This window comes from Chaetodon auriga, chromosome 2 (assembly GCF_051107435.1).
Source record: "Chaetodon auriga isolate fChaAug3 chromosome 2, fChaAug3.hap1, whole genome shotgun sequence".
NCBI classification, from domain to species: Eukaryota; Metazoa; Chordata; class Actinopteri; order Chaetodontiformes; family Chaetodontidae; genus Chaetodon; species Chaetodon auriga.
In genome coordinates this window covers 12,269,508-12,410,884 of record NC_135075.1, presented here as the reverse complement: position 1 = coordinate 12,410,884, position 141,377 = coordinate 12,269,508, and the positions used below count along the sequence as shown (strand labels likewise).

The 141,377-nt window shown below is 43.3% G+C and overlaps 9 protein-coding genes across 21 annotated transcripts in view; 6 read left to right on the top strand and 3 right to left on the bottom strand.

The window, feature by feature from the left end:
• LOC143335337 (arf-GAP with coiled-coil, ANK repeat and PH domain-containing protein 3-like) overlaps nt 1–22,690 on the top strand; it is a 54,269-nt gene extending 31,579 nt beyond the window's left edge. Inside the window, exons 5-26 of one of the 4 annotated variants that reach the window (XM_076754701.1) lie at nt 3,579–3,637; nt 3,963–4,146; nt 4,359–4,403; nt 4,540–4,635; nt 4,923–4,997; nt 6,388–6,399; nt 12,745–12,857; nt 13,211–13,262; nt 13,471–13,571; nt 13,750–13,861; nt 13,955–14,187; nt 14,677–14,746; nt 14,922–15,016; nt 15,134–15,354; nt 15,500–15,593; nt 15,807–15,907; nt 16,572–16,795; nt 17,169–17,278; nt 17,752–17,862; nt 18,303–18,364; nt 21,669–21,718; nt 22,501–22,690. In XM_076754701.1, coding sequence (XP_076610816.1) covers nt 3,579–3,637; nt 3,963–4,146; nt 4,359–4,403; nt 4,540–4,635; nt 4,923–4,997; nt 6,388–6,399; nt 12,745–12,857; nt 13,211–13,262; nt 13,471–13,571; nt 13,750–13,861; nt 13,955–14,187; nt 14,677–14,746; nt 14,922–15,016; nt 15,134–15,354; nt 15,500–15,593; nt 15,807–15,907; nt 16,572–16,795; nt 17,169–17,278; nt 17,752–17,862; nt 18,303–18,364; nt 21,669–21,718; nt 22,501–22,569 — 2,289 coding nt within the window. In that variant the 3' untranslated portion in view covers nt 22,570–22,690. Of the gene's footprint in view, nt 1–3,578; nt 3,638–3,962; nt 4,147–4,358; nt 4,404–4,539; nt 4,636–4,922; nt 4,998–6,387; nt 6,400–12,744; nt 12,858–13,210; nt 13,263–13,470; nt 13,572–13,749; nt 13,862–13,954; nt 14,188–14,676; nt 14,747–14,921; nt 15,017–15,133; nt 15,355–15,499; nt 15,594–15,806; nt 15,908–16,571; nt 16,796–17,168; nt 17,279–17,751; nt 17,863–18,302; nt 21,078–21,668; nt 22,109–22,500 lie in introns of those variants that run through there. The other 3 variants (XM_076754692.1, XM_076754720.1, XM_076754710.1) reach the window with 3 other exon arrangements.
• A 1,096-nt stretch (nt 22,691–23,786) lies between these two features.
• On the top strand, nt 23,787–32,894 carry ube2j2 (ubiquitin-conjugating enzyme E2, J2 (UBC6 homolog, yeast)). 2 transcript variants are annotated; one of them, XM_076754665.1, is made up of 8 exons: nt 23,787–23,923; nt 25,033–25,163; nt 29,228–29,268; nt 29,433–29,535; nt 30,289–30,427; nt 30,523–30,603; nt 30,702–31,030; nt 32,519–32,894. In XM_076754665.1, exons 2-7 carry the CDS (start codon nt 25,033–25,035, stop codon nt 30,990–30,992), a joined length of 786 nt encoding a protein of 261 aa, XP_076610780.1. In that variant the 5' UTR covers nt 23,787–23,923; the 3' UTR covers nt 30,993–31,030; nt 32,519–32,894. The 2 variants fall into 2 exon arrangements, with proteins under 2 accessions (XP_076610780.1, XP_076610769.1); XM_076754654.1 differs by having other exon boundaries at nt 30,702–32,894.
• Nucleotides 32,895–33,131: 237 nt separating this feature from the next.
• Nucleotides 33,132–34,101, top strand: LOC143335331 (uncharacterized). The gene is made up of 3 exons (XM_076754680.1): nt 33,132–33,243; nt 33,397–33,789; nt 33,924–34,101. The coding sequence occupies exons 2-3, from the start codon at nt 33,449–33,451 to the stop codon at nt 34,012–34,014; spliced, it is 432 nt and encodes a 143-aa protein (XP_076610795.1). The 5' UTR covers nt 33,132–33,243; nt 33,397–33,448; the 3' UTR covers nt 34,015–34,101.
• Nucleotides 34,102–36,631: 2,530 nt separating this feature from the next.
• Nucleotides 36,632–52,194, bottom strand: hipk1b (homeodomain interacting protein kinase 1b). 4 transcript variants are annotated; one of them, XM_076754624.1, is made up of 18 exons: nt 51,841–52,194; nt 49,181–49,911; nt 46,772–46,963; nt 46,489–46,670; nt 46,234–46,357; nt 45,794–45,913; nt 45,516–45,602; nt 45,171–45,355; nt 44,926–45,076; nt 44,652–44,838; nt 44,142–44,260; nt 42,449–42,583; nt 41,274–41,425; nt 40,979–41,050; nt 40,414–40,584; nt 40,062–40,276; nt 39,183–39,295; nt 36,632–38,413 (listed from the first exon to the last, which is right to left on the bottom strand). In XM_076754624.1, exons 2-18 carry the CDS (start codon nt 49,907–49,909, stop codon nt 37,949–37,951), a joined length of 3,399 nt encoding a protein of 1,132 aa, XP_076610739.1. In that variant the 5' UTR covers nt 49,910–49,911; nt 51,841–52,194; the 3' UTR covers nt 36,632–37,948. The 4 variants fall into 4 exon arrangements, with proteins under 4 accessions (XP_076610739.1, XP_076610728.1, XP_076610749.1 ...); XM_076754613.1 differs by having other exon boundaries at nt 36,634–38,413; nt 41,274–41,428; nt 51,841–52,192; XM_076754634.1 differs by lacking the exon at nt 42,449–42,583 and having other exon boundaries at nt 36,634–38,413; nt 41,274–41,428; nt 51,841–52,192.
• Nucleotides 52,195–56,783: 4,589 nt separating this feature from the next.
• Nucleotides 56,784–107,189, bottom strand: LOC143335271 (calmodulin-binding transcription activator 1-like). 6 transcript variants are annotated; one of them, XM_076754597.1, is made up of 22 exons: nt 107,078–107,189; nt 104,878–104,973; nt 99,705–99,808; nt 82,474–82,541; nt 79,617–79,752; nt 76,714–76,785; nt 74,566–74,719; nt 71,165–73,059; nt 69,888–70,014; nt 69,248–69,382; nt 64,824–64,972; nt 63,975–64,159; nt 63,817–63,895; nt 63,457–63,724; nt 62,748–63,280; nt 61,492–61,640; nt 61,137–61,383; nt 60,845–60,913; nt 60,317–60,462; nt 60,143–60,214; nt 59,962–59,992; nt 56,784–59,501 (listed from the first exon to the last, which is right to left on the bottom strand). In XM_076754597.1, the coding sequence occupies exons 1-22, from the start codon at nt 107,100–107,102 to the stop codon at nt 59,469–59,471; spliced, it is 4,773 nt and encodes a 1,590-aa protein (XP_076610712.1). In that variant the 5' UTR covers nt 107,103–107,189; the 3' UTR covers nt 56,784–59,468. The 6 variants fall into 6 exon arrangements, with proteins under 6 accessions (XP_076610712.1, XP_076610716.1, XP_076610679.1 ...); XM_076754601.1 differs by having other exon boundaries at nt 57,295–59,501; nt 60,143–60,211; XM_076754564.1 differs by having other exon boundaries at nt 57,295–59,501; nt 60,143–60,462.
• Nucleotides 107,190–110,238: 3,049 nt separating this feature from the next.
• LOC143335262 (dnaJ homolog subfamily C member 11-like) lies at nt 110,239–118,232 on the top strand. Its single transcript, XM_076754554.1, has 16 exons — nt 110,239–110,364; nt 111,121–111,250; nt 111,442–111,515; nt 111,601–111,702; nt 111,927–112,055; nt 112,171–112,293; nt 112,493–112,566; nt 112,682–112,871; nt 113,040–113,125; nt 113,939–114,055; nt 114,158–114,313; nt 114,602–114,671; nt 114,881–114,938; nt 115,594–115,736; nt 116,216–116,345; nt 116,477–118,232. Exons 1-16 carry the CDS (start codon nt 110,239–110,241, stop codon nt 116,500–116,502), a joined length of 1,734 nt encoding a protein of 577 aa, XP_076610669.1. The 3' UTR covers nt 116,503–118,232.
• Nucleotides 118,233–118,831: 599 nt separating this feature from the next.
• phf13 (PHD finger protein 13) lies at nt 118,832–125,432 on the bottom strand. The gene is made up of 5 exons (XM_076754542.1): nt 124,976–125,432; nt 123,985–124,086; nt 121,789–121,968; nt 121,280–121,700; nt 118,832–121,186 (listed from the first exon to the last, which is right to left on the bottom strand). Exons 1-5 carry the CDS (start codon nt 125,018–125,020, stop codon nt 120,954–120,956), a joined length of 981 nt encoding a protein of 326 aa, XP_076610657.1. The 5' UTR covers nt 125,021–125,432; the 3' UTR covers nt 118,832–120,953.
• A 1,091-nt stretch (nt 125,433–126,523) lies between these two features.
• On the top strand, nt 126,524–131,154 carry LOC143330550 (uncharacterized). The gene is made up of 4 exons (XM_076747218.1): nt 126,524–126,783; nt 127,741–128,180; nt 128,552–128,598; nt 128,690–131,154. Exons 1-4 carry the CDS (start codon nt 126,606–126,608, stop codon nt 129,642–129,644), a joined length of 1,620 nt encoding a protein of 539 aa, XP_076603333.1. The 5' UTR covers nt 126,524–126,605; the 3' UTR covers nt 129,645–131,154.
• Nucleotides 131,155–131,648: 494 nt separating this feature from the next.
• LOC143328375 (heme transporter hrg1-A-like) lies at nt 131,649–136,649 on the top strand. Its single transcript, XM_076743478.1, has 3 exons — nt 131,649–132,165; nt 133,870–134,037; nt 135,420–136,649. Exons 1-3 carry the CDS (start codon nt 131,874–131,876, stop codon nt 135,554–135,556), a joined length of 597 nt encoding a protein of 198 aa, XP_076599593.1. The 5' UTR covers nt 131,649–131,873; the 3' UTR covers nt 135,557–136,649.
• Nucleotides 136,650–141,377: the final 4,728 nt, after the last annotated feature.

The following is a 141,377-nucleotide window of genomic DNA, read 5'->3' as shown; positions in this document are numbered from 1 at the left end:
GACTCGGCAGCATGTTAGCGTGTGTGATGTTTGGAGGTGCTTGCCAGTCCTTGTCTGTGCATGACTGTATGCGTGTGAACAAAATGAGCGAAAAGGTGAAGGAAAGTGAGCTGGAGGAAAGAGAGGGCTGAGGGAGGAAAGGAAGGAAGTGCACAAGAGGCAGCTGCAGGACGCTACAAGTCCAGGTTTTCCCTTGTAGATGGATTATTCTTGATTTCAAATGTTTGTAATTGCATGGCATCATTTTGCTCCCACGACATATTTCTTTTGTTCAGAGTTCTGCTTAAGTTTTGAAGTAAGAGCTTGTTTAGCATGAGGATTTAGCAGAACTACTGTACAAGTCTGTCAAGATTATCAAGATCATGTATTTCATTTAAATTATACAGGACTTAAGTACTCAGACTTCTCATATTAAAGCTGGTACTACTGTACTGATTTGCTGCTTGGGATCCTTTTTCTTCTAACTAATGATTTAAAAGCTGCATGGCTGTGTCCCATCTGTCTGCTGAACTGCTCTCTGTGTGTGTATGAGAGCTGCTTGTCAGGAACTCTCATCTTCCCATTTTCCCTTCTATATTATTCTTTGACCTTATCGGAGACTCTTATCTTGCCCTTTTTGTTTTTGAAAACAAAGACGATCCTCCCATATTCCTCAGTAATCTGTCTTGTTCTGTTCTCCCATATTTCCCTTACGTCACTGACTGTGTTTCAGTCCACCGAGGTCACTCCTGTTTCACTTTAAATCCCTTTACACTTCAAATCAAAGTGCTGCGGGCTGTGTGGGATCCATCAGCTGCGTCAATCCAGTGGAATCTTCTCCTCTCTTTTCCTGACAGCTTGCTATCTTTCCCCTTCTTTACATGCACTGACATGTTTGTAAGGTTTCAGTTGTGTTAGCTCACAGTCTTATCAAATAGCCCACCATTGTTAGAAATTCCAAACAATACGGCTTTTGGCCATGCTGATGGGCTGCTTTCAGTGTTTTTTTTATTTGTCACCACCTGTTTCTTTTCCTCTGCACCTCCACCACCTCTCCATCCGTCCTCTTTGTCCCCTCTTGTCCTGCCTCCACCCTGACTTACCCTTCTCCACAGCCAGCCCACTCCTCCACTCTAACACCCAGGAATTACACTATTAGCTTGTCTGGCGGACAGTATGAATGAAGGGATTGAGGGAGGGGAGGGAAAGGCATAATGAAAGCAAATCTGTCTTTGTTCGACCACCCAGTGATGCCTGTTTCTGCACCTTCTCGGCTCTCGGCAGACAAAAAGGCCATTCAAACAGGAAGACTAATCTCCCAGTAAATCACCTAAGTGTGTGCACTTCTTAATCTTAACAGATTACTCATGATATCATCGTGGATTTCAACAGATTCCTGTGCGATTATAGTGAGCTCAATTAACTTTGGTGCAACTTTCTTCGCTGTGGTGGAATTATTCCAAGAAAATCAACATGCTGCTTTGCTTCTCTGCGGTTCTTGTGTAGAACAGATACAGCAGAGGAGACTGATGGGACCTCTGCAGTAGCAGACATTGTGAGCTGAGATCTTTTGTGCTGGTGAATTGAGTTTAGACGTGCTGTAGTTTGGTTTGGGTCACACCCGGGGCACCATAATCCCAACCAGGTTTGGGTGGAACATTTGAATTAGTTTACATGTGGGTCCGAAGTCTATCTGATGGAACTGATTTAGACTTTTTTTTTCTAGGATTTAATTCTTTCCTGTAGGACTGGATGATTTATACCACCCTGGAAAGTACCAAACTTTCATTTTGCACACCACGCATTGTCGACAGTCCTTTCACACACATGGCATAGTCATATTCAGTATAACCCAGTAGCTGTTTCTTAAAGAGTTAGTATCCATCACTGTTGGTGATCACAGGAGAAACTCTCTGGGTGGTGAGATATACTTACAAATAAATAAAAAGCTAACACTTTATTGAAAGTAATGCAATTCAATGTGTAAAATATGGCCAGCAGAAATAATACATCAACAGAAAAACAGTAACTGAGCAAACACTAGTTACACACAAAGATAGCGAGCAGCCAATTGTTACACATTTATGATTGTTGATTGATTGATTATTCTTCATATGTTGGATTGTTGGCTACATAGACAAATAGGCATTTTGGAAGTTCAGCTAATTTGCTGCCTAGAGAGACTTATTTACTCTGTATTAGCATCATTTTAATAAATTAGTTGGAAATGCAGCTGTTGTATTTTAATTCACGTGCATGCCAGGATTTATTTCTGGAAACATTCAACTTTACAAACTTGTAAAGTGTTGCCAATAAAATGCGATATTTTTGTCAGGGGTCTGACATGAGTAGTCAAAGATGAAACAAGTGCGTCTTTAATGATTTAACGACATGGTTGTTTGAGTTGTGAAGGGTTTAATGCTGCACTGTGCTGTACTATATCATAACTTCAGCCTCCTTAGATTAAGAATATATCGCACAGCAAAGAATAGAGAGAATTTGTAGAAAGGGACCGCAGGTGCACAGACATGTATCAAGGAGTGAAGTGTCTGATGTCTGACTGACCGTTTGAAGCTTCGTCTCCTTTTGTAGCCATTTATAAACTGTGCAGTCAAAGAGGAGTGGCAGACGATTTGTATTCCCACGATGAGTGCAGACTGCATTTGTGAAGATTTGTGAACTGACATCTAAAGTAAGAAACCAAAGAACCAGCCTGTGATGTCACCACATCATCACATGGATGGGAGCATGCGCACACACACACACACACACACACACACACACACACACACACACACACACACACACACACACACACACACACAGACACTAAGCCTGTAATCTTGTGTATGTGTATGTTTATTGACTAGGGACTGCTATAGAAAGTTTAATCCACAGGCTGTCAACAGTGATGGTTATATGCATTATTTGTGCATATATGTAGCTATGAAACAATCACATCTAATCCAATCTAATCCAAGTGCATTCGTGTGTATGTGTCTGTGTTCTGAAGCATTCGCTGAGGTATTCTCGTTGTCCATGCACAGAGATAAATCAGCGAGACCACATTTTGCTTTATAAGGATGGATGGTCTGTTCAGCAGCGTCATTCTGTGTTCATTATGTTTGGAGTGTGTTCAGAAATACAGAAAAGGAATAGAAATCCTTGTCTGCATGGAGAAAAAGATTTGCTCTGCGTGCACAAGGAAAAGAGGGGAAAAAAACATAGAGAAGGAAAGGGAGGAGAGCCGAAGGAGAGGAGCGTGAGATGAGAGAGAGGAGGAGTGCGAATCCCACAGTTAACAGGAAGAGAAATCTGGGTTCCTGTAAGGCTAAAAATCTGTTGAGGCAGCAGCTGAGCGAGTGCACATGTGTGCATATCCTCCTCTCTCTTTTCCTTTCTCCTCCTCTGCCTGTGGCACACGCTGGTACAGTCATGATATGGAAGGGATCATACTGCCATCTTGTGGCGAGATGTAGCAACTACATGTTCGCAGATTTGATCCAGTCATCACAGCTCGAACCAATTCTTTAACATATTGTGCTCGGATGATGTTAAATGCTGCTGTTTTGTACCTCTGTTACCTTCTCTGTGCACAGATTTTGTTTGACCAGGCTCAGAGGTCGATCAAGCAGCAGCTGCACACCTTCATTAAAGAGTGAGTATCTCCTCAGAATGAATTAAGTAAAAGATGTAATGCACATTCAGGCTCATAAATAATGAATAAACACTGGTGCAGTGATTAAAATGGACATTTTAGGGCTGTAAGTGACGGGTTTGATACCCACTACAGACAGGCGATGATTGGACTTAACCAATTTATTAGATGGCTGTAAGATATAAATTGTCTAAAAAGTAAACGTCTCTTTACTCATATGTAATCTCCACAGCAATAACATGAATCATGCATTTCAAACTAAGAGACCTACACGTGATTTGGCAGTGATGGACATGATCAAAACTGCTTCCTACTCCTCCTTCAGGGATGTGCGAAAGTTCAAGGACACCAAGAAGCAGTTTGACCGGGTGCGCGAGGACATGGAGCTGGCCCAGGTGAAGAATGCCCAGGCGCCCAGGAACAAGGTGCATGAGGCTGAAGAGGCCACGCAGGCCCTCATCCTCAGCCGCAAGGCCTTCAGGCACCTGGCTCTAGACTACGTATTACAGGTGAAACACACACACACACACTAAATTACACTCTAAATTATAATATATGTCCAGTAGGGGGCACTGACACTTAACAGCTGCTGAGCCTGGATAGACACTAACCACTCAATGCTGCCAAATACAGAAAAGGAAACACATGAGAGTGTAGATTTTAAAAAGTCATACAGTATATAATCCTCCTGTTAATCCTAAAATCTTGCTTTTCCTCCCAGATTAATGTGCTTCAGGCCAAGAAGAAGTTTGAAATACTGGATGCAGTGAGTAACCCACATCCTCTCTTTCCTGATTGACGTGTCCACAGTGTTGTACGTGTTATGTATGTGTGTCGGATATGTATATGAGGCGTTCCTGTGGTGTAACGCAACCATGACTGTGTCCCTGTGTCTCCTGCAGATGCTGTCCTTCATGCGTGCCCAGTACACTCTGTTCCAACAAGGTTATAACATCCTGGACGAGATCGATCCCTACATGAAAAAACTGGCTGCGCAGGTGAGACGACACTAACACACCGAAGTCACATGCTGAGTGTCACCCAGCCGCTGGACTCTTGTCTGTGGTCGTAAGGTGTTTTTCCATGAAATGCAATAAAATGTCTAACAGCAGAAACTGTGACTTTATTTTGCACATGTTGTCTAGAATTTGGCAGTTTGTAGAAAACTACACTGTCATCTGTGTGTGCATGGTTTTCTGTCTCTCTGCGTCTTTGTGTTTCTTTTACTTCGCTGAGTTTTCGTTCGGCTGTCTCACCGACTCTCCTGTCGCTTTGCTCCCTGCAGCTGGATCAGCTGGTCATCGACTCGGCCATGGAGAAGAGGGAGATGGAGCACAAACACGCCCTCATCCAGCAGAGAGTGAGACAGCAACACACCATCTCTCTCCTCCTCCTCCTCCGCTGTCACCTACACACAGCACGTATAGAAATAAAATCGAATCACTTCCTGGGGCTTTTCATATGCTGCAAAGTTAGATCAGAATACTTCTTCTACTGTTGATGTGGAAGTTAAGAAACTTGATGAAAAAACTGTGAAAAGTGTCTCTTCGGCTCTTAAAAATGCAGCGATGTGGGGGTTAAATATTCAGAATTAATTAAATTATTTTAGCTTACACTGACATCTGTTTCTTTTTAAAAAAACTTGACCTAAGCACCACATTTTTTTGCTATTTTGATGAATACATTAGAAACCAGTCCAAGCAGTCATTCATCTGTGAAACCTTTACACGAGTTTTTGAGCTACGACAGTTTTTCTTTCAACACTGAGGCCGTGGTTAATGGTGACACATATAAAATTGCTTTGAATCACAGGTTATTTTTTATATGGCTTTATGTGCTTATCGGGTGGAAATTAGACAGGTTTCCAAAGAGATTGCTGAACTAGATTTTTCTCCCGACACAAAAAATGTGTTTATCTCCGTCTGTCTATCTGGAATCTAAAATGGATTCCTGTCGTAACGAGAACTTATGCTTTCATCAAATGCCTCGTTTGAAAAAAGGCTTTCTGCAGAAGCGCTGAATTATTTTTACATCGTCTGTTTCGTGACTCGAGCAGACGTCTGCTCCTTTGTGTTTTAAATTCACTGCGGCACAGCAAAGTTTCTAAAATAATTAGAGCAGGTTTATTGAGTGTTGAATGTAGTTTTTTCTCCTTCAGGCTCAAAGTGAGAGTTTAAAGTCGGAAAGCACGCAGACAGTTTGATATATTGACTTTATGGGTCACTCATCTGAATAAAAACAATTCTTTCAAACCCTGCTCAACAGTCACAGATGCACAAAAATCATCCATCTGTTACCTGAAGAGATGCCAACAACATGGCTGCTTTTCAGCCCTTCTGTCTGATTGATTTAGTTGCCGAGTGCAGGCACCCTGCCAGACGCAGCGCACAGCTTTGTGCCCGGCCTAATGGCCTTTCGGCAACCCTTCCTCTTTAATCTGAAAGCCTAACACTGAGTGATGCTACTTGACTGTATCTTTGATTTGTCTGAATCCAAACAACGAGCCGAGCACACCTCATATCTAACGTGCTCCAGCTAAAACGTCAGAGGGACTCTCTAATGGGACAAAGCTCTTATTCAGCTTTGTGAAAAGACCTTCTGGACTCTCTGACATTGACTTGGACATGTTGTCTCACATTAACATATTTGGCCTCATGTGGGGAAATTCAATAAGCGGTGATCTTGAGTTAACGCTTGTATCTCTCCCTCTCTCCTCATCTGGCCCTCACCTGAACATGTTCCTCCTCCAGACTCTGATGCAGGTGAGTTGATATTTTTCTCTTCAGTATGAGCCCTTAAACTGATCCGTGACCTGCGTATGACATGTCCTGCTGTGCAAAACACTCCATTTTGTTCAGGTTTCAGAGGCTTGAAATGGTGAACCGAGTGTTGTTTGTGTAATGTTCCAGGAGCAACACACCAGCATTTTAGGACTTCTGGTCCCATGTTGTTTACCTGACCTGCATTGGCAGCGATGCTGGATTTCTTTTAAGAGAATTACATTTTCAGACGCCGACCTTGAAATCGTCTGAGCTTTTTTGTCTACCTGTATCTCAGTATCTGTAAACATAGAGCCTTTTTTTCCATGCAGCCTGTAGAAACGTTGAAATTTCCAGCCCATGTGAATTGGCACATTTCCTGATACGTCTCCTGGAACGTAAACACATGGAAGCAGAGGAGCTGTTTACATCCAACTCCAGCTTCAGCTTGCACATAAAAGTACCTCATAAAATGTGGACCAGCAGATGCGTGTGTTTGTGTGTGTTTGTCTTTGTGTGTGTGTGTGTGTGGGGGGGGGGGGGGGGGGGGGGGTAAGTTGTTTAGCAGTGTAGAACAGATTAAGTGATTGATGTATGGAGAGCAGTTTTATGGTTGTCTCATACTGACTTCCGTTGCAGGAATCAATAGGCTGTGTGTGCGTGTGCGTGTGTGTGCGTGTATGTGTGTACAGAGAGTGATACCTTCGTCATTTAAAGCATCATTGTGAGAAGAATGTGCGTATCAGTGTTTGTCAGGAAGTATCACAGGACGCCGCAGACAAAACATCGTCTATTAATGCAGCTCAGTGGCGTTGTTTGTCTACGTGTCTGTGTGTGTGTGTGTGTGTGTGTGTGTGTGTGTGTTCAAGCCCTTAGACGCTTTTGACATGTGATACTCATCTAAGGAACTTTCATTGTACAAACTGTGTGATCTTATTTTTGTCTCGTTTGATGCTTTCTTTGTTCTCTTGTTCTCGATCTCTCCGCTCTTCCTTTATGTTTCTGCTTTCCTCCGTGTCTCTCTCTGTGTCAACCACCCGCTCCTTTCTTTCTCACACACACACACACACACGCACACACACACACACACACACACACACACACACACACACACACCTCTTCTCACCTCCTCTTTGAAGAATGCAACTCTCTCAAATATCCTCCCGCTCTTTTGTGCCGTTCTGATTTGTTTCATCTGGAAATGTAACCCAGAGGATTTGTCAACATGTCAGGAAGCCCGTTTAGAAGATATAGCTGTCAAAGCGAGAGCTTAAAAATAGTCTCCTGGCTGTGAAGTCTTCTTTTGTGTTCAGGCAATATTTTCCATTATTTTGTTGTTTTGCTCCGTCTGAAGCTGAATCAATTATAGGTTTTCTAAATTGGATTTTAAACTGCAGTCGTTCTTGTGATTGGTGATATTTTCCTTTCCTCTTCTTTCTGTCTGACTTTTGAAATCCCCCTCTGTGTGTCCGTGGAGTTTCATTCCACAATGAATCAATCTCATTTAATGCTGATCAGCCAATCAATATATTGCACTCTGGCCTGCCGCTGTGCAGCGTACAGCACAAAGCTCGCCTCGTTCCTCCAGACAAAGTGCTGTGTCTGACAAAGCTAGTAGAGGGCAGTATACAGTAAGAAATAATCGAAACAAATAGCAGGTATTGGGATTATTTCAGAGCTGGAAAATAAATACCTCCATCTTGGACACATAATATGTTGAAATATTTGAAAAAATAAGCATAATGCTCTGGATATCTTTTAGATTTTATTTCTAATCCTGACAATCCTTCTTTCAGTCTCTATAAGAGTAGAAATCTTCTCTCAGTCCAGTGAAGCGAGCGCACAGAGGCGGCAGCAGTGAGATGATGTGAGCACAGCTGGATCTGCTCTCTGATGTGGTCCTCAGCTGTAGTCCAGCTCTGGTGACCGCCGTGCCAGAGAGGTCAGTTATGTCTCTGGAGAGAGATCTGACTGTGCTTGATGCCAGCCTCAGTCCCCTTTCCTCCGCCGTCCACCGCCAGCTCCAGCCAAAGTCAACAGATGGCGTTACGGCAGATAAAGAGAGAAGAAGACAGATGAAAAAAGGAAGGGATCTGTTTAGGAGGATAAACTATAGAAGAGAGAGGGGAACTGTGTTTTCCCTGCTCAGTTTAATATTTGAGATTTTCTAAAGTGACCTGAGCAGAATGGAGATTTTGATTCATTGCAAGTTTGTTGTTGCAAAGTTTAAAATATAGGCCAAACATTTTCGATATTACAAACTACACTGACTAAATAATGGACCTGTGAGATAAAGTTTCTTCTGTTGAGCGTGTTGTGTCAAGCTGGGCAATTTCCAAAGCCACATAGAAACCTGATATTCTCCTACTATCTTACTGTGTAATTGCATCTGTGGAAAAAAATCACCAAAAAAAAAAGCCTGTAGAAAGGAAAGATAGGGGAGAAAGGCAGGCAGCGTTTAAAAGATTCAGGAGAAGACATTGCCATGATCCATTTCAGATTTTCTCCCCTTCTTTTTTTAAAAACCACCCCTGCCGTATGCAAATGTGATGGTGCAGGAAGCAAAGCCACGAGACAGCAGCGTTTGTGAATTATAGATGGCATACATCCTTTATTAATAGGCCATTAAGTAACTGCAGTAGTCATGCTCAGAAGAGAATAATAAGATACCTTCATTATGAATGTAGTTTAGGCCAAATTGGATGTTAGTTCAAGTTATTTTACAGTGGGAGGACGATGGACAGCAGAGAAATGAAGAGGGACGTGATCCGTAAACACGGTGGTGTTAGAGAGGAGATCATTTGCTGTAAAAACAAAAAAAGATCAATACCGATAAAGATGTGTGGGTGTCAGAAAGTCTTGACATCCGAGACAAAGAGACACACATGAAGCCAGATGAATGAGCTTGTCAGCTGTGAGTAATTCCTTTAATCACCCTCTCTCTTTACTTTCACAATCTTTCCCTTCTCTTCCTCCTCTCTCTCTGTCGCTCCTTACCTCGTCTGTGCTTTGGTAAATCTGCCATTACCTCGCCTGCCCCCTCCCGCGCGCCACAGGTCACATGCTCCCTCTTTCTCCTCTCTCTTGTCTTTCACGGCAGCCTTTTATGTGTGCAGGACTTCATTGTGGCTCCCTGGGGGATTGTTGCTTTAGCTCTCTCCTCCTCCATTGTTGCAGCGTTTGGCTGTGCAGTGTTTTAAGTCAGAGAGAGGTAAACAGAGACAGGCAAAGCCATAGAGAGAAAACTGTAGCAAGCGGGAGAGCATGCATTTTATAATGTGTTTATACATTTCAAAACAGACTACTCATGCCACTTTGGGTCTGTTCAAATGATTTAACTAAACTATGACCTTAATATATTTACTCACAGTAACTGGGTTATAGTGTGCGTGTTCACATACGGTACACCTGTGTCTGTAGGCCTTTGACCCATATCTCCAGACTATGGAACGAAGCCAAAAATGACAGATAAGCTCTAAATAAAGAGTAAAAAGTGTTCCCAAACTGAAAGAAGCAGTAATTTAAAGTGTATGTAATTGATTCAACACTTTATATAATGAGGCTGCATTGTGCCAGTGATGGATTTTGTTGTTGACAAGGTGTGTCTGGTATGTTGTTCACCCACAAGAGTGGCCAAATAACACAGTGTCATGGCAGTTCAACGAACGGCTCAAAAATGACCTTATGATTGAATCAACATCTCCGACATGGTCTCACACACAGCGCTGGAATGCGGGAGATGGATTAATAGAGAAAACAATCAGCAGAGTAACACATCATAAAAGCAATCAGCAGCTGCATTCTTATACAAAGAATGAATGGATCGAATGCTTTTTTTAATTTACTTCTTATATACTTTTACATTAGTAACATTTTCAATGCAGGACTTTTACTCTTTAACTTTGAGTTTAGGATCCGAGCACTTCCTCCACCACTGCTCAAAGGTATTTTAACATCCATACGAATGATAAATTCTGCAGTAGGCCTGTAAATATACTTTGTGGGTCCCTGGTTTGGCCTCCTGTGCCGTTGGACACTCGTGCGCTGCAATCCTGCATGGTCCTGGCTGATTTAAGGTGGGAAGAGGGGGCTCCGGGCTGGTGTTTGGGGAGCAATAATGTCAGCTTGATTAAGCAGGAATAGTGTTCAGAGCCGCAGACAGATGGAAAGCTGACTCTTTCAAAAGTGTGGATGAAACCCTGGCCTTCAGAGTAGCTAGAGGGGAGCCTTAAATCGTGGCATGGGGCGGGGAGGAGGCACGGGAGGGGTGCACACGAGGGTCCCCGCTGTAAAATGAAACGTTTGATCTCTGGCAGCCGCAACGGGGTCAGCGGGGCAGGAGGACACTGTGACAGCTGTATGATAATGAGCGCTCCACCAGATCCACGCGGCCGAGCCAGTCGGCAGGTGGCTTTGAGTGCAGGAACGCCACGAGCACGCTGCGATTGGCTGACAGTCTCTCATGTGCACTCGTGTGGGACGCGCGTGTGTTTCTCCTGCTTCGTCTGTTGCTCCGAGTTAATAACCTGTGGGATATTTTAGAGATGCTCTTTCCTCTCTGACGAACATCGTCACATCTTTTATTTATTTATTTATTTATTTATTTAAAAGTCTTTTAATCTGTTATTATTGAGTTTGAGATGCTGTTGGACATCAGTAGCATGAAGATATTTGGCTGGCTGGACTACACACTGGTGAGGAGCGTCATTTCTTTTCATTTTGTCTTAGTTTTCTTTAGCCTGGAGTCAGTTTTCATTAGAGTTGTGCATAATTATCATTTTACATCATACATAAGTTTTTACATCGATAATTAGGCCACATTCGGTACAAATACTCAAATCCAAAAACCATATTTATATGGCCACAAACTCTGTGTGTGTGTGTGTGTGTGTGTGTGTGTGTGTGTGTGTGTGTGTGTGTCTGTGTTGATTCTCTGGAGGAAACACCTCTGAGCTGTGAATACCTCAGCAGGCAGACAGACTGCTGTCACATCCCACCATGTTTTTGTTCACATGGTCTCAATGTTTTCACACAAACCCACAAAAAATGTACAAGATGCTGCTTAAAAATTAAATATAGCATCTATATTTTGCTATAAGTCACATGTTGCTTCTCTCTGGACGACTCGGAGCTGTTCACATTGACCTGCACGAAGCAGCTAAGATGATCAGCGTGAGTTAAAACAATCGCAGTGTTGTCGTGGCGTCTGGGATGATCGGTGAAAAGAGTTGGATACTTTTAACAAAGTCAAAAGAGCACCAAAAGTACATGACGACATCAGTGTGAAATTATACAGTCCAGGCTTTCTGAAAAGAACACACAGAATTATTAAATGATCTTTTCAAAGGAAGAGAAAGTGAGACAGAGCATGGTGTTGAGTGTGTGTGTCTGTGTGTCTGTGTGTGTGTGTGTGTGTCTGTGTGTCTGTGTGTGTGTGTGTGTGTGTGTGTGTGTGTAGTCCTCTGCCTGTGTTAACAGCTTGCCATATGCCCAGCATTACCTTGCTCCAAAGCAAAGGCCTCTGTAACAATAGTGAAACTTAATCTCAGGCTTGGATCATTTAAATCTGCATCTTAATGTTTTCGCCTCGCTGAGCAGGTGGCATCTGAAGGCTCTTTCTTGGGAAATTCAACTCCGTGTGGGCAAAATAGATCTGATGATAGAGTCGTTCTGAGCTGGCAGGTAGAGTCAGGTGCAGACTTCACTTCTTCTTTAGAGGTGACAAATGGACAGGTGACCAGCATGGAGGGGACAGAGACTGGTTTTTGTGGAGGAACAAACAGACACATTTCAGAAAGAAAATGTTTGCATAACAGAGGACCTGTTCATCAGGAGCATTGTGTCAGCACAGCTACTGTATGAGGTGCTGATAAGCCCTTATATCTGTTTCCCTGTGATATGTTAACATGGACTTTTACACTTATTGCTCCACAATGTCCCCTGGTGCAATCTTCATGCTGTGCGTTCAGCACTATTGACTTCATCTGAGCTTTACAGTGCATCTTTACACAGAACGAGGATTTTGCCAAGTGTCACTTACACTGGAAAATAAACCCTTTGAAACCAGTATGGACAGGAGGAATGATGACATATGAGCATGATGGTAGTGTTTCAAGACACACTTGAGAACAAAAAGTGAGCCTTCGTGAAACTGACCTTGGTTCATAGATTTGAAAGAATGATGCCTGTTTTTGATGGTGACACACACGCAAATGCTATATCAACAAGAACAAACTAACAAATGTTGCTTTTAGACAGTTCATTGGGCACTCATTGGGTTAAAAATGCAGTCATGCAGAGGAGAGGGAGCCCAGCCCAGACATTGATCTGTATGTGTTTTCCCTACAGGACTTTTCTTACGATGACCCCAAGTTGGAATTCAATGTGGATGCACCCAATGGTGTGGTCATGGAGGGCTATCTCTTCAAGAGGGCCAGCAACGCATTCAAGACCTGGAACAGGTAAAAGGAGGAGTAAGGAGGGAGAGCGTGACAGAGAGGGAGTCAGTGTAAAATTCAAAGGACAGTCTATTCAAAGCTAATGAGCTAACAGTGTTACAACACTACAAAGACATGTCACTGGAAGGAAAAGGTTGGTCTGTTAATTAAAAGAAGTTCTAAGCGCTCACATGATGGACCGTGACAATTTCACTGTGGACTTCAACCATAAAAATCTAACATCTATACATTTATTTATCACCATTGTCATGAACAGCGTTTCTCCCTCACAGGGCCAATTTCACCCTGCAGACAGTTGATTGACCGCGTCTCTCTCACAGAAACTGTCTAACTTGCTTCCTTCTTCCCTGCTCAAGGCGGTGGTTTTCCATACAAAACAGCCAGCTGGTCTACCAAAAGAAACTCAAGGTATAGTTCAATTGTTTTTCTAGAATGAAACTATTACATAACAGTGCTTGACAGTTTAGACTGATTGCTCTGTTATTCATAGTGGAAGAAGAATGGGGTCATGTACTGACTTGCCCTTCCTTGCTAGCTGTGAGGAGGCGAACCTGCTTTGTGTAGCTTGTAGCAAACAGCGCAAAGCTGTTGTGACACTCTTTTCTGCCAATGACAGGATTCTCTGACTGTGGTGGTGGAGGACCTGAGGTTGTGCTCTGTCAAACCATGTGAAGATAATGAGAGGAGGTTCTGCTTTGAGGTGGTTTCACCCACTAAGTAAGTGTGTGTGTGTGTGTCCTTGCAAGATAATAATCCAAACTAAACCTCTCTTGAAGCCTTTGCTGCTATGTTGTCTTTTCAGATTAACTGTGCTAATTAGTTGTTACATTATTGACTATATCTGTATTTGGAATTTACTAATCAACTAACATAACTGGCCTCTACAAACCTGAAGGAGCTGCATGCTGCAGGCTGAGTCTGAGAAGCTGCGGCAGGCTTGGATCCAGGCGGTCCAGGCAAGCATCGCCTCTGCTTACAAAGACATCGCCGACAACTATTACATTGAGGTACAGTCACATATGCAAATACACATACCGCAATAGTCACATGATAGTCCTCCGTCACTTCAGAGTCTCTGACTTATCCGCCTGTCTTTGCAGCGTTTGGACCGGACAGCCTCGCCCTCCACCAGCAGCATCGACTCTGCCAGCGAGCCCAGAGAGAGGGGGGAGAGGGCTGATAGGGGAGTTCGGGGAGGTGGAGAAAGTCTCCTCCAGAGGGTGCAGAGCCTGCCAGGCAACGAGCTGTGCTGTGACTGCGGTCAGGCGGCTCCCTGCTGGGCCTCCATCAACCTCGGAGTGCTGCTCTGCATCGAATGCTCAGGGATCCACAGGTAGCGCAACAGTACAGGAGAGTTTATTGAACAACAGCCGCTGAGCTGATTTTTTGTCAGTGTGAAATGAGCTAAGATATTCAAACAACAGCGGTCTGCCTTCATGACATTTGTCCTCTTCCTGCTTGTTTTGTTTACACAATATTTTCTTCCACCATCTTTGTATACAACTCACATAAGCAAACATCTGTATTACAGCATCACATTTTATTGAGAGGTCCTGTGACAGTGTCACCTCAGATGTGCTGCAACTCCACTGTCCGCTACCTCAACTCATCAGTCAAAGCTCCACTGTGCACAGAAAAGACGCAGTTATCAAGATAACTAGTTAGCAAGTAATAAGACATGGCTGCTCTCAGCTCAGCTGAGACTTTGAGAATCTTAAGTGGAGAGAAACAGAAAAGTTTTCCACCTCAGGCAGTTGTGGATAGAGGTGAGGCAGATATAAACTTTCTTTATATAATCTTTTTTTCTGTTTGTTTCTTTCAGGAGTTTAGGCGTCCATTGCTCTAAAGTGCGTTCGCTGACGTTAGACTCATGGGAGCCAGAATTGTTCAAGGTGTGTCTCACCAGCACATTTGCCTACAGCTTCTCCTGTCTGTGCTGTGCTTTCTTTCCCCACTAGAGATGCATTTATAAATCGTTTAGTGAACCGAACTACTCTTCTTCTTTTTTTAATTGTTTCCCATTGTGACTCCCATCCTTGTCCTCCTTCCTTCTTCTCTCATGCTTAGCTGATGTGTGAATTGGGGAACACTGTGATCAATCAAATTTATGAGGGAGCCTGCGAGGAGCTGGGAGCAAAAAAACCTGGACCGTCCAGTTCAAGGTCAGTGTTTTACTCCAGGAGGAGAATTTGGCAAAGACAGAGAGCATCATAGCAGCTTTTTAACATATTTTTAATATGTACATGTAACATGGTCAGTTTGTGATCACCTACCTCCAGACAGGAGAAAGAGGCCTGGATCAAGTCGAAATACGTGGAGAAACGCTTCCTGAAGAAGATGAGTGGGAGCGAGGCATTGGTGGAGGGTGATAGGAAGTCCCGTCCCTGGACAGTGAAGAAGTGCCAGCGACACAACAGCTCCATTCGAGCCCCCAACAAGGCCCGCAGGAAATACCATCGTTACGAGCCGGGCAGCGCTTCGCCTGCAAACCTCTCTGCAGGTCAGTGCGGAAAAGGAGCTTCTCTGTGGTCATAAACATTAGCACGCAGCTCATAAAACCAAGAGCTGTGAGATATATGTATACTGTAACAATACACTCTGAAGCCCCGACTGAAGTCTCGTTTTGATATTTTGTCCTTTGGCAGCAGCTGCAGCAAAGTTTCGCCGGGACTCCCTGTTCTGTCCAGATGAGCTGGATTCACTATTTTCCTACTTTGACACCGGCTCTGGTCCTCGCAGTAAGTCCACTGCACAGTCACTACATACAAGCACAATGCACTTACAAGATTATTGCACAGTTTCAGTAAGATGCAGAGAAGAGCTGACAAACTGATGTTCATACTGCAGTTTCTGACATTTTCTGTTACTTGTACCAGTGATGGTGGCATGTGTATTAGTAGAACAGTATGTGCTGTGTAATCATTAACGTGTCCGTGGCTTGGCGATGCTTGGCCCCGCAGGTCTTAGCAGTGACAGTGGTCTGGGAGGAAGTACAGATGGCAGCACAGACATCCTGGTATTTGGCTCAGTGGTGGACAGTGTGACAGAAGAAGGTATGTGTGCTCGTGTGTTGACGTCAGAAGATCATCATATTTTTGAGAATGTGGAGGAGGAGTTTTTATGGTGAAGGAGAATACTGACGTCAATCAGAGTTACAGTATAACTGTTTTACAGCTGGAGGATATGCAAAGTTCACATTTCCTGCCATCTGTGTGCAATAAAGCAGTGATGTGATTACGCTGTTTTGGATTTCATCTGCTTTGTTTTGAAAACAGATATATTTTAATGTCAAAACTTGAGACTAGCAGCTAAAAAAGTTGTCTTAAAGAAGAAGACGTGGATGTGATGTCTGATCCATTCAAGCAGCCTGAAAGGTTCTCCAGTCCACGGAGACATCAGCACACTCAAATTGTGAACAATGACATTCAGATAAATCAAAGAAATTGTGATGAACCTGACATAAGGCTTAATGTTTGTTTTTATAGATTCTCAAGATGTAGCAAGTTGTGTATGACATTTTGTAAAACTGGCAGTGTGTTGCCAGGAATGCTGTAAAGGACGAGAGCAGCCTGAACTATTAACATAAATGACAGTGGTGTCATTCTCTCAGTTAAACCAAGCTGCACTCGCACACAGAGTTTTAAAAGTCTGAAATATTTTGCTTAAATCATTCCTCTTTCTTTCCACCATTGCCGTCTTCCTGTCATCTATCCTCAGAGGAGGAGTCAGAGGAGTCCTCCAGTGGCGAGGTGGAGATTGAACAGGAAGTGTCCTCAGACCCGGAAGACCCGAGGGAGCTCCACCCCGGGGCTCTCCTCCACCGATCCTCACGTCTACACAACCTACCACTCATGGTGGAAGCGCTGGCACATGGTGCTGACATACACGCTGCGAGTGAGGAGGAGGAGGGGAAAACGCCGCTCATTCAGGCCGTGATCGGGGTGAGAGACTTCAGCCTTTGACTGGGAGTCAACCAGCAATGGTTTAGACTGACTGAACCTTTCGTTTGGTTTCAGTGTCATTGCTTTTGTGAAAAATACTACATCATAATGGAGATGGTCTGGGTTAAACATTAGAAACAGATAATCTGCTGAAGGTGCTAGACACAGATTTAATGAAACCATAAACACAGCCATAAACATCGGCAGCCATAAATGATTCAAAACAAGGGAAAAATCTCTTCCCTGAAAATACGATCTCCTGCCATGAATGTCACAACTAAAACACTGGCTTCAGTAGTGTTAAAATGCCAATAATTAGACTTTCAGAGCAAATAAACAACTCTTTCTGTCTGTCTGTCTTTGTCTGTATCAGGGCTCTCTGATAGCTTGTGAGTTCCTGCTACAGAACGGCGCTGATGTGAACCAGAGGGACATGAGAGGCAGAGGGCCGCTGCACCACGCCACCTATCTGGGTCACACCGGGTAAGAAACGGCTGCAGAGTGGGAGGAGGCTGTTACGAGTGGTCTGTTTCCACTTTGATAGTGACGCCTGGTTCATGTCCCTGCCTGAATGTGATGACATTAAGATGCAGAAACATTAGCCGTTTCTTTGGGACTGTGTGACGTAATCTTTTTCCTCTGCAGCACTAACTGAAACTACTCGTTGCCAAGTATTTCCATCGTCCTTTATCTTCCTTGGCTCATAAATGGAGCGTGTAATGTGACTTTAGTAATGAGGAACCACATGACGTGTTGCTGTTAAAAAAAGAAAAAATAAACACACGAAAAAAGATGTGTGTGGCACTCTCATCGAATCACAGACATTCTTGAGAGTCTTGTGGCGCTTGCTTGAACATGTTTGGAACTGCTTAAGTAGACCATGAAATCATGTCTGTAACTGCAGTCTTGTCCTATATTCACCTCTTTTCTCCGTGGCTGCATCTTGTTTTGTACAGCCAGGTGTGTCTGTTCCTGAAGAGGGGAGCATCACAGACAGAGGTGGATGAGCAGGGTCACGACCCCCTAAGTATCGCTGTCCAGGCTGCCAACGCAGATATTGTCACCCTGTGAGTGATCCTCATTCTGCTTAGACCAAAAGATGGTTCCTCATAAACATTTATTGTTTACATTTATGTTTTTCCAGCTATTGAAGTTATTGCTAATATGCTAATAATGCTAACAACTTTTTCCAAGCTCAGAAATGAACATTTACGGTGTCTGAACTGTATCACTAATTGTTGTCTTTATTCTCTCCTTCCCTCCTCCCTCCTCCCTCCTCTCATCCTCATCTCTCCACTGTGGATTACCTCCCTCGCCGCTCCTTATCACATCACCACATTTCCGTCCTCATGGTTTCCTCCCACCTGAATGTCTCAATTATTTCACTCCTTATTTATCCCTGTCTTTTCTCACCTGTCTTTCTCCATCATCCCATTTCTTATCCCGTGTGTGTGTCCCTCTCCTCTATCACCCTTCTTTCTTTGTGTTCTCCTCTCCTCTCTTCCAGTTTGCGTCTAGCGCGGATGAACGAGGAGATGCGAGAAGCGGAGGCTCCCTTGGGTCAACCAGGTCAATACCACAGCAGCAGCCCCACTGAGCAGCAGTATAGGAAGTGCATCCAAGAATTCATCTGCCTCACAATAGAGGAATGCTAGTGGTCACTTCTTTATCCAGGAGCATAGTTAGCGCTCTCTCTCTCTCACACTTCCCCGATATTCCTTCTTACTGGAAACCTTAACTAATGTAGAGGAAGTTGCCCCTAGACACTGATCTCAAGTGTGTTACTTACATACTGCAGATCTTGGCTTACGGGCAACTTCGGGTTGTCTGAGGAGAGAGGAGCGTACCACTTGCTCTTTATTGGGGGGGTTGTGTCATAGGGAGACCCCTGATGGACCTTTTTAACTGTACTGACACTACACTCCATTTTTTTTTGCATCACCACTATGTTTCTCCTTGCCATTACTCGGTACCACCCATGCTATGCTAGCTACATGACACACACAGTAAAATGACATCTGCTTTTTGGTGTTTTGCTAACAGGGTTATCCTCTGACTTATCATAACGTGGTGTAACCTCTTGCACGAGGGTGTGGGTTTACTGTTGCCTAACAGCTCTTACCTCTAAAGAATCTCGCTGCATTAACCCCCTACACTTTATATCTATCCAGACCATCTGTGTGACATCCAACTGACCCATCTCTTCTTAATCGGAGATGTAAATATACGTATTTAAAAGTTATATGGGTAATCTTTAAACTATGTGCTGTGGCATGAGGTGAAAAAAATGGTATTTGTTCCATTACTAAAAGAAAATGAGTAACTGACAAGCTGCAGTGGAGGTGGACAGGGGTGTTTACTGGGTATGAAGAGGGGACAGGAAGGGAAATTTAATGTAAAACTGTGACAAAAATACTGAAGGGCTTGTGGAGGAGAGACCCTTGCCTGCTTTGTAAGATACTTTGTGATATGATGAGTGAGTGAGTAAGTGAGTGCATGTGTCAAAGAATACTGAGAGACAGAGTTAAATCATATGATATTATGATGCATTATGTAAAGGAAAAAAAAGAAACTGTGCACTTTTCCCATCTACAGTATTATAATTTTGTTGATTTTCATTCAGTTTAGTTTTGACATTGTTCTTGTCTTACTGTCTATCTATCTATTGTCTATTTTATTTATGTTTATCTCTGCAGAGGACCAGTGCAATGCATTCTTAGATGCAGTTTACTTCTGCATTTCCATTAATGATTGTCATTTGAATCTGAAAGCATTACTTGGACAGGAAGTCTTTGGATTATGTCTTGATATATAACACGCATAAAGGACATTTTGCTTTAATTGTCCCTTTGGAAAGGCCTTACATTTCTACAGTATGAGTACAATTATTGGCATTCAAACACACCACTGAAAGAGATTGTTCCACCTTATTTATGGCAATTCTAGTAACAATGTACCATTTTTTGCAGTCATACATTGTTTACTAGTGAGGATGAGAACTCGCTAAGTTGCGAAGGTGAAGTGCAGACAAACCAGAACAGCAAGTCTTGCAGTGTAGTGAGGGAGTGGATTAAACTGGATTCACACCATGCAAATCTTCTGTTCACTACAGATCGAAGGCATTGCCTCCCTCTCGTTGTAAATACTCATCCATGTTACAGTACCTGTGGTGAGATAAAGGAGCACATTTCTTGAGAGCAGTTTACACACTCGTGGGGTCAAAGGACATTTATAGTATCTGGCCTCCCTCACTGGTCAGTACTTACAGTGTTCTCTGCATGCTTTGCCAGAAGTATTTCTGGGAGGTTCAACATCGTTTGCATTCTGAGCATGATAAAATATCTTTCTATGGTTTGATCACATCGTGCAGTGCAGTCCTGTGTAATACGCATGCACCAACATGACCCCTCTGGTGTTTCTTACTTTTTGCACCTCTGTGCCATTCTTCCATCCACGGGCCAAATCTGTGGTGACTTCCTCATTCCTGTCTTTTTATCTGTTTTGTTTCCACAAAAGCTAACAAGCAGCCATTTCAGTTCTTTTTTTGAATGTTGTAGTTTATTTTCCTCAGCCAAAGACTTTTTAAAGGGAAAGTGTCTGACATTGTATGATATCACCGTTTTTTTGTTTTGTATTTCTAACTGAAGCTGTTGAGAGTAGATCCAGCATAGTCTTACCATGCTTTGTGAAGTGACAGAGTGGTAGAAACACTGTTGGTGTACTCACGTGTTCATAAGAGGTTACAGAAATGTGACAGACCTGAGAGATTTTGATATGGCAGGTGATATTCTGCAATAGTTCAATGTACTGCAAGTAGAACCAGTCTAGGGGGTGATGTGATGCTACTGTGACCAAACTGTTAAGGGCCCTCGCCCTAGCGGAAGTATTAAATGTTGTGTCCATTGTGTGTATTGACATAGGAGTGGTTAAAGGTGCTGTTCAAAGCAAACATGCTGTAAATAGTACACTTGTGTATTTTAACTTGACGCCAACTGCCTGCCTCTCAGCATTCAATCACGGATCCTGACTGTCTGATCTGTTTTATGTTTGTCTTTTTATTCTCTTCCAAAAAAAAAAACAAAAACTAATAACAACAAACAAAAAAAAAACAACCTGTCAGGCAGAACTGTAACACAGCTCTGTCTCTACTTGGAGGCGTTCTTCTGTTCACTGACATTTGGATATCTTTGGAATACTTTCTTCCTTGTCTTTAGAAGCACTGAGGGGAAAAAAAAGAAAACAAAATGCATACAATAAAACTGAGAAACTATTGATGAACTAACCCTGCTTCCTGCTTGTTGCTCTCATTTCTGTTTCCTGTCTCATCTCTTGTGCACATTCTCTCAACATCACAGCAATATATTTGAAAAGGTTTACAGAAAGTAGTTGCTCTGTATGATCAATTGATAAAATGATATTTTGAGGAAATGTAACCATGTAGAAACATTGTCAGATGTTGGGAGAATGCTTTTTTTTTACAATCTGGCCTGGTGTGTCCTTTGGTCTATAACAAATTTTTGGGTAGCACTTGGCTTATTCAAAGCAATAAAATGGCTAAAGGAGGTGCACACTTGGACATCTCCAGACTGAAAGACAATGTCAACACACTATTTAAAGATCACTTTAGTGTTTAGGGTCCTGTGTGTTCCAAATAGTGCCTTGAGTTGTAGCCTGCAGCAGCAACACAGTGCCTTGAATAATTCAGTGTCTCCAGTGTGTAAAACATTGACGTGAGCTCACAAGCATTGTTACACCATTACTGAAAAATGATGCCAGAAATGTCTAATTCCTCGCTTTACACTGAAGGCAAACAGCGCACCTCGCTTTGAAGAAATAAACACTGACTGACATGTCATTGCTTCTGTTACCACAGGGGTTGCCACTGGCAGCAGGAGAGTTAAACCCAAGGATGTTCGGGATAGAGTGAGTGAAGCATCCTGGGCCGTCTTACTAGGGCATCAGTGTGATACTGTGATTCTCTCTGGTGGTTGTGATCTTTCAGGTGTCTTGGTCTGTGGCCCTCTTTGTTGTGCACATACTCACACATGCACACACTGGGGAAATATTTGGTGGTGTCTTAATGTTGGGAGTCTTTTCTATCTCATGGGGAGAAATCAGGCATTCAGAAGTACAAAGAGTATTGTGTGTACAGAAAAAGATGTCTGGAGACACAGCTATAATGCAGCGTTCATATAGTTGGTATAGGGCACATAGAATGGGTAAGTATGTACAACATACTTCATATTACAAAATGTCAATTAGATGATGTAGGAGTGAAAAGGACGGGATGCTCGCCACTCTTTCCCTTCACGTTCCTGATTTTCTGTTTCTGCAAACTAACTGTTCACCGGCATAATCTTTAGAAAAAAAAAATGCATAAAATAAGAATGAATCAGGTATTGTATCCTGAACAAATAGGTATCTATATGCACCAAGCAACACTCAGTAGCTTCACTCCATCTTGGGGCTTTGCTCTTTCATGCAGAGGTTTATCTGCTCTGTCTTTCTTCCTGAATGGTGAATTGTGGGTTATTGGAGATTGCAGTATTTGCTGGCTTCTTGCCTTGATGTCATGTCATTAAAAAGGCTTGGTGTCTCACTCACTGATGTCAAAGGCAAGCAAAAACCAGCAGATTGATCATTGCAGTCTCCATGGGGCCCTGCAGTGGAAACCCCCTCCCCTGACTTAGTATCCCGTGTTGCAGGTGACATCTCCTGTGTTGATGTCTTTCGCGAGTTTTCTCTACTCGCGTCGCTCCAGCCCGAGAAGTTGAGGAGAAGGAGCCTACAGTTCAGCTGCTGCAATAACCCACAGTGACCACCACTTCTTCTGACCACTCCTCATCCACTTTGGAATCAAGAGGGAGGCAGCCATGCCACCTTGAAAAAGACACTTTGGTCCTGGGGAGTGAGTGCTGCAAGCGCAAGCAAATAGTCAAACCCTGCAGGCACAAACTAATCTCTGTTATAAAAGCCTTGTAATTGCTCTCAATTGCTCTTGCAAATGTGTTTGGGCAGGGTCAAGATAATGGACCTCGGTCATGTCAAAATGTCATATAATTTAAAGAGTTGTTTTGCACAGGTGTTATTTCAATTGACCCAGTTGGCACCAGTTTCAATTTCTGGCACTGAATCAGAGGCATTGTATAATGTAGTTTTTAAATACCAGTTATTTAATATTGCGTATCCATAAAGCTGGAGTGCTCACAAGAGATGAATTTAACAAGGAACTTCAAAAGCAGCAAAGCCTGAGACCTTTACTCTCAAGTATGGGTCAAACCTCAGACACACTGGATCCTACATTTGCCATAGTTTAAGCACATTTGTTAAATCCTCCCTGCCCATTCAATGTCCATGTTTTTAACACTTAACCCTGATGGTATTGTCAGGGTTATTTTTTAGACATAGGAAAGGTTCCTCCAGAGCTACAGAAAACATTAAGTAAATGTTTCCACAGGCTTAATCGTACTCTCTATGATGAGTTAACTAAACTAAACGTTCAGTAAGGAGTCCCTTATATGCTTTGTGTGATTTTGTCGACTGCAAATCTCATGAAATGATTTTCAATGTTTTATGTAAGTGGTGGCAGAAATAAAACAAATAGCCGAAAGTTACAGAATGTTTTTGTCTTTCTATGTATGTTTTCTTTCAAACTTTTGCTCATAAATGCAGCAAATAGAAACTTTATGCAGCAGCAAAAAGCACCAGCAAGAGGATCTCTAAGATGGCGGTTGAGAAGTTGCAGGGAAAGTCGTCAGAATAGTTAAAGACAACGTTTTCTGACCTGTCTTGGTGATTAATATGCTACGAATGTAAGCATATTATGATTATAAAGGAATTTATTCGAGCCAAAAATATTTATTAGATATTATTAGACGTTTTGAAAGAGTCTGATTAAGCATAATAGTCCAGGTTAGCTGGTGGCAGTATGGCGTACTCTGTGTCCTTTTTCAATCGCTATTACACAAACGAAGAAGAAAACGGAAGTGTCGTTTTTCCTGCTGCTGACGCGATAGCTGAAGCTACGTTGGTAACATCGTCTTATCGGTTTGGGGTTTGACAACAGAAATAACAGCCGTATTTCGTGTCCAGCCACGAATACCTATTTTCACTGGGGTTTCTGGAGAGGTATGTCTGAACTACAAGCTCTCTAGTTACTAAATACGACAAATGTGGGTGTCAGCTCTCGTGAGAAGCAGAACTGCTCGTGCTAACGCTCGGGAGCTAGCGGTTAAACATTGCTGTGGCCTACGTTAGCTAACGTTAGCCTTCGGTAGCTAACACAGTACAAACACACAGGACTTCTCTCAATCTGTACCTGCTAGCATTATCTAAATCGTCGTGTCAAGTTAACCTGACTGGGCTAGCAGTATTGATACGCTGTGATTAATATAAATCGTCAGCCATACGGGATGTCAGTCTGCAGTTTGAAGTTGGTGTGCACTGTTTGTTTACAGGCGGTAAGTAAGTTTAGTAACTGTCCGAAATCAAGCTAACTTAACGATCATTTCAGTTAGCCAGAGATTTAACATTAACGTAGCGTGCAAAGAAGCGGATTAGCGTCAGCTAACATAACTTGCGTTTACGCCGTGTAGCATGTTATTTAGGAGGAAGTGACACCGACAACATTTCAACACTAATGTTTTTACAGTACAAGTTCAGCTCATTAGCGATATATTGTCAGCTGTTAGCCACATGACAGGATGTCAGTACGCAGATGTAGAGGTGATCTTGTGTTCAGTGGGCTGAGGTGTAAAGACATGACAATAAACCCAAGTCGTAGAGCCCACGTATGTAGCAGAGCACAGTCTCAAACAATATAAAAAAAAAAAGAAAACAAATAACGAAAAGGTAATATTGAATTGACAAAGTAGCGCAAAAGTCACAGTGCAGTTCCACTTCGATGAGCAAAATGCAGAAACATCTATGTGACAGATATGCAGAGATGAATATGTATTCGTAAAGTCTGAGCCTTTTTAAGATATGTGCAGTAACACAAACACTATTATTTCAGTCAAATGCAAACAGTATCAACTGACATGTGACTGAATTGGCAGAAAGCAGAACAGCTCCAGAACTGAAACGTCTTTGGTATGAAGGAAGGCCACACTTTAACGTCATACTGCAAGGGAAATATTTCCTAATAGTGGTGCCACTGTCTATCATTAACACATTTTAAGAGCCTAAATCAAGATTAATTTCTGTATGTCCCTGTTGCATGTCCTCTAAATCCTCAGATGAACAACAACGGGAATAAGAGAGCTCCAACCACAGCCACTCAGCGACTTAAGCAGGATTACCTCAGGATAAAGAAAGACCCTGTGCCTTACATCTGTGCAGAACCTCTCCCCTCCAACATCCTAGAATGGTAAGGTCTCCACCCTGGCGAGGAAATCATCACAGAGCCAACAAGTTGAATTTCAGTGCTCTAAATTCGACTTTTTTTTGCAGTATCTGTGTAAACTTTCATTAGTTTTCACCAAGTCATTAGGACTCTTTTATCCCAAGAAAAAATATATCAAAATATTTAAATGCTAAAAACAGGTTAAATTCTTTAGAAAAAAATAGCTAAATGTCTTAAAATTCTGTACATTTCTAACTTTGGTAAAATATTGGACAATTAATCGCTTCCTTTTTTTTTCTTAATACAAGCTACAACAGATTTAGCTTTTATCTACCCAGGTTTCAAAATGTGCACGTCTCTGTGTCTCTGGGAGGTGTGCCCACAGCATTGAACTGGCACGTATTTCCAGATAGTGTGTTCTGTGGAACTTGAAGTTTGTTTCTGGAAAGATTAAGTCAGGTAATCAATGCCTATATTGAAGACTTAGTGAAGTGAAATATTTATCCCCTGTTAACCTGTAGAAACTGTAAAGTGTCACAACCATAATTCATCGTTTGGCTCTTTTCCAGGTTTACTGTTGTAAACTCTGTCAGACAACATTTCATTTCCGTATTTGCATATATGCCAGCTACACCTTAATTATACATATACATTCATAACGGCATTCATTGACTTCATTAATTAAAAATGGAAGTGTTTGCTTCCACATACTGTGTAGGTGCAGTATATTTTCAACAGATGACATTACTCGTGAGTCATAGCGTTTGTTTTGTACATAGTATCTGTTTTGACATGTCAATAAATATAAAACCTGAGGCATCTTATTCTTAATCAAATAGTTGTTCTATGCTTAAAAAGGCAAATTCTTCTCATTTTGTGTTTATAAATTTGTCTAAATCCATATTAATGAGCTCTTTTCCTTTGCCAAAATAATCCACCCCCCCCCCCCACAGGTGCTGATTGAACAGCATGATTATTGTGTGTCCCACAGAATTAGATTTCTATTTGTGGTGGGACCTGGTGGGGGTGGCAGGAGGCTCACCCACGCTTTCTTCAGTTAATAATTAAGTTAATAACAAGGGTGTTCTCCTGCAAATAATTGCCAAGTACTCTATGACAAATCAAATTAATGACTGAACAATAAAGGGCTGGGTGATAGGGCAAAAAACTAGCATCACAGTCATTTTTTATATAAAGGTCAATATCGATATTTATGATTTATTTTGAAGAATATCCTGGTAATGACTGAAGCCTGAGGACATCAGAGGGTTCATTAATTAAACTTTACAATGTAGTGGGTGTGGGCAGTATGACATTATAACATTAATATCACAGCATTTTTGTTGTTTTTTTGAAGGTGACGGTATTATATCACGGTATCACAAAAATAGAAAGGATACTCCTTTAAAACACGAGTTTCCTACCTCTTTTTACTCTATTGACAATGTAAGGGAGCCCATCTTAGGAAAGAAAAAGGAATTTAAAAAATGGATGGTTAATAAGTTTGATTCAGTGTCTCAACAGCGTTTATTTGGCAGAAAACCAAAGTATATTGTATAAGTACAACAGTCAGTATACCACAGGGCATGTCTAGCAAGGTATTTACATACAGCAGCAACAGACACCAGTATTTGAGTGAGCAAAGCTACCAGTTATTCTACATTTAATGAAGCTTCACTCCAAACCAACTTCATTCCAAGTCAGTACTATGTAAACTGTAAGTCAAACAGAAATTTAAATTTAATTGCTAATTAAACAATAAGCTTTGCGCTCTGCTGTCACTCCTCCAAAACCAATATGGCAACAAAAACAAACTAAAACATGTGTTGCACATAATAACAGAAAGCAGGTGTGTGTGTGTGCATGCATGTGTATGCATGCGTGCGTGTACATTTACTGTGCTTGCATGGGTGACGGTGGTGTCGCTGCACCTCAGCAGTCTTACTTCTGCTGCATTTGAGCTTCAGAAATGCTTAAGAAGGTGCTGCTTGATGGACACTACTTGATCAATAAAAAAGCTGAGTGACTGAAAAGCTTTTTGATTCAGAAAACAGCAAGTACCACCATGCTACTGAGATATGTCGTTAAACTAGTAACACTGCTACTTTTGTGCCACTGTTGCCCAGCACAGACTCACATACCAACATGATATATTTTGGCACAAACCCCAAAGTATATTATGTAAGTGCGGTAGTCAGCGCACCACGGGGCATGTCTATCAAGTATATTTGCATATGGCAGCAACAGGCACACATACCAGCACAGCACGCAGCACGCATTCTTGTAACAACAAAGCCAGCTTGCCTTGCAGTATGAAGTATGGGGATAATGTTAGGTCTGGCTGTGTGAGACAAAAAGCAACATAAAAAAAGCAGTTTCCCACATCCAGTATTCTACTCTGGTTATTTAATTGGCTTCAAATGAGGCGTAACATTCACACAGTTTCTCTTGACAGTCCCTCAATATTAAATGTGCCAACATTGCTACTGTTTGTGGGTCTACAATAGATGCTACTAACCACATTAGCCATGGAACGCCAAATTCAAGAGCCTAACCAGTTTGTTGCAGGTTTTCAGGAAGCATGCAGTTGGCTTACTGGATTGTCTCCAGTGTCGTTTCCAGAGATTTGGCAGTATTGTACATCCAATTGGCCTTGCAACAGCAAACAATGTGTAACCAGTCCAAGATCTCTGCATTCTTCACCTGTGAGATTGTCAGAGACCAGCCACCTAGCCAGCTGACGCAGCAGCTGAATACCAAAGAATTTCTGCACAGACTGTCAGAAACCGTCCCTGGGAAGCTTATCCACATGCTCATCCTCACCATGGACTTGACCTGAACGCAGTTAGTTGTTGTAATGATGACTTGAGTGGGCAAATGCCAAACTTGTATGGCATCCGGCACTTTGGAGAAGAGTTCTCTCAAGGATTAATGACGTAATATGGGCGAGCCATTTGCTAATGTCAACGTTGTGAGCGTGTTGCACTTTGAATGCACCGTGATGAGATTCTGAGGCTCATTTTCATGCCATTCATCTACCGCCATCAGCTCATGGTGCCGCATGCTAATGCACGGCTCCACGTTGCAAGGATCTGTACACGGACATGTTACCCATGGAGCATATTTAGGGTGCGCTGGATTGGCATATATGACGTTCGCACAGTCGTTGAGGAGGAGTGGACGAAGGTTCCATAGACTACACTCAACAACCTGGTCGACTCTGTTCAAAGGAGATGTTCCATGGTGTTCACTGCAGATACTGTCTCCCACACCTGTCATGTGGTTGGATTATCTTGGCAAAGGAGAAGTGCTCACTGAGAAGGATTTCAACAAATTTTCATGCAAAATTTGTGAGAAATGGGCCTTTTGTCAGCGTAGAAGAAAGTCTTAGATGTTCTACTTCAACAACCGGGAGCAAAAATATAAGTGTAGCTTTTATATTTCAGTTCAGTGTAGTTTTATTTCACAGCAAACCTCTTTCACAAGGTAAACCTGGTCAGGACAGTAAAACACTGAAAGACAAAAAAAAAAAAAAAAAAAGTTAACGTTAGTTAAACAGCCAATACCAAAAACAGATAATACTTAAATTGCTGAAATGAGCAAACACAGATAGACACGCACACACAGAGTAAACATGTGGTTTGGAGTCTGTGTGCAGGTTTCTCTTTCATTGTGCTGTTCCAGGAGCTTTGCATGTGTCGAACGTGATGTGCATATAACCACACTTCTTTTTCTATTTCAGGAGGCTAGAGCAGAATCTTTCACCTCTATCTATGCATTACCGATAGACTCCAGATATTCTTCCTGTGATCTGAAAACATGTCATGGTTCAGGGAAAGTTTCAGTTGTATTATATGCATCTTATACATGACACCACCAAGACCCTCTGTTCCTGGTCCTCTTCCATTGTCTTACACTGTCAGGCACAGTTTGATTTGAGGCCATTGCTGGCACATTAATGCTGGAGTCGAGGGTGGAAACTTAACAGAAGATGATTTGTAATGTCATTTTTTATCTTTTATTCATTATTATTTTATTATTTTAAAAACAGATCAGTCATTAACAAAAGTCTTTCCTGTCTCCTCCAGGCACTACGTTGTTAGAGGTCCTGAGAAAACTCCATACGAAGGTAAAAACAACTGTTAAGCAATACACATTCGTCAAATAGCTTCTGTTAATTGGCATATTTTGACAACTTGATTGCTGCCGATCTCTGCAGTGTGCTGTCTTATTTTCTGCTTTTCACTGTACTTTTTACCCATGCCATGTGATTTCACAATCTCTTTTTCTTAGGAGGATATTATCATGGAAAACTCATATTTCCTCGAGAATTTCCTTTTAAACCACCAAGTATCTATATGATAACACCAAATGGGAGATTTAAGTGTAATACAAGGTAAGACTGGAGTTTCTTATTGGTGACCTGAATAAGAATTTAGGATTTAAATGTGTAATAAGTAAGAATGAGAATGAGAGATGAAATAACAGTTTTGGCATGATGTCAGAGATATCTACTGCATGCTAACCAGCAAGCCCCTGCTTGTCCTGTCTCATTATACCACTCTGTACCTCAAGAAGCGACAGTTCAGTAGTAATAGCTCAGGCGTCTGGAGGTGGATGGCTGGGCGCTGACTGATGCCTGACCTCCCTCTCGCTCCTGTCCGGCTTCATGCCTCTCTGGTCCCAGCCTGGTGTGCCTTTACTGTATTGCATATTGCGTCTTTTAAAGGTCCAGTGTGTAAGACTTAATGGCATTTGGCTGTGAGTTTGCATATTACAACCACATGACCACCTCTCACGCTCCCCTATGGTAGCCACTAAAAACATGGAATCTGCTCTCTAGAGACAGTGTTTGGTTTGTCCTTTCTGGGCTACTGTAGAAACATGGCGGTGCGGTATGGCAGGCTCCATGGAAGAAGAAAGAGATATAAATAGCTTGTTCTAAGGCAACAAAAACACGGTTCTTATTTTCAGGTGATTGTACACTGATGAAAACATAATTCTGAATATTATACAGTAGATTAAACAATAGATCCCCTACGCAAACACACACTACACACTGGAGTTGTTGAAAATGACGTTGGTCTTTGTTTTAGAACTTTTTGACCACTTCGCTCCTTTATTGTCACTTTGCCTGTTTTCTCCATAGGTTATGTTTGTCTATCACAGACTTCCATCCAGACACGTGGAACCCTGCATGGTCCGTCTCCACCATCCTCACAGGTCTGCTCAGCTTCATGGTGGAGAAAGGCCCCACCCTCGGCAGCATTGAGACCTCCGACTACACAGTGAGTACAAACAAATCACCACAAATGCAGAACATGATGATGGGTAACCTGCGATGTTTTAAATATTTGATGTGCGTTTTATTTCTTTTGTTCAGAAAAGACAGCTGTCAGCCCAAAGCCTGGCCTTCAACCTCAAGGATAAAGTGTTCTGTGAGCTGTTTCCTGATGTAGTCGATGTACGTATGAGCAGATCTCGATCTCGCACCTCTCGCCGTCTTCTCTCTCTCCTTTTGTTGTCTTAATATTGTCCCATTTGTCTCCTTCCCTCCACCAGGAGATGAAGCAGAAACAGAAGGCCCAGGAGGAGTTAAGCGCCCGCACTCAGCCCCTCCCTTTACCTGATGTGGTGCCTGACGGTGACCCTCAACATGCCCACTACGGCCTCCCTGCCCTCAACGGTGGCCCCGTCCCGCTCGGGGGCGCCAACCCCGCCCCCGGCCTACAGCAGGCCAATCGCAACCATGGACTTCTAGGTGGGGCTCTAGCCAACCTGTTTGTGATTGTAGGCTTTGCGGCGTTTGCCTACACAGTCAAGTACGTGCTGAGGAGCATAGCCCAGGAGTGAGAGGAGCCGGTGTTGTAGGGCGACGCTCGCCCCTGCAGGTGAGACAGCCAGCGGACTCCACATTCTACAAACACACTAAGAGGGGGAGGGATGTTCAGTCCTGGGTTAAACCCCTCCACGACCACCACCACCACAACCACCACCACCATGGACTATGGAAGACGGAATCTCAAAGCCAACCCACCCAGGAAGGATTGAGAGGAGGAGGAGGAGGAGGTGGGGGAGTGGGTGGGAGTGGCAGTAGGGCCAGGGAATTGGAGGGGCTTATTAAAACGGTTGTGATCCACTCTGTGCTTCAGTGGTTTATGTCAGCAGTAGGGATGAACTTGGCTCATGGGTTGTGGAAGAGCGTCGCACGTCGGACATGCAAACAGGTCACGGTCGGGCACACCATGCAGGAGGCTGCTCAAAACAGCAGAAACGTGCTTTACTGAGGTGAAATTAAACACACCGTTGTTTTTCTGCTCTATCATGAACCTCTACAAAACGATTTCCCTCTGCAGCGTTTTCCTGGTCCTTCCTCAGATCAAAGACACTCCTCAGGGTGTGACCTTGTGCTGTTGCAGCGCTAAACGTTTCCAAAGTCAAGACAAAGTGCCACAAAGACCAACCGTGCGGTTGCCCTCATTAATCTTGCCTGGTTGAAGTGCCCTCAACTTAATTTGAATATTGGCAGTGGAGTCAGTGTTATTTTATATCAAGGCATCAGGTTTCATTAACCTGCAGCTGCAGTTCAAGAACCGGTTTGTCTACCTTCAATTTCCCTACATCACAGGATCAAAGTGTTTTCCCCGGAATGTGTTGATCTCCTCGTAAAATAAAACTCTCAATCTTACCGAACGCTGACTGATGATCACTGCATACCTGTGTCAGATGCGCAGAGGTTTCAAATGTGCCAAGAATAAGTCTGTATTTTCTGCACAAATGGAACTTCATAGAAAGTGCCTCTGAGTCCTCGTTGGCTTACAGAAAAGGGGAACAGGGAGATGTGTTGCTGAGTTCAAGTCAGAACGGTTCGTAAGCTCATTGGCATTCAGTGACAAATGTCACACGAGAAGGCGTGTACAAATGTCAAACCACATGTAGGTAATGATGAAAGCTAAAATACTATATGTTAAAAAAAGAAAGTAGAAGCTCGTAAACGTCAGTGCTTCAGTATCTCATCTTTAGGGTTTATTTTCTGCTGCAAAGCTCACACCAGAAGCTGCATCTCAGCCTGAAGAAAGTAGTGTTTCTACAACTGAGTAAAACAAACTGGGCATGTCAGTCTGAGAGCTCCTGATACACGGCGAGAGTCTTTGGAGTCCAGACGTCCTGTCCTGTCAACCCATGAGCCAAGCAGTGACCCCAGAGTCTGCACAGCGGTAAATAGAGACCTGTACCTTTTTTCAAATTGGCTTAGCTGACCAGTATAGCACCAACATAGGTCCAAGTGCGGAGACACATGAAGAGAACCGACATTTTGTTTGTGTATATTACTTTATTTTTGATATTTTTTCTTTGTGTTTCGTTCTCTTTATTTATAGAAACGGCCTGGGCTTGTCTCGTCATGGTTCTGAGGACACGTCTGTGTTTGCTGAGCAGGGCAGGCAAACACAGACGGGCCGTGGGCCAGGCTCACCGACCTGCTGATCATTTACTGTTGTGCATTGCATTTAGTAAAGATGGTTCTACTGTGTATCTAATGTTTCAGCAGAAAACGGTCTGAAAGCAGCAGATTCGCCTTTCTATTGCTCTTTTCTTGGCACCACCTTTAAAAAAGACAAACCGCTCATGATGGGAGCGAGTTTGTGCGATTATACAGCAAATGGCCAGATTTCCATGCTTCAGTTAATCTTGTGTGACATTGTATGTTTTCATAGTAAATGCAAATAAATTCCCCTGCTTGGCAGGACATTTTAGAAAACGCTCCTCTTATCTGTTTCTTCTTCTTTAATACGGCCATAAATATTTGGTCAGTTGTCATTTTAACAAGGCTAAAGTTTAATTTCCTTCCAAGTAACACTGTACGCAATTGCAGAAGTTTTATCTGAGTAGAGAGTAAAAGCCCTCACGGAACTCTCATCAGCTGCACAAGTGAAATTCCACAGAACGCTGTTTACCTGAAGGCAGAGCTTCCTTGGAAATGTGCAATCAGCACGTGACCATACCTGTCAGGTCTGAGCAGAGCTTAAAGAGAGCGGGCGAGGAGCAGAGCAGCAGAGCAGGAAGGCCAGACGACCCAGCAGGTCAACAGCTGAGCGCTCAGACGGTAAGCATCGCTCCAGAGGCAGCCGGATGCTTTCATATCGTAGAAATAATGAAGCTGTTTGGCTTTAATTCACTTCCTGTCTACTTCACAGCTCTTACACTGAACTTTTGGTGTGCTTCTTAACTGACTTTCCCCCCTCATGTGTGCTTTCAGGTTGTGTGACACAGGAGTACACTCGCTCTCCCGTCCTCATCACTCGCTCACCATGTTCATAAACGACGAGCTCGAGTGTGTCGTGTGCTGCCACGAGTACTCCCGCAGCGACCGGATCCCGCGGCTCCTGCACTGCAACCACACCTTCTGCGCTCCGTGCCTGGAGAAACTCTGTAAAATGAACGGTGTCGTCCGCACCGTGTCCTGCCCGCTGTGCCGCTGGATCACCTGCACCCGGGCCAGCCTCACCCTGCCCGGCGCCCTGTGGGTCAACACGGAGATCTGGGACCAGATCGCCGAGCAGCAGCAGCACCACCACCAGCAGCAGGGGGGCAAGGATGGATCAGTGGAGGATTTGAAAAACACAAAGACTCAACTCATCAAGTCCACACTGTGAGTACATCCTCCAAAGAGGCCTCGGCTTTTATTCTAACCCCACTTGTGAGAGTGTAGCTCACTGCCGTGTCATTTCAGCACGATCATGTATGCAAGCCTGAAACTAAACACATCTCTGTGTCCCTCTGCAGACCTGCTTCCAGGCAGTCCGGCTTCATGTCCACGCTGCAGAAGCTGTTCAGCTGTGTGCTGCTGCAGGGACACGACATGAACGGCTGGTGACGGCGGAGCAGCAGAGGAAATGACCGGGCGGCGCGCTTCGTGTGGAGCGGCGGACCCTGATGAACGCGGCGGCGCGCCTTCGCTGCAGACTGCAGGCGGTTTGCATGTTAAGACACACACCTGCGTCTCCGAGCGAAGGCCCCGACAGCTTCCACTGAAGTTTTCGAAGCGTTTCAAACTCTTTTTGTGTCGGACTAGAAAGCCATTTTAAAAGGACTACCAACCAAGTTTGATCTGTGAATGAGATACTGCTGGATAGATTTTTACCGCAAGAGGAGAAGCAAACATCATCAAATCAAGTATGAAGAGCTCTTTCTGTTTTAAAGCTTGATTCTGTGGTATTAGGGATGCAGTGTTTTTTTGTTTGTTTGTTTGTTTGTTTTTGTATATTTTATAATATATTGTAAATTGTTGTCACATTATTTATATATGTACATACATCTACTTGGCCACCTGTGTTTTGCCACATCTGTGAAAGAAAACAAAAACAAACTGTGCATCAACTTCTCCATGAAGTTCATGCAAACTCAATTAATTCTGATTTATTTATGAAACAAAGCCGCTGTAATTTATTCACTCAGATATTCGTGGATATTTCAGAGTTGCAGTGTATCAAGAAACATGATCTGTGAAGTGTGTGACACATGAAGAATAATGTAATAACCAAGGATGGGCAGCGTTTTAATAAAATGTTTCCAACTGTATCTCTTGATAAGTGTCCAGTGTTTGTTTCTCTCGGCTGTGCCAGGTGGAAAATCCTAAATATGAGTAGGAATTAATTCATAAATCGGGAATAAAAACCACTCAAGCCAAATGCAGACAAGCTCCGCTGCTGGAAGTTGCATTAAGTTTCACGGCGGCGCAAAAACTTCTGGATCAGTTCAGTTTGTCGGTGAGGCGTTCAGGAGCCCGGAGGGCAAGAAAGGATATTTTTTTAAAGTTTAAAAATTTGCGCCACAAATGCTTCAGAGAGAAAGAAAAGAAAATATCCTGAATACGCATTTTGTTTAATGATACCTTGCTTTTTAAAAAGCACAGCAGCAACATGTGAGCTTCAGAGCTTTGCCTGTATATTTTATAGAAATGTTAATTTTTAACAGCTAACAATTCAAAAAGTGTATTTTGCACCATAAAAGTGACATAAAATATAAAGCAGATTAAAGTGTGACTTTCAGATAACCTTCCAAGATATATTTGTTTTCCTTTAATGACATGTTCTGAATAATCCTGAAAATATCAAAGTAAGACACTTAAAAAGGAAAATAAATAAATAGATAGATATATTGCAGAAGTGCGCTCTCAACAAATGTATTATTTCATTATCTAAACTTCACACTGCTTTTTTTTTTCACACACTTAAATTTTAATTAAATTTTCACAGGGAAATAGAACAACAAGCACAAAAAAACCAACAACAAATGCACAAACAAAATTCACCAACAGATAAAAATAACATAAACATTAAATAGTTGTCCAGAAGTATTTCAGTATTCATTTATATCTATTTTTTCTTTTTCTCATTTAGCACATATGAATTATTTCTCACATCTCACATTTACCAAACGTTTAAGGTTCACAGTGAATAATGTTCCCAGCACTGAAGCTTTCTCACAAATACATCCCCCCCCCCCCCCCCCCCCCCCAATACCTGAAAGATTCTTCCACATTAAAAGAGAGAAAATTACAGGGAAGTTTTACTCTCAGATGAAACCATTTCTCCCGCCCACAGGTTGTATTGTATCTGTACTACATAAACAGGGTTATTCCACTGAAGTCATTAACATCTACGCTCTGTACTGAGTACAATCACTGCTTTAAACAAATGCTACGTGATGGATGCCGGTCAGGATGTCAGAGTTCAGTCTGTTGACTTTACTTTTTAATGCTGCAATTACACACTCCCTGCATGCCTCCTTTCATGTGCTGCGTTCAGCTGCACCCTGTGGTCCAAGGAGGAATTTATAGTTAATATTTATCATTTATTACTATTTATTATTATTATTGAACACAGTATTATAGTATTACACTGTATGCTGCGACTGTATTAAAAAAAATCTAAGAAAGCAGAAACACTCTAAATCATTGGAGACAGTGTCAGTTGTAGATTGTTCTTAACTTTAATGAATTTAAATGTGGTTTGAAGCTTCTACTTTTCTATGTACGTTTGAATTTATCTCCAGCAGGTAGATTAGTTATAGTGTATCCAATAACAGCTAATCACCTGCTTTCCCTTAATAAGATACACAGGAAGCAGTTTTCTGTAGTAACCAGCATTGATGGATATATAGTTCAGTAGCACTGACACTGCGCTGTTATGAAACACTTATGAGATATGAATCATCATTACCGAGTATTGCTTGTGCACGCAACGCCAAAGCTTGCTCGGTTTATGTATCCTGGAAAAAGCCTGAACAGCCTCTTGTCCCAAGTTTATCAGCAGTGATGCCGGTCACTGTACAAACAGAGACACGCGAGTTGGACGTTAGATAAAGCAAAGGTTGTAAAGCACTGCTATCAATCTTTTATTGACAGTTTCAGTTCAGACTAAAGAGGGAAATGAAAACATGAATTCATGGTGAAAGCTTGGAGACGGTGCGGAGGAAAAATGAGAAGCGTTCTGAATTTGTGGTTATTTTATTGAAAACAGTGACAGTGGATTATTTGAGCTGAAACCTTGTTCCCTGAATTAGTTCTACCAAATAGCCTCTTAACTATACTATGTTAAGATGAAATACAGTTAAATATTCAGACATTACAACACAAAACTGATGCAAACACAACAGGGAAGGATTTACTGAAAAGCTTTCATGACCCACAGAAACCGTCCCGAGATTCACCTCCTTTAACTCGGTGGCAGGAAACAGCTGGAAGTCTCCAATTCACCCTCCCCCCCCCCCCAAATATAAACAGTAAAAACTGGCCATAAATCTGCTTTCACAATGAGCAAGTCCTACAAAGTCAGGATTCACTGCTATAGAATATTTTTTGGGTCCATGTGGAACATTTCTTTTTTAATATTTAAAAGGAGAGAAAGTCGGGAGGAAGGTTAATTTCTATTTTTTTTTTTTTTTAATTCCAAACAAAAGCTCATTCCTCAGGATGGTGATCCCACTCCTCTGTATTCCATAAATACATTCAGCACTCAAGTTGATGCAGTTAAAAAAAAAAAAAAAAAAGTCTATTGCATAAGGACATGATTAACCTTGCCTAAACACTGTCACTACATTAACAGACTATCACATGTGCACTTAAATTAAACATATATCCATCACAGTTTTCACCACGCCGCCGTCTCGTTCGACATCTTCAAGGACCTTCGTCTTCCTGCCTCACGCCGACAAAACATAATTTAAACAGAGTAAAAGACATATTCGTGAATAAACAGATATGGTTAAGGTACAGTCATGGTTATGTTAGCTAAAAACACAGGGCCTCACCGGATTAGTGTGAAAACTTTGTGACAAGGCTCACGAAAAGCTAATGACTCGTAACTCTCTCGGTCAGCTAGCCCTTCACTCGCCTTGTGGGTCAGGCGTCTACAAGCTCGCCTAAAGTGTCGTCGCAGTTTGTGACAGGAGGATAATCTCTCTCCACACAAAACCTCAAGATAAACAGGAGTAAAACACATTTACCACAATGCCTTAATTGTACATCTGAATACGACGGGGATAAAATATGGGCTATAGACAAGATTCTTAAAAGGGAAAATAAAGTGATACGGTTTTCAAATGATACCAAAGGACATTTTGGAAACACTTAAAACAGGCCAAAAGAGCATGTGAATGAGTTGGAGGTGACATGCCGTCTTGGAGGTCTAAAGCAGCAAACAAGTAAGAGACCAACAGTTATTCTAACAGAAATACAGTTTAAGTGTCCCTTTGTGTGTGGAGATGTAGATTCTTTCTTTTTCTTTGTTCCAAGTGTGTGTGGCTCCCTATAGGTAGGGGTACTGTGTGAGGCGCCTGGGGCTTAGCTGGTAGGCACTGTAAGCCTCGGCCCGGGGCGTCACACTGACGTAAGGAGAACCAGTGGCAAACTGATGCTGGTAGGCTGCGGGGAGGCCGTGCAGCAGACTACTGACAGAATCCTTCCGACTGGCCGAGTCCCTCCTGGAGGAGGAGGAGGATGAGGTGTACGTTGCTGCATAGGCGGAGGGGGAGTGCCCGTGGCTGCCGTGGCCGCGGCCCAGCAGCTGCTCCATGGCCTGAGAAGCTGAGGAGAGGGCAGTGGAGGCCGGGTAGGTGTACAGGCTGGGGCCGGGGGCCGAGGCCGAGGCCAGGGCGGACACCTCGGGGAAGCTGTAGTGAGAGGCTGAGACGGCCGGAGGGAACGTCTGCTGGCGGCGCAAGGATGAGTCACTGTGGGAACGCTCCTGAGATGAAGAAACCACAGGCTGAACCTGCGGAGAAACACCATCAGAATACATGCAACAACAAGAAGGCAGAAAAGAAAATAACTTGTTCAGCATGTTGCTCAATTTCTCTTCTGATAAAAAGGTCAGTTCTGTCTTCTGGGAACCTACAGCTGTGACAGATAAAGAAGCACTTCAGCTTTAATTCCTTGACATTTACAGCACTTCTTCATGTCAGACAGTATGGTGCGCATTCTGCATCAGTTTGCTCTCATCAGCTCTTCAGTGACGCTGTATGATGTTTACGTTGAGCCAAATACTCAGTTTGCTATGGTGGCATCATTCCTTCACATGGAAATACTAGACCCGCAGTAAAAATCTTTGATACTTAGTAAGTCTTTAATAGCAGAATTTAAGAGGGTAGATAAGAAGTCCTGCTTTCAGTGTCCTTCAGGTGCAAACATCATATGACTGACAGTTTGTCTATTGACAGGAACTCCAGTCTTTAATTCTCTGTGATTACTCTTGGCAGCAGTGTTTGTCACTGTGATTAAGGTACTGAAGCGTTTACACCCTTTCCCATGAAGCACTTATTTTTCCCTCCCGTCTCTTGTTTGTGGCATCTTTGTCAAAATGTCAAAACTGTTTAATGGAACCTCATATTAACCCTCTGGACCCCGAGCAGTTTCTGCGTTTGTTTTTTTTTCCCCCTCCACTCACATTTTTACTCATTTGTATCAATAACTATCCTTAATATCTGCAAATAACCAAACCTGCTCCGACCAGATCCCAACAACAGCAACAAAAGCAGCCTCACCTGGCTGAGGTTTAAGGGGTGTGACTGGCTCGGCACCAGTCCTTGACGCTCCATGCTCTCCCCTGAACTGCAGGGCTGTCGGTTGGATGACCTCTTAGGCTTCATGTAGTTCACTGTGAATTAAAGGTGGTTAAATTATTAAATGATACTGCTTTGAAGGGATTTCACAGAATAGTTGACCATCAAAACCATTATTCAACACTGAGCATCGTCGCAGACTCATGGGCAGACTCAAGCAGTGGCAATGCGTCTACAGCAGACATGCAGTTGTGGGTAGCTGCTGATAAGTCTTAGTTGTCATGTGCAATTTTAACACGGTGCAGTCAGTGTGGGGCGCTAACACAGCAAGAGAAAGAAACATGGCTGTCCGTCCCATTGCTCAACAAAAATCATCAGCGTGAAAGTGCCTGAGCAGAGCGGACGTTGATCTGTTTGAACAGAATTATTTTCTTTGCTGCGTCATTTTAAATAAAGTGAACTTCAGGTTTATCCAAGAAAGCAGTCATGTTGTTACTGCAGTCAAACAGTAACTCCAGCTCAGACGGGCTCGCTGGGGGTTTAGTCCAATCAGATTGGAGCTCATTTGTCAACAGCCTCTCAGAACCAATAGCAGACTCTGCTGTTTCAGCTACCCATAGTCTGGTCCCACCTACTTCAGTTAACCCTTTACTGGTTGTATGTGACACCTCTCTGATGAGATTTGATCAGTTAAGGTATGAAAAAATATCATATGCACATTTCCCATGACTGATAGACCAGTCGACTACTGGGAGGGCCTAATGACTACCGAAATGCACCACTGGTGAATGCCCGACAACACGCCCAAGATAGAATTCATTACTGATAAGACACAGACAACTGCAGATGAGTGACTCTTACCAGTCTCTAAGCGTGCACGGGAGGCCGCTGCTCTCTCACAGCCCTGGGTTTTGACTGAAGGTGCCACCACTGCCAGAGACTTGGCCTGGCGTGACGACACGGTGCTAGCTGGGTTCAGTGTGCGGGGCAGAGGAGTCAGGGGGCTGGCTGTGGAGGAGTCCGAGTCGTGCACCGTCACACAGCTGATAACGTTAGTGCGCTGGCTCACACCAACACTGTGTAAACAGAGAACCTGCGTTATTGCGCAATAAAATGACAGAGATAAATGTAATGCTCCGGTCATGTCAAACATCCCAAGCAGACAAAACAAAACATCGGACTAGCACTGCTGCGTCTTATGTCATGTCCTCACCTGGCGGGATGGAACTTGCGTTCATCCTCTGTGTCGGTGTCACTGTGAATAGTGATGATGCTGACTGCTGGGCTGGGTGTGTCGGAGATGATGATTGGCTGGGACAATGTGGCGTTGGAGCTGGGTGGGGTCACACCGCCGCTGCTGAGTAATGATGCAGTGGATATACCCCTAGACAGAGAAACAAAAGCAAATGTCGAGTGCTGCCCTCCAAAGCAAATGTGATTTCAGCTGTGACAACAGACCAAAACCAAACTTTAGAGAGGAATGTTCTGAAGTCCTGTGATGCTTGGAAAGTTCCATTTAAATCTACTGGACAGGAAGAGCTAAAAAAAAAAAATGCAATAAAAATAGAAATTTGGAACCAGAATAATTATCCTCTAGAAAAAACTACTCTACAATCTACCGGATGAAAAATGTAAGTGATAAACAGTTGCTGGTTGTGCTTTTGGTGTGATATCAGTTCTTTTTAGCCATCTGTCATTTGGCGCCACAGCTAAAACCCTGATGGAGGCTCAAAAATCAGATCATAATCAGAGCTAAAAACTGCAGGGGCTCCACCAACCTGTTTCTGTTTTCTCCACGTCTGGCTTTCACCTTCTTCCTCTCCTGCTGCGTCCTGGCTTGGGTTGTGCTCCTATCAAGGTCAAAGGTCATATAAGTTAGCCGTGGATGTTAATATTAAGTATGTTTTATTTTACTTGTCACTGCTGCATCTTTCTATCAGCACTACATTCCTTACATTCCTCATTTCGCTCCTAATACGTCAACATAACGGCAAATTGACTGAGATGCTCATTTTTACTGCATTACTTTAACACCATTTTTTGTTTGGACTGAACTGTCGTTTGCTGACCCACCTCCAGCTGTGTCCCTGCTGCGTGGAAGCATCAAGTGTTTCCAGTGGTGATTCAGCAACATTCGACTGGTGGGCAGAGCTGTGGATGGCCACACCTGGGACCTGCTGCCATGATGATGGTATGAGGATCTGTTGGGTGCCCGTGGGCCAGGCCTGCTGAGAAAAAACAAAAAAGAAAAAGAAAGAAAAGAAAGAGACACTCACACTTCAGTATATGTAATATCAAGTTCAGACATCAGTGAATCAATACAAATTATTGAGTGCTGGAATGGGCCAGACAAACTGAGCCATGCTGAGAAATAAGGAAAACCAACTGGCCAATCTCTTCTACAGGCAAAAGCACAAAGCCAGATAAGCGAGCAACCTTTCCCAAGCCATTCCCTTTTTATAGCATTGCCCTGCAACAAATGCACAAGATGATATCATGCAAAGCACGAACAGAGAAGCACTGTAAACACTCAGATCAGATATAAAGACGTATACACAGAACCATGGTGCCTGTTAAAGAAGAAACACTGAGGAAAGAAAATGAGTTTAGTTCACTGATGCCAAACAGTCTGTTGATAAGCTGTCTTGGGAAAAGACATGCCACATGTTCTGGGGCTGAAACGAAAAGATGTGTGTCAGAGAATCGGGCTGTTGAGGAGGGATTTTAGTGGGCTTTGTAGCTGCAATCTCCTTTGCTGAAACCAACGAAGGACAGGACAAGAGAAGCTGCAAGCAAAGCGCAGACCAACGCAGCAACACATGCGCTCCATGCCTTCAGCACACCTATGGGGAAAAACTGTGGCGGAGGGAATGAAAGAGTGTGAATGGCGTGGGGAGGGGGGTGTCCTTTTGAGTGGAAAGACACTGCAAATTTTGTTGATTTGAATTTAAAAAAAAAAAAAAAAAAAAAAAAATCAATAAAAATGCTTTGATTTCCCTACAAAAATAAGCATCAACCAACCATGATTCTGACGACCATGACTGGTCTGCATGTGAAAAGGCAAAATGAGGGAGTATGATCCACAAAATAAAGACTAGCCCCATTGAAGGTGTGGCACAGAGGGAGAGGGAAAGTTGCAAACAAATGAAAAGGAGAGGAAGAGTGGGGCAGGAGAGAGGTGGCATTGTTAGTGGTAGAGGGAGAGTGCATGTGCATGTCTTTCTTCAGGGATGTCATCGTTGCTTTACCAGCACTGTGGCTGTGTGCTCCAGGAGGGTGGGCCGACCCACCCCGGCGCCCAGCCCAAGGGGCAGAGAATACTGGGGGGCTATGCCTGCTGAGGGTGGGTGCAGGGTGGCCACCATCAGGGGTGTGCAGGAACCCTGGATGAGGGAGGGAGGATAGGGGAGGGCAGGGTTAGGGTACAAGTAACGTCCTTCAAGGCTGAATCTGATTCAGACAAAAGGGACAGAGCGGATAAAACCAGCTGCACGAGAGACACACACTGGTACCACTGGCCATCTGGACACCTGACTCCTGCAGTGTGCAGCAATTATTCCTAATTTTGGCAAACAGCAATTAACTAGTTCGTTGAGCCAGATGAGTTTCCAATATTAAACATCTGGCCTCCATCCCAGAGAGCAGACTGGGAATAGAAGAGGCCTGGCCCTGAGCGGCAGTCCAAATCAGTCCTGGGAGCAAATCCAATGAGAGACGCAAAGAGCACCACAAAAACAACAGAAACAGCATGGACTTTGTTATTTCAAAAATGTCAGTGAATTTAAATAAAACAGCATCTTCACCAAAAGCAAAATCTCTTTCTTATTAAAGAAAATGTCTCAACCTGGTCCCCACTAAACTCTGGCTTGCTCTGCTGGCAGCAAACACAGAGGGGGACTGAAAGGGGGACCCCAGTAGGGAGACTTTTTGGATGCACTCCGTGTATCCAGGAATGAGCAAATCTGGGCACCACTGCTCTCAGCTGGCTGCTAACGACATGACATCACTCATGGATGCTGCTGGATTTTTTTGGTCTGGAACCTTGAGTTTAGGTTTCTTAAAGACAAATGACAAAAACATTTGCTTGTGTGCAGTCATGGAAATCTGTGTGGAACTGCTGAAAATGAAATTGCATCAGTATTCACAAAAAGTAAATACTTGTCTCTGAGCCAATATAGCTGTATAAGTATACGCAGGTGTGTAATGGTATAAATTGGCTGACTACGGTGTGCATGTTGAACCCACTGAATACCCAATCAGATGAGACTGCTGTCAGTCTGCTTCTGACTGTCAGCAGGGGCTCCAGTCTGAGGGGTAGCTCCATACACTACAATGAACCACACCAGTACACAGACTAACTGTTAAAGGGTATTTTCCATATCAATAAATCTGGTCCCTACTGTTATATATTTAGGGGTATAATTGACTAATAGGTTTTCACCTCTGCAATAGCTGCAACTTAATCCTTGAGGGCAAAAGAAACCATCAAAGTACGTCCACTAAAAGTGCTTCTTGTTACTGAAAAACAAGCACTTTCATACTTTTATGGTCACATTTGACTCCAAGGGTTACACTGCAGCCCATTTTGCAGATGTTGGCTGAGGCAATCTACTGGACCAATTCCAAAACCTTTTTTATCTATAAGTCATTTAGACACCAAAATATTTAAAATTAGGGCCAAGAGTTAAAAAATATCAGAATTATGTAGTAAGTACGAGTTACACTCCATCTGTCTCCATCTATGGACACACCCTCTCTCTTGGTCATACGTGCACGCTGTCAATTCTTGTCAAAGAAAGCATGCCAGAGATGGGGTCATCAAAAAAAAAAAAAAAAAAAAACACGAGGAAAATTTCATATTATAAGACAATTCTGAAAAAGATTTCTCCTTGATAGATATCTGAAATTTGACAATAAATAAACAGACCGAACAAATCTTACCTGTGTGAGCATACTTGGCTGAATCTGCAGCGACTGAGCAGACTGGTTCTGAGGTACTATGGGTACAGAGCTCTCCATCCTCACAGGGAAACTGGAACTCTTACTGGATGGCTGTAGCCCTGGAAAACAATCCCACACAACATATCATTGAGTAACACTGAGATCCTGCTGAACAACATCTCAAAGAGCATTGCTACAAGCGCAGCAGTTAAACCCTCATGATCAGATATTCATTTTAAAAATGCCCGGCTCCAGAAACAGCAGATGATCTTATGCATCTTATTCACATGTGATCTCTATCTGTGCATGCATGCCTTCTTCTGAAGTGATTGCCAATAATCAACACATAGGTGGACACAGCTAGACATCAAAGTGGGGGACACACTGAGGACACCCTCACTGATGATCACAGCGAGGTTTCTTGGTGTTTGATAAGCCTTCCACACCGCCGTAATCCCCTTGTATTGTTTTGCCTTTTTTTTCCAGCCTGGATGCAACTTCGTCCTTTACCTTGAATAGTGGAGGGTGGGCACACGATGAGAGTCTGCTGGAAGGGTTCTGCCTGGCTACACAACCCAGCAGGACGCGTTGGAATCGGGACGCTCTGTTGAGCCAGCCCGGGAATGTTGATGGTGGCCTGCTGGTACAGAGCTGGCTGGTAGTTCAGCAAAGGCACCGCCCCCCCCGCAGAAGGCACCTTTCAGAGAACACCACTGATGAACACTGGAGGACTTATGTGTCCCTAAACATGTGTAAGAACTTGTGGTGAAGCTACGCGTCATACCTGGTTATGCTGGTTGAGTTGGCTACTGAAGGTAACGGTGAGGTTGCCCGCTGCAGCGCTGGGGACTGCATTGGTGGAGTACAGGGATTTGCCACTATCATAGGAGCTCCGGCGTTTGCAGATCTCCATGTTCTGGAAGCAGGACTTCACACTGGAGAGGGGTGGAGGGAGCGTTTCAGAGATTACATGTGAATCAACGCTCACCTAAACCAACACACATGCGCATCATCACATCACACACTTACTGGGAGCTGTGGGGATAGTCCATGAGGTGGCTCATTGTGACAAACGGGTGACCCAGGGTTTTCGTAGGTGTGATCCTTTTGTCGGCATCCAGACGGAGCATCCGTTTCAAGAGGTCTATAAACTCTCTTCTATCAGCTTTCTCAGCCAACATGTCCGTCCCCTCCAAGTGAGAAGACAAGTTGACCTGGAATACACACAAAACCCAAATAAATAAAAGAAAAAAAGACGTATACTGCAGGAAAAGAGATGTCTTTCTTGTATGTTGAGCATTTGAGTAAAAACACTGTGTGAAGCACAAAAACTTCAGCATGAAATTAGACGTTATGAGAGAAATTGCCATCTACCTGCATCATGTCATCCAGACAGTTGAAGATATACTTCCTGGCCTCCTTGGACTTGATGCCCATTTCCATTTCATGCTCTGCTGGGGTCTGGAAAATGGAAACCATTTTTGTTCATCATTATGTGCTAAAAACATTTCTTACAGGCATTAAGTGATACAATTCACATCACAAAGAAAGAGCATAAAGACTTCTTTAGAATTAGACCACATTTAGAATAATCTTTTATGGCCTGCTTAATAAGCAGATACTCAGTAGGATTAGTCTCGGGTTATATTAACCTTAAGCCTCCAGAGGGGGTAGCTAGAGTCTGGGCCTCGATTGAAGAAGCGAATGGTCTTAGTGCCGGCGCTCAGTAAGTACTCTGCAGGCAGACCTTGAGTCTGAGAAATGTAACGGATCTGGAAACAAGAAAATATATACAGAAAGTTTAAAAAATAAATAAATCACAGTTGGATAAATTGGTAAATGTCATGGATATGACTAAATTTAACTGGTTACGTACAATATTCTTACAGCTTATAGTTATGCTTCTGCAGCACTTTGCTATCTCTCAGCAGCACTCACTTTGAATTCCTACAGAGCATCTACAATACATACTTCCATGACCTGCTAACAACTTGCAGACCCTGTTCTACCTCACTGCTTAGTCTTTCCCAAGCATTTGAACATTTTTTCCATTCCCAGAGATAAGGCACAACACGCTAAGGTTTATACTGACCTGGTCGTACTCCGAGGCTCCAGGGTACAGGGGCCAACCCAGAAACAGCTCAGCGATCACGCAGCCTAAAGACCACATGTCAATGGCCTCACAGAACGGCAGACCCAAAATGATCTCTGGAGCCCTGGACAGCACAGAGACGTACAGAGGGAACAGAACTGAGCTACAAAGTACACTGAACATTTGTCCTCAGAAGATTACAGGGAAGGCTGTATTTAGACTGAACAAAACATAGCTGGATTTCTTGCCACATACCTGTAGTAGCGAGACTGTAGGTAGGTTGAGCAGACAGCTTTGGACACATGACTGGCTGAGCCAAAGTCGATGACCTTCACCCTGTAGGGCTGCCTTAGTGGATCAACCAGCATGATGTTCTCAGGCTTCAGGTCTGCATGAATCAGACCCAGGCTTTTCAGTTTCATCAGCGCTGTAGCCACCTAAAGATAGAAACACGCAAATTATTAGCCATAACAAATTCAAAGCAACACTATCATTTTGGTTCAAGGTTTGATGAATGCCTGCTAAAGCATCCGCCAACCTGCTGTAGGATGGGTCTGATGTGCCGCAGGGGGAGTGGGCTGAACTTGCTGTGCTTGAGGAAGTCGTACAGGTTCTGCTCCAGCATCTCAAACACCAGGCAGGTGTGACCCTTGTGTTGGAAGCATTCATATGAACGCACAAAGTTGTACTCATCTGCGTTCTCTGCACTCAGCCGGTTCAGGATGCCCACCTGTGAAAGAGCAACAAATAAACTCCATGTAAAATGCACATTAATGCTACACTACGTAAATCAGTTCCAGTGGTTGCAGGTCTTATTTTGACAGTTTGCTCCAAAATGACAGATAATGCCGCATGTCAGTGGTACCACAGCTGCTGACAGGGAGTCACTTCACATCAGCGGTGACCAAACAGCCCTCACCACCAACAACCTGGTAGCACGTGAGGCATCTGCTGGTAAGACAGAACCCAAGTAGAGACCATACTATGATCCCAGTTTAACGGACAAACTGACCATTTCTAATTCCAAAGGAGCCCATGACACAGGCGACACAGTCAGCAGTCAAGATGGCAGCAGAGAAATCAAAACTGGGATTTCTTCACCTTCTGTTGTGTCTGATGACACTGGATCATAATATGTTGGGTATGGAATCAATCTGCAGACGGTCTGGTTGAAGATGAAACCAAGCTTTTCAATGGATGGCAGTTTTTGAGCCACGAAAAAGGCCAGAATGTGGCCTGCAACAGACTAGGTAAGACTTGTTTTTATTGTAGCTGATTGCTGTAAATGCCTTTTACTATGTTGTCCCGAAGGGAAACAAGATTCCAGGCTGAAGCGCTTGTTGATCACTTGTGGCCCCTACCAGCCAGTTAAGAGGGGTGAGGAGTCAGCAGCCAATGGCATAAAACAGAGCAGACAAAGTGGGGTTTTTTTTCCAAAGCTGTGAATCACTGCAACCACGAGTGCACTAAAAGTATTAGGCTGATGGGTCCACTGGTACGCATGATTAACTGCATACAGATACACACGAGCAAACAAACCACCAACTGCATGATAGTGAATTTGCTTCGATGTTAAGCTGCTAGTATGCTTCATTCTTGACACAACCATTTCTGTCACTTCTGATACGAACAACAGAGTCCAGCATGATGAATGCCTTCCAGATGCGACAGTCTGAAAATGTGTCTGCCCCCCTCTGTGACGGCTGGCTTTCCACTCTGCCTTCATCTGTGGCTGTTCAGAGCAGCTATTAACCCCTCTGAGCACAAAACTCAGAAACATATTCTAATGTTTTTCCAGGAAAAACAAATCTTGAATCAGTCAAGCATGATATATTTGGCCTATATTGGCTGTTATGTCCATTTTGTGGTCATGAATTATGCTTCATATGCAATCAAAGTGCACAATGGAAACCACCATCTGATTATTTCTTTTAGGGTCAACATATCAGACAAAACATCAGACTGGACTGATGTGCAAAATGTTCAGCATCGCCTTTGTTCAATGAATTGGCCAAGTCTAAAACTAAATACACACACTTTTGATAGCACTGCATTATTAATGCTAAGAGACAAGAAGCTCTCGGCAAAGCCAAAGTTATCAAACAAAACCAACAGGGCTGCGTACTGGTGAAAACTTTGATACTTTGACTTTGATGCAATTATTGAAAAACACTTTTCTTTACCAATTTTATAATATCCATTATAACAAAGAAACAATTACATTACACATTACGGCGCAATTATGCTCTTCAACGGAGGAGGCTGTTCAAAGGCCTCAGAGCAGCTGGAGAAACAGTTCTTTCTCTGTGTACTTTACTCAACCTGCATAACTGGACTAAACTGACGGAATATGGGAACAGCCTAGGACTATACAAAAATATAAACAATTGTCAATGGGAACATTAATAAACAGTAGAGGGCAGCAATATGCCATTGAAGCGTGTCATCTGCCTAATCAAATGTGACGTTTGAGGTTCTGGCAAATAGCGGCACAGGGCGACCTGTGCGCTAAAGAGCAGCTAGGCCGAGTCCGACAATCATCCACCGTGACAACTTCAGGACATTTCTTATCTTTTATGTGTCACTCTCTAAACAACACCATGTTTGCTGTCAGAAATTCCCCCCCTGCCCCGGGTTATCCATCCATGCCAGTGGCGAGGAGAGGGTTGGGCCGGTGGATGATGAGGTGAATGAATTCTCTGCGATAAGATACAGGTTAGCTGCACCGGCTAGCTAACAAACAGCACAAGGCTCACTTAGTTATCTGTGCAGATGAGCAACTCAAATTAAATAATAATAATTTAAAAATAGTGCACCCCGTCTCACTAGTTCTTCACACACAGATGCTGATGAGATTTACTCCACCAGAAACCAGGACCCACCATAAATGCAGGTTTGTTATCCAAGTAGGATACAACGTTTTATTAACAATACGATGTTTGATTACCTCAATTTGGCCTTGACGTGCATATGATGGATGGTTTTTCAGGATCTTGATGGCCACAATCTCATTGGTGCCCCTCTTCCAGCATTTGGCCACTTGTCCAAACGTGCCTCTGCCCAGAAACTCCAGCACTTCATAGCTGCAGGACACTGAGCAGAGGATCTCATGCTGCACTAGCTGATAGTCCCCCTCACCATTGGAGCTACTGCTCTTCGTGGTTGGAGCTGAGTGGGGTATAGACTGGCCTGTGCCCCCTCCGCCTCCACCTGTACGGGTAGAGTAAGTCGCTGCAGGAGCTGAGAGCTCCTCCAATATTTGGACACTGCCACATCCACTCCCACTGCCTTCATTGGCTTCCTCGATCTTTCTCTTCTGCCCGTGCCTGTGCCCCCTCGTTTCAGAGGACATCTCAGCGTGAGCATAAGACGAAGACGTTGCCTGCTCTGTGACACGCCGGCTGGATCCGCGGGGAAGACTACCAGTGCTGTCAGCTGCCCGCACCACCACTTGACCTCTGGAGCCAGGTGCTGCAGGGGGGAAGACCAGGGATGGTGCAAAGGGTGGCACAGCCATGGCTGGGGCAAAGGTGTATGCTGACTGGCCTGCTATGGAGCTGTAAGCTTCAGTGGTGGACACATCCCAAACGTTGCTCTCCACCTTCAGCTTCTTCACACGGCAAAAGGCACTGGACGAGATGGAGGGAGGCGAGAAGACCTGCAGCTGAGAGCTCATAGCTGAAAAGGGATAGAAGAGCACGAGACAGAGATTAAAAAAGAACCTCAATCATTCAAGTAACTTCTTAATTTACCAATACACCTAAAATATATATTGCATTGCTTCATAGATTATGCTCATTTTATTTGGAACAAGTATGCAATCTAATACAACCGTCAACCATTTATATACAAACAGCCTAAACACTTTTTAACAGAGGCTCAAACTACAGACTCGAATAATTCCAGTTAAATATCTCCATAAAACAGTTTCAGTTAAATATGAAACAAACTGGACTGAAGTGATTATTTCTGGATTCATTCACTCCACTCAGACAGACAATTAATCAGCAACTACACTGATGATCACTCATTTTCCTAGCAAAAACACCAAACATTGTTTTTTTTTTTTTTTCCAGCTTCTCAAATGTGAGGATTTCCTAATTTTCCATATTTGATGGTAAAATTAATACCTCTGGGTTTTGGACTAGTGGTCAAACAAAACAAGCCATTTGAAGACATCACCTTGGCTCTGAGAAACCATGATGGGCACAAATCCTTGACATTTCAAACACTAAACAACTGATCAGGAAAATAATGGGCAGATGAACTAACAATGAACAGTTCACCTTAACAAACTTGATGACAGTAGGATTTATTGTGGGGTTGTTGTATTAGACTGCAACAGCTTTAGTCAAGTGTCCCTTACAAAAAAACTTGCCCCAAAATAAACTTGGTGGAAATGTTCCACAAACCATCAAATCTGAGAAGCAGAGTTACTCAGACAGTTAACTGTGAATGTCAAGAGAGCGCAGTTTGCACACTTTCATATTTTAAAAGAGACTGTATGATATAATGTTTTTCCCCCAGTCCCTGAAGGGCTGGACCCAGACCACCAAATACTATGACGAACTGGAAGAGCTTCAAGGATTCGTTCTTAGGATTGAGTGACAGCGGATATGGAGGGCATCCTTAATTTCTTTTATGGATTCATAAGCACAAAGTTAAAATGGAAGCACACCAACCAACTGTCATGTGATCAGGATTACACTGTTTGGTTTTCTCTCACTTTATTTCTGAGAAATCTTTTCTTCAATTTAATTCAGTTTTTTTTTTTCCCACATAGCACCAAATCACAACAGATGTTGTCTCAGGACAGTTTCCACATAGAGCTGGTACAGAACATACTCTTCATCTACAGACTAAAAACTTCCTTTCAACAGGCAGAAACCTCAAGCAGAACCAGGCTCTGATTCTTCTGATTACAGGAGTGTGAGTGTGTGTGTGTGTGTGTGTGTGTGTGTGTGTGTGTGTAAAAAATGCAAACCACAGATAACAACAACAACAAAAATAACATGAACAAATGCATAACTCTATATATTAAGCCATCGTCATGGCCGCTCGGAGAGTGTTTCCATACACCGACAGGCTGCGAGCTAAATGAAAGGTGGACCCTGTATCTGATGGGTCTGATTCCCGATGCAAAGAAAACGGAACTCATCTGACAGTTTCCAGTCAGGAGAAAAGAAAGCCAACATAGATTTCGACACTGCCTGCGCAGCAACACAACACATGCCAAGGTCCTGTGTACTGAAGAGACGGGCGCTGACAGGGTGACTGTTGGGCAGCTGCGATGGACCATAGTGGAAGTCAAGCTCTGATCGCCACCGTTTTCAAATGTGTCCATGTCACTGACACAACATTACTTATACGCTTGACATTCTTTCGGTGGTCATTTCGAAATCTGTAACCTCGTTGACAGAAAGGTTTCTAGGCTCGAATCAACAAGCTAACATTACTTATCTCACTAATGCCGACAAGCTAACGCGTTAACTTAGTGAAAATATGGCGTTAGACGATCAGCTGCTTATCTCACAAAAAAATAAAGTTACGGCAAATGACATTCACCTAATGAAAAGCAGCATAACTACAAAAACAGCTATAACATACCGGATTGGATGTTATTCCAGCGTCGAAAAACGGCTTCCTCCAAGGTTTAAATCCCACTGCAGTCCGCTGTACCAGCGTTATCCGATTAGCTTCCGCTAGCTAACGCTAAATTCTAGCTAGGCCTGCATTGTTTCTTCAGTCGATGGAGAGCTAGGCAGCAGGAGAAGGCGTTACAGTGCCGACTTTTCACAAGAAATACACAAGGGCCTCATTGTATTATTGAGTTAAATCATTTAGCCCTAAAAATATGTACACTTATTGATTAAAACATAATAAATTCTATTCTAAAACCGTCTGTCTTGAGGCAGCAAAATCCACTTTTCACCGGAACAACCACGTCCTTATATCAGCTGCGAATCTGACGGCATTTCCGGTTACTACCGTAATTACGGTGGATCGGGAAGCGATACGACCAATGAGTACAATTTTCAACAAGATTAAGAAATAATTATGGCCTTTTTTAAAGCTTAATTGTCATATGCAATTTCTATGAGAGCCCTTCATTGTCGACATATGTGGCAAAGTCACATTCGAGGTCGTTTTACACATCAAGGAAAAGGTAAACAACATTTTTACGGTAATAGAAATCGACGTGATGTAAGTAGAATATACTAGTAATTTTCCGGTAGGAGTAATTTGTTCCACAATTCCTGGGACGAACCTGATGACTAGCTGATGACTGAAGTGAAGCAAGTGGTCAAACCACACATGAGGATCGTTTCCACTAACTTGCGCAGATGTTTTATTTGTTGGCAGTCAGGATGGAGCACAAACCTTTCTACTGAGAGACAGGCCCATAGCACGGTGAATAAACTGATTCTGTTCAGTGCTTATGTTATTAATTGTACAGATCAAGCCAAACATGAAACAGAGAAAATGGAAATAATTGTCATAAGAGCAGAAAAATCCCCGATTCTTCATTGGATTTTTATTTATATTTTTATTTTTACATGCGTTCAATAAACTTGGCTAAAGGCAACATTAGAGTCGTGGGCAGTGGGGGATGACAATGTGTAATACCTAGGAAACAAGAAATGCAGTGAAAAGATTTGGGAAAAGTGACACATCCTGAGTTCATGATCAAGTATGGACAAAAGGTGTTCATATCAAAATGAAGAACAGGCTTTCATTAGAAAAATGGGGTGAAGTTGCTGCAAACTCAGGAGGGAAATTTACTTGCTGTAGAGATTTGAATGCACTGTGTACATGATGGGGTGACTGTATTGATGAGAATGGAAAAGTTCGTGAAAAACTGAGAGCCATAAGTCTTAGCAGGAAATTGTTCTTGATGTGTTGTTAAAGGAACAACAAAATGACCACTCTCCACACTCTCACTGATGTCGGATTAGTTTAGAAGAATATGCACGAAGATTTGATGGATGATCTTTCAACAGAGTAGACTGGGAGGAAAATCAAGGAAATTTGTGATGAGTAAATGCATAAAGTTGATCTTCATCAAGCGAGACAATCCATTCCAAGGGGGAGTGGTAGGCGTAACAGGAAAAACTGCACCATGTTGGACAAATCAGTGTGAAAAAGCAATAAATTCTCAAAATAAAGCCTTTAAAGTGTTGAAAAGATCACCAATAATTTCCAGAATCTTACTGAATATAAATGATGTAAGCTATTGTAGGGAAACTGAAATCCCAAAGAGTGGGAAAAGATTAGAAGAATGGACGGAATCCAAAGGGAAATTGGATGTTCAACATCAGTAAATAGTCAAATTACAGCAGAGATGATGGCACAAACATTTGTTAAAGTTCAAAGCTCAGATGACATAATTAAGGAGTGGCAAAGAGGGAGAGAAGCTACAAAACCCGAGAATGAGGAAATGTTATTACAAAACGAAGATATCAACAATTTATTATGCATTTCATTTGCAAAGGCAGGACTGAAACCGAGGCTGTCTCAAATGGGCGAGGACCAAATTTGTAATGTGATAATAAATCATCCGAGTGAGACACATCTTATTTGAACTGCGCAATAAAGAATAAGAGAGAGGGTGTAACAGTAACAACAAGGCAGGAAAAGATTACATTAATCCAAGGAATTATTGATTTTATCTGCCTACTGTCAACACCAACTGACCCAGACCCTGTCTTCCCTCCCAAACAGACCCGGGCCTCATTATTCATAAGTGAATAAGTTATCCAGAGGCGTGTTGACCATTTGTCATGGTTTAAAATTCATCTGGAACTGTAGTAAGAGCAGCACGTCCTTTTGCCCAAATGTGGAGAAGTGGATCTTATTGACAGACACCTCAAAGTCAACACAAACTCATTTTCAAATACAAATAGCTCCCTTACTTATATTGATAACAAAAAAAAGTTGATGCATCTAATTCTAGGTGAGAACTTGCAGGTTATTGAGAAACCAGTATGATCTGTTGGTGTAATTATCACACTTTAATCATCGTAATGAAGAGTTACCTACAGTTGAACATGATGAAATGTACAATAAATTAAAAGTTTGTACAGAAAAAAAAAGAATCACGCTAGAAACTGGGATTGAAAAGACACAAACTCAGCTAAGAGATTCTTACTGTTAAAAGACAAATGGAGGCACTTAATGGAGCATATAATGTGGCATTAAATTCACCGTTATCTGATTTGTGCTAGAAGTTGTCAGTTTGTCTCACTTTGCTAAAAACAGATGTTTTGGAAGTTTTGGTTTTACTTTGGGCCTTCAACTACTGTCCACCAAGAACCACACCAACAATGCACCCAGCATCACTCACAGTCTAACTGCTGTACAGTCAGCGGTAGGGTGGAAATGGTGGAAACATTGCTCTCAAACAACCAAATAACTGGATGAGAATAAACAGGATCTTTGAACCTGATAACAGCACATTAGCCTGACTTTTGAAGCCAATGCTTTGGTTGCAAGAATTTAACTGTATTTGAGTATAATCCAAATGAGCAAACATGCCAAACTACCACTGATGCTTCTCCACTTTCACTTTGATTAAGACCCCAAATATTTGATTAAAAAAAAAAAGGGCTTGTGGCACATTGAACAAGACAGATTACCACGGAAGAAATAAATATCAGGCAAAAATAATAATAATAATAAGTTAAAGTGCAAATTTTCTTTTTATTCTGATTTCATTTTACAGCAGAAATTATGTAAAGCATTCAGAAGACATTTTCCACATATAAGGGCAATATTCAAAACACTTTGCATGGCCTCAGCAACAAAATATTCTTTTAAAAACATCAACAATTTAGTGATGCTTGTGCATGCACATTTTGTAAAACAAAGTAAAAACTAGGCTACAAAAAAAAAGAGGAATGAAAGACTGAGATAGGCATGGAGAACACAACAGCAGGCAAGGTGGGAATACAGCGGGAGATGAGAGAGAGAGAGAGAGAGAGAGAGAGAGAGAGAGAGAGAGAGAGAGAGAGGGAGAGAGAGAGAGAGAGAGAGAGAGAGGGAGGGAAGACGGGGTGAAAGAAGAGGAAGGCAAGGAGAGGTCTAGCCATAGATTATCTATAAGGGTCTACCATTCTAGCATGCAATGTGGTGTTTGGCCACGCCCTCTCAAAACAAGGCCTGAAAGGTTATACCATTCATTTCTAGGCGGACTCATGAGAACAGAGGCCATCTCTGCGCATGTCTACCAGCTGTCTACTATGGCAATATTTCATTATTTTTTTTTTTTTACTTTTTCTACTCTACACTTGTTTTTTTTTTTTTACAGTCACCATCCTCTCCAAAAATATGAACATATTGATGGATTTTCTGCAATCTGTGTGTCTAGTTTCGTGTGTGTGTGTGTGTGTGTTGATAAGCGCAAGCATTTGGCTGTTGGCGTGTGTTTGTGTGTGTGTGTATTTGTCTGTGTGTGCATACAATATATAAAGGAGTCCAAAGCAGTGTTCCTTGTGACTTTAGTTGTGCTGATGTGAGAGGAGGGGCAGTTTTAAGAGGAGGTTCAAGTGATACCGTAACATGAATGCTCCTGACAGCGCTGTCCTGACCGTGGCTGTCTCTCAGTGTGATGGAAATTCAGAAAACATGTGAAACACACATAATAGAGATCTTCCAATTGTAAATCTTTCAATATGATATCTCTTACAACTTTTTTTCTTTTTCAAATTAAGAAAATTGAAGTGACTCGTGGCCGTTACCTATTTTTGCATTATTTAAGAATCTTGTGCGTTTAAGACAAGAGCAAATGTAGAAATAGAAATATTACTTGCTTTGAATTTAGTTTATATTCAAACAAAATCCTATAAAATACGGGATTTGCAGATTTTTTTTTTCCTCGTAGAAAAAGTGACGCAAACACGGCTTGGATGAAGGAAACGGGTCACATCTGCTGCTTCACAACACGGGAGTGGAATATCAGAGGGAGCGCGTCAATCAAGAACATGATTTCAATAGAAATTTGTTGATACTGATTAGTGAACGAACAACTGGAGTATCCCTAACATACACACACGTACACATACATATGCACACACAAATGTACACAGACACCAGTAGTGGTACAGCTTTGCAGCGATCATTACACTCCACACACCATCTCCCTGTTCTTCAACCCTGAGTAAAATCTAAGGGAGAGATTTAATTGTTCCCAAAGACATAAGCACAGAGAGAAAGAGTGCGGCATTGTTTGTGTGTGTGTGTGTGTCGGATGTGTACATTTGCGTATGTATGTGTTTGCTTGTTTGAGTGGAAGAGAGAGACAAAGAAAGAAAGTATGAAAAAAGGTATCAGTGTGACAGCTATTTTGTCCTCTGGAAAACTGTTGCTTTCGTTTAAATGCTGCAAGAAGGTTTTTGAGGAAAGACAGACAAAGTGAGTCCATGCAAGGAAAACACATCTTCCTCCCAGCAGCGACAGTGGGACGTCGAATAGACTCGTTGACAGTGCCTTTCATACACAGATGCTGGATTCTATGGTTCTCTTCTTCTAATACTGCAAAACTGACACACAAGTGGGGCATTAAGTGATACTGTAATTACTGGTTTGTCTCATAAAGCAACACACAGCATCAATCAGGCCATGAGCATCCATTCACACCACTGACAAATTAGAGCTTTTAACTTAACTCGGATCAAGTGTAACACTGTCAAGTTCATTTTTAACACACAATTTAGGAAAATAAACAGGTAACTGGCAACCTTTTGGAGGACATACAGTAGATATTTCCTGATATTAGCTTGCACTTTTCTGTTATTGAGCAGGCACTTTCTAAACAGAGCTTTCCAGAAGTCTAAAGTACAAGTAACAGCAATGGCAGTGACAATGAGGAGAGGAGGAAAATTAATCAAATGACATGTAAAAAGTGGGGAGGAGACATTCTGTCTGAAGATGGAAAGCTTTGACTGGAGGCCAGGCTGGATTTGCTGTAGGTGTGATTAATGGTCTTAATAAAAGCTAGTATGTTGCTGAAGCACAACCACATTGTAAAGAATGTAGCGCCCTCTTCCCTTTTTTTTTTTTTTTGGATCATCATTCATTGCATTCATATTAAAATGACCATCATCATCATCATCTTCATCACCATTAGCATCATTTTCATACTTGCATAATCACCATCATCATCATCATCTACACCTAAGTCTGCCTTAGACAAACCTCAGAACATGTAGGAGGTCTACGGTTGAGCTAGAACTAGATCTCTTCTACTGTTTATTGTCTGTGTGTGTTGCCTCTGTGGATCTTACTGATATCTTTTGGGTGTTGGTTTCCCCAACATAACATATTGTTAGGCAAAATAGCATTCATAGTAATTGGCACTACTGGCAAAAAGGGTTTAATTTTTGCTAGCCAAGAAACAAAAGCACAAAGTGTAAATGTTTTGTTCTGAAAGATCATTGTTTCAGCTAACGTTGTTTTCCCACCTATAATTCTAACATTAGATTTTTCTGTTGCATGCTTTAACAAAATGTTCTTTTCAGTAACACTTATACTGGATACTCTTAAAGTGAAGCAGTTAAAATCCTCTCACAGTCCATAGCCACTAACATGTTCTTTTTGCTGTTTCTTTGTCTTAAATCTCATGCACATTACTCCGTTTGTAATATCTACATTATTTACAAGCAATACAGCCATCCTGTGTACCCAGGTCTCTGTCTTAAGTTCTCATTATGGGAGTAAAATAATTTATAATCTTAAATACAGTCCTCTTATGAAAAAGTTTCAGGGTCCTCGTATCCCCTTACCTCGTCAGTTTATATACAGGAATATGCAATAGTCCAAAATATGGATTTGATCACCCGTATGGGCTAATATGGGGACCAATGCCCTGTATAGGGGCAGGTATAGGACCCATGTCCTGTACAGAGCAAGCATAGAGACCTCTCAGAGTCAAGAAGAAGTCAAGGCAATGGTATGTGACTCTCTCCTCAAAACCACAGTTAGGATTTAGAGGTTCACGCAAAGAACAAACTAACAGAGACATTTAACCATTGGAACATGTCATATTTTACCACACAAGGGGGGAAAACCAGTCTCAAGCTAAACCACTCTTGAGCCAATTAAATAAATAATTAGACCCTTAAATAAATAGAGTAAAAAAAGCACCCAAAATAAGTCATTTGTCCTTACACAGTTCACATTACACAGGGCAAGGATAAGTTGATGAGGACGTAAGTGAGACACAACTACACATAGAAATACAAAAGAAACAACACTAAAGCAGTTTGGCAAGCATGCAGGAGCTTGTAGCTCAAACACATGCATTGAATTGAACAAACACGGACACACCACGTCAGGCGAGCAAAGTGCTGCCTCTGAGAACGACTCCATACAAAGTCCATGTAACAAATTAAGACATCGTTATTCAGACCCCAACCCTTATCTAACAATGCCCCTCTTACATTCAAGTGCAGTTCCTCCCCTTTTGATCGGGTGACTGATTAATAGGTTTGTAAGCCTGTGAGTCAAGAGTGGGTGGTGGTATTGTGATATACTGAAACAGCTGAATGATTTGCCACTATAGCTTGTCGGGATGATGGAGAGGAGGAATAAGCGAAGAAACCTTGCATGCAAATGCAACATAGAAGTGAGTTTTTTGGTTTATGTTTTCTTATTCTTTCATGGATCGCTGCTTGGATACAAAACGCAAAAGGTTTTGTGTATTTTCTGCATGTCAAAGTAGCCTTTATCTTGAGCCAGCTGTTCATCACCGGAGCCTTTCAGCACATCCAGCCGCTGCCACGAACAGCGGGATGTCAGGCGCTTCCTCGCGTCCTCTCGTCTGACTCGTCGACTTGCTCTTGCAAAGAAACATACCCATGAAGAGTGCAAAGAATGCCATGAGGTTAATGTGATGGCCTCCCAGTGAAACTGTGGAGGAGGATCAGTGCTGTGGGCAGAGCCAGGTCCCTGGGCTCTACCCAGCAGTCTGTCTGTCTGAGCTGCCATGATGGACACCTATCCTGTCCTCAGTCTGTCTGGGAAGAGTTTTTTTCCCTCTTGAGATAAGAGGGGAGAGAGGGTGAGAGAGAAGGAGGGAGGAACGGAAAGTAAAGGGCAGGAGAAGGGCTGGGGAATGGCAAAGGGAAGGAGTTTTTGGGATGATGGATGAAAGGAAAAAGGAGAAGATGGAGGGAGGGGAGGGTATATAGATTGCTCACAGGCTGAGGGGGCTGTGTGTGGGGCCTGGCGGTGGGCTCTCAGGACCCCTGGCCTTTCTCTGCTCTCTGGCCCTGGAGAAAAACCAGACACACATTAGAGACACACTCAGAGAGGGTTTTGTGTGTGTATGTCTATGTGTGTGTGTGTGTGTGTGTGTGTGGCACAAAAAAAGAGACTGGCAGGCCAAGCAAGACACTCAAAGTCCCCTAGCGATGTCAGTCAGAACATGCCCCCGTGAAGACCATATGCAAGAATCGCTCCTCTATCTATCTGTCAATCATGCAGAAGTACTGACATCATTCAGCAATCCTCGGAGAGAGAGAGAGAGAGAGAGAGAGAGAGAGAGAGAGAGAGAGAGAGAGAGAGGGAGATAGAGAGAGAGAGAGAGAGATAGATAGAGAGAGAGACAGAGAGAGAGGGGGGGAAGGATGATAATCCAGGATCTCCTCTCCCCCTCCCTCTGCTGACATGCAAACAGGCATCAGCCACCAGGAAAGAGGGAGAGAGAGAAGAGAGAGAGAGAAGACTCACCCGTTTCAGAGGCCTATGGTCCATCAAGGGGCTTCACAGGAACAGTAAAACAACACCAACTATTAGCACCAATGTACTGAGGGGACATGGGTCAGTGGGCTATAAGTGTGTGTGGGTAATGTGTATGGTTGTGTGTCCTTGGGTGCGTGTGGAGGAGTATGTGAAGAGTTTTATGCCTCACCTGTGGCGGCATCGGAGCAGGAACCTCAGGATCTTGCGAGCAGCCTGGTTCTGTTTTTTCGTTAGGAGGCTGCTGTAGGCGAAGACAGAGAAGTAAGAAAAAATGCTTACATAATTATGCTCTTTGTGTGTGTGTGTGTGTGTGTGTGTGTGTGTATGTGTGTGAGTGAAGTACCTGAGGGAGTGTCTATAGGAGCGGTAGTATTGCTGGATGAGGACTGCTGCTCTACGACTTTGTTGGAACTTCCTCTGCTCATGGAAACTCCGGAAACGACTCTGGATCAGGATGGCTGCCAGGGTCATCCTCTTATAAAGTGCATACTGAGAGAGAAGACAGCAGCGTGTAGTTAATCTTCCATCACAAGATATGCACCTTTGTCATGCGCAAGATAAAAACAAAACCCTGAGACAACATTAGACATACCTGTCTAAATGTCAAATTAGTTTACTCAATGTATGATAAATCTTTTTGCATTTCTCCAGTGAATCTCCATCATGTGATTGAGCAGACAATCCGAACCTAAACCAGATATGTTTGCATCCTTTCAAAGCATGTTAATAAAAAATGTTTGCATATGAAAACCCAAATACTCTACGTAATTTTAGCCCAAATTCATGAAATTGATGCTATTATTTTTGGGTGTCTAACTCAGTGTTTGACTTGACATAATAACAAGCAGCGGGTTGTGTGACTAACTCTTACCTGCTTGTATCTCTTATAGCAGCGCTGAATCACTGCAGCAATCTCTTTGCGTTGTTCCTGAATGGGACCCTGAGGGGAGTGACCAGTTTGTATAAACATCTATGTTCAATGGTTCATGGTCGTCTTAAGCTTTTTCAAGAGATTGTGATTTGTGACAGAGAGAAATCATGAGGAAGGGAATTTGAACAAATGCCAGAACCAGGTCTTAAAAATGGTGACAAAATGCATCAGATTATTCTACAATCTCTCTGGCAAACTTTGCATTTTTCAGAGGAGTGGAGGCCATGCGTACCTTGTGTTTTCTGAGGGAGTGCAGGGCATGCCTGATGGTCTCATACAGCTCTCCCTGTTCTGCCTCAGTCATGGCTAGATAGGAGGAGTCAGTTTTCAACCTCTCCTCTTTCATAGCTGCACAGAGGAAGGAGCTCCAGTCAACGGGGGAGGACAGGGCTTGCTTAGCTTGAGGACTCTGCTGATCCTCAGGCCCTGAGAGAGAGTTTGGTTTGGGGCTAGGAGTCTGGGTCTTGGAGTTCAGATACCTGGAGAACAGCAGAAAGCAGAGAAGAAGTTTTATAGTAAAGAATATTTATGCTATTTGATGAGTTAGGTGAAGTAAATGCAGTGAACTCAGGAATCCTCTGACTCACCTCTCCACTTCACCGAGATAACCAGACAGTAATCTGACATCACTGCTGATCGCCACCTTCCCAGAGTCTGTTTCAGTCTCCATAGCCTCTTGCTTAAGCCTACCAGTCGAAGCCTCCATGATGTGATCAGCTAGCATCGTAATATCCATCTACAAGACAGTGCAGGTGTTACTTACACATTTACAATACCTCTTGCCCTTAAAATGAAAAAATATCTTTAATTTTGGCATTTATTTCCATGCCTATGCTGATGAGACGCAACTCTATGTACTTAGTGTACTTAGTTGTTTAAGGGGACAACTGCTTTCATTTTTATACCCATAGGTGGGAACGTCAGAAATGAATTAATTTCCTGCACAGAACTTGCACCTTTGTATTATCCTCATCTGTTGATTTTGTTGATGTTTTAGCTCTGTGGTTCACCCTGTATGCACACATTAAACATGTTTAGCTCATATGAGTGTTTGGCCAGAGTTTGGACCACAACAACAAACTCTGATCACCTAAAACATCTTGTATCCTCTCTTCATGAGCACCCTTGACATGCTAGATGTGACATTGGGGTACTTATAACAGTTAAATGGCTTCTTCGTTGCATCATAGAGCACACAGCCACAGTAAAGTCGAATTATCATCTAAATCTAAACTAAAATCTTTTTATCTTTTTCATCATTTGGCCAAGTTCAGTGTAATATACATACTAAGAGTGAATATTTTCCTTTAATGTAAGTTCTAGGTTCTTGTTTTTTTCCCTTCCATGTAAGTGCACTTGATCATTGGTACTGGTGTGTGTCTGCTTGTGTGGGAGTGAGTGAGTGAGTGAGTGAGTGAGTGAGTGAGTGAGTGAAGACAGTATTGATGGCTGTGCCAGGTGCCCTTCTTATGATGGCAAATTCAATGTAGACAAAGTCTGAGTAGATTATATCATGTAAAATCCTGATCTTCATCCATTATCTGTTTATCTGGTTTTTGTTGAAGTTTCTTAATCTTACCCATCTTGGGCCCTTCCTGAGGTTTTGTATCTTTTTTTAACCTAAGGAGGTTTTCATGGGAGTTTTCCCTTATTCACACTGAGGGTCAAAGTTTTGGAAGAGTTGTTTTCATAGATTTTTTAATGTATTGTTTCATGTATTTTATCACAAACATGGCACGCATGCAAGCAAGCTGTATACACTGCCCATCACATACAGGACAAAAAGTTCAGTTTTGGTTGAGGAACAAGATCACAACTGTCCCTAACAATCGCCCCCCCCTACCTGCAAGTCCTCTGTGTTATCCTGATAGGTCAGCAGCTCTGTCTCCTCTCCCCTGTCAGACAGAACCCTTCGGCGCAGGTGAATGGCCAGTCGCTCTTTTCCTAAAATCCTCCTGGCTATGCTACGCTGCCCCAGAGTCTGCCTCAGACTCCACCTGGTGCCCCCTCCAGACCTCCCTATCCTGGCCTGCAGGTGGGAGAATGGAGCGTTGGGGAGCTGAAGCCGGTTAGGGCTGGAGCTGGCAGGAGGTGCGTTCTGACAGCTGAGGTTGGAGGGTTGAGTTTGTAGAGTGTTTGGGGGGAGAGAGCGTTGAGGGTTAGGACTTGGGGATGAGTTGAGGAGGGAGTTGAGGGTGTTGGTGCCAGGAGTTGAGTTAGCTAGCTGTTGCTGGGCGTCTGGGTTGGGTTTGAGTCTCTTGGCTGGAGGTGGGCCTCCCTGTTCTCCCTGTGTTCCCTGTTGGGCTCTGTGTCCTGTTTGGCTCCAGCTCTGGTTCTGGTTGTCTGGCTGGCTCTCTGCCCTGGCTCTCCTCAGCTCTGGGAAAACAAAGATTGTGGAAAATAAGAGCAGATCTGATAATTACAATATCAACTCCTATTACATGTGATATGCTCCCTCATTCGAGGGTTTGTTCACAGCAAGCACAAAAATCATATATTCCCCACTCTCACCTTGAAATAACTGATGATTACAGAACAGTGGGCTTTCCTACCTGAGTTAGGGTTTGGGGCAGGGTTGTTGCCTATTGCACTGGTCTGTGACTCTCCTCTCCACCTGTCCATCCAAGTGTCAGCAGGCTGGCCCTGAGCTTGAGGAGTCTGTTGCAGCTGCTCTAAGAGCTCAGCCAATCGAGTGTGGCCCCGGGATCGGGCAATGTTGAGTGGCAAGCGCCCCAGCGAATCAGGAATAGCCAGAGCTCTCGGGTCCCACTGGTAAAGCACCAATGCTGCCTCAGTATGGCCCAGAGCACATGCCCACATCTGCAGAGGCCAAAGGAAAACACAGATGACACACAGGCATGGAATAAAGACGCATACACTCAAAACACCATTCAGAAAAATTGACCACTCACCAGTGGAGTGCAGGAGAAGTGGTCTACGTTGAGTGGATCCACCTCCAGCTCGAGGTCAATACTGTCAGCATGCTTTGTGCTGCCGAGACAACAAAAGTGAAATTAACTGGCACAGTCTGTGTGTTCACAATGGTGTGTCATGTTTGTGTGTCACTCACCGCCAGCGAATGAGTGTCTGAATGAGCCCCGCATAACCCTGAGCTGCAGCCAGATGCAGTAAGGTCATTCCTCTGGAGTTCTTACTGTGGACGAGCTGATTGGATGAAGCCCAGCATGGCTGAGACATCATCTTCTCACACACCACTACCACGCGGCCCTCGAATGAACCCTGATCAGGAGAAATCTTAGAGATTGGAAACAAAAAGGGCAGAGTGACTCTCTGTCGACAACCCTTGAACTTTTCAGGGTATCACAAAGGTTTTTTTTTTATTATTACCAAAATAGGCTCTCATTCTCACATCACAGAGCCTCTGACTCCTTTAGAGCCAGGGCTTAGTGTGCTCTAACACGCTAAAGCTGAATTAACACTTTCAGGGGTGTGACCTTTGCAATATAATGACATCTGGTACAATAGCAATGCAGTGAATGTCTGCTTTGTGAGGTTACTACTGGATCAGTTTTTTTAAGACTATGTCAGAAAATACCAGAGTGGTTTCAACATATCCATGAATCTGAAGTGAGTGGTTCTTTTGCTTATGATTACATGATGTTGTATTGGTTTTACAATCATTGAATAAACTGATGTAAAGTTTTAGAGTATTTCTGTCTGAGCTCCAAATTGTTATGAAAAGGTCTGATCTACTGCAGAGTTTAAGCCATCAGACCATCATCGTGCAGTCTTCAAACTGAATCTCAATGACTCAAAGCAGTTTTAAGACTTGTTTTAATTAAAATTTTCTGGATAATTTCTGTATTATTTCCTGCTTTTTACCCGTTCTGGTCAATTTCAGACAATACAGCTGAAAAGGAAAATTCCACCCAAACTAAATCACTTCTTTCTGCCTTACTTGAGACTGCTGATCAGTGGCTCCTCCTCCTTCCACTCCGCCGCCCTTGGTTGCCATGGTTTCTGAGCTGGGGTTCTGATTGGTTATCTCAGCCATCCTCTGTTCCATCTGCTCCAGACGCTCCAAGATGGACATCCTGAACTGCGTGTCTACAGAAATGAAGGTGGCCCACATAGAGCTGTAAGCATTGGCTACTTGTTTGTTGCATTTAAGCAAATCAATATTACGTTTCAGTAAATCCTACTTAGAGAGGCTTAAAGAGAGAAGCCCTTCTTTGAGGGGCTCAATACTGGAGAATAAATCAGGAAGGAAACCCAATAAATCCCCTGAGCAACAATGTGAACTTGGGAAAGAAGTAAACTGTGTGTGTGCATATGTGAAAGAGTACACGCCCAGCAACAAATGTGGGTTTTGTGTGTCTGTTGCATGGCTGTGTGTGAATGTGACCCTTTGTTTCAGTGCTGCTGCAGTTCTGCTGCAGTGCACATTATGTCATCCCACCTGCTGCTCTCTCACTCAGTCTCTCTGTTTTTCTCTCCTCTCATTTCACTCCTATTTTTCTTTCTGCTGCCTGCAGCACACAAACTGAGCTGAAAGGGAATGGAGCCATAAGAGTGACACAAAGGCTCAGGCTCCTCCCTCTCCACTCTGCCAGTCAGAGGAGGAGCAGAGTTCTCTGGAAATGCAGCTTCTTTGAATACAAAGCAAAACACTCCACTATTACAGCTGCCAAACACATCAGAAACAGCTGTCCTCACGCATCATAACCGGGAAAGTACAGCAGATTTCTGGTCACAAAACAAGCATGAATTGCTCACAGACATGCAACGTTTTTAAAACGGAAAAGAATCAGTGAGAGGACCACAGGGATTGACATCTGCTTTGAGGATATTTTTGGGCTTAATTCTAATAACTTAATTAACAGATGCATTAAAATATCATTAGAATGTTGACAAACAAAGTTATGCAATTAAATGAGATGAAATGGTCATTCAATCACCATCCCACTGAGCAGTGAACTGACTGAATTTGAAATATGCTTGTAAAATGACCTTCAAACAAGCTTCCAACATTTTCATGTCATTCCCATTTCACTATTCATTTATCTATCTGCAAAACATGCTACTTGAGTCTAGATGCTGTTAGGAGGAATAAACATGAATACAAGAAAGGCCACTGGAACACTGGAAACTCCTCCTTTAAAAGTAATTTTAGGAATTAATTAAAGAATTAAAGAATTTATCCTTTGTCAAAAGCATGCAATTATATCTTTTAACCACATAATTTAAATACAAATGTAATACATTATTTTCTAAATTGTTTTTGAGTGTATTAATTAAGTAAATGGATTATAATTGACCAGTAAAAAACATAAGTATTCTGGTGACACTCTCCAACTTCTGTAAAGGCAGGACCTCCTTGGATCACGGATCACTTATTTTCCTGCTCTGTAATGCAAATTCAGCTGCTTCTCAAAGTTTGTTTGAAGATTACTTGTGGTTGTACTGGGTACCTGTGCTGACCAGCTTTGGACTGACACTTTTTATGTCCTGTTGAAGCGTTTCCCTCCAGGTAATGCTTTGTTTCCATGGATTCTTCTCAAATAAATGAAGACTCTGCACATGTTCTGACCACTGACCAACCACTACACAGTCCGAAGTGACATCATCAAACTCTGATAACACATGATAGCATTGCAAACCCAATAAAAGAAGCAGACCAGTTATACAAGATTGTGTTTGTAAAGGTAATAATAATTAACGGGATTTCATCAAATTTCATTTAAATCAAATCAAATCAGCATTTAAGTTCTTAAGTTTTTCTATTTGACATTTCTATTTTCATTGAACAGCATTTTATCTTTTTTTTCCCTGATACATACATATCAACAGCTCTCCATATATTATTGACTTGAACAGATTCTGTTCTTTAATGGGAAAAGGATTAATCAGACAAACACACACTTTTGGCACAGGGTCCTTATAGAGAAGCTTTCAGTAGTAAAGATGAAAAATGTAAACACAGAATACATAGGTACTCAAGCTCTGGGTAATCAACAACATGCCCACATGTCTGTGCCAACAGGCATGCCTGTTATTATCATCTGGGCCTCTACAAGAGCCACATTAGCATTGTTGTTGTGGAGTCCAGTGGCGCTGTCCACTCCTGATGGTGCTGAAACTGAACAGGTCGACCAGTGAGGCTAAACAAGCTCCTAAGCATCAGGTCTGCATCGTAAATCAAGCAGGCTCTGCGTGCCTTTCAGTTCAAACATAGCGTGCAAACAACGTGAGGACTTGTGGCATTTCTTCCGTCTCTTTGTCTGAAATCGACAGAGGCTGGGCCACCGCATGTACCGCAAATATTTACACTGACACGTGAAATGCAAAAGTAGTTAAAGGCTTTACAGCTATGAAGTCAAAATTTAGACAACAGGCACACGTATGTCCATCGACAGCAGCATGGAAAAAAAAAACTTAACCCAGCTACAAACAACAGACAGACCTGAACGCCAGTCAAAGAGCGCGTTTTGAAGTTACCATCAGTTTAAAATCAAATCAGCTACGAACCCGACCAGCGAGCCTCTCTATCTGCTGCTCTTTGTTCCTGCTTCTGCTCAACCCCGTTAGTTTGAAGTGTGCGACTCATACATTGCTACTCCGAGCGAGCAAAACACAACTACTGTATGTGCAGAGAGAGAGAGAGAGAGAGAGAGAGAGAGAGAGAGAGAGAGAGAGAGAGCGCTGTCTCCACGTTGTGTCTGGGAGAGCAGACACGCTTCAAATCGGCCCGCCAGACTCGGAGCTGCGGGAGGCTCGGTCGTCATCGGAACAACAATGGACCGCATACAAACTCAACTGGAACACTGACATGTGATAAAGTCGCGATGACACATATTTATATCGCTCTATTTTTGCCAGGCGATGAGGCTTTGATGCACATTTGAGGCCAAACAAAGAACCAGAGCGAAAATAACCAGGGCGCATATCCAGGACTCCGTAACATCGCTGAAAGTCAAAGGCAGAGCCTATATATAGCGTCTATGAGGCTGCACAGCCCACTGACAGCGGTGCCCAACATTTTGACTGTCAAGCGAACCGCGATCGTGCCAATGATGTCCTTGCCCTTCACTCCAGCAAACAGCCAGCCTGCTGTGACTGTAGAGCCGCATTGCCGCATTGCGCAACGCAGAGACGGGGGCGAACACAGAGTAACCCAGGACATGCCTCGCTGAGGAGACCCGCGTGTTTCCCAGCTGCAGTTTCATCAGGAGATATATTTGCACACAGAAGCAAATCCCCCCCCTGGTGCTGCGCAGATATTTGCAACCAATCCCCCAGAGCTGACTCAAAGAACATTTAATTGTCCTCTAACATCTCACAGTATGTTTTAATTTGATTCAGCGTCACTGGAATCTCACAAGAACAACATTTACAGCTCTAACAAAATAATTTGATGGATTAAATGGATTTCTCTCCCACACGCAAGCACTCACAGTGGACTTCATAATAAATGACTGTTCCCTAAACAAGTCCAGCAACACAAAGTATAAAGCCTTTATTAATGGGGACAATGAAGATGAGAGGTACAAGTCTACACTCACACTTTTTCACAGAACAGGTGTCAAAACTAAGCACTTAGATAATAATAATAATAATAATAATAATAATAATAATAATAATAATAATAATAACAATAATAATAATTATAATAATAATACATTTACTGGTGCACTTTCACTTTGTAATCTTACACACATACAGAAGCCTGTACACGTGAAGTTGATGTGGAGAGATGCCAGAGCGATGGGTCTGCCACACAGCACAGCCACCCGAGTGGTTAGCCTGGCTCACAGACACCTCAGCAGCACCCTGGGGTTGAACTGGCACCTTGCCAGCTACCAGCCCACACTTTGTATCAACTGGTCCATGCTGGACTTGAACTGAGCACTGCTCCCCAAGCCAAGTCCCTGTGACCTAAGCCACTGCCGCCCCAATTTCTTCTTGAATTAAACTCCATGTAGGCTGAGAGTGTCAAGAAAAAAAAAAACACTGGCTGCACCAAGGCACAGAGGAACATAGTTCAGCCAAATATCATACAGCCATGACACCATACTGGTTAGTACATCTGTGGCTGCAGACAAAACATCCCATAACATGACAGGACAGCACAACGACACACACACACATTGACAGGTTTCTCAAAGGTTTTAACTGATCAGATATGACAGAAGGCTACGATATAAAAAAAGTAAAAATAAATTCTGAAAGAATAAGAATAGGATATATTTTGTAATATAATTCAGGATTTAACTTTTCTGGGTAAACTGACAGACAAGTGCTTGACCTTAAACATACAGTATGTTAAAAATAATGCTAAAAGTATAACCCTGTGTGCTCAAAAACACAAACAAATGCTCTCACCGTCAAGGGACAGCCAGTCATGCTGAGACGATGGCAGGGCAGGAAGGTCACGCGCCTTGTATTCAAACACCACAGAGGAAGAGATGACCTCACCACCCATGGCTACCTGCAACATCACCAGTCCCGTGTCATGGGCTGGAAACAAACAGGAGGAAAGGAATTAGTGAGACTAACTCTGTGCAGAGATAGATCATATTTCAATATATATGTATATTATGAATGTCTAGTATTGCTTGTATCCATATGTGCCTGCAAGAGACTATTTGCCTTGCAGTTTTCCCCTGATCACACTTAATGTAGCAGGATGTGACTCATGTATCAGTTTCTATACCATCCCAAAACACATTTCTGAGCAGAAGTGCGTTCATTGTGTGCCGACCAGACAGTGTCTCTCCTGACAATGTTCTTTTTATATTGTTCTTATCTTCTTGTTTCAAATGCAATGCATCTGTTGATAAGGGTGTGCAGCCACCATCGTTAGAGTCTTTGTTTGTGCTCCAAACTGTTTATTATAGGGATTAGTGAGGTGATGCCTGGGGTATGGTTTAAATCTAAAAATAAAAAATGTGTTTTTCCATGTATGAGACAGTGATAAGGAGTGTGTGTTGTCCAAGAGTGTGTGCATACACAGGTGTGTTACCTGGGCAGTAGCAGCGCAGCACCCCGGGCTGGATGAGGGCAGCGGGGACACTGATGTGGTCAAAGAGACAGCTGTACTCACTGCTCGACTCCAACCACGGACCTGTGATGAGCACCTTGACTCCACCCTGCGGCATACAAACAGAGGCCTCAGTCTAATATCACACAGTGTGGCTCCTTTGTTGACAGGAAACTGCTTCTAAGTATAGACTGCATGCATACTACAATGAATGTAAACAGGACTGTACTGTTTGATTTATGTGTGTCAGTGTGCTAGCATGTGTATACATACACAGACTGTCATGTAAATGTCTTTCTATCAAATATCCTGATTCCATTTGTCACTAAAAGCCTCAGAGACAATGTGGACTACAGATATTATAACTTGTCCCATTTACAAAGTGGTTATTATTTTGTTAATGACCGATCTATGAGACTAAAAGGCCTGGTAGCAGCCCCTAGAGGCTGTGCTGCTCCTTACATCCAAGAGGAACAAAGTGGCTTGAACCATCTGAACGACACTGCCATGTGTTTTCTGTAGTGCAGCTAAAAATAATACATAAACAGCATATTGTTCCCCAAAAATGTTGGAGTCATGGAGTCAGAGTATACAGTAATGAAAAATGTATGATTTTTTGAAGCCATTTACCAGCATTTGGTTGGGTTTGTTTTTGGTATTTGTAGTGCCTCTCTTTAGTTATTTCTAAATATAATACCATCATCCTTTGAGCCTTTGGAAACTGTGTTGTTTTTGCAAGAAACTCAAAAGTGTAGTTATGATGTAACACTGATGATCGTGGAAGAAAGTTGCCGAAAAATATTAGCTGAATATGTGCACACGTTTGAGATGCGATTAGTTGATAAAGTTCTTTTTGACATTATTTTTGCACTCTATTAACCACCTTTGGCAAGTCCCTGTGTTTTTGAAAATGATGGTGGTAAAATGCTGTGTTTCTACAGGTTTCATCATAATTCAGTGACAGAACTGGTGTCTGGGATATTAGAAGTGGTACATGGGTAAATTAATGAAGCCACCCTGGGGAATCAGTCTAATATTGAAATTTCATCAAAATCCAATCAGCAGAGTCTGAGAGATTCTGTGTCCTTAATGACCACACAGCCAGGCTGGTGGTCTCAGTACAAATTGTGCTGAGCGTGATTTCAGCGTTCAACAACAGTGCAAGCCGTGTACCGTCAATCATGTGGTGGAAGGACTGATTTTCCTGTGGGGAACAATGATGAATAAATAATGGATGTAATCACACTGGGTTTACTAACCTCTGGATAAGACCACTCTGGAGAGTAGTCTGTCACACCAAACAGCCTCCCAGTCTCCTGGAGTAGTCCCAGAGCTCCCTGCTCCACCTCCGAGCCCTGCAAATGTCCTGGTCCTGTGCCCTGCTCCTCTCCTGCTGCCCCCTCCTGGGGCATGAGAACCCCAGTGACAGCTGCCCCCACCCCACCTCCAGACCCCTCAACTGAGATGAAATCATTGATGAGATCAGAGAACTGGCTCCCAAATGAAGCCTCAAAGCCTTCCAGACTGATGGCAGCTCCTGCCCCAGCTGTTGTAGCTGAGACCCCCCCACCTTGCTGAGGAAGAGGAGAGCTGTAGAGCGCCCCCTCGATGCTTGCCCCAGCAGCTATAGACTGAGGACTGGCCACCACTGAACTGCTGGTCCCTGACAAGCTTACACCATTACAGAGAATCTCATTTTCTCCTCCTCCTCCTCCTGCTCCTCCTCCTCCTCCACCACCACCACCACCTCCCCCGCCCTCCTCTCCTCCTCCATTGTCATCTGTGGGTTGCAGATAGTGCTCTGTGTCAACACTCGAGTAGGCCTCGTGAGGATCCCCAGGTTTGAGTAGTAACTCCCCTCCGTTCTCGGAAGCCTTGTCTAAGCTCCCAGCCTCTCGATGTCTCCGGCTGCCTGACTGCTCGACGGTTGTGTCCTGTGGTGTTAGAGGAAAAGAGCCCACTGTTGCTCCTTGTCCGTTCCTTCCACACAGGCCCTGCTGGTCTGGGCTGCCTTGGTGGAGGTGAGTATGCGGGTCTCCATTGGTGACCGGAGAGTCTGTCGCCACCGTGGACAGGCCTATGTAAGCCTGGGCCTCACCAGATTCCTGGGTTGCCTCAGTACCATTGGTCTGCAGTTGGGAGGGCTGGCTTGTCTGGGGGGAGGCCTGGAGGAAGAGGCTTGGGGAGGGGTGGTGTGCAGGCTGGGTCAGACTTGGGACACAGGCTGATGACATCACAGCACTGAAGTCCATCTGCTCCAGGGTGGTGCTGGGGCTGAGGCCTGTCCCTTCTCCCACATAGCTGCTCTGAGTGGCCAGTGGCAGCTCCAGGGGAGTAGTTTCCGTCTTGATGTTGTTGACAAGGGCTGGGTTGTAGACGAAGCCATTAGAGGAACAGTGGAGTCCTCCATCATCACCGTTACACCCCTCAGTCTTCCCTCCACCCCCTCCATACGTCTGACCCTGCTTGGGATTGTTGAGGAAGCAATCAGGGTCAAAAGTCATGGTGGTCTCAGGAAGGCTGACTCCTCCACCAGAGTCTAGAGAGCTGGACAGAACCAACTCTCCTCCCTCCCCTAAGCCCACACCACCAGGAAATGACGCAAACCTCTGGTTTTCAGGGGCAACAGCCAATAGGATGCCAGCGGTGGTGTTCTCATGGGTGGATGCCAGCAGGTGGGTGTGGCCAGCAGAGTAAACCGAATCCCCAGTCAGCGTGGTGACCTCAGACATGAACACAGCTGTGCTCTGTGACAAGCCAGCCCCAATGGCGAGAGCGGGGCTGTCAGCCATGTCGCTGGTGATTGACAATGGGGAGCTCTGGGTGGTGTCAGGAACCTCCACCTGGTTGGTGGACGTAGATGAGGACACTTCCATGCTGCTCTGTGGGAGTAGGGAGGGTTTGGTTATCCTGCCATTCCGCCTCTCTCCTCCACCCGCCCTGCTCCTGGCCCCTCCAGGACTGGGCTCTGTCTGACCCTCTGACACATCGCTGTTCTGGACCTCTGTGCCATCTGCTTCCTCAGCTCTCTGGCCTGCCGCTACGCCAGTACCCACTGCAGCTCCACCTCCTGCTGCTGCCCCTGACTCCTGCTTGGATGAGATGATGCGTTGCTTGACACTGGAACATTTCTGATGCAGGCTGCTTCCAGCACCTGACAGAAGAGACATTCAAACAAAGGAAACAGCATTTCAGACAATGTATGCTGTCTTCATTTTCTGTCCTTTCATTTGCTCATGCCAGTCTTTGTAATAACGTAGCGTTACCTCACATACCTCACATACCTGACAGTGTGTAATGGCACCCTCCAGTGTTGGGAATGTACATTGAAAACTGTGATCATGAATATTGTGCTTTAGATGCTGCTTGAGATGCTGGTTCAAAAACTTATACGAAAATATGTGAAAGATGCTTCTTTTGCAAGACATTTAAGTTCTAGCATTTGAGGGTATTTCTCGTAATAGATGTCTTCATTTACATTTGGGGATTTAGCCAATTCATTTTCAGAGTGAATAGCAAATACCAAACAATTTAAGTGTCGGACACCTAATGCCCATAAAACCTCCTATGGCCACAGAAGGATCAAGTCAGTGATCGAGCGAGAAGCGTTAGAAATGGAAAAACCACAAAGCTGTTTTGTGTGAGCAAATTAGGGCAGGTAGAAGAGCGAGAGGGAATATGAGTCAGTGGGGAGAATGAGAAGTGAGGTGCTACTTAAGTCAACAAGCCACTTAGTTTTGGGCAGCTGTCCTTATTTGCCCTTCCAAACGAGATCAAAAGATGAGTGTAGATGAGGTAAGAGTGTGTGTGTATTTGCATGTATTTGTGTGTTATCTACTCTCTGATGCTCATTTATGAATAATACATGGTGGATATTTCGGGCACCTCTGTCTTCCTTCCCTCTATCCCTCCCTTTCATGGGTGAAATGTGGATCTGCCTCTAGGTGGCAGCATGGTGCTGACTGTTGGAACCATCAAAAACAAAAAAAATGAAATCTATATAAAGGCTGGCTGAATGGCACGCATGTACTGAATGTCTCTTTTAAATCACAGTGTTGTCTTTAAATATAGCTCTACTTTGCAAAGTGTTGTTATCATGTTGACAAGAGGACCACGATATCCCAAATCTTCATTCATGAAAATTTAAACACAAACAACTGGTAATGCCTGAACACACCTTTTGGCAAGTCCAGTTATCGCTTTTTGGCTCACCGATTTATCTTTACCTTCAGCAACATATCAATAAGATGGTTGTGCTAAATTATGAACACTGCCAAGATTAGATATTTTTTCTTGATGCAGAGAGAAATTTTCATATCATCTCCACTGAACTGCTGAAATCACCTGTTGTCTCATCTGATAAGCACTGGCACAGCTCCAGACTGTGATCCATTCTGCTGCCAAGTTGTTTACAAAGTCTACAAGCAAGCCAAATTATCTGCGTTTTAGATTTACTACATTGCTTTCCTACAGATTAATTTTGTGACTTGGCTAGGATACGTCACCATCTTTTTCATCATCACCGCCCCATGACAAGCAGTATTGTTATTGACCCAAGGTGACTCACAGCCCCAGGTTTAGGACAAGTGTGAGGGCTGAAACATAAGAGTTTGAGTGTAGGAGGGAGGTGAGTGCTGAAATGACGGTAAAGCTAACTCACACATGGGTTTGAGTTGTCCAATGAGCTCCTCCTTGCTCCACTTAGCCCACTCCTTCCTGTCTGTGTTGATGGAGCAGAGGACAGGACCACATGGCTTCCCGCTATCGTCCACTGCCGGTACATTCAGGTAGTGCACCAGCACAATGTCTGGGTTCTACAGCGCAGGGACACGGGCACAAACAGACAGAGACACGCATGCACATGCCGTTAGTTTAACATGGCCTTTATTCATTAATTCGTTGTCATGTTCTCACCGGCATTCGGGAGAAAGAGAATAAAATGATAGTGTATTTACAGAGGGAGTGGAAGGAGGGGAAATGGAGAAGGAAAGCAGGAGAGAACGTGGAGGTCAGGGAGGAGGTCGGACATAGCGTGTCAGATAAGATTCTCTCACCTGCCCATAAAAGATTTAACAGCTCAAGCCCACTCATCACTCTCTCTGACCCCGCAGAGGCTGTGGAAGTGTCTGCGTGTGTGTTTGCGTGTGCGTGTGTGTGTGTGTGTGTGTGTGTGTGATATACTGTAAATATAGAGAATGAGAGAAACAGATGGAGAGAGACTAGTTCAGAATAGTTCTCACTATACTGTAGACCACCAGGAGACCTATGGAATTCCTGTCCTATGAATGATTCAACAGGTGTGGTCACATGCATCTATGTGTGTGTGTATGTGTGTGTTTGTGAGAAGAGAGCGAGAGAGAGAGAGAGAGAGAGAGAGAGAGAGAGAGAGAGAGAGAGAGAGAGAGAGAAAGAAAGAAGCTCCACTTGATGAAAGATTCAGTAGACAGACTCAGGTGAGGGGGAGGACCTGCTGAGGTGGAACACTTTTCTCTCCAAAAGAGGATGGCACAGTGGGCTGCTACAGCACCACACTGTGCGATGCAACAGCACTCACAGACTGATTTATGATCATATTCACTGATGTGTTTTGATATCTGAGCAAAGAGCAGAAAATGGCACTTTACAGATCAAGCAAGTAGAATTTGCCTTCATAATTTCAGACGGCAGGAATCAAACTATAGGCATACTGAAAAAGAAAATATATTGGGTTAGGGCTTAACTAATTTACGGCCGGTGGCTGGAATGCCCTTGTAAATTTCATGTGACAAATTATGCAGGAAATTCTGGCGAGGAAAACATAAATATGTATGCATTTCCATATTTTAAATGAACATCGCTGGGTATTCAATATTTCCTTTGAAATTAACAGAGAGATGAAGAGAGGGGCAGTGTTAAGTGTATGCGGGCATGTTTAAGATTCATCACGTGACCGGTCATCTGAGGATGATGATGTCCTGGTGGCCATCTCTTGTATGGCCGACAGTGGAAGAGATGTGTAACTGCTGCTCTCTGTTGTCTCTCACATAAGCACTAGAAAGAGTCCAACATCTCTATGAAAAACAACATGCTTCGATACACAGGGGACACCTGTGTATGTGTGTCGGTGTGAGCGTGTTGTGTGTGCTGTTTGTAGCTCCAGGGTGTTTTCTTGGAGAGGACCACATAGAGAGTAGTGCCTGAGTCCTTGATGCTCACTATAAGTACTGAGAGTCAGGGTTCGATAACACACTGTGCTCTGGAAGTTACAGTCAACTCCAGGCAAAGAAATGTTTTTATTACTCTGCACTGTATGTTAGCCTTATACAAGAGCTATAGGTTTGGCATATTCTAGTGTGTGTGTGTGTGTGTGTGTGTGTGTGTGTGTGTGTGTGTGTGTGTGTGTGTGTGTGTGTGTGTGTGTTGGACACTCCACTCAGCCAAAAAAAATCCAATTTTATTATGACCCCAGCTTTGTGATAGTATTTCACTGTAGTCTGCCTCATTAATTTAGAGGAAGAGGATGTTTACTGCTGGTTTATGATGTAGCTTTGTGCTCTGTTTTGAAAAGATAATGGACAGTTTAACAGATGAAAATTTGTGTAAAACTGATCATTTACAATATATTTTCTGTTTGTCCAGTTTTGTGGAGAATAGTGAATAAAGCCTTGACATAGCTGGAGCAAATGTTACAAGATCATCATAATGTTAGGGGAAAAGACCCGGCAGCTATAAATGAAATGATCCCTCACTATAAATTCTGTTGAAATCATGTTTTGTGTGTGAATAAATAAGTACGAAAAGGCAAGGTTGGGAACGGGGGTGGGCTTACCTGCAGCAGCCAATAGCATCTACGGTGGAAGGTGGGGATGATTGAGGAGTGGACGTAGCAGCCATACAGACACTAGAGAGAGGAGAGGAGAGGAGAGGAGAGGAGAGGAGAGGAGAGGAGAGGAGATTGCAGGGGTTAACAGGAAAAGAAAAAGGGAGGAAGCAAGACAAAAAGTGAAAAAGGAGAGGAGGACAGGACAGTAAATGAGAGAACAGGAGAGGAGAACTTAGGTTATACCCACTTAGGTTGTATTGATTGCGGTGCTAAAACTAAATTGTAAACATGCTGTATGCGTTTTTTCTCCCCTAATGTCTTCTCTAAAATACCATAAATCTGATGTTGACAATTACAGCACAAGAGATTGTGAAATTTACTGCCTCAGCAAGACTAGACATAACCCACTTAGAATTCACAAAAAGTCACAATGTTGTCAGCTTACAGACACTGCGAGAGAGATCAGTAACAGTGAAGAGGACAAAGAAGAGGAGGAGAAAGCGAGGAAAGCACGGAGTGAGAGCGGTGTGTCGAGGTGGCCACGAGGAGGAGGAAGTTCAGCATGGACTCCATCCAGCAGAGGATGCTTACATACAAACAAAAGAGTGTATACGTGTGTGAGTGTGAAAACTGACCCAAGGTATGACTGCAGAAGTAGATTTGCAGATTTACAATGACTTCAGAGTGTCTATAATGTTTTATTACATATTGTATTAAATTTTTCATACTGCATGATGAACCATAGATCACTCAGATAGCGCAGGCCTCCGCCAAGACCAACAGTCCACTCGTCTATGATGCTATTCTGCATAGCAACCACTACACATATTTGTGAAAACCAGAAACCAGAAATTACATTTCCATAACACAAACAACCATCCTCACCTTAGTTTGAGAAAAAAAATGTAACTGTACTGATTCTCCTTTGAAATCACTGTCCCCACGTGCTCCATACTGACTGCTCTTTGTATTAAGTTTGAGCAGCTACGTGTGTCGCCCCCCCCCCCCAGTACTACTGGCACCCGTGAACATGGATTGCGATATGGTGATATGTATCTGTCCTCTGATTCAGATCCATTTCCAAGATACAATGGGTTCTTCCTTGGCCCATGCTACACCCTTTCATCAAGTTTCATGGAAATTGAGGAAGTAGTTTATCCATAATCCTGCCGACAAACAAACCAAATTAAAAACATTACCTCATTGGCAGAAGTCAACATAGTACCTGAATTCAAAATACCAAAATAAACACCAAAACTATGTGTTCTTTTTCTTCGACAACTGAAGTGGAAGAACACTAAAATCTTTTGCTACAAAACCCTTTTTTCATTTCACATTCAGTTCATTTAACAGAAGGCTAAACTTCTCAAATGCATCAGTGCGTAAAGCAAAGCAACTTCACAAGTCTTAAATCCTTAAGTCTAAAATGGATAGATTTAAATAAGTCATAAATAAATGATCAAATAAGCTGATTTAAATGAGTAAATATCTGATCGAACAATTAAGGGTTGCAGTTTCTTGACAGTGTTTGACATTCTGTGCCATGGAAACATTTCGGTCAATAGTTAAAAAGTATTGAGGTTCGATAGCCAGGCTTAATGAGTGTGTGTGTTTGACAGAAAAGCCTTCCATCAAGGTCATCACTGCCACTTTTTCACACGCCATTAAAATCAAGGATCACACACACACACACACACACACACACACACACACACACACACACACACACAGACAACAAAACACACACACAAACAGAGAAATAAATTGGTCATGTTTAAAGACAAACTTGCACAAATACTCAGCAATCAGGCTGTATATAATCAACACTTACAAATCGTCCTGTTTTCTCTCTCGTACACACTCGCACACACTTATATTTTCTCGCCATTTTGCCTCTTCTCAGAAGTAGCCCGCCCTCTATCTAAAGTGTGCTTTGCCAAAGGCAGAGTGCATTTCCATATATTTCCATTCGATATGAGGAGGCTCTCCATCCAGGGTTATGTTTTTCTCCCCTTCTTCCTGCCTCTCCCTCTGCTCATCTCGCTGCTCTGCTCACTCCCTCATTCCCGTCCCCTGCTCTACACACTGCTTGCTTGCTTGCTTGCTTGGGGGGGTCCTGGGAAAACGTGACACAAACAATTACTGAGCAACCAGGGAGAGAAACACTTGCCTTTGTATATGTGTGTGTGTGTGAGTATGTATTCATGCACGATCGCAGAAAAATGCATGTGAGATGAATGTCAATGTGAGTGTGGGGTTGTAAATAATAGAGATGCAGATGGGAATACTTGATCTCAATTATTCCCTCTACCTCTGTGTCTGTTTCGCCTGTCTCCTGCTCACCTTTAATGCAAAACTACTGAGCCCTTTGCAAACATCCATGTACCTGCTCGCTGTCTCTCCTTCGCTCTCCCTTCTACCTCATTCTTTCTGCTTCTGACACATGCATGCTCACTCCTCTCACCTCTTGGTATATTCCTGCTGAATAATCAATTTTTGAGCTGGCTGATGTGACTCGAACACACACACACACTCACGCACAGACGCTGCCTTGAGACTGGATCGATACCCCTCTCTGTTCTGCTGAAGGAGGCATTGACATCATTCCTGGCCTGAGGCCAAACACACTCTTATCCTTCAGAAAGAGAGAGAGGGGAGACAGAGAGAGGAAGGGAGACAGGGGCACGAGCAGGGAGGGAGGTAAAGAAAGAGGGGGAACACTCGCTCTCAGGTAACACCTTGGCCTGTAGCTTCAGCATGTGTGTTTGTGTGTACATTTGTGTTACACGTATGTGTCTCCTTGGAGTGAAGGAGAGTAAGATAAGACTGAACAAGAGCAAGATTGGCAGTGAAACCATGCTCAGCGCCAAGCATGATCATCGACTTGTTTTTCCATCGCAGCCTCTCACCTCTACTCCCTGGACTTTGAGCTTCATATGATCCTCTCTGGTGGTCTTCCCGTCTTTCCTTTTCTTCCAGCAGTATCCATCTTTCCTGTACTTCACCTTCTTACGGTTGTAGAGGATCATAGAGCCATTCTGAGGCCTGATGGAAGACAGGATAAAGAATCAGCAAGACACACGGAGTGCTGCATTGGGTTGATTACACAGAAGAAATGTTCCTGTCAGTTCATTAAAAGCTGACAGGGATTAATCAAAATTCTGCTGCATTCCTGATTCATAAATACCAACTGACACAAACAAAAACATGCTCTTGTTTTGATGTCAATGTTACTCTCCCACAGTCAAGTTAGCTGGTCCCATGATGCCCCTCCCCTCTTTGCATAGACTCACACTCCTATGTGTTAATATTTTAGTAGGGTGATTTATAAGCACAGCAGGAACATTGGCCTCTAAGCTCCCATTCTATATACACCTGGTGGGATGAACATGCGTGCACACACACGCGCACGCACACGCGGCATGGGCCATACATGTAGAAAGACAGAGATGCTATAGCGATATCAGATGGCAGGACCTACTGCCGTGTGTTCTTTGGGCTCAATGTCAAACCTGCTGCTCAGCAATCAATCATTAGACTTCTAAAACGTTAAGGACAGGTGTGTGTGTGCGCGTTTCTGTGTGTGTGTGTGTGTGTGTGTGTGTGTAGGTGGAGGAAAAATGCTTCTCTGCCTTATCTCATGACAACAGAAAGAGAACAGGCCCGTTAACAATCAATAAACTAACACATACTCAGGAGTGCTCTCTCTCTCTCTAACAGAGAGTCATGTGCATGTGGATGCACCACACACACATTTACACACCCCCTCTCTCTCTCTTTCCTTGCCCTCCTCTTCTCGCTCAACCTCCAGTCCTCATCCCTCTTATCACAGTATATCTTCATTTTCTCTTTACTGCTTCTTCAGTCTCTCCATTCTCCACTCCTTTCCACGTATTCTCATCTTCTCATCCAGTCTATTCCTTCTACTCCTATCCTAATGTCTGTTTCTGCTCTTTTACTATCTCCCACCTCTCCTCTCCTCTCCTCTCCTCTCCTCTCCTCTCCTCTGCTAGAATTCAATGTAGAAACATTTATATGGACTGAGATGATTGCAATTTACTCAGAACACTGTGTGTAGTGAAATTGAATTTACTTTGAACTGATTTTCTTTGACACCTTAAATCTGTTCTGTTTTGGGGTGAGCCTGCCAGTTTCTTAGCCGAGTGGAGACCCCCACCCTCCGATCAAAGCCGAGTTTAGTCTCTGTCTCGAGCAGTGTGAGTCATCTCAGAGCTGCTGATTCTAATTATGTTATGGAGAAGATGGATGAGATCAGATGTGTGCCTGTGTGTGTGGGTGGGAAATACGTGCATGTTCATACGCATGCGTGTGTGCGCGGAGGTGCACGCACATGGACGATGCCCATGTTCCTCGCAAACCCTCCGATTCAAGCAGACATAAATGCTATTGATTGTAACTGGGCTGTGATGTGTGGGATATAAAAAGCTTTTCCACTGTTCCACAGTGTAGCAGAGCGAAAACAGAGAAGGCAAGGGGAGGAGAGAGAGAAGAAAAAAAAAAAAGACAGCAAGATAAAGAGACAGAGTGGGTGAGTGAGTGAGTCCGGTAAAGGGAGGAGAGGAGGAGGAGTAGATGAGAAAAGTGAGAGGAGAAGGAGAGAGGAGGTTATAGTCATTACTTTGAACTGATGAGGTATTTCAGTGAGGGGAGAACTGAAGGTCATTGATTGTTATCTTAATATTGCCCCCCGCTAGTGTGCAAACGCATGCGCACATATGGATAAAAACAGACACACATACGCGCAAAGCCACGCACGTACATAAATGTCACTGGCTCCGTTTGCTGAGCTCCTTTCCATCTGATGGGATTAGGTGTAATCTGTTCTAATCGTGCCTCGTGTCATGTGTAAATGGGATTATATCTAACTGCTGCTCAATAACACCAATATGACTGCTGCTGCTGCTGTTGCTGCTGGGAGGCTGAGCCTATACGGCAGCACAACCAATCAATGAGAAATCCATCCACAACATAAACTGTGCAGCTGGCCTCAGGCTGCTCCAGAGAAGAGTCCTTCAGCTCACACAATGGGAGCGCAGAGGCATCACCTCAGGCTTTCAGCGGTGTCAGTAATCAGAAATGGGGCCATGAGGTGACCTCCTCACTTCCTTTACTTTTTATTTCTTTTCTTTTCTTTCGCTTTTCTGCCTTTCCCTCTTTCTCTTTTTTTTAATCACACATCTGTATTAACTAAAGTAAATGTCAATAAGGTGACTTATCAATAATTCAAGTTGCCCTTTTTCTTCGGTCTTTCCCTCCTTCCTACCTCCCTTCCTGACTATAACCTCTCTCTGTTCTAGGAAAAGAGCTAACTATGGTTCATTCGGATCGATGAATATTCAGCTGGCATGTGAATCCCTGTTCACACCCCATCCTATATACACACACCCCCCCCCTTTACCCTCCTATGTCTGAATTATACATCACTTATCCTAATACATTTACATTCATTAATCCTCCATTTCCAGCTGACTAGGTGCTTTACAGTCCGGCCATGTTCTGGAGCGTTCTCTACATGTAGAGTAGGTCGTCAGCAGGACTCTTTGGAGACAGTCGACGTACATCACTAATGTTTTAATCAAACACAGGCACTCAGTCATTGGGATTAAACCAACGTGAGTCACTGGTTGATTGAGTGATGCTGTGTTTGTACGTGGGTATATGTCTGTGTGTGTGTGTGTGTGTGTGTGTGTGTGTGTGTGTGTGTGTGTGTGTGTGTGTGGAAACTACTGTGTGCGCTCTCCTCACCTGGTTTTTGGCGATGTCGTCAGCCACTCATCATGTTTCTCAAAAGTGATGAGATATGCAGCAATCTCCTTGAGAGACAAAGACAAGACAGAAAGGTTATATTGGTGTGTGCACGCATGTGTGTGTGTCTGTGAGAGAGTCTCGGGGAGATAAAACATAACAAGTATTTCGAGATGACCTGCCGATGCCCACAGAGAGTGTGTCACTATCTGATTGCCACGGTGAGGTCTGGGCGCCTGATTGGTCACAGAGCAGCCAGTCAGGAGACCGATATAGAGGACAGACCCTAAGGGCCAACAACCAATCACACTCACCGACACACTGATGTCTCCCTCCACTGGGGAGGAAAAGCTATCTCCTAAATACACACACACACACACACACACACACACACACACACACACTGGGGGTGCAGACCCATACACTTGCTGAGAAAGTGCGCTGATAGGAAAAGTTTTCTTGTACTTTGCAGTTTCAGTTTCCCGTCAGATAAAGCCTGCTCCTAACTTGATTCCTAATTCCTCCGGCTCTCTTTTCATCTCCTCAGCTCCTCTCCACACTACCTCTATTCTTCTTCCACACTCACATGAATCCAATAAGGAAAAAAAAAGAAAGTTCAAATCATACAGGTGCATTCTACCGAGAGTAAGGCAAAACAAAACGTCCATACACACAGACAGAGACACACAGAGATGCAGCCAAAAGAAACTATTGTTTATACCTCCTGCTTTTTAGTTGCTCACGCAACGGCGGCTTTTCCCTTTGCTCGGTGAACTCTCTCACCCCTGGCTTCCTCCTTGAAACAACATTCTCTCTCCCCCTATCTCTGACTCCCATCTCACCCACTTGTTGTGAAAGACTATGAAATGTAAATTGTCCTCTTAAGGCAATCAGTGTTTGAAATGTGGCACAAAGCAATAGTGAAGAAGACATCAACACTCGAGCACTCCTTCATCTGCCCCCTCAGATCAACAGTCTCCTCTCCAGACCTTCTCTCCCTCTCTTTTTCTCTGTCTCTTTCTGTGTGTGTGTGTGTGTGTGTGTGTGTGTTTAGGTATTTGTCCCAGTTTGGCATGAGAGCACTCCAGTTCCACAACGATCAGTCGAGATGGAGGGACAAAGGGGGAGAGGGGAGGAAAGGCAGGGGGAGACGAAAAGAGAGAGCAGCTGGAGGGTGCTGGCACTTAACTGGATTGTTTTTTTTAGTATCCTCCATTCGATCCTCATGCCCCAACCCCCCGCTGCCTCATCCTGCATTTATCATTTATATGTGTCTTTACATATGTGTGTGTGCGTGTGTGTTGAGAGTGAGCATGTGTGACTTGTGAGTGCACGCGTGTGTGGGAGGGACTGTCATCATACTCCTCATAATCATCAATATCAAACTGGCCACTGTTAATGTCAGTCTGTCTGAGGCGCATAAAACTTTTCAGCCAAAGCTATGCACAACACACACACACACACACACACACACACTCATACACTCACAAACACACACACAGGAGTGCCTCATTCACTTATGCATCTATTCATTAGCTGTGACAGGCAGCCACCTCTCCTCCTCCCAAACCACTCCGCAGCAAGTCAATATCCTATACGGCCTCCACAGCCCTGGCCAGGCACTCGGGCTCCCCTAGTGACTGTCAGCCAGTGGGAGGCGGGAGGAGAGAGGAGTAGAGGAGAGGAGACGAGGGGCTGGGAGAGACAGAAGGATGGGAGGATTAAGAAGGAGGGAGAGAGACTTGCAATTAAAGGCCTGCCCCATAAGAGCCATTAAAAAGCCAGAAACAGAAGAGTCAGCTGAAACGGCAGCCTGACACACACTCTAAAACACACCCACACATACACACACTCTCACTGCAGACACACACACTGCTCCTCACTCCCTCACTGGCAGATACACACACACACACACACACACACACAGACGGCCATGTGAAGAGTGACAGAAGTAAGATGGTGAAGGTCGATCCTCAGGAAGTCACAGTTATTGTCCCAGTGGAAACCAGTGATGGAGCGCTTTGAGCATGCCTGGCGACACACTGACCCTTCAGGAATACTGTGTGTGTGTGTGTGTGTGTGTGTGTGTGTGTGTGTGTGTGTGTGTGCGTGTTAGCTGTGCCAGACACAGGGACAGGGACAAGTATCTTTCTCCGGGGATCTACTCTAGAAACCCAGACGTTCTGCATGTCTGTGTGAGTCTACGTAATAATATATTACGACAGGCCCAGCTGAATTCACACACATACACACACACACACACACACACACACACACACCTATTCCTGTCTGTCTGTGTGTGAGAGAGAGTGAAAAAGAGAGAGAGAGTTACTTAAGAAATATCTAACAAAGCAGAGAGCATGAGTGGGAAGTTGGATTGGAGCGAGCGATGCAGTTGGGGAAATCAGCCTCCCACTCACGCATCACTGAGACCATCTCCCTCCAAGAAACTGGTGGCATGTACAGAAAAGCAGACAGACAGACACACACATATGCACACGCAACCACACACATTCACATACACTCACAGGCCTCAGGGAGATTTCCAGAGGAGGGAGGGGAGAGCAGGGGAGGGAGGGTGGGGGGTCGCCTACACTGCAACAGACTTATCCAGGAGCTTTCCCCAGGGAGAATCCGTTATAGGGTCTAGCCACAGGCGAGTGTCTGTGTGTGTGTGTGTGTGTGCGTGCGTGCTTGTGTGTGAGCGCGCGTACATCTGAGTGCGTGTGTGCGTGCACGTTTGAAGTCTAATGATGAGCATCACCCCGGCAGAGATCTGGGGAAAACAGAGTTGTCTGTAAACTGCAACTGTCACATCCATTCGAGGTGCCTCGAATGAAGGCTGCCTCTGGTTCTCACCACAGAAATCATTTGGCATTGAACAGTTTATTTTGGCGGCATGGGGAGGTAGCAAAGTGGAGCGTCCTTTTCAAGACTCTGTTTCTGCCTTTTTCCTTGAGCGTGGTATGTCTTGTATCCATATATGGGGGAAAGAACTGCATTAGCATTACCAGGGGAGGTCTGCTGATGCTGTAATTTGTTCCTGAGCACCTGCACCAGTTCTGCGTTTCCCAGAACAACCCTGTCAGTGTCTGACATTGATAGACACTCTATCCAAAATTGCCTCCTGTTTTTATTATTTATTTCTTTATTTATTTAGCAGACTACAGGCTTCTCTGTGGTTTTTATTTTTGATCCGGAGCACTATCTCAGCCATTTGTTCAACCCACATTTTATCGATCGTGGTCTTTTTTTAAACATGCCCCCTTCAAAGGCTCATGTAAATCAAGCACAACAATGGCAATACTATGCCAAACCTATATTGTTATACAATTTGATTTGAACTGTAATAATCAATAATCCATTAGAATTGAGAGGTGCTTGTGGGCATGTCATTATCCACAGTTGTTGACAGAAATGTGACAAGGCCAGTCTCACAGAATCACAGCCTGCAGTATTCGTACGGTCCTGACAGTGACCTCTGAAGTCACCATCGTCATGAAGCAGCGGCTGCTTTTCTGCAAATTTAAGATTATGTTGCATGGAGAAAGCGGAACAAAGACGTAGTTGTGTTCAGCTCTCAGCTCACGTAAATGATGTGACTGCTACTGCAAACCTGACCAGCAATGCCTTGTTTGCACTACGTTTGTCTAACCCGGCTAATTAAAATGTGTAGCTCTCGCCAGAAAGAGAGCCCGACAATGAGTTACGACAAGGATAATTTTGTTCTGTTCTAGCCACATAATAAAATTTCATCAAGTCTATTGTAAACCAGAGCAATAATGTGTAGTTTGTATTATATTCCCTAACTGCCTCGCTCCCCACTGTGTGTTACTTTCAACAGCCTTTATATTACCTCCACTGGCTAATACAACTGCTTAATGCTGTTTCCATAACAACTGTTGCAAAGCCCCTGATCAGAATTCCTCTCAAGCTCGCCTTGTGTTTATCATATAAACACCTCATCACACAGTGGGCAACACACACACACACATGCACGTCCATGGACATAAAAGACTTGTACACACATGCATACAAATGGGCCGTCTATTAATACACAAAGTCACTTGTGTGAAAAAATAAATAAATAAAAATGAAACTTGTCCTGGCTTTCTCCATCCCTCCTCTTGTTCTCTCAGCGACATATTTTGCATGGACACATTGGTGTGCGCACACACACACACACACACACACACACACACACACACACACACACACATGCACACACATTTAGTAATGGTCTATCATTGGAGGACAAGGTCTGACCTTCAGAGGGGACCCGCCCCTGTCACCTGGTTGGGAGAGAGACATACATGTCACATCCATCTCTGTCAGACAGCATTAATAGACACACGCGCATGCACACACACGCACACACACACACACACTCGGACAGACATGGACACAAAAATACCTCCCATGTCAAAACGAATGCATGGGAGGTTGCCCAGGCAAGAACGAGAGTGTATTCACACACATACTCGAGCAGACCCAGAGAGGCTTGGTCTCAGAAGAGTCTGTGTGGTGGCTGCTGCCCATGTGAGTGACGGTTTTATAATGAAATAGTCACTCTCCCCTCTCCTTCACTCCCTCACTCCCTCTCCTTTTGGTCTGACCTCTTTACTTTCTCCCTCCTCTCTCCTACCTCCAGCTCACCCACCCCCCTCTTTTTCTCTGTCTCATTTCCCTCTCATCTCCCTTTTACTAATATATAGAAGTCCAAACACACACACACACACACACACACACACACACACACATTGATGTATAGAAAGTAGCACAAACTTTTTTAGCAGAGACCTGAGAGCAAGGCAGAGTCAGCCCCAATCCACTGAGGGAACATCAATCATATTTTTCTAAGACTTCCTCTCTCTTGCGCACTTTACCTGTCCTCTTCCTCCTGCCTTGTATTTGCATTTGAGGAGACGGCCCCCTCTCTCTCAGCAGGGGGGTGAACACATCAAAGACGGCAACAGGTGTGTGGTGTCAAACACAATGCCAGGACCCCCGTTGTGCTAGGGCGTCTTGGATAAAGCCTGTCAGAGTCCTCAAAACTCCCACAAAGTTAACCAGGAAGGGGTGCACGCACGCACGCACACACACACAGAGGTGTATTTGAAATCTCTAATGACGAATGTGCCTTTGCCAGTGGGAGGTGGAAGAAGACAGTGAGAGGGTGAGAGAGAGGATGGGGGGGGGGGGGGCAGTGTCTCAATGAAGGAGTCTCCAGTGGTTGTGTTAACCCCTGATGCCTCATCTCACTGTGAGTCATTCTGCCCTCCGAGGCTCATCTCTGCTCTGCTGTTGTTGATGTTATTGTTATTGAGGAGGTTTGGTATGCTAAGGAGAGAGAGAGAGAGAGAGAGAAAGAGATAGAGAGAGAGAGAGAGAGAGAGAGAGAGAGAGTGACAGAGAGAGAGACAGAGAGACAGAGACAGAGACAGAGAGAGAGGGAGGGAGAGCGAGAGAGAGAGAGAGAGGTGTAGTGGGAGAGAGACAGAGAGAGAGAGAAATAGTGTGTGCCACCTCTCATTGGCATAAATACTTGTTTACAACAAGACATAAATTGGCACCCTGTCAGTCAGTCTCTTTATTTCTCTCTCCTTTAACTCCCTTACTCTCTTTCCCTCTCTGTCTGTGTCTGTCTCTCTCTTCTTCTCTCCCTCTGTGCTGCTAAGCGTATTACAACACTCCCTGGTTCAGCCCTCTCTCATTACCATATTCTAATTACATTCGTTAAGGGGAGCATTTGGGAGTTTAATGAATAAATTTGAAAGATGGGTCTCCGTGGCGATCTTTAGGTTTGTCTCCTCCTCAACCAACTGAAGATGGAAGCATATGTGTGTGTGTGTGTGTGTGTGTGTGTGTGTGTGTGTGTGTGTGTGCGCACGCGTGAGTGTGAATGTTTGTGTGTGAGGTTACGCAGCTGTTAGGTGTGCATGTGTGCTCTCAGTAAATATCTCTGTAGCTCCTTTTCAGAAGAAACAAACAAATCTAGTTAACTAGTGGAGCTCACGTGGAGTCGTCTCTCCAAAAAAAAAAAAAAAATCAATTCAGAATTCTGTTTGTCTACGGCAAATAAAGATTTCATGTCATTTGTTTGTTGTTGTGGAAAAAACTTGGAGCCACCCATGTTGAAGTCATGCATATTTAACTCTTCTCAAGCCTCAAACACAAACTGCCAAAGACAGGCATCAATTTACAGATGTACAAATTATCTGCAATCTCGGGTTTATCTTTTCTGCCGACATCAGATCTGCAGGCTTCATACTGCGAGATGGGCAGACGGAGTTAAAACAATCATAGGCAAAAGCAAACATTAAAGGTTATCAGCCATGCTCTGGTGACTGGCTTCCACTGTTGTGCAGTTTGATCTGTCTCTGCCTGGGATGAAGCCCTGGGCTGTAGACCTGAATAGACTGTTACTATGGGCCTTGCTCTCATTCTTTCAGGGTATTGCAAAATGTGATATACCTTTCACATGGTTTAATAAAGAAGTCCCAAATGCATTCCCAATTCTGATGATTGCCAGCTTGTGCTTCAAGGAGTCAAGGAGAGAATGAGCAGAATTCACCTCTTGCTCAGAAATAACACTTTTTACCAGCTAACAAAATAATGTGATTTTTCTTGGCCAACTGCCATTGATTACTTGCAATTAAACAATACCACAAGCAACAGAAAAATATGCAGACTCTAATCTAACCCCTTCCCCACAGAATTCACTTTTACTGCAACTGCACTTGATTAAAAGGATGCTATTTTCTTTGGCTAAATACATTATTTTTGAAATCCCAGAAACGCTTTACTCATTTTCTCGTCGACTTGAACAGAGTCATAACCACAAATCAGGAGTCCGCTGAATTTGGGCTGTGCCTGGAACTTATTTATTGCATCTTGTGGTAAAAAAAAAAAAAAGTATGGATTTGTTTCATTTTCAATTCAGCTTGATGTAGACCAATCCATCTTGAAATTTCTCCATGACTTTCACTTGGCTGAAACCACTGCATGAAGGGCAGACTACTCATCCATAGCTAACAAAATACATGAGCAGCCAGAAGCCGTAAGTGATAATATCTGATGAACGTATGCTATGCCATTAATAGTTTATAAGTGTACGGTATAGTGTATCAATAGATCCAAAGGGGCTCCTCTTCACTGAGGCTGGAGTATATTTACAGTGATGATGCACTGTACAAGGTAGAGCCCAGAGTCAGCACCCTCTCTGCAAGCACTGTGACTCACGCAGTGGGCGCAAAAGTATGTTAGCTATCTTTAAACTTCTATATAATGTAAGATATGTGTATATAAATAAATAACAGGGGGGAGATGAGAAATATAGCCAACACTTTCACTGTTTAGACAGAGACACGAGCCATTTCCATTCGTATCGTTGTTTGCCTATGGAACCTCTCAGGACCTTTGGGAGACATTTTATGTGCTTAAATCTTGTTGTTTTCATCCATCATATAGTTCTGGCAAAGCCATTTAATGATTGCTAATTGAATGCACTTTTAGAGATTGAGGAGGAGACAGCCATCAGTCATTGCCTGCCGGGTTGTCCTGGTAACTTTCCACCTCATATGAACTGTAATGGACTGTGACTTTCTAGTTCAACATGCAATGACACCTTCCAGCAGACAGAGACTGGAGCTAGAAGTCTCCTGGAGAAAGCGATGCTGATGTTGTGTGCTGAACAATGTTAAGACTCGCGAGCTGGCAAGCTATACAAACATACTGCCAGAGCATATATGCTGCCAACAAGAGGCAATCATGCAGTTAGGCTTAGCACTGGGTAATACCTATTTTTGGGCAGGGAAATCTTGCTGTTGCCATGTTTTTCCTGTTTGCTGAAGTCGTGAGCTAACACTTCAACTGGATAACAATCTAATTTTTGTGACTGGTTTTGCTCCAAGTAGTACAGAAGAATTTTAAGAAGTGTGTGATACTGTTAGCAAAAACTTTCACTGTGAAACACCCAAAGACATGAATGAGCACTATTCTCGGTCTCTGTCACTTGGCCAAGAAACAAGTGAGATGCTCTCCCTTCCATGTTGGGTGTTTATCACCGCAACACCCACTCTTTTATAACGTACATTAAAACAATTAAATATATGCACTGTCAGTATGCAAATGCAGCATCAGTGTCTTTTATATAGGTGCCTCCTCAGAGTACAAGATGATGGATGACATATTACAGCTGAGCTGGTCTTAGACTAATGACACAGCTGCATTACAATACACAACTTCACACACAGCTAATATTGTGTATGCAGAGACAGAACACACACACTCACACACACACACACACACACACACACACACACACACACGCATGCACACATACACACGCACAAATGCCACCTTGTTTAATCCCCCAGGAATCAGTGAAATTTGATTACCATGACTTTTACAAACACACTCCATATGAGAGTAGACGTTCCATACATCAGCAGGAGGGAGCGGGAGGAAGAAGAGGGTAGAGACAGGGAGACAGAGAAGTACGTGATGCTGGGCAGAACCGCAGTTTGAGAGAAACACTGAATACATACTGTGGCCTCCTGAGTGGGATGCAACACACACACACACGCGCCAACACACGCAGGCACACTGCATGCACACAGTGTCTCGCTCTGTGTCTATTACGGTAAATGTGAGAAATGGTATATTTACCAGTAAATGTATACATTTCCCAGGATAAATCTTATGAATGTGTACATTTCCAGGATAATGTTAGTGCTATGAGATTCACAGTTCTCTCACTATGGTTTTTTTTTGTGGATATTATAGAAAGCCAATTTACCCCTTTGGCTCAGCTCCTGCAATAAACTGAGATCTGTGAGACACAGGAGGTCCAATTGGGTAAGATTATAGCGTCAGAAAAATGACCAAAGTTCAGATTGTTCGGTATGTTTTTATTCATGCTAGCACATTTGATCTGCATCACAGTGCGATCATTTTATGAGGACTGAGGCAATTTCAGGCAATTTTATGGCACGTGTGAAGGGCAGATGAGATCCTCTTTAGTTTACCAGTACATGTCCTTTTATATTTTTGAGAAACATTTAATATAGACAACATAAATATAAACAAACTCATATTCATATATAAAAACATGTGGCTATAAGCAACGCTGCCTCAAAATTTAAGCCTTTAATTGCGAAACAAAACTCCATGAGGCCAAAAACCAGTTGATGAACACTGTTCACAGTGTGCAGTAAACACGGCAGGAGAGCTCCATGATAATATGACTTCTCTACTCATTAACAGGGAAACGCAGACATTACCTTGAGAAATGCTACCAGTGAATGTTAAACATTAACCAACCCTGTGGTTGATAGCTCACATTCATTAAGTATGCACATGCACTATTCCCCACATACACATCATCGTTCATCATCAAATCAAATGTACAGAGAGTAAATCGCTAATGAGTGAAAATAAATTAAAGTGTTTTGAAACAGCAACAGCTGACATCTTTTTATCATTATATTGTATTTTTGCTCAGCAATAAACAACATTGATTTTGCAATTAAACAACCACATAATCTTAACAATTTTAATTAAAAATAGAGCTGCAGCCTGCAAGTGGCCATTAGTGGGTTGAAGTGTATGAGGCCAACACGCTCAGATCCATATCACATCAACAAAACTGACAACTGGACCCCACAGCAACTTTATAGAGCACTAACAAATGTGGTCTGATGCACTTTGTAGCCCCATTGCAAATAGGCCTGAGAAGTTTAACTGCTTTAGTATTAAATATCTGGTTTTACACATATTCTCTGCCAACTTCATTTTCGTGTCTTGTGTTTACATGTCTTAACTGTCCGGATTAGCCATGAGGTAGGCAGTTCAGAATGCTGTGCGTGTAAAATATTCAGGGGCATCTTTGCAATGAAAACGCGTGCGTTCAATGGAGAATGTCCCAAACTTCAAGCATATAAATTTTATGTTGCACTAGAAATAAGAGAACCATAACAGTGTGGAAAAATTCTGAAGACTGAATCAACATTATGTCAGTAACAGCAAGAAAAAAAAAATGCTATCAGTGCAGAAATGAAATGAAATGCACATTGAATTCATGTTGAGTAAAAGAATCTGAGGGCGAGGCTTCAGTGCAGTTAGTTACTGATATGATGTTACTGATACTGATATATGTTAGGACTGTTGGCATAGTGCAATTGCCTGATGCTGTATATTTTCAGAAAGGCTTGACTGAGTAGTCAGAGAGACTTTAAATATATCCACAAAATATGTGACATGAAGGAAAGCTGCTGCAGCAGCTCCCACCCACTATTGCTAGTGGACAACTCCATTATCCTTAGACAACAACGAAGCTGTATCAATCGTCTTTAATAACCTCGCAAACGACTCATGTAGAACTCATCTCAGGTGTCCGCAGATATGCTGAGTGCGTACTGATCACATGAATTTACAGTGAAATATTGCTAAATAATGATGTCTCTGGAGACTGCCACAGAGTGAGCGTGAGCAAATCAGCATGAGTAAAAGGGTGGGTATGATGATGGTGCTACCTGTGTTTCAGACCTGCAGACCTAACAAATACATACCCAGACTTGATTTAAACATTGTACACATATTGTGAGAAGGACTTCCAGATATTTTGATACTATTTTTTTGTTGTTGGACTTTTGCACCAATATTTTCTGCATCACACCCATGACACCAAGCTGGAACTGCATGTACAGTATGAAAAAAAGATGCGTTACTGAAACACGCTCTCATAAAACATGAGCGGAGAGTATCAAATACAGTATGTATTGACTTCAGAAATCCTGAACTACGCATATTCCTTTATACGTCTCTAAGCTCCACATATGATTAAGTTAGAAAATGCTAAAGAAAACCTCAATAAAAATCCACAGCGTTCCAGCACCTGTGGTGCTTGATTTACAGTGTGATGTTTTGACATATCCTTGTTATTTGGGGATGTAAACATGCAAAATCACCTTGTGCTGCTGTAAAATACATTTGATTCCTAAAGCCCTCGCTAAGAGTCGGAGAAAGTTGTCCGAGTTAAATAAAGTTAGAAAGTTTTCCAGACAAAGCTCTCACACATGCAATACAAGCACTCAAAGCAGGAGTACAAGTACCATCGGTGTGTGCGCGCACATGCACACAAATACACATTTTAATGCTTTATCTGTCTCCAATGAATTAAATCTAATTTACACAGGACTCAGATATTACAGAAGTTCTATGTGGGGACATTTAAGGATACAAAAAGGATTGTCTCCACTGCACAGCCTGGCCTCTTATTACAGCAGACACTGCTGGTCATTCAGTTCTTTTTGGTCGGGCTTGGAATCCAACAGGAAGTTAAAACACAACGACACACTCAAATACACACACTTATGCAGACACACATAAACGAGCTCAGGCACATACACAACACCCCCACACTCGCAGTCACACATTCCCACTGTTTAATATATTTCTGTGTCTCCAGTTAACAATATTTTGTGTCAAATTATAGTGGGCAAGATAAATAGTGGGTCTGTGCGACATGGAGAAAATAGAACAGGAGGAAAATATGGGGCTTCCAGTTCGGTAGGAGAGGAGAGGAGAGGAGAGGAGAGGAGAGGAGAGACAAGACTAACTCCTACCTCAGACACCTGGCTTTCCCTGACTAGACTTGTAAAACCTGGTTAATCTCAGCCTCTTGTGAACTTGTGTGTAGTGAAATATCTGCATGACCAAAACCGACTGAAATCCTTATCCCAGCAATCTATGAGGCCTCTATGCACGCACATGAGCAATTTACCATGTGCAGTCTCATTTGCCAGTGAAAAGCTTGCGGTATAATTACGTGTATCAACAAGGAAATTATGTTCATGAATAGAATGAGTCTAATTAATTCTCTGCATTGCTGCACATTTGGTTCATCTTGCTGGTTTGGTCATCAGGACAGTATGGATGTCGGGAGTTTGAGTGGAAACATAAGTCACAACAGTCACAAAATGACGTTGAGTGTTAATTGGGCTAGGCTTGGCTCAGAGAGAGATGGAGAGATAGACAAAGAGGAAGAGAAAACGAGAGAGGGAGGGAGAGAGAGCCTGGAGGACTAATTAGTGATTATAACTTGGCGCTCTCCAAACATAAAATATCTCTCAACCCAAAAGACAGAGGAATGATTAAAGATAAAAGAATAGGAATCAAATATAAGGAGCTGTGAAACACCCCTCTGGAATTGTGTGTGTGCATGTCTCTGTGTGTATATACATGTGTGAAAGCATGTGTGTGCATGCGTGAGTGTGAGTGTGTGTGTGTTGGCTTCTTTGCCCCCTCATTAAACCATGCTTTACTCTGGTAAACGGCAACAGCACAGAGCTCAATGTCAACTGGAGAGGTTAGAGCCATAGGCAGGCTCTGGGACACACACACACACACACACACACACTTACACGGATACACCAAGTCTCTTACGAACACGTTATCTAACAAATGCATAAACGACACACCCATTTCATTTTAAAAATGAAACTTTCGGTAAGTTTCCAACGGCGTGTTACTTTTGTCTTTGTTCTGACACAGCAGACAAAATGGAGAGTGTCAGTCTCTTCTGGCCCCGTGCCAGTGTGAGCCGGACATTAGCGATTCACACATCAAATTCATAAATCAAGGGCACCCTTCATCACATAAATGGAACATAGAGGCCTGCTACTGGCTGTCTGCTAACTGTGTCGCTCTGGGTTTCCATAATGGATCCATAGTATTTTGTAGCTGACATTTAACGTTCTCCCCCCCATGTAACCTGTTTTACAGACAATTTTCCTGCCTGCCTCATTTTTCACCTGCAGGGAAAAAAAAATGGTAAATATCTCTACAAAGAAATGTCGGAATACAATGCATGCATATTTAATTCAATGTATCTATTTAATGGCTCACAAACAACAATAATGATATGAATAATAAATTAAACATGCACACACACTCAGACACTCATACAGCCACACATGCACAGAGAGAACATTGTTTGGGCTAGAAATTGGGGCTGAGATGCCACAGCACGCACAGGTGAGTGTGAGTGGGTTCTTGACATTTTTACTAGAGATCTAGAGATTTTGTCCCTCACCAACATTTTTTTTTTTTTTTTTGTCCGTCGTACATGTTTGGCATCGCAAGCAGACGCACTGTCACATCTCTCTTATCACCTTTGATGCGCTGAACAATCACAAACGCCGTTTGTGTCACACATGCATCGATCATACCATTAGCAGGAATATGCACACACACAATCTGTTACCATGGCAACATCTACCCTTGATACATGAACACACACACACACACACACACACACACACACACACACAGAGGAGGCAGATGGGGCAGTGGTCTAAAATGTATATGCTGCTTTTCATCTGCTTCTCATTCAAGCAATCATGTTAGTGTCATGCAGTGGCACAGCCAAATGAGCGTGTGTGAACTGACAACTAGCTGCCTTAGCATCATACAGCTTCCAATATATCACTATATGACAAGAACAAAGCAAAAAAAAAACCTACAATGCATGTTTTCATATCATATTATTTCACATCATTAATATCAAAACAATGCCATCTTCTAACACTTTTCGTATATGTACATTTTAGCGACATGTGGAGCAGACTCACATGCTGAAGCATTGTGGTACAGGCGGCCGTCGTCTATGTGATGTACTGAAGTCTGCACCAACCCATTTGACAGTTGCATCATTTGAATCATAGTTTGGGGAGTGGGGGGTTGCTCTGAAGTAGAAGCGTTTAAAAAGGCACATTGGATCATGCGATGACATGAATGTCAACATAGCGTGTGCGTGCATCTTTCATTGTTTCATTGAGCTTTTGAGAGGGAATTTTTCTCAGCATTCTTTTTAAAATATGAGCTGCATGTCAAGGGTCCCCACAAGCGTAATCATATCTTTTCATGAGCTGGAGTCCCAGGACCAGACTCTAAAGTTTGTCTCTGTCTACATTTGAAAAAGTTTGATAACCTCCTTATTTCAGCGCCGCATAGAATTTGCTGAAAGCAAACAACAAGTTATTCCCGATGGGTGGATAAAAGAGGTTCTACCATCAGTCTGTCCACCTGAGTGTGGTTTGTTATCTAAAACTAGTCTATAGTCTATTACCATGGACAGATACACATACACCCCCAATCTATTATTGAACAAAAGGCTCACGCCTCCGCTCAGCCCTTCAGGGAGGAATTCATCCCTCCATCCCAGAATAATTTCACACATCAGTAGATACACAAAAGAGAGAGAGCGAGACGGAGAGAGACAGAGAGAGAGAGAGAGAGAGAGAGAGAGAGAGAAGGAGGAGAGGAAAGGTAGAAAGGAGGAGGATGAGGAGTGCACCGGGTAAAAATGTATGGGGTCACAGCTCAGTGCTTGTGGGAGGCCAAGGTGTCGGGGGGAGCCATGCGTGACAAAACAGAGATCAGAGGATCATATGCAATCACGCACACGTGCAAGAAAACAAACGCACACGCATGCACACACACCCAGGTACCCACACACAAACTCGCGCAGACAGATGCATGCCAAGAAAAAGGTGAGAATAAGGACATATCAGATGAAGACTTGTAAAGATTGAGTCTGACTTAATCAGAGGCATCGTCATCCAAACACAGAAGGGTAATCTCTTTATCTATCACACTCTCTTCTTATTCAGACATACACGCACGCACGCACACGCACATGCACACAAACACACACACACACATACACACACAATAAGCATAATCCTAATTCTACATGCAGACACGTACAAACAGCATCCAAACAGAAAGGATGAGGAAACACAAAAACAAATTCTTGAATTCCTCATGCTTAAGTGTATGGAAATGAACATTTCTATGGACACCCACAAAAGCATACACGCACATGCACACCCAAACTCAGACACACAAGTGTGCCTACACACCCAATAATTACTGGGCGTTTTCAACACACATTTGTCAATTACACATCATCACACTTCATGAGCACCACACAGACCAGAACAGTATTATATTTTAACACACATAAACACGCACACACACTGAGGGGATGCGACTGAATAAATAAATTGGAAGCTTCAAATTTGACAGCTGACTTGACAGCTGATTGATCTGAAAATAGCACATATAAAATTGTGCTATGCTACAGTCTATGATGGAAATACAAACCTAAAATGTGTATAAAATTTGAGGACCAATGATGATTTCAATTTCCAATAGACTGCTGATGGAAACTATTAAATTTCTTGCAATGTCTGCAATACAGACAGATAAAAATCAACAAACAGAAAAAAAAAAAAAAGAAATCAATTCTTTTGTTGCAGCAGCAATAATCTGGAGCTGTGCACATCCCTGACAGACAAACTCACACACGTAGGCAGAAACGCATACACAGACTGAAACACATACATGCACTAGACGCACAGCGACCATGCACACAGCTCCCCCTATGAAAGCACCAAGCAAGAGGAGCAGCAGACACAATGGAGTGTTTAAGTATGCAGGAAACTTTATGCCTGGGTGGAAGAGGAGCTTTGAAGGAATCCGCTGAGGGACACCCAACCTCCCCCTGAACTGAGCCTGTACCTCCTCATCAGAGAGAGCGAGCCATGGAGAGAGAGAAAGAGAGAGGGGGGGAGGAGAGGAAATGAAAGATGAAGATAGAGAGGACTGGATAGTAAGTTGGAAGACTGATGGAGAGAAAGAGGGAGACAGGGCAGGAGAGGGGGCAGCAACAAGCTGCTTTGGTCTAGTCCCTGCGCCTCGTGCACAATTGCTCTTGGTTAGACAGATGTGTGGAAGTCCCTAACCAGCAGCGGTCACGTTGTTCTGAACTGTACACACACACACACACACACACACACACACACACACTGCCTATTCATGTGAGCACACTGTTCAGTAGGCGCCGTGCTTAACTCCCAGTATGACCTTCATTGAGATGGATTGCATGAAAAATGTAATGACTTTCCTGAGAGAAAAACCACAGGCCAAATCAGCTTTGCATTGCATAATAATGCTGGACTTGGTAATCAATAACACAAACACACAAACACACATCCATAATGGAGTGCACAGCCTGCACATGGAGAAAATGTCTCAGCAGAGGCCAACCACATCACAATGGATGGAGCAAACCACCAGTGGAGAGCTGTGCAATGCATAAACAAGGAGCTATTGACGATAAATGCCTGCATCCATTTCCACCCATCAAACACTTCCCTAAGCTAACAGCTTAAGTCTGGAACAACATGCTACTCTGAAAAGCTTTTCACACCACACATGTTCAGCTCAAGGTACAGTATATCTTTGGCCCTGAGAAAAGAGTTGTCCCAACCTAATTTGGCCTAATTTTACATTGTACCGCTTAGCCAGCAGCACGGTGTAAGTTATCTATTGTTCATTCTGCAAATATGATGCTAATTTTGGCCCAGAGCAGGCCAAACTCAGCCCTATGTTAATGAGCGGTAGCCATGAGTTTGTGGGAAACCTTCAACAGTCGAAGCATACTAAAATGTCTAAAACGAGTAAAGTGAAATGCAAAAAGCCCTTAAGTTACTTTAACTCAACCAGCCTTTATGATCCTCTGGGTGCACGATCACTGCTTGTGTTGTTTATACCTCACAGACAGCTTTTTGCTTTTTTTTTTCTGCTGTTTTTTTTTTTTTTGTTTTGGAGGACAACATTACACAATGTAACTAGAGCATCATTTTCACACATAACACAAAATAGAAAAAAGCACCTATGAGCAGAAATGTGCCACGCATTTAACAGCTTTCTATGGTTGCATAGCAACAATGTTAGGTTCAGATAACAATCTTTATCTGACTGGCCACAGGGTTTTTGAACCCAGTAACAATCAGCAGTGGAAACATTCAATCTGTAGCCTCATTTCTTGTTTCATAGCCTCTAAGCCCTATATAGTTTCAGACCAGGAGCCCCTGAGTCCTGCGCCTTAACCCAAAGTTGTTTGGATTACACAGCGAAATAGACAGCAACACCCCAAATGGAAAGTACAGTCGGTGGGATTTTTAGCTGTGAGCTCAGGTTGCTGTTCCTTTTTTTATTTCTTGGTGTCACAGTTTTAGGGTCCCATAATGAAAAGCTGCCATTGTGTTTGTTTACCTCCTCTTCATCTCTCAATGTGACATTAGCTAGAGATGAGTCACCAGCAAAAAGTTTGTCTCACTGTCACGGATATTTCCCTCTTGAGTGTGTCTCATTCTCACCTCGTTGGTGTTCCAGCGATGGCGCTCCTTGGGCAGAGAGGAACATTTGGGGAGACACTCTAGCAGCTTCTTAGGAAGGTAGATCTTCAACTGGCCTGGCTCATCTGGAGCGGAAGTGGCGGCAGGGGAAGAGAGCGGGTGAAGATAAAGGAAGATAAATGAGGGATGAGTAGGAAGAGGAGAGAAATTTCTCATCAGACACAGACACATTGTGAGAGGAGAATACCAAAACGCAGCATCTCTGGGAACCTTAATAAATAAAATCATAACAAACTTTTATCGTGTAGCATTTTTAATGGTTTGATGTGGCCTTCAGCAAGTGAATTTGCACAAAGATTTGTTCATGCCTATGAAGGACACAAGCTTTAATTCATTTTATTAAAAGAAATTCTGGTCTGTCAAGTACTTGATCTGTGGTAATTTGCTGGTATTTTGGATTTGTCATAAATATGGCTGAGAATTTTTGGCATAGCAGTGCAAAGAGGTGTCAGGCTGATACTTTGCATGGCCCAGTAAGTATGTTTTTCCTAATCAATGAAACAGCAAAAAGCCAGCAAAGTGTACACCAACTACATTCAATGTTTCCATGTCATCTTTGTGTAATTGGGTCTTATTATATCTTATTCACTTATGGGTGATGCAAAGTGATGTAGACAAGTAAGGTTGATAATTTGGTCATTCAAGGTGCAGGGTACAAGTTAAGTGTGCAGTGCGCAGAGGGAGTGGCAGCACACTTATTTTTGGACAGCAGGTGGAGGTGCACAGCGCACCTGGGACCACCTGGAAACAGATTTGGATTAAGAAGAACCCATTATCATACATTATCAGTACATTTGGGGTTGGTAACAATCATGGCCAATCACATGGGCATCTCTTATCCCCTTTAAAAGCAATGCTCTCCCCACAGTGTTATACAGACAGTTCAGTAATGGAGTAGAGACTCCAGACTAGCTCCTCCTGAGAGGAAACTAATATTCTTGTACAGGAGCAAGAGAGTTGCCAGTACAAATATACAGCAGTGCAAATGTAGCACGGGCAGGTGGTGTGTTTAGTTTGAAGTTTAAATTATGTTTCTGCAGATACTGAAAGTCCTGGGAGCTCAATGTTTTCTGTGCGTAATGATGCACTATTTTATTTAGAATGACAATGATCCACAGGCTACCCCAGTGAGGTAACACAGTTTGGTGAAAATCAGTTATTAACCTTTACCTCCTTGCCTTTATTGCCTTATGGATATTCTATATTTTCTTATTATCAACAAATCCCACTAAAAGACCAAAATCATCAATGAATTGATGCCACTAATAAGTATTGCCTGTGTAGCAAGAACCTAACACAGCTTATTCTTCTCTGCCATATTATTGTACAAAAAACTATTAGTTTTTACACAAGTGAGCCACACTGTTGCACTGGGTGAGATATTCCTTTATTACAATGGACATGTGCAGCAGTTTATTTCGACTCGATCCCACTCGCACTGTCCTTCTGCCACAAAGGGCACCGAATCCGAGGCTGGAAATAGTCCCCACTACTGTAAATGCACTATTTACTCCTGTTAAAGTAAAAAAAAAAACAACTGAAACTACAGTGCCCAGCCGTTTTAGGAAATGTTTAGCATTTTTTAAATTCTAACGACATATTTGTGAAGTGTTGAGAGACACACATTGTTGGTTTTGGTCTTTTTGTGGGTAATGTCACAGGTGGACAGGTGGAATATGTGTAAAACAAAACAGGCAAGAAAAAGATGAATAATCAGGGTTTGAGTAGTTTTGGAGAGGGCTACGAGTATACCACCACCAAAACTATATGGTGCCGCTGGATTACCAGTGAAAGTGCTTCTACTGCTCCTCTCCACCCACTGCCAAGCGCAGAGAATCGCCAAAATACAGAATAGGTGCAGGTGAAGAAAAACATCCCACTGCGCCTCAGGAAAATACCACTTCACCAGCGCATAGCGTCCACACAAAGATAGAGCCCCTGGTGTGTTTGTGTGTGCGTGTGTGTATTTGCACGTGTGCCTGTTTGTGAGTGCATGCCCAACGGGTGTGCCGCTCAGAAGTCGAAGAGAGCAAGCACTCAAAGGTTATTGATAAGCATTTGAGTAGAGGGCGTCCATTCATGACTCCCCTGGGAAGACAGGAATTATACTCTACCTGAGGGCAGACGACAGAGCGAGAGAAAAAGAGAGATAGGTGGGGTGGGAGGGTCAGAGCGAGAGACAGAGACGCAGGAAGACAATGAGCCGGAGAGAGACAGTTAATGAAGAAAAAAAAAACTTAGGGCGAGAGAGAGGATTTAGAAAGTAAGAAATCTGCAAGGACAAGTGATGAACGAGGTAACACAAAGACAAAAAGACAGAAAAGCACTGTGGTGGGACATGAGTGGGGTCTATGTGTGTGTGCTAATGTGAGTGTGGTGGTGTCAGAGCATGTGTGTGCTTGTGTCAGTGTGTTCATGCTCCTGCTAATCAATTATGCATTTATTAATAGAAGGCCTGAGAAGACAAAATTTCAAACAGCTGAACGGTGCAGCAGCTTAGTTAAACAGCTGAATGGTGCAGCTTAGTTAAAGCCTAATTTCTTTTTTAGCAGCACTCCGGCCTCTCTGCTATGAATGCCAATCAGCGTTTAAACCCCACCCCTCCTGGCTATAACCCCCTCCCCTCCCCCTGCTGTTCTGAAGAATTCTCATCAGAGCCTCGCCTTTGAAATGTACCAGAACCACCACATCAAACAAGCCCATTGCACATGCGTAGGCACACACACACACACACACACACACACACACACACAAATGCACGCTCACACATGCAAACAGACACACACATACACACACAGTGCCTGCCGATCAAAGAACACACATCCCAGTATTTGTCCCAGAGTGGTGGGTTTTTTTTTGTTTTTTTTTACCAGTGACCTTGGTACCGAAATCCCTTTCAAAGCACACCTTCATGGACACGACCATCATCTTAACCCATCCTCACATTTACCCTCCCCGCTGACGAGGAATGGAAGACCAACTTTGCAGATTTGTTGAATGCTGATGAGCTCTAACACCCCAAAGGGTTGTATCTTGTATTTCTAACAATCCTGAACCAGAGAATGCGTCCCTGTTTTAAAAAATTCAGCCTGGGTACTGTCGCAATCGTCTTTTCCATCTGTTCCAAATGGCTCTCTGTGGAGCTGTACTGTGGTGTGACACGGGGCAAAAACTTCTCTTTTGTTTCCGGCTACCCAGGAAAATGAACCATCCTGGGACACGGGGGAAACACATCTAAATATGGAAATTCAGTGCTGTTCACATTTATATTTGTATTTGAAATACTAAAACTGTTTCAAGACCCACAATGCTTCATGTGAGTCCCTCAGCAGTAAGCCACATATTCATAGATCACTCACTCACTTGCTAATCTAGTAAAAAAGAGCCCAAAAGAGCGGCAAAGCCTGAATGCTAATGTGGAACTGCTGGCTCATTAAGTCATATAGAGGTATGCGTGCTAAAAAGTGAAAATGTTCGACCAAAGTGAAACATTGCTTTGGTAGCCTATCAAATGCCATAATTTAGACTGGAATCACACAGAAGAGCGGCCTCCGACTGATGAATATTTTACCTCATAAAACTGTCATCTCCATATTTAACACAGAAACAAGCCAATGCCCTTGTGAGATGGCTGTCAGTTAATTATAAAACTCTCCTCAGTAAAGAGAGAGAAAAATGCTCCAAATGCAACTCTTAACTCTCCCCCTACCGATATTAGGAGGCGTCAGGGGAAATTTTCACATTTTCCCCCTTTTCGGGATGAAATTAATGTGACAGAAAGAAAGGCTCATTGCACAGCAGCTAGATAGAGGGATGGGAGGGAGAGCGGGAGGGAGGGCAGGGCAGGGAGAAGAAAGGGGGGAGCATAGCATGGGATGAGCGAGAGTGCAGGAAGAGGGAGGGAGAGGCGAGAGAAAGAGGGAGAGCGGGGGGGCGGAGGGGGGAAGGGATAGAGAGATGGGCGTGCATGCTAATTTTATCATTCTGCTGATAAACTTTTCCTCCAGTAATCCTCCAGCTGGGACGTGAGAACAGATAGGAGACAGGGATAGGCTCGGGAAGTCTCCGCTCATATTAAACAGCCATCCCAAACAGAACTCCTTTCTACTCTATTCTATTTTATTCTATTCTGTTGTTTTTCAGATTTTCTCCTGATTCTCTATTTGCTATTTTGTGACAGTCTCATTTGCTCTCGTCACTCTTAACAAAATAAGAGGGTCTGGTGCAGGTATGAGGCCATCTGCTCCTTTGAAATGAAAAAGGGGTTGGGGCGGGTCTGTGTGTGTGTGTGTGTGTGTGTGTGTGTGTGTGTGTGTGTGTGTGTGTGTGTGATGGAGGAGTGTTTTGACGTATACATTGCCCCGCTATACTCATAACCCCCACCTGCACCACCACCTCACTAAGCAGCATGTCTGTCTGCTCCTCCTCACATCTGTTTATTTTTCTCCAATTTGTCCCCCTAACATATCCACACACACACACACACACACACACACACACACACACACACACACAGAGGCAGAGACATGCATCTGCGTCATGTCCTCAAAAATCAATAACCAATCAAAGCAATCATTGCCTTTATAGTCCCTCTAACACACTACAGCAATCAGGCACATGCCCAGGACACACTCGCATGCATCCACGACCATGCGGCGACCCCAGATTACACACTCCATCTCACTTCTAGTTTAACCAGGCCCATTGTGGATTATAGATACATAATGCCATGTGTACAGATTAGGTATGACAATAAACTACTGATAGCGAAAGTAAGCTCTGCCCTCTCTATGGCTATGTGCAGTAGTGTGTGTGTGTGTGTGTGTGTGTGTGTGTGTGTGTGTGTGTGTGTGCGCCCACTAATACTGTACTGGCATGCATGAATAAACATGATGTGTAACAGAGCTGAATTGAAATGACGTCTCAGCAGAGAGTGTGTGTTTGCTTTGTGCGAGCGTGTGTATGTATGTGTAAGTGTGATCTGTTACAGAGCAGATGAGAAGGAGACCTCAGTTCCCGCATCACATCATTCTGCCAGAAGGCTTTTATACTTGCTCCCAGAGTCACCCTGTGCTACAGACAAATGTGCGCGTGCACGCACCGACAGTGTGAAGAGTGTTTGTGTGTCTCTTACTGTTGGCGTCAGTGTCGTCACTCTTGGGAGGGGTGTGTCCTGTGTAGCCAACAGCAATCCTGACCATTCGCTCTGGATTTCTTATCTTCTTCAGTCCTACAAAAAGGGAAAAGGACCGAGAAAGAGACAAAGACATATTTAGGAGGCGCTCCAGACTTGGGTTTCCTTGGCAGTCGCACACCTCACCTCGTTCTTCCTCCTCTAAAGCCCAGAAACAAAACTCCAAGTGATATGCATGTGGGCTCATCCATTTTCTGATCCACTAACTTGCATCCATTGTGTCCCATGATCGATTGGCCACAGTAGATGCGCTGCCTCCATGTGTGTGACTAACTTGTACCCAGCTTTAGTTTCTCTTCTCTCTCATCATTTCTCTGTTTCCCTGACCACTGTTGCTATGATACAAAGTAGACCAACCAGCGCAGAGGGAGATGGTCTTCCATGCTATATGGTGGATGTTGTTCTCATGCCCACTAGTGTACTCTGCTGATCAGCACCACACACATCTGCCAGGGAAAGGAGAGAGTGGATAGCTGTCTCCTGCCTTCGTCGCCCCTGCGATTCATTTGACTTTCACTCAAAGTGACTGAGGCTCGTAAATTATTATGTCCTCTCCACACATGACACTGAGGGGGCAATGGACGGAAACCCCTCATACTGTGAGTGCGTGAGTCTGAGTTTGCGTGTGTAGGTACGTTACAGTCGGGGCAGGGGGATGGTTTTACATGTGTGTAGTACAGTGCCTGCTGATCAGCCCATGGGCCATCTGTCTCATCTACAGCTCTAGTCTTTTCACGCAACGGGACTCTCAACCCACAGCCTTCCCTTTGCCTCTGGCTACACTTCGCATGCTCACCGACATGCTTGTACATATGTGACTTTCAGCGCTGTACACCTGAAATTGTGCCTCACAAATGAGTGATACTACTTGTGTGGTTCAAGTTTTCCAAAAATCACGTTGTCAGAGTAATCTTGCTCGGCATCGCTCCCTAGTGGAGAGAGGATTAAAGACTCCTTCTGCCACTTTCAGAATCACTTTTGTGAGGAAGCCACCAGAAGAATCGGTTACAAAACAATAAAGCTGATGTCAATGGCATAATTTTAGAGCCCCGTGTCATTTTAGCTCTGAAGTTGCTCAGGAACTGTGTGTCATCCATAACAACACATTCAGGTGATGTGTTTATTGGCTTATGGATGTGTGATATCAGTGCTTTGAACCGGCAAGAACAGAAAGTGATACTTAGAGCAGACTAACAGTCAGGGGATGTGTATAAACAAATGTCAAACACTCTGAGTAAGGAATAAAGATTTCATTAACCCATGAGTTGGGATGGAGATAGCATTGCCATGGTGATTCTGACCATCCCTTAAATAATTCATGAATGAATGAATAACAGTCAGTGAATGGTGTGTGTGTGGCAATAATGACCCCAAGAGTTTAGTTAAGGGAGTAAAAATGTAAACTAGATTCATACATGATATGACCTAAAACTGACACACATACACCCCCCCCCCTTCCCCAAATGCACCCTATTCTCACCTTCACTGCCTTAGCAACCACATGCACACATCAACACCAAATGAACAATAACATAAACATGCACCCGCGAATGCACACACGCACGCACGCACGCGCGCACACACGCACACACACATTGGATTGTCATTAAGTAAATGCACAGCTGGTCTGGAGGTTTCGTGCCAATCAGCAAAGGAAATCTCCGATTCAATTGTCTATTTTGTGCTTAAAGAGAGATACAAAAATAGATAAACACGCGCGCGCGCACACACACACACGCACACACAGAAAGCATCTGAATTCCTTCAGCGTGAACCACTCTCATCCTCTCTCATCCCCATCCCTTTTATGCTAAACGCTTCAAAAGCGCTTCAAAACCAGCTACTCAGGGGAAACGCTGGCAAGCACCGGACGGTGAAAAACTACCCTATACCCCGACTCACTCAGAGCCCACCGACAGGACAACTCTCGTTACGTTATTTATTCGCTGTCGGTTAACCGTGCTCCACACAGTCGCTGGTTCAGCACCAGCGTCCGTGTTTTCGGGACGGGCTAGAAGAAAGGGAAAGCCCTGCCGTTATCTCTCTCCCCCTCCGTGCCTCCGTCCCTTCATCGCCTCGTCTGAACCCCGTATAGCAGGACGATGCCACTTCAAATTAAAAACCGTTATTTCTCTCTTACCTTCCGGCTTGTTTTCGGCAGCCATTTCCCCTCCGCCGCGCGCCTCATCCCTCCTCCTCCTCCTCCTCTTCCTCCTCCTCCTCCTCGACTCGACCTAGTGGTGGTGGAGGAGGTGGTGGTGGTGGTGGTGGTGGGGACCACGCGCGTGCACAGAGAGGACAGCTCAAGGAGGGGGGCGGGGCCGAGAAGAAGGGGTGGCGGGGCGAGCCTGCCGCGTTCAGCGATGCTATTGGACGAGAAGGTGAAGATTGACAGCGGGGATCCGTGATGGTGACTCGCGGAATTCTCAATCCCTCCGTTTATTCTGGTTGGCCCCGCCCCCTGACGTACACGCGCACTCTTCCTCGCTCTCTCTCTCTCTTCTCACGTCACTGAACGACGTCTGTATTCGAGGACACCTTGACAGCCTCCCACAGCATCATCATCATGCTCATCATCGTCTTCTCTCTCTCTCTCTCACACACACACACAAACACGCACAAAACGTAGGCCTACATACACATATACATTACAAACACACACACACACACACACACACACACACACACACACACACACAGACACGCGCGCTTATTTCTTCAATACGCAAACCCTGTGGACTGCTGAGAAAATGCGATGTAAGGTCGCACCTCGTCATAAATTATGAATCCCTTTTGAATCTAAATGAAAAGAAGTGCCTTGAAAGAGACTTTTTAGATTTGGATTTTTAGGTGGGCTGGCGGGTGCTGTCATTCGCTGTGGTGCTGAAGCTCGCGGTGCTGAAAGGACAGCTCCGCACGCGCCTACACAGCTCTCACTATCTGCCTTCTTTGAGCCGTGTTATTGAATTGAAGTGATGACAGGTCAGGCGAAAACTTATAGGGTGAAATGAAAAACATGCCCCCCGTCTCCTCTTGCTGTTGCCTGTTTGGGGTCTAGCGGGAAATCGTTGAGTCCTTGCAGTAATACCCCAAAGGGAATTTAAGTTTACAGCGAGCCTATCGCAATATTGTCAAGGATACGACCGCTTTATACCAGACTACTCGTTCTAAATAGCGGAGCTTAACCGGGACCATTATGTTCTTGTTTCAAGCCCACTCTGTCACTCTGTGCCTCGGGGTAGAATATCGTTTTTGCACCAAAGACTTGTGTTTGACAGAGACAATCCTCCTCGTAGACACGCTTCACGGAAATCTGAGGTTTCAAATGGTTCGTCTTCAGCTACGTATCCTTAACGTAGCCGCTAAGCACAGGGACACACACGGCTCTTGGCATGGACAACGTACGAGCAGGATGACTGGAAATGAGGGACATGTACAAGATATGAAGCCCAAAAAACAGACGGATTTAATTTAAACCTTCCAATCCGCTTGTCCTTGTCCGATGGAGGGAATGATGCTGCATACAAAAACGTGCAATGGCACAATAGTCATTTTATATCAATGGCAAAGCTGCAGCTTACAATTATTGCATAGCAGTGAACTTTTAAATGGAACCTGTAACACATATGAACAAAAACAACTTTTACTTTGAGAATTGGTATAGTATTGTAAAATAAGTACATTTACTCAAGCACTGCACTTCCTCTGTTTTCAGGTATGTCCAGTTTATGACAAACAATCATTAAAGAATGATCTGATGATAACACTGATATCTACAGCAAACATCCACTGCTGTGTCATTTTTACTCTGAAGTTGATGTGGAGTCTTATTTATAACATTCTGTACTCCACTACTTTTATCTGACTATACTTAGTTGGTACCTGTCAGATTAAAGTTCTCACCCAAAACATGGGGTGAGCTTCTAAAATAAAATGTATTCTTGTACATTAAGATACTATTTGTATCTAATTTTCTACAACATTAAAATGTTTCTTATATCTTGATGCATCAGGAATGATAATCCATTGATGTGACATATGCAGTAAGTTTTCAGATCCTTTAAAGTACCAAAAATACTATTCTCCATTACAAGGTCCTGCATTCAAAATGTTACTCATTAATTAATTATCACCGAAATGTACTGACAGCATCTAAAGTAAATATATCTGCTGCATCGTCCATGCTCCTGAATTTATTTTTGATGCATTGACATGTGAGCAGCATTTCAATGTTGTACAGCTGGTGGTGAGGAAGCTAATTTTAATGACCTTATGTTTGGTGGTTCAGCCCACAGCAATGCATACTTTTCTATAAACCTATGTGTTTTGTTTGTAAAATCTTAATCTGCTAAATAACCGTAGTTGTTTGATAAATGCAATAGAGGAAACCATGCAGTATTTCCTTCAAAAATACATACAAGTAGAAGAAGCAAAAGTGCTTAAGTAAAGTACTTAGTTACATTTCATTGCTTAACAACATGTCAACATGAAAACTTTTACTTTTGATACATTTTGCTGATGATATTTGGACTTTTACTTGTAAGTGCTTGAGTATTGTGGTATTGTTACTTATACTTATGTAGCAGAGCATCTCCCATCTTTACAACCACTGAGAAAAGAGAGGAAAAATGTAGTGGCAAGAGAGACTGAGGCCCAGGCCCCCAGTGGCCCCCAGAAGCCCCTGATTCACGTTGTGGCAATTACTTTGTGGTGATTAAATTATCTGTAATTGTGCTTGTGAATATGAACTATTAAAGCACAATATGAACAGACATGATAAGAGCTTTTGGTGGTCCTGCTTTATTACCTGACCTTGAGGATCTGTCTTAAAGAGGGGCCCAGTATCAAAATAGTTTTAAGGCTGTCATTAATTCATCTAGAGACAGATATTATATATCAAAGAGAGAATATGAATTGTCATTAAAACTTGGATTTTCATATAATATTCTTAATAATTACATTATTGTACGTAAAAGTACTTCAGATAAGATAACGTAAAGTCTAATTAACAGTCGTGTTAATAAATGGTGGTTGCTCAGCCTATCAGTATTGAGAACTAGTGTTCGCCACGAGACGAGATAATAGTCTACCAGCTGAGAACGAAAGAAAGCTAAAAGGACTGAGGTGTTTTTTTTAACACACGGACAGATACAATACCTTCTGAAAAGAGAAAAAACGCTCCTCATAATTGTATTTCTTCTTGCATGAAGGCGTCACATCTCCTTCACGATGAGCTGAAACACAACCAGCAGAGGGCGACAGTACAACTTCCGCTCCTCGACCAATCCCTCCTTCTGACCAATGAGCTTCCAGGGCACTAGATGGGTGGGCGGGACAGGACCAAACGCAAACATGGCGGCGTCCTTAGATGATGATTTTGAGTTTAATAACCAGGACTATTACTCTCTTCTCAACGTCAGGAAAGAGGTACGATTTTTGTTTGTTTTACAGCGGCACCGAAGGGTGACTGACCTTTTCGCCGTGACTATTGTGTAGATTTCCATGGGGGTAAGTGGTCTGGAGTCGGTGCATCATCCTTCTGCTGAAAAACGGTCTTCTTCATCAGCTCCATCATCCGTGGAGGTTGAGACCCGGTTGATGCTACAGGGGCATGAAAAAGAAGGATATTTCTGCAGCAACTTAACTTGAATGCAGGCAGTGTTTGTGCTCTGAAGTGGTTATTTGCATAATATGTCTGCATCGACGAGCACCTTCTCAAATCACAGTTTTCATTAAAGTGGAGAGACTGAGAGGCCTGACCAGGACTTATAGTTAGGTAGCATAAGGTTGTCACTGACACCAGAGCCGAGCAGGATGATCATTAACACGCGTTTAATTCCTTGTCTAATGTCGGTGGCCTGCTTTTCACCCTCTTTAAAAACAGGATGCTTTAATGCAGAGTGCATGAATGGAGCCGAAATAAGTCGATTAATCGATCGGACCATTAAGTGAAAATTGACCTGCAATATTTTCATAAACAGTTATTTTCAAGCAAAAATGAAACAACATGGCAGGTTCTAGTTTCTCAAAAGTGAAGATTTCCTGCTTTAATGTGTCTGATAGTACCTTTAAACTGAACCAGCAATTTTAGCAAAGTTTAGCAATAAAGATCAGTCAGTAATGAAAACAGCTGTGAGTCGCAGCCCCGCTCAGGAGTGAGAGCTGTCCTCTCTCTGCTCACAGGCTACATTAGAGGAGCTCAAGGCGTCGTATCGGAGGCTGTGCATGCTCTACCATCCTGACAAACATCGAGACCCGGAGCTGAAAAGCCAGGCCGAGCAGCTTTTCAACCAGGTGCACCAGGCATATGAAGGTAAGGACGCTTTCAGGTCTCCACCAACTGGAAATGATGGCATTTTCATTTGAAAAAGTACATGAAATTAAACAGTGGCTGTGGAAACAGGACCAGGGCATGAATACAGACTACACAAAACACATAAACTTCAAGATAAAAAGTGAAAACATCTCCATAAGCTGAACTCTTACTTGCTTCTTTCCCCTCAGTGCTGAGTGATGCTCACTCCAGAGCCATCTATGACATCTTTGGGAAGAAAGGGCTGGAGGTGGAAGGCTGGGAGGTATTCACTCTGTCTAACATAACCTTATACATGCAGAATTAACATATCTTCACAACCAATATCTTATGGCGATGGTGCTGTGTAGGTGGTGGAGAGGAAGAGAACTCCAGCAGAAATTCGAGAGGAGTATGAAAGGCTGCAGCGAGAAAGAGAAGAGAGGAGACTGCAGCAGAGAACTAACCCCAAGGTTTTCTCAGTCACATCTACAGCACATTGTTTTGTCAACTTTGCTACTTTCACACTATTTTTTGAGTGGGCCACCGCTTTTCTAAACATATTAAATGCATTGTGTAACATAACTCGGTTTTGACTGTGGATAGTTTCCATATTCATTTCATTATGTCCCTCAACCTTTCCCTTCTTTCCTAATTAAGTCTGCCAATCTCTCCCCTTCACTTCCTCATTATTCAGGGCACCATCAGTGTGGGTGTGGATGCAACGGACCTGTTTGACCGCTATGATGAGGACTTTGAGGAGATGCCAGGAGGAGGGTTTCCTCACATTGAAATCAACAAGATGCATATTTCCCAGTCCATAGAGGTGCAACAAAACACACTCTTGCTTCATATTTACCCTCCACACAGCGAAGTACCAGGGCCAGGGTCACTGTAGTTTCCTCTGTTTTATCAGGCGCAATTTTCCTGTCTTTCCTCAGGCCCCCCTGACAAACTCTGACACAGCAGTGCTGTCAGGTTCACTCTCGACACACAATGGGAACGGAGGGGGCAACATAAACATGACCGTACGGAGAGTTACGTCAGCCAAAGGCTGGGGAGAGGTAAGCACACACACACACACACACACACACACACACACACACACAGACAAACCACAACGTACCTGCAATATACAGTGTAAATCACAAATATAAACTACAGTGCATAGAGTCATTCTTTTAAGAGGCACTTGAATGCTTTGTGTTAAATGTTCGGATGGGATGATACAGATTCTCTGTTTTTGTGCATTCATCTCTGCAGGTGGAGTTTGGGGCAGGGGACATACTTGGACCTCTCATTGGGTTAAAGGTGTTTCGCAATGTCACTCCTCGGTGGTAAGGCCTGACTGTCTGATAAACGGGACTATGATACAGACTGTGTTAACATATGAACAGCCGTCTCCTCTCTCCTGTTCCGTCTTTTTTTACGCTCTGTCTTTTCTCTGTCCAGTTTCTTGACGGCACAGTGCGGTTTGCAGTTCTCTCCTCGAGGTTTGAGGCCAAGCTGTTCTCTGATGACAGCGCGCCACCTGGACCAGAACACCATGGGCTATCTGCAGTGGCGCTGGGGACCCAACAGCGCCATGACCACCAGCCTGGTCCGAGACACGAAGAGCAGCCACTTTACTCTAGCTCTGCAGGTACACACACACACACACACACACACACAAATGCATTTACACTGTAGGTACTTACAGCCTTCTTTCAGAAAGGTCTGCATGGTTTGTGCTGCAAGTGAAATTTGACTTACTTAACTTTTTGCTAATTTTTTCACTGTTTTACTTCTCTCCCAACTCCACCCCATCCAGCTGGGGGTGCCTCACTCCTACCTGATGATGAGCTACCAGTACAAGTTCCAGGATGAGGACCAGACTAAAGTTAAAGGCTCTGTCAAGTACGCCTGTCTGCTTATCCTGTCTCAAAGGACTTTATCTCTGTAAATCATCTGGTTTACCAGACAAAAAAAAAGACTAGCTGAGAGCTGAAAGCACTGCCTCTCTGCCTGGTATCAGGTTATTCTTTAAGTGAAGGATTTAAAGGGGATTTTAATTTTTGCTATTGCAAGAAAACCGTGACATGGTTTTCACATCACAAGCTTTTTTCACTGACGTGAAAAATTGTTTCAGAATTACAAGAAAGCTATTTTTTTTCCAAGTCCTAGTTATGTCGAGATCAAAAAAAGAACTGTTTTGTGATCATTAGTGAACAGAACATGAGAACTTATCAAAAATCCTGTAGAAACCATTTAACTATGTGACCTGCAAATCATCTATTTCATTAACTTTGGGCTGCACTACAATTATTGTAAAACAAATATCTGAACTTTTTTTTCATATTTCAGCTCGTAACAATAATTTATTTATAGAACATATTTTCAAGAAAGAAACACAAAGTGCTTGTCACAGTCAGGAAAATAAAAGACAACGGCAGGACATAAACAGCATCAAAAGAGCTGCAGGAGATCAAATGCAACTGCATACAATAGATTAGGAAAATATAAAAAGACTTAAACTCATAATAAAAGAAGTAAAACATTGAGAAATACAGAAATTCATGGCTCAGGAGGCAGTCTGTTTACCATTAGCCATTAGCCACACATACTTGATCCCAAAATGTTTGACTCTCCTGGCTGTGTAATTTACTCAGTCCCACTGCCGCTGCCTGACTCTCACGGTCTCTGTTCTTCTTTGTGCTCCTCCCTTTGCAGGACAGGCTGGTTTGGCACCGTGGTGGAATATGGAGCAGAGAGGAAGATCAGCCGACACAGTGTCCTGTCAGCCACTGTCAGCATCGGGGTCCCGCAGGGAGTCACACTCAAGATCAAGTACTGCCCAGCCCAAAATATGATGTCATTCCTCTGCGGGTCCTTACCTCCCTGCATAATTATCTGATGTCTATGTGTGTTTGTGCTGGTGTTTCCATGCAGGTTGGCGCGCGCCAGTCAAACGTACCTGTTTCCAGTCCACCTGACAGATCAGTTGCTGCCCAGTGCTGTCTTCTATGCCACCGTGGGGCCCCTGTTGGTCTATTTGGCCATCCACAGGCTGATCATCATCCCATACACACAAGCACAGAAAGAGCAGTCAGTTCACCTCCTGTCCTCATTAACTCAAGCAGCATCTCATCTTTGCTACAGTAGTAGAAATTTTAACATATTGTTTTTGTATGCATGAGGAATAGTTTGATTCGTCCGTCAGCTGAAGGCAGCTACACAGCCGGAGTTGGGCAGAAATGCAACGTTTTGGCTATGGGTGTAGTGAATACTATCAGGGATTCTTTCACACTTATCATCATCATCACAGAGAGGCTGAGCAGTGAATCCCAGTGGGTGATTGTTGATGTCTGCTTTGTCTGTCTCTGTGCTTCTCAGAGAGCTGGAGCTGCAGAGGAAGAGCTCCGCCACAGACATCGCCAAGAAGAAGCAGGAGGCAGAGTCTGCCGTGAGTACTCGCACTCACATGCAGCCACACAGCGATCCGTTGTGTGCGGGGGATCATTGATCATTGTTTCTAGGTTCAGCTCTCCTCATCTCATCTGAAAACCTCTCTCCTATTCTATTTTGGTCTCTAACACCCCTCCTCCTCCTCCTCCTTCTCCTCCTCCTCCTCCTCCTCCTCCTCCTTGTCTTTCTCCCTCGGCTCCCCTGCAGGTTCTGCTGATGCAGGAGTCTGTGAGGAGAATCATAGAAGCGGAAGAATCCAAGATGGGTGAGGGAACACACACGTACACACACATACACATACACACAGATGCTACAGCAGGGTGAGACACTGAGAACTTTTATTTTTTGAGATTGCAGCCAGCAGTCAAAACTTGGTAAAAATCCAAGTGTGTAATTCAAACACACATCTCGTGGTTGCTGTTCACTGCGTAATATACTGTAGCTCCAGGATCTTGTTTTTCTAAGTCTGAACTCCACCATCCACTGCTGTGAAGCAAGTGATGATGAAGTAGCCTCATCTCCATGCCGCAGTGTTTACGTAAGTCTGTGCACAGAACACCAGAGTGTACACTGGCATAAATTAAAACTATAATTTCAGTGTGCTAATGGATTTCCTGTTGTATTTGTGGAGAGGGTGCATGCGATTATTTGAAGAGTCAAACTCTCCATGGGATGTGTTCACAGCACCTCCTGGATGCTCCGTCTAAGAAGCAGAGCTCGAAGTTGCAGACATAGGAGCAGCAACTGCCACAATCGCCCACTCCTCATGTCTGTCATGCATTAAGTGCCACTGGTGCTCTGTCCATTATTCCCTCTGTCTGTACGGCTCTGTGGTTTCAACTGAGCGTCATCGTTCATACGTCTGCACACACAAAGTTACATGAACGCACTTAACGTTGACGCTGTATATTACTGTCTAGGTCTGATCATCCTGAATGCCTGGTATGGAAAGTTTGTGTCAGACACAAGCCAGAAGCAGGACAAAGCAAAGGTCATTGACGTCACTGTGCCTCTGCAGTGCCTGGTCAAGGACTCCAAGCTCATCCTCACCGAGTCCTCTAAGGTGTGTGTGTTTACATGGCAATTTGATTTAATTATCTACAACCCTATAGAAAGCCGATGAGGTCATGATTCAGTCCTCTTCCATGCCATTCGATGTTTCAATACGTCTGTTAATACAGTTTTATCCATCGGTGTAATTTTTGGTGTGTATCACAGAACGCTGTCTTGTTCTGCGCCTTTTAACACGATGTGAGTCTTCCTTAAATTTGACCAGCCTGAACAGATGCACACCAGTGTGATCACCATATAGGACGGTGTTCAAATATACACACAAAGGATTAAATAGCAGTTGGAAGCAGAGGTCCTAGCACGCCATTTGCCACAGCATTTATGAACACCAACTGAAGATATAAAACTATATTATGTAACAGTTTATTAACAATTGAATGGCAGGGAAAAGGAGAAGGAAAAGGAGGTTAATACAATCATTCAATACATACAGTCTGTAAGCACCGATGTGAATTGTTTCTCTGTGTACAGGCAGGACTGCCGGGCTTCTATGACCCCTGTGTAGGAGAGGAGAAGAGTCTTAAATTACTCTACCAGTTCAGAGGTGTCATGCACCAAGTCATCTCTGCAGACACTGATTCACTACGGATACCCAAGCAATGTTAGTATGCAGCCACTTTACCCAAGACCCAGTATTATTATAATGTAGCTGCACACTAATGGCAGCGAGGCTACAGCCTACAGTATATGCATGCATCCATGTTGAAATGATATATTATTTTGTCTTTTCAGCTCACAGAATCGAGTCTGAGTCTTAGGAGCCCGCCGCTGTCGGAGCACCAGAGGGCAAACACAGATCAAAACAGACTTTGTGTGTAAACAGAAGAACCCAAGAACAGAGGGGACACATCAGCAATAAGTCTGCTTCTCTCCTCTGGTCCTCTCCTGCCGTGGCATTAGTGAATCAGTCCAACGAGTTCCTCCACTCCTCCCTTTCCTGTGGGCCGTCTCCGAGGTTCAGCAGAATACAGGAGTCAGCTCAGAGCTTCAACAAGGTGTCACGCCTTTGTGTCTCTAGTCTGCCACACCTGACGGGGCTGCTCAAACATCTGCCTGCCGCAGGAGAGCAGACACTGGCCCTGAACATAGTTTTAAATATGCACTACACAGAGGGACTGATGGTCACCGCGGATGTGGTGAGCATTCCCATCAACGATGAGCTAAAAGTGATCCATTTAAAGATGTGTCTTGACATTTGTCATGTCGAGTGTATACAGACGAGCCGTAGTTTTACCCCATATCATTGTAGTCTTTGTCCTGTGTGTGTGTCACTGTAGGTTCCAACCCAATAATGTTATAACGTTCATTTCACTGACTCGTGCAAATGTGTAGAGTAACACCAGGACTGAGGGTCGATTGTGTGACTCGTGTTTTCGTTTACTTGTTCTCATCCTCATTTATTATGCCTTTTAGTGACATGGCTGCTGCTCGTGGGGGTGCCAGTCAGCATGTGTAAACTGGTGCTCAAAACTTCTATCTGTGAGGGGATTGGGATGTGGAGGTTGGGGGAGGGATTGTACAGGGAGGGAAAGTGATAGAGATGCCCTTTGATGGTAGAGATCCAACCAAGGAGAGGCGGGCTCGGATTCTTCGTACTGATTTTTTTAATATCCCAGGCTAGACTGCAATTTAAAGGCTGTAATTCCACTTAGATTTGATTTGTGTCAGCGCTTATCGATTATCTCTGTGCAGTTGCAGCCAAAACAGATTTTTTTTTTCCTTTGATTTTTTTTTTACGCAGTGAAGGTTATAGTGTGGATTTTACCGATGTTCATCCAGCACAGAGCCCCAGTTCGGGGTTGAGATGCGACCAGTAGAGGGCGTAGGTCCACACTTTCTCTCCTGAAGGTTGTGTTTGCTGCTGAAGCAGTCACTGTGACAGACAGTAACTTGTTACTGAAGCTGATCTGAGCCACACGCACACCATTTGTGGCACATTTACATTTTTGACTTTTTTTTTTTTGTATTTGCACACTAGTCCTGTGCCATACATGTTAGTTTGATCTCTGTCCCTGCGTTTTAAATCTAAAAATATTTCATTGAATGAATCTGCTGATGCCTTGCCACCTCTTACACATGGTAATGCTGAAACCATTCTTGTCAGCCAGGGCTGTTATGTGATAATCCACACAGAACTTACTCAGAGGTGAGGTAGACATGGGGAAAATCCTACGATGCACTTTCTCTTCAGATATAGATAGGTGTTATATCAAATGCACATTACATTAAATGCACACTACAATTGTGAATCCCTGTTTATCCAGACTGTATTCCCTATCCCGATCTGTTTATGTGTCAGTAGTTGTAAAGGTGGATCCACATTGTAACTATGAAGGGAAACAAAGCAAGAGTTAGTAAATTCTGTTATAGGCTATGAGGATACTCTGGAAACACTAGCAAACCCACTACTGTGGGATACAAATTCAATACAATTTATTGAATACAAAGGTGATATATTGCACAAAATGTACAGTATTTCAAGCAAATATTACAGGCTAGTTGTCATCAAAGCGATGCTGAAGCCTTTAAGGGAAGCTGTACACTTTTACTGAACTCCAGAGTTTGCATCTAACAAGTAGTGACAAGTCCTGTAGACTAAATGTGGAGCCCTCCTTTGATTTTGGTTTTTGCCATGGCTGTGGTTGACCTACAATATCAGCAGATGAAAGCACTGAGACGGAGGAATGTCTCTCCAGTGAGATCCAGAGTGGTCTTGCATTGGGGTCGCCATTACAGCAGCCATTTTGCACTGATTCTGTTTGTAGTTTGTCTTCTCTGTTTCGCTTTGAAAGTGTGCTGTGAAGTATTTTGACAGGTCAGCCGTTCACCTCTGCTCTAGTGCCACCATGAGGCCAGCAGAAAGACTGCTCCCTGCTGCTCCACTCCAGTCCATCATCCAAACGGACTCACGTTAGTATGTACATGTGCTGTGTGGTTGAGGAGCCTGTGTTCTCTGTCCTGTAAAGACCATAATAAATATGAACCAATCGGACTCTTGTTTGATTTCAGGAGCGCTCTAGATGGACCGGCTAGTTTAGGACAAATGCACTGTAAGCTATGAAAGACAAGAAGCAACAAGTTAAAATGGTAACTCTTTATTTACAATAGTTTACAATAGTTTCACAGAAACAGTTTGCACCACAGTACAGACAACGCTTTCTCAATACGGGGATAGGACAACCCAGGATCAAAGTAAACGAGCTGGATCACAAAGAGCATTGTTAACATGAATTACACTGATGTCTTTAAGACGTGGACTAAAATCAGAAATTTGTGCCTGAAGGTGTCTTCAGGTTCTCTTCAAGACATGAATGTCCTGAGAAACAGCAAAGGATTTTAGGTCTTGAAATGTCTCAAAAAATCACAACCTGGGTGAATGCTGGGTACGAACCAGTTAACCAACGTCGGTAAATACCAGAAGAGTGCAGAGATGAGCTTAACCACTTTAAACTCTTGGAAAGTCTTGTGTTCTTTACAAACCAAACATTCATTTTGTGTGTGTGTGTGTGTTAGTCGTTCCCTGGTCAAGTCATTGATTCTGCATTGTAAAACCTCGTCCTGGACTAATATCCAAGGTTCTGAGTCAAAAATCTGTCACTCTACAGTATGGCTTTTATATAATCAGAAACGACAGCAGATGGCACATGAATAAGCTTAAATTCTTTCATCCAAATGCAAGTTTTAGAGAGAAAAAAGCTCTAAAAAAGGGTTTTTTTATCCATGAAACCCGTTGCATATGGATGCAAATGAATACTGCTGTGAAAAGGTTGGTGAGAGGTGACAAGAGACTGAGATCTGTTCTTCTGATCTGATCCTTCAGAGACAAAAAAAAAGGCGCCCTTTTTGAAGATATCCATTTCACCATCTTACAAAAGAGCAAAAGTCATAGAGCTTAGTTGAGACAACTCGTAGCAGCACATGCATTGCCAACACCCTCACACGGCATTAACCATTCAGACAAACAGACACACTCACATGCAGAATTTCAACTGGACTCTTGAGAGAATCTTTCTAACACTATTCCAGTTAAGATAGCTTTTATTCTGTTGATGCTTAAACAGGACGGCCATAGGAGTTCCCTTCTATAAATATACTTGTCTCTGAAACCTTTGTCATGAGCACAAAACAGCTGGAAAAAAAAACAAAAAAACCCAACGTGTACTTAAATAACGGTTTGGAAAATGAACGGTTATGAATGCAGCAGAGACACAGACCAGAGGCAACAGAAAACACCTTTAGTGAAAACGACGCTCGTGTTATCTGAATCTTGTCAGTTATCTGGCTTGTTTAGTTATTTATTATGAAAAAAAAAATCTCCTCAGAAACAACTCTGGTGAAATAAGAACACTGTTTAAATGTTTCTGAAACGTGTGTGTGAAAGCTCCTTCTGTGGCCAAGAGACGTCTTGTTTCAGAGGAGTAGCCGAGGCTGGAAGACGGTTTGTGAAGTAAAAGGAAGAGGAACGAGGGCTTGGTTCAGATGTACGGCCTTAAAGCCTCAATGATATCCATTCACAATGTCTTAAAAAAACAAAACAGATGAAGCTGATGCAGACTCTAGCCTCGTGTCCTAAATCTTTGTTCTACTGGGTTACACCTCAGCTTAATGCTATAGCACCATCTGAAGCAATTAACACAAGGCTAATGTTGTATTCTCATTTTAAACTGTTGATTGTGTAACATTAATAGAGGCATCTAAGAGAAATCAAATCCAGTTCAACCAGAAAGACATAAGTGTCCCTGTGACAGGAGGGTCAGATGGATGTTTTTTAAAAAAGTGAGAAAAGTGCAAACTGTCTTTCCCACAAATCCCAGCATGCACCATAGTGGGTGGCAGTTGTGAGGGTATTCTCTTAATATGGCAGTTCAAATGTTTCCAGTGTTCACGAGACACCAAGTCCCAACAGTAGCGGTTTGCTGCTATGCTAATGTCATCTACAGACAGACATCCATTCAGTGATTGCCTTACGCACAAAGTCTGTAGGGAAGCAGAAACAAACCTTAGTAACTCTAAAATAGCACTCAGACTGTTTTCAAATGGGATAAGGGCTTGGGATAGGTCCACCACAGTGTTTATAGAAAATGTGGATTCTTGGCTGACCACGAAGGACACATACTGAAGGGTGCTAGACCTGATATTTGAGGAAGGGTCAGTCCGGCAGGTGTAGGGGAAGCGGAAGTGGGTCAGAGTTCAGGGTTCAGCCTGGGGGTCAGTCCAGCAGATGTTTGCTGGGGGCTACGCGTGAGCGGTGGGAGCGGCGGGTGTCTGGGGTTCCATGTGTCTCTCGGCAGCTCTGGCACACATATGTCTCTGGCACGTGGCTCTTGCGGATCTTGGCGCATGACAGGTGGATCCAGGTGTGACACTTGTTGCACTCGATCATGGCCCGGCCTGCGAAAGGCTTCATGCAGAAACATGTCACCAGGTCCCACGAGTCGTCATCTGAGAAGACAGGACAGAGCAGACACAGAGTTAAGCTTGCTCACTTTGTCAAACTTGTACTTATGAAACAAACACCAGAACGAAAAACCTTACCTGAGTCTACCATGATGTCCTCATCCTCTCCTGACCCATCTTCGTCTCTGAACACCACCTGTTTCCCCTGGCGGAACACCGTTCGGTTTCCCGAAAAGCCCTCCACCTTCTGTACCTTTACCACCCCTTCTTCAAGATCTTGACCATCCCAGCGCCGACGCTCCTCCTTGGGCTCCTCCTTGCAGGGGGCTGGGCTAGGCAGACGCTGGGGGTGGAGGGGAATGCTGATATCTTCTTCTGGCTCTTCTTTGATCGTTCGGCCACCAAAGGAGTCTGGGTACTGTAGCTCTGGAACTGGTGAGTGGGCCTGCTGAATCCCGCTCTCGTCCCCAGCCGAATGCTCCCTATCCTTTCGCCTTTTCTTCTTCTTCTGCTTGTCAGCTTTCCTGCGGTCATCTGGGTGCAAGGTGTTGATTGTGTGCTGCAGAGGAGAAAAAAAGGGCCACGTGTGTCAAAAGGGATGAAGGCGAACATATAAAGGCTAATGATACGACATCAGTTCAACTCACATCTTTCTTGGGGTGACTGGACAGTGGAGCTCCTGGCTGTGGACGTTTCCTGCTCCTGTCCTGAGGGACCTTGGAAGGACGTTGAGGGCAGGAGGTTGGGGGTCCGGGGGTCCAACCATCACTGTCAGCTGTGCTGCCTGTACTGTTGGGGGGGCTGGAACTGCTGCGCAGTGGAGAGTCCTGTAACAATAAAAGGAGAAGCGTGGATCAGGAGATAAAAATATGTGTGGCAATACTTCACAAACATTCATCCACTCAACAAGAGGATGACCATATCCTCATCCTGTAATATGCCTGATCACCAATCACTACATTGGCATTGTACCAAGGAATACAAGACATACGGTACTAGTTTAGAGGCTTGTGTGTGGATAAGGTGCAGCTTCAGACCATGCGGCTGTCAGGATAGACTATTTCTACATTAATTTATATTCTAATTTTCATTCAGACCTCTATGAGCTCTCATTCTCACATGAAAAATATTTGCCTTAGTGAGGAGACCCGGTGCATAAAACACATCAGCAAGTATCAACAAATGACAAGACAGCCTTGCACCATGTGACAAAATCTGCACAGACAAAGGGGGTGGAAATGAAAACAAATGCAGCGTGCGTTAGAAAGAAACAGAAGAGCAGCAGGGGAAAGAAATGCCTTCGAAGGAACAACCACAACTTGAATAAAATGAGTCAGAATTCTCTTCTGCTGATAGTGAGGAAGAGGAAGTAAATTTGTCAGTTCACATCACGTCTGACAAAAGAAATTGGACTCATACTGAAAATAGGGTGTTGCCTGTTTTTGGTTTCAAAGAAAATGATGACTGTCAGGAGGACCTTGAAGCTATGGAGGCCATGAAGACTTTACCAGGATATCGCTGCCCCCAAGAAGCTCTTACCTGTTGGAGTTTGCTGCATGTGCAAGGCATTTGTTACAGTCACAGCTGAAATCTTACCATGTGAATAGTAAGAAAAGGCCATGGTCAGCTCTTAACGGAGGGCGTGCTTAAACTAAAATAAACACTTGGAGCCAGAGAAACTAGAGAGACGAAAGAATCTGTTGATGATAATCTCATTGTCTGGCTATCTCCCTCCCTGTCCCTAAACAGAAGACGCAAATCAATGAGCAGAAGAAAACTCAGCGTCTCATGTCCAATTTGCTGAGTCAATACAATTCAAGATTGAAAAAAGATATGTGATTTACTACTACAGGGGTCCTCAACGTGCTAACGGCGGGCCAACGGCAGCCCTCAGAAACATTTTGTGCAGCCCCCAAACATGACATGAAATGAGAGCAATATATTTTAATAATTCCATTTCAATATTTTCACCATCCACAGCCCACATACAATACACTACGTAGGGGTACTGCGTTAAACTTTGTCTCCCGAAGTGTTTGTCAGGTTGGAATGAAAACTGGCAACCAGTGGCACATCGCGAGTGTCTGCAGGGATTATGTTCTGTTATCTGTGCTAGTGCTGTATTTCGGGGGATGACTCTGTAGTTTAATGCGGAAGAGAGAAGCCACCATGGGAAAACTGCCGTATAGCTGAGAAGAAAAGGAGGTTTCAGGAAAAATGGATTGACTCTTACTTCATCGGACCTCAGGGGAATGATACAGTGACCTGCCTTATCTGCAAACAGGTGAATTCATGGCTAAATGTTAACAAGATTATGAGATTGGTCACAAATCTTAAAGCAAGTTCATGGGTTTTCCTGTGCAGTCTTTTTATGATGACTCCCTAAATTGGAGACAGTTTGTCATCCAAACTTTGAGTGTGTTAGATAGTATGCACAAAGACAAATACCAGCACAAAGTGTAAACCATTCGATGTGAATCTCAAGAGTTGGCAGATTTTTTTTTTCTTCGCATCCATGTAGTCAATGAATATCTGCTTCAGACATGCACCTGCTTTTAAATCCATCCAATGATTTTCCCAGGCTGCACAACGGTTCAGATTTCTGTAAATGTTTTGTCTTCATTACTTAACCACAAAAATTTTGATTTCATTGAGCATAGTGTGGTTCCTAAGTTCCTTTTTCTTCTTTGGTGAATTTTAGAATTATGTTATCCACTACGTCTGCATTTTCATTTGATTTCATCAACATTTAATACATATTTAAACCCTGGTCAGTCCAGCGCATCAATACAGGTGCTCAAGTAAAGATGTGTTTTCAGGGACTGAACGCCTCATTTACTCACCTCTTGGGGATATGGGATGTAACCGGCGTAGGCCAAGACAAAAGTGCAAAACTTGTTAAAATCCTCTACTGTCCTCCTCCTCCTGTATGGCGGACTGAAACCCTGAAACACAGTCAGGCCATCGAAACGTTAGATGCATCAATCATACCCACCCGGGCACGGCGTTTACATGAACGAAAGCTGATCGACACACAACCATAACGTTACTCTGCAAACTGAAACTGAGAGTCGGCTCGATGCGAAGCAAACCGGGACGACATTAAAATTAACATATTGACAAACACATGCTGAGGGTTGATTAATCGTATGGACACATTCCTCTATGGACTCATCAGCGAACCTCCCTACCAACCCCCACCGACTAACACTACGGAAAAGGACAGCTAATGGTAGCTAGGTCGGCTAGCAATAGACAGCAAATAAGTAACTAAGGTTAGGTTAATGCTAAAAAGCTAGCTACAAGCTAGTGTCGATGGAGTTTAACCGGGTTATCGAACATAACTATGAAGCCAAAACTGAAATTGATTAAAAGACTACCCAATAGTCACAGAGTCATAAAAGCACCAACTGTTAACAGGTAATAAAAACAAATTGCGTGAATGTGACGCTTAACATAGTTAGCCATGGTTTACATTAGCATACTCGGCAATGATGGAATGTTTTCTTTCCGATGAAATGTTATGCTAGCTGTAACGAGACAGGTACCACCCGAAGTAACGGCAATGACTCATTCTCATACACAAAGTGAAGTTTTTGTACTGAAAGCTGGCAGTCTGAACCAAGACTGTCTGGATGCTTTGCGTGTGTAACTTCTCATTCCTACATCAGAACGGTAGCTAACGTTATGTCAACATTAGCAAAGTAAGCTAACGCTACCCACTCGCCAGCTGCTACATCGTGTGCTGACAACCTCGAACAAGTTGACGTTTGCTAACGCCGTTAGCCTAGGCTGCAAACTACTCACTGTAGAACAGTTGCATAAAACACTTACCTCCGACTGAAAAGCATGGGATGTCGATGGGTTTATGTCACCCATCCTTACTAAGTATCCGACCACCTGGCGTTTTGTTGATACCTTGACAGGCTCGAGCAACGGGCTGCCCGATGCGACCGTAAACACCGAGATTACCTCGCTTTTCCTTACTCGATACCTAACGTTATAGCTAACGTCAACGTTACTTGTGCTAAAACTCGAAGCAACAGTGTTCACTCAGTTTGCCATCAGCAACGACAACGTTACTTGGACTCCTGCTCCGAACCGAGCAACTAGTCAGTCGGCTCAAAGTTGTAAAACGTCCCTCCCGTGAGCAGTAAACGTTTTCCCACCGGGATCTGTCCGGTAAGCGGTCTTCGTTTGCTCCAGTTTACTGTCTGCTGGGGGAGCGGTTCACTTGACTGTCACCAGCTGCCTGCCCCTTCGTCTTCTTCTTCATCTTCTTCGGAGCAATGGCAGCTAGTGGGTGAATGTCACATTATCGCCCTCTTTTGGTGAGTCATCAGTGTTGTTGTTTAAATATTTAAATACCCCCCTCTGGACAAAGTTTAAGAAGTATAAAAACATTTGTAACCACTGGACACAAATGCCTCCTTCTCACTCCTACACCGAAAAGCTATTTCTTGCTGGATGTGCCATGGAGAGTCAGACACTCTTCCCCCCTTTGGCGGATCAATGTGAAAACAGCCTTCTGGAGTCAAACTCTGCACACACATAATCTGTGCAGTTTGGGTCAAACGTCCAAGAGAAGCAATAATGAGAAAAAGAAAATTATGAGTGTAGGAGGACCATTAAAATACACTCTCTCAGTCATCTCTCAAACTTTCTTGGCAAAACATCACATTTTATTTGTTTACATGTGGAAGTATGTCATGACACTCAAACTTTATTTTCGAAAACCATTAACGAGGGCTGGATTTTCCCCCTGCCCCAAGGCACCTGCCTCCCAAAAGACCAGGTTCACTGTATGTCTTTCAGTGTCTTATAGTGTCTTTTTTTAGAACCTAAACAACCAAATCACAAGATCAACTGAAATGATACTGCCCTTTTCTTTATTACCTTATCTGAGGTCCCATCTTATTGAAGGACACTGTGTCAAAATCTATTTTTATGGTGCACATAACTAAATAGGTATGTCTTTGTGTGAAGAAAACATAATAGAGGAAGGGAATGAGGGGTCAATGGAGGGCCCACAGTTCAGTTTTGTCCCAGGCACCCCAAGCACATCATTTTTTTTCACTAATTCATCCCATTTTACTCCCACAGCAGCTGGTATCCATAAAAACAACCAGTACAGATAGACCTCTGTATCATAATATATCACCTGTACTAGAATATGATACATAAAATCAGACTACATAAAGGAATCATGCAAATGCTTAGAAAGCTTTCTATTGGTTTACTGATCGAACTGACTCTACTACTTACTTAATACTCATGGGGGGGGGGGTAATATGCCATTTTGCCGACGGAAGTGCCCTTTCCGTCTTCCGGTCGCTTCTCTGCCATCAATGTTACTTCCTGGATTTTGAGGTACTGCGCGCGCTGCAGCTCACAGTAGTGGAGGCGAAGCTGAAATCAAAATATTTTGATGTAACATTAGTTTCAAGTAACATTAAAGTTCAAAATGTCCCATAGCAGGCACCAGCATTTTCGGAGCTTTCTAACTGAACGCTTTACGGCCGTGGCTGTGGAGGTTTTTGAAGAGGTTGAAACTATTGTGGAGGCATATTACGAGGAAAACAGACGTCTGCGGAACATACTTCACATGGTGCTCAGCCCCGAGATAAAGTTACCGAGGATAGGTTTGTCACTTTGGTTTCATTTTTTAAGTCTCGGCGGACACATTTTCACGTTAGCCGCTACGACTGAACTTGAGTCGTTGAATCTCAGCAAAGTTATGAGTCTCTGCATTGACCTGAACATGAGCTAGCTAGCTATTCCAGTCTAGCTAATCCAGGGCTGGATGTCACTGTGTTGTGGTTTGTAAAGGAATTTCAGAGATGTATGGAAGCGATGTCGAGCTCAGCACTTTCACTTAATTAATAATTAGAACTGTAGAAGTACTTTGGAAGTGAAACGTTGTTTGTGCAGGACCAGATCAGGGCTGCAACTAAAGATTATTTTCATGATCAACTACTCTGTGGATTGTCATCTAGATTAATTGATTATTCATTTAGTATTTGGTAGTTAATTTAGTAGTATTGTACATTTAAGAAGATGGAATCAGAATTTTCAAACCGATTAAGCGATGATCAAAATAGTTGCCGATTCATCTAATAGATAGCATCTAATCGAGTAATTGTTGCAGCTGTAGACCAGATAATATGCACAGATATGCTAGAAAAACAAAAGAAACAAGATAAAAGCATTGAACATCTAGAATGTATGAGTGTAATGAAAGAATTGATAAAAATGGTAAAAAAGTGCACACAGCATAGTTAAAAAACAAAACAGATGTATACTCCATCATCAGGAGAAAATGTATGTTTTTTTTTAACTACTTTTATTTTACAGCTATGAGTACTAGTTGGTGATGATGATGATGATGATGATGATGATGATTATGCATCAAAGCAATTTATATGTCCCTCTGAAAGTTTTGTCTGCAGAGTGAGTATTTTTACCCTGCCCTTCATGTTGTGTAAGTTACTAAAGGAGTTACAGCTGTATGGGTCAGTGCTATAGACTGTTTGTTCTCAGAGTGAAGCAAGAGATGTTCAGTTAGTAAATATTGGTGTTTTTCTTTTTGCCCTTGATAGATGTCAGTCAGTACACTGCAGCACCCACAGATGTCAGCGAGCCCCCTGAGCTGAACATCCGAGTGGACCAGCAAATATCTGAGCCGGTGCCTAAAACGCCTAAAGAAGAGCCAATTGAATGTGACATAAGTTGGGGACCAGAAGAAAAACAAGAGCTGGAGGACGCTAATAACTATGTCACTCCAGGTTCTGTGAAAAGTGACCCAGAAGAATACGACTCAAACATGCCCTGCATCACTGACTCATTCCACATTAAAGAGGTGGACAAGAGGCACGACTCCTCAGCCACTCTGTCCGCAGATGAGGCACATAATGAACAGGAGGGCTGGTCCTTGTCGCACTCAGAAGCCTTCACAGATTTACAGCAGCTACTCAGGAGCAGAGAAAGCACAAGTGGAAGTCAGGAACCTCAAAAAGAAAATAAAACACCAACAAAAAAGGTAAGCTTGTGTCAGTGCCTTCAAAGCCCATAGATCAAAAAGACCAGCTGGCAGCTGAGATCACAGGTGATGGTAAAGGTTAAATTATTTCGGATCACTTTTTCAGTGTTTAATCTTAGAATTGCCTCCAGAGGTCACTCTGACACCACACAGCTAAATCACTCTTTGACTAAATTTCAGCAAATTTGTGAATTTTTCATAAGCAGTTCTCAAAGCAAGAAATCCAGATTTGCCTCATCTGGCTCACTTGCGCCTGCCTTTTGCTTACATATAACTTGAGGTTATTGATCAAATGAGACACAAACTGGTTTGTTTTTCACGTGAAACAATGATTCTTTCTTTTCTTGGCTGGAACTCTTGCTCCAAAATAGAAGAAGTCAAAGTGCTCCCTGCAGAGAACCATGGTGGAATTGCCGAGGTAAGAGTGTGACTCCGAATGACTGCTTTTTTTCTTCTCCAGCTCCATCTGTTTGCTTACATAGCTAATGATGTTAACCTGTTTCATACAGGATGGCACCCTACAAATCTTTCATTGCTGTCCCAGCTGACTGCCAGTCTTTTTTGGCAAGGCTCACTGAAGCCTACGAGGATGATGACGAGAAGCCTCTGATCACCAAAATGGGCCTCACAGCAGATGTGAACTTCGTGGACTGTGCTTTTGGTAGAGTCCCCAAAGGTTGCCCCCTGTCATACCAGTTCCCTGTGCCATCAAGTCAGGATTACAAGCCTCATGTCGATGCTCCTCCTCGACCGCAGTTTCCCCTGCCTTACCACACAGAGACAAGATCAGATTTCCCTCCCCTTAGTGCCAGGGAGCAGGAGCAGGTGAATGTCATGCAGATCACCTGGAACGCAGCACACTGTCTGGAGTACTCCACACGTGGACGCCAGGACTTAGTACTGGGCCTGCAGAAGCTGCGTTTGACCAGCTGTTTCAGAAAGATCTGCAAATTTAAACCAGGACAGAGCCAGGTGGAACACCTGATATTTAAGATAAAGAAAGGACTCCCCAGGTGCGAGTCGGCACAGATAGACAAGGAAACAAAGACTGAAGCACTTCGGGTGTACTGTAAGAATCTGTGCGTCAACTGGTACCCCTGCGGTTTCATTGTCCATCCCATCATTCCGTGGCTGGGGGCGATTCCTGACGGGTTGGTGTACGACCCCAACGAGGAGCCCAGTTTTGGACTGGTGTTCGTCCAATGCGTCCGGTTCCGGAGCTTCGTTGACTGCGGGTTCCTGGTCTGCCGGGAGGGAGTCTTACAACTGAAGAAGACCCACTCATACTACTGGCACATCCAAGCAGAGATGATGGTAACTGGCGCTTCGTGGTGTGATCTGTTGGTGTTCTCCAAAGAAGACATACTGGTTCAACGCTTGTACCGAGACAAGGCTCTCATGAAAATCATGAGGAGGAAGCTGGATAACTTCTTTTTCCATCACTTCCTGCCAAGTCTAGTTTAAATGACTTCACATGAGGAGTGCTTGCGGCACCGTCACGTTACACACTACATGCTGTTCCCCTCAGGTGGTTGGATGTGAATTTTAACAGGCGGTAAATGACTTGACTGTGGGTTTTTTTTTTGACCGCAAATGTTCAACTGACATGGTCAAGTATGTAATCTGTCACGAGTTTCATTCAATGTTGCTATGAGGAAGTTTGTGGTCATTTATTCAGTTTCCTGGGGATTCCACCGGGCACGACGAGGCGCACCTGGTGGAATTGCAAGTATTGTCTAGAACGCTTGGAATTTAGGGGTTAGATTTATATCATTCAAGTATGTTTTCATTGGGCTTGCATTCGGTTTTAATCCTTATTTTGTTTGACTTTGAAACGACTGTTGGAGGCAGCCACATCCTGTATGCTATTCAGAGTTGAATTTCACTTGACGTTTGCCGTGTTTAGCTGTTTAGTTGTGCTCTTTTCCAAATGTGCCCTGGCATAAAGCTGCACCTACTGGAAAGATTATTTTAACCATTGATTCATCTATTGATCATTTACTCGATTATTCGTATAATTATTCAGTCTACAAAATGTCAGAAAATCCTGCAGCATGTGTAGCTCACATCAGTTATGTCAGATGGTATTTAGTAAACTGTGATGCAAGACTCAGAAAACCAGCAATTTATACACATTTGAGAAGGTGAAGGGGAAAAATACATAAATGATTGATCAGCTACTAAAATGATTGCTGATTAACTGTCTGTATATTATTGAACTGTTTCAGTGTTCAGTGTCTTACATTGTAATAATCAAGGTTTTAATCACAGTATGCCTAAATATCAGAAGCATCACACGTTCATATGTTGGCACAAATGGGAAATTTCCTACCAAAGCACAGCGCATCATGTCTTTTAACAGAAGGTTTGAATGTTCAAACGTGTATTTTTTTACATGTCACTTGACATTTATTTCGCCGCTGAATCATTAAACTCTATCAGGTCTTTTAACGGCAACAGAAATTGCATTCACCTCCTCTACCTCCCACAACTTCCACTGTTCATACATAATGTTCTCCCAGTGCTGTCAGTGCTGACGCTTCAACTTCACTCAGCGTTTACACTTCAGCTGAAATGTCAACTTTTTCACCTCTTGCAGTATTTGTATTGTGACTTTAACTGTTTATTTTAGAAAATTTAATTATGAAGGCATGAATGTTTTTCAGAAATATAGCCTTTTCTATTTTTTTTTTCACTCTTGTGCATCATGTTTCTAATGTTCGGTCAAGATTTCAGTCACTGTAAGCTCATGGATAAGAAGCACCGCAGATTGTGGGTTGCAGGTTGGCACAAATGTGATTTCAGTTGAGTACCAGAGCAGATAATCCAGTGATAATGTGACTGTGAAACGTCATGATCGAAAGTTTGAATATTCAAACATAAAAATCCTCTCTAACACATTAAGCCTGTCTTAAGTACTCTCTTAGTCTGCAGTCTTAATCCTAATGTTGTGTTTGAAGTCCTGTGGGGCCATTTGAACGGCACAAAAACAAATCAGCATGAAAGCTCGTCACTTGAATAAATTGTCTAAGTACTTTTGTTTGCAGTACCTGTAGAAGATTTTGAAATGATGACATGCTTCAGAAGTCATCTACAGATGGTGAAGTTTTACTTCTGGTTGGCGTCTCAGAGCCTGAGTGGATTTTCATAATCTTGATGTGTCTGTTTACACAGCACCACACCTACATCCCAGATAATTGGATGTGGAGCACTGCACATTTCCATGTCTACAAATGAGTTACTGGCCAAAAAAAAAATTATTGGAATTATTATTGTCATCATCAATTCGTTGGTGGGCTGTTTTCTTGATTAATCATTTTGTTTAAAAGGTATTTGAAAGTGGTGAAAAATCCTACATTTTTTGTCCAGGTGTTATTTTGACAGACAGCTCGGTGCTGTGTGCCACGAGGGGACATGTTGACATGTTATTGTTCTCCTCTGCTCCTGCAGGAGGCGCTGTGGCCACTCATCACTGAGCGGTGACGTAGAGTGGAAGAGCGGTTTTTTTTTTGTTTTTTGTTTTTTTTTTTTGCATCGGGACTGAAAAAAGACAACACTTTTCACTAGAAACGCCTTGTCATGGTTCACGCTTACCATGTGTGTGTGTGTGTGTGTGAGACAGCAACCATTAGTCAGCAGAACAAGTTTTGTCCTCAGGCTGTTTGAAGATTAACCGGATGCAGTCGTTTTGAAATGAGCTCTCTCTCTCTCTCTCTCTCTCTCTCTCTCTCTCTCTCGCTCTCGCTCTCTCTCGCTCTCTCTCACACACACACTCACACACTCTCGATCCTCGTCCCGTCGGGCCGGAGTCTCCGCTTTCCGACCACCTTTGTGTGTCTATGTTATTTTGTGATCATGGGCGTTAATAAAACGTACATCAGCATCGGCTATGCCTCGTTCGGTATTCTCATGGGCTTCTCCTCTTTCCTGGTGTGGAACATCGCGTTCAACCAGCCGTGGACTGCAGCCATGGGAGGACTGTCAGGTAGAGTAAACACCGTGTGTCTGCGTGTGTTACAGTAAGGCAGAGGTGTCCTGACATGTCCGTGTTTGGACTCCAGCCTTCAGCTAGTCGCCAGTGACCCCCTCCTCGGGCTGTAGGTGGTCCAGTTACTGCACACACTGATCGTAAAATGAGCCTGTGGTTAGTGAGCCAGAGATCACAGGTCAGAGCTGTTTCTGAAGGGCAGACGCGTCAGCTGATCGACAGTCTGACACAACAGAGTGACCTTATTGGTTTTTAATATGAGGGCTTTATATCTTGCAGCAGAGTGACCGAGTGCCACTTTAGGAGTGATGCAAAAATCAAAACAATCATAGATAATAGTTGGAGATAAAAAAAAAAAAAAAAGTATTGTGAAGTGCTTAAACATGAGCCACACGTGGTAAATGTGGGATACTGTGTTTTCTCTTGGCTTTAAAATGTTAAAATAGCAATTATTTCAATGCCAGGGTTTTTGCACGCCCCATGAAAAAAGTAAAGGTGTTTAATAACCTTTACTCTTTTTATTTTATTTATTTCAAGCCTCTGCAAGTCGACTTTTACATTATACTTAAACGAATAGAAACCAGTGTTTGCTTGGAAGGAACAAAAAGGCTTAAAACTTGCTTTTACTATAGACTGAATGTTACTGTGAGTATGATCCTCTGGAGACTGGAGTCATTTCTAAGTGTGATTCTGTTTTTACATTGTGAGTGTTAAAATTAATTTACACATGACGTTGGGCACAGGTCAGCGATTTTATAAATGACAGCGTCCTGTCCCGGAGAGAATGGCTGGCTTCAGCACAGTTATGCAATGGGCTGTGTAAAGTGTTGTTTCTGTGGATCTGACCTTTGAGCCTCTGTTGAGTTTTGAAAGTCTATATCTATAACCTCTGCACTCATCTGCTCACAGGATGTGCTGTGGTTATTACACATGCACACATATTAACTAAAGAGCAAAGTGACTAAAGTTTTCCCCCCAACAAACAAAACACTGAAGCAGTTCAGCTCATTCGCTTGCAGTTTCACACTCAGTGAGGCTTGTTGCTGTAAAGTTGTGTTGACTCTTACATCTGGCAGGGACTCACATCACTGCAGCCTTAAAAAAAGAGGAACATGAAGAAAGAAGTGTGAGTGATTGACTCAGCAGCTGTCAATATGCTGTGTCACTCACCCCTCATCACCATCCAAACTCAGGCTGTTACACATGATCAGCTGAGAGTGTGTTGCCTTCAAAGGTGTGTTTCCGTGTTGTAGCTCATTGTATACTTGACACAGTTTTTGGAGAAGCACCCCATCAGATTAGAGATATTTGTCTAAACTCTTTTGAAAACTCTTCATCGCTGGTGCGTTCAAGGAAAGTATGACATCAAGAGTTTGAAAGTCATTTGCTGAAAATTCACAGTATCCTTATTACTGCTATAAAACAATGGAGTTGCGTTTGAGTGCTTTACATTTGAGTGCTTTCCAATCCAACACTAATGTGGCTTTATCAAAGAGAAAAAACATTCAGATTTGCAAAAAGTTTGTTTTCACAGCGTATTTAAATAACGTGGAAACAATGGCTGCCCGATGTAAGAAACCATCTAAAAATGTTCAGTGCACTTCAGAAAATTTGCATCAATTTATAGTTGTCAGGTGGAAACTCCTCCTTTATGAAAAGTAGTCCTCTGAAGCTAACGTGCAGGTTGTGCTTGTCTCTCAGGTGTGCTGGCACTTTGGACCCTGATCACTCACATCATGTACCTGCAGGACTACTGGAGGACCTGGCTGAAGGGCCTCAAGTTGTTCTTCCTCGCTGGCATTTTCTTTTCTGTACTGGCGGTCTTGGCCTTCATCATTTTCCTGTCTATTGCCATCAACAACAAGGAATGTAAGTTCTTCTTCATCGCTTTCCTGTTTGACATAACTTGTGTGCACACGCTGTTCTTCACCACATGTGTTTATGTACTGTGGTATAATCAGGCCAGATGCTGTTTGTCACCACACAGAACACACAGTATAAATTTAATAAATAATCAAGACGTTATCATATCATGCAGTTGATGTTTACTGCTGTTTTTCACCCAGTGCTAAGCGAGTTTTACCGCAAAGTGTGCAGCCCTGTAAATAATCACAGAAAACAAAAATACCAAAAGATGCAGGACAGGTTGGGATAAAGTAGCTGAAAGAGCCTGGATGACCTGATCAGTCAGACGACTGCTTAGAGAGTCCCAGCAGAGTTTGGTGTCCCAGCTCGTCAAGCTGCATCTTTTAGGTCTACCTCATGTGCAGATCCTCTACAATTCCCAGAATGTTTAAACAGCCCTAAAGGGTTGGTGGAGCAGGTTCCTCCAGGTAAGCAAATGCCAGAAAGTGTCACTCCTCTTGCATAAAATGCAGCCTGCTGTACATTTTCATTCCTCAAAGCTGCTATTAATGGAAAAGTTGCCATCTCTGTTTTTCATGGGTTGGGCCGTAAGTGCAAATCCATCACTTTTACCTCTGCTTGTAAACTGAATAAAAGCTATTTATGTAATTTCCCTCAAGTTAAAAAAAAAAACAAAAAACCTTGATGGCTGCAGTACAGAAACAGGGGCTACTAACATAACACTGGTAATATATAATAGAATTATACTATGTTCGCTGTAGCAGTAGGTATAATGTACTAAACGCTCCTCATTATATCATGTCTTTGTCAGAACTTGTTTACAAGCAGCAGAAATTCTTTTCCTGCTCCAGTTTGTTTCCACTTCAACCAATTTCATTTTATTTTATCCCAATTTCTACATTACAAACATATTGGATTGTTGTTAGTTTCGCATTTTAAATGCTGCTGTGAGATCACGCAAATAAATGAACTTTAGAAAAATCAAGACCATGCATGTGTTTGCAGAATATCATACTGTATCACTTCTTTCACTTCTTTTTTTTAAAAGATTGACTAATATGGCAGACGTAGGGTAAACTCATCATGTGATCAATCAAATAGGTCTCTTGATAAACATGTCATACTTGTCGCTTCCAGGAAAGAACTGTTTCACTCCTCAGTTGCATCTTTCAAATATTCCTAAGTGTAATTCTTCAAAGTACTGATAAACATGGTCTCTGGCCTTTAAACCCAGCGTCAGTGTTGCACCTCACTGATGCTCTTGTGGCTGAATGGAGGCAAATCCCTGCAGCCAGGTTCTTTGTGATGTTATTTCCTGTATGTCCGGCCATGTGCATGCATGAACATGACAAGTACTCCCGTATCTGTGTCTGTCCCTCCCACAGCCCTCACTGACCCTCAGAGTCTCTACCTGTCCTGTGTGTGGAGCTTCATGACCCTCAAGTGGTCCTTCCTGCTCACCTTGTCCGCTCACCGCTACCGCAAAGAGTTTGCCGATATCAGCATCCTCAGTGACTTCTGAGGGGATATCACATCCAGCAGGAACTACGCAGACCTCGGAGTACGCTCACTGCACTGGCTTCCCAGCCTGAGAGTGCTGCAGTCCAAACGGGATGGAGGACATTTAAAGAGGAATCAGAGGTTGAAATACTTTGTGCTGTGGTTGACCAACCTGATCCTGGGTACTCCCTTGCCTATACTCCCAAACCTCCTCTCCTTTTTCATCATGTGTGCAGGGTTTGTTGTTGACTTTACAAATCCAGCTGTATTTTCTATGATCCTTGGTTGATTTTACATTTTCACTTCCTTCACGTCCTGCTTAGTCATGCATCTGCACAACTTCCTCCAGACAAAACCAAAATGTGGTCATTTTTAACCGTGAGTCAGCGGAGGGAAGCGCTGGCTTTCAAGACACTCCAGTCACAGTTTTACGCTGCAGCCACCAGAGGGCGTCACCCTTCCAACAATTAAACACCACATAAGCTTGACATCCCAACTTACATCTACGCATTCTGTCTAATTTTTTTCTGGTTCAATGAATGATGACGGGATTTTTTTTTTTTTTCCAAAACAAGTTGCACAGAGCGCTCAAGTGATGAAATCTGTACAACATCGCAAGGCATCAGTCCTGTGGTGAGCACAGCGCTTTAAAGTTGACGTACATCAGGGTCTCACAGAGGGCAGGTCACCCAAAATCCTGCAGCGTCAACGTGAAGGCTTTCGTGTGCACTTCCAAATAAGCACCACGTGTCCTGCTTCAATGTATGTCTGAACCATGAAGGGGCATTTTTAATGTGAAGAGTGATCTTTGTATTATTTTTATCAGTGAGACAAAAACTCTCAAAGGAAAATAAGTGTGAAAACGGGCCTCAGTTATGGCTTTAATTCCTGACACAGTGATACCACTAATGTGCATGCATGTGGCTTTATGTTATATTGTCCTGATCGAAACCATTAATGACATTTATATTGTTGCTTCATGAGATTATTTTTCTGTATTTCCTTTAAAAGTTTGTCTCCACATATATCACTGGACTGACTGTAGGAGTGTGTGTTTGTATAAGAGTGTGTCTGAAAATCATGTTAATAAAATGTTTTTTGACATCTCGTCCGTCGGTGTGTGCAGACAACTGTCCCTCTTTTTTAAGCAGCTAGAAAAAAAGGGGGTTTTTTTTGGACAGTTTCTGTTCCTCCAATGAATTGAATTCTTTTGCAAAGGCAGCAAGAAAAAGGACCAAAAACAAAACAATTTATTATTCTCTTCATAAGCCCTGTGACTTCCATGTAACATGAGAAAGCGTCTCGGAGGACAGACTGAAGGTGCTACACATTCTTCTTCCTGCTAAGCCAGGGTCAGGGGGGTCAGTGTTGGGCATTAAGTGTGGGATTTGCGTCATGAGAGGAATGAACCACATTTCCCACCCACCCAAGCCACAGTTATGAAGAAAAAAACACCCGGCAGCATCGCAATCACAACAGTAAAAGCAGGTCGATAACCTGCGCTTTGAAGTCAGGCAATTATCCCACCCATCTACATTTTATTTTGTCCCTCAAAGGGAAGGATGGGGGTGAGCGCAGGCAACTTTTGGTGTATGATTTTGTCAGCCATCTGATAGAAAGACTTTGAAGATGATTTGAAAAATATGTGACTGAATTATTAGCACATTATCAGTGTTTGGTGCGTTATAAATCATTAAATTATTGATTTATCTGGTGGAAAACTGTCTCTTGAATCCATCCTGCAGCTGTTAAGAGAAGCATAAACGAAAGTGAATTTGGCATAGTGTTTAATTATTTACTAGAAGTATCAGTAACTTTGATCCTTAGGAAACCACTATCATTATTTCACTCTCTTTGTTGCTTTCCTGCATCCTTCCTCTGTGTTTTAAGTACATTTTTGGTGGTACTTATATCTTAATTGCATTACACTGGTTTGTTTGTAAGCCCCCAGAGTCTCATTGCATCAAGGTAATTGCGATGTTGTGGTTAAATCACCATGGTAACATTTTTTATCTGGCCGTTATAAACTTCGACATTAAGAAACTGAAAAACAATCCGGCTCACTTTCCACTGAGCAAGCTGGGGGCTTTGGAACCAAATGCGTCCTATTAAGTTTATGCACCAGCCTGTAAAATGTGTGTGAGTGTGTGTGTGTGTGTGTGTGTGTGTGTGTGTGTGTGTGTGTGTGTGTGTGTTTGTGTGAGTGTGTGTGTGTGCGGTATGTAAAGAGAGGGAGGGGTCTCGTTTTATTCAATTATAGGTCTCCTTTCTACCCAAATCAAGGAAGGAAGTTGTCTCAAGTGTTGACTGGCAGTCTGGCAGAGAGCAGTGAGACTGGAAACAATAGTTTATACATTCAAATAACACAACTATCCTAAACATCCTCTACAATTAGATGCTAAAGAGCAACAGCGGCTGAATCCTACATGTATAACAAACAACCTGCTGGAGAAATGAACCCCTCTGCATTGCACACGTGCACACCTTTTAAGCAGATGATGTCAGAATTCAAGGGAAGGAACACAAACATATTGTATGTTCATGAGCAACCTGCCTGATCTCAGACCAGTTTGTGTGTTCTCACAAATGCATTCAAATGATTTTCAGGGTTACATTATTTTGTCTGTCAGCATGTGGTGGGAGGTAATTTATTATTCAAGTCCTGTGCTTCAGTACAATTTTAAGGTACTTGTACTGTTCCTGGGTAGTGTTATTTTATGCTACTTTATACTTCTACTCCACCACAAATGTTCAACTTTTTATTTTTATTTAGCTGCTTTTCAGACTAATGTTGTGCTTACAAAACGTTAAATACCCAGCAGTACATGAGGGAGCTGAAATTAGCTCCGTCTTGACCAACGTTAAAGTACTTGTTACATGTTAATGCCTAAATAAACATGATTCAATATCACAATATCGCAACACTGACATGTACTTTTATTTTTGATGCTTTCTGTACATTTTATAGTTAATTTTTCTGTATTTTGAATGCAGGACTTTTACTTGTAATGGAGTATTTGTACACAGACCAAAGTAGTGCTACACTGGATTTACTCACTGGTCAGTAATTTGAAATATTCCTTCACCACAACGTTCTCCATGTTGGGTATTTGCAGTTTTTTGTTTTTTTTTTAATCAGTTTGTCAAATGCAGTGGTGGAAGACGCACTGTGACATTTTACTTGAGTAAAAGTGTCAACTGCACGCGACAAAAAAAATCTCCATTAAATGTGAAGGTCCTGCTCTCACAATTTCTTTTCAGCATATTTGCAAAAAAAAAAGTACTAGAAGCATCCAAAGGAGAATACTTATAGTGTATAGCTCTGGACTATTGTTGCTGATAAGCAGCATTTTAATGTTGGTTGGTGTGAATGGTGTGAAGCTAATTTTAATTACTTTCTATACTCCTGGGTAGTTTAATCTAGAGTATAACAAAGCATCATATTGAATAGGTTAAAATGTGGACCTTCAAAGTAACCAGAAACCTCATTTGTCTAATGAATGTAGTGGAGTTAAAAGTTTTATTTTTCCCTCTGAGGCGGAGTTGGGGTAGAGGTGCAAAGTAGCATAAAATGGAAATATTCAAGTAAAATTCCACAAAATTGCACTTGAATAAAAGTATTTAGTTACTTTCCACCAATAATAAAAAGGTGAACAAGGATTCACGGCTTTGTCTGTGATGCGTGCTGGCTAATGGTTCCATTGTGAAATATGAACAGTGGTATTAATAATACAAAAATGAAGCATTTGATCTAAAAAAAGAAGCATCAGGAGAGAAAAAAAAAGGCAAACATCTTGAATTGGTCGAGAACCAGATGGCCTCTTTGACATTAAGAAGCCGCTTTGGCATTTTAAGAAGGCAGTCCCAGAATGATTTCCGAGGAACTTCCGCAAAGCGTGGTACAAAGCCCACAGATATTTAAGCAATATCCATAGCAATTTACTGTTTTATTTACAAACTGAAACATGTGTTTCTAGACCTTTGCAGCCCTCCCTCCCTTCCCGTCTCTCCTTATTACCACACTGATTTACTGCTGCAAGATTTCTCCCACACTATCTGCTTTTTCCTTTCCTTGCTCTGCTCCTTTTCCTCTGTATTTGTCTGTCTCTCCTCTCCCATCACCCACCAGTCAGTCAGACTCTCTCTCCTCTTCACAGCACAGTAGATGCCCTACCTTTACACTCAGCCATTGTTTTTTCCCCTCCTCTGACTCTTGTGTTTCTGTGTGCGATGCTGTCTGTGCCTCTGGGACCACTGCGAGCTCGCATCTGAAACATTTTAGAGAGACACATATTTGCTGTTTTAGAGCACAAAGGGATATGCCATGGCAGAGGCTGTTTGAAGTGGCTTCACAGGGGGAACCAGAACCAGAGCGAGGGATTTGAGAAACCATAAAGAAGCGCAATGTAACTTTGCTAAATTCATCTAATCTAATGGAAGTGGGGATTGATTCAATGTGAAGGCGTACCCCTTTGAAGCTGCCTCTGTTGATGTTTCTAATGCAATCGCTCTGTTGCAGAAAGGCAGCATTCCTCTCTACCTTGCAGACAGTGCTTCACTGTACGTTTGACAGGAGTGGATGCGTGATAGTGCCTAATCCCGGAGATCCCAGGTTGACACTGCTTCCAGCAACCAGCATTTGAAGTGTGAGATTGGAGACAGCAGCGCTGGATTCCCCCACAGGCCTTATCTGAAGAAATGATGTTCAGACTGATTTGGGGTGTGGGCGTTTTGGGGTTTTCAAACAAGGATCCATGTTTGTAGAGAGTCCAAAAGGTGTTTCACTGCTTTGAACATCAAGATCTTCAGATGTACTGCACATTTCTACCGAATGTTTGTATTAAAGCAAGGGAAAATTTGCACAGGGAGAAAATCTGATCCGCATTTACCACACAATGGTTTTGATTCCCTTTTCATGCATGGCCCTTTTTATTGCAGCGGTGTGAATATACAGGTTTTATGTTGTTAACGGGCCCCGTTACTTTTGTCGTCAGTGTTCAGGTGCACGGGCTCAGTTAAAAGTTCGCCTGTAAGCAGCGGTCTTGTGGCTTGATAAGCTCATCGCTGAAGTTCACGCTGAAACAGGATTTTCCAAACCCGAGCGGCCACATGGTCAGCTCTGATCTGCTGACTCACTGAGACTCTTATTAGTATTTACAAAGAACGGGAACTTAACTTGTTGAATGCGAACGGCTGACTCAGCAGTGAAAATGACTTTCATGTGATGATTTGCTATATATAGTACTTGATCACGTCAGCGTCTTTCTGCCTGGCTGATTAGAGACAGCATTATCTCAAATAAGCTGTAGTCTTCCTCTGTTTGTCACGGATAGCGATGATTTGATAGAAATACAAAGACTGGTTCCTTTATATGCACATAGAAGTTACTGTCCAGCTGTTGTCCTTTAGCATCGCTCCTGTATCACTTTATGGTACGCACACAGGGATCATATGACCCGCTGCCTGCACATATGGACATGATATGATGCAACATTCAAGCAACCATTTGCACTCACACACATGCACGTGCACACCAACATGTATAACAGCATTATTATTAAAGAGAAAGTTTTTTGACAACCTGGCAACCCCAAATGTACTCTTATCAATGGATTTACAACTTAAAAGCCCTTTATAAAGAGTGCCTTATTGGAGAGTTGCACTGAAATTTGTCTCAACCAAACCCAGTGGATGTCTGCTCGTAACCATCATGCACTGCTTCTTCCCTGGACGTCCCAGAATGAGCCATACGAGACTTTATCCAGTCTGACCTGGTGCTCAGTGTGCACCAGCCCAACATGCCGTATCCCCAGCTCAGCTGTGAGCTCCACTGGGACTGTTTG

Excerpts from the sequence above, each read along its gene's own strand:
- ube2j2 (XM_076754665.1), top strand. The coding sequence starts at position 25,033 with ATGAACAACAACGGGAATAAGAGAGCTCCAACCACAGCCACTCAGCGA. Across the intron at positions 29,269-29,432 it reads TGAGAAAACTCCATACGAAG|GAGGATATTATCATGGAAAA; the intron begins GTAAAAACAACT and ends TCTTTTTCTTAG. Across the intron at positions 30,428-30,522 it reads TTGAGACCTCCGACTACACA|AAAAGACAGCTGTCAGCCCA; the intron begins GTGAGTACAAAC and ends TCTTTTGTTCAG.
- LOC143335331 (XM_076754680.1), top strand. The coding sequence starts at position 33,449 with ATGTTCATAAACGACGAGCTCGAGTGTGTCGTGTGCTGCCACGAGTAC. Across the intron at positions 33,790-33,923 it reads CAACTCATCAAGTCCACACT|ACCTGCTTCCAGGCAGTCCG; the intron begins GTGAGTACATCC and ends GTCCCTCTGCAG.
- LOC143330550 (XM_076747218.1), top strand. The coding sequence starts at position 126,606 with ATGTCCCATAGCAGGCACCAGCATTTTCGGAGCTTTCTAACTGAACGC. Across the intron at positions 126,784-127,740 it reads GATAAAGTTACCGAGGATAG|ATGTCAGTCAGTACACTGCA; the intron begins GTTTGTCACTTT and ends TGCCCTTGATAG. Across the intron at positions 128,181-128,551 it reads ATAAAACACCAACAAAAAAG|AAGAAGTCAAAGTGCTCCCT; the intron begins GTAAGCTTGTGT and ends GCTCCAAAATAG.
- LOC143328375 (XM_076743478.1), top strand. The coding sequence starts at position 131,874 with ATGAGCTCTCTCTCTCTCTCTCTCTCTCTCTCTCTCTCTCTCTCGCTC. Across the intron at positions 132,166-133,869 it reads AGCCATGGGAGGACTGTCAG|GTGTGCTGGCACTTTGGACC; the intron begins GTAGAGTAAACA and ends CTTGTCTCTCAG. Across the intron at positions 134,038-135,419 it reads TGCCATCAACAACAAGGAAT|CCCTCACTGACCCTCAGAGT; the intron begins GTAAGTTCTTCT and ends TCCCTCCCACAG.
- LOC143335271 (XM_076754564.1), bottom strand. The coding sequence starts at position 107,102 with ATGGCTGCCGAAAACAAGCCGGAAG. Across the intron at positions 79,753-82,473 it reads ACGACATCGCCAAAAACCAG|GCCTCAGAATGGCTCTATGA; the intron begins GTGAGGAGAGCG and ends GTCTTCCATCAG. Across the intron at positions 76,786-79,616 it reads TCAAAGTCCAGGGAGTAGAG|TGTCTGTATGGCTGCTACGT; the intron begins GTGAGAGGCTGC and ends TCCTCTCTCTAG.
- phf13 (XM_076754542.1), bottom strand. The coding sequence starts at position 125,020 with ATGGGTGACATAAACCCATCGACATCCCATGCTTTTCAGTCGGAG. Across the intron at positions 124,087-124,975 it reads CCCATGCTTTTCAGTCGGAG|GGTTTCAGTCCGCCATACAG; the intron begins GTAAGTGTTTTA and ends ACTGTGTTTCAG. Across the intron at positions 121,187-121,279 it reads GGACATCATGGTAGACTCAG|ATGACGACTCGTGGGACCTG; the intron begins GTAAGGTTTTTC and ends CTGTCTTCTCAG.
- hipk1b (XM_076754613.1), bottom strand. The coding sequence starts at position 49,909 with ATGAGCTCTCAGCTGCAGGTCTTCTCGCCTCCCTCCATCTCGTCCAGT. Across the intron at positions 46,964-49,180 it reads CACGTCAAGGCCAAATTGAG|GTGGGCATCCTGAACCGGCT; the intron begins GTAATCAAACAT and ends GCTCTTTCACAG. Across the intron at positions 44,261-44,651 it reads CCCACCCTCCACTATTCAAG|GGCTACAGCCATCCAGTAAG; the intron begins GTAAAGGACGAA and ends ATTGTTTTCCAG.
- LOC143335262 (XM_076754554.1), top strand. The coding sequence starts at position 110,239 with ATGAGCTTCCAGGGCACTAGATGGGTGGGCGGGACAGGACCAAACGCA. Across the intron at positions 111,703-111,926 it reads AGCAGAGAACTAACCCCAAG|GGCACCATCAGTGTGGGTGT; the intron begins GTTTTCTCAGTC and ends CTCATTATTCAG. Across the intron at positions 112,294-112,492 it reads CAGCCAAAGGCTGGGGAGAG|GTGGAGTTTGGGGCAGGGGA; the intron begins GTAAGCACACAC and ends TCATCTCTGCAG.